Genomic DNA, 116,717 nt, shown 5'->3' on the forward strand with positions numbered 1-116,717 from the left:
TGTTGTGTGGCTATTAAAGATCATCTCGCGGCTGTCGGCCAACGTATGGCATCAGCAACACGTCTAGCAAACACCTATGAAGAGCAGATCTTGTGAATATTGAGAGGGGCCCACACAGAAGGGCAGACTTGGATGGGGGTATAGCGGGACCCCCTGGAGCTCAGTATACTGCCTAGGGCTGGTTTCAGACGACCGTGTTTTAGGTACGTGTGACATCCGTTTTTAACACTGATGTCACACGTACCTATGTTACCCTATTGTCTACTCACACTGCCGTGTTTTCACATGGACTGTGTGGCCCCGCTATTTCACACGGAAACGTGTCCGTTTTTTCTCCGGCAACGCGGGTGTCACACGGACCGCACACTGATGGGATCCTTGTGACATCAGTGTGACAAGGACCGGAGAAAATACAGGTTTTAAAATAAAAAGATTTCCTATATTTACCTGTATCCAGCGATGCTGCCTCCCGCTCATTATTTTCATTGATTATTCACTGCAGTGAGCAGCTGGGAGCGGGGGCATCGCGGTGACAGCACCGCCGAGGACAGCATCACTGGGGACATTGCTAGTGACAGGCGAGTATCCTGCCAGCAGTGTGTGTGCAGGGACGTCCAGGTCATCGGATTTCCCAATGAACTCTGATGACCTCCTGATGACACCCTTGCGACAACTGCGTTACAGCGAGTGTCACGATGGTGACTTCCAGGGGCTCATGAGAGTTCATTGGGAACTCCGACGACCCCCTGGAAGTCACTGCACAAACTGCTGTATACTCACCTGTTCCCGGCGATGCTGTCCCTGGCGGTGCTGTACCCAGCCTGTCCCCACGATGCTCCGGCTTCCAAATCCTCGGGCAGTAAATAATCAATGAAAATAATGAGTGGGGGTTAGGACCGGGAGACAGCAGAGCAAAAGACTGGATAAAGCTAAATATAGAACATCTTTTCAATGTAGAGACATGTGTTTTACCCGGTACGTGTCACAAGTATGCAAACACTGATGTCACACGTGTAACACATGTATGACACACATAGGACCATAACCATGCGTGTGACTGGTACCTGATTAAACACGGACGTCTGAAACCAGCCTAGTTGTGATTTCTGTGGCTGCTTTGGCTGTCGTTATACTGGTAATGGGGGCTCTGGGTAGAGGGGCCGGAGCTGGATGTGGCTCGCACTCTTCTCTCAGAGCTAAATGTGGCTCTCAAGGCCAGAAAGGCTGGGGACCAACAAAATAAAAACCTATTATTTTGGTAGTGAGGAGTGGTGGCGGGGGGGGGGGGTTGTGGAGTTGACAATTTAAGGCCATAATTTTTTTTGTGTAACTGTCATAGCTGGAGTATTTATTTGTACCATTTTGGGATGAATATAACCCCTTTGATCAGTGCAACGCTTGGCTATCCCAGCCAACCCGAGAGAACGCAAATAAGGTTGTGGTCACATAAAAGTGACCAAGGAAGTGGAGGCTGCTGACAGGATCTTATCATGTATCTCTGTATACAGGGAGCTCCCCTAGTGGTGGCTGCAGACAGGATCTTATCATGTATCTCTGTATACAGGGAGCTCCCCCTAGTGGAGGCTGCTGACAGGATCTTATCATGTATCTCTGTATACAGGGAGCTCCCCCTAGTGGTGGCTGCTGACAGGATCTTATCATGTATCTCTGTATACAGGGAGCTCCCCCTAGTGGTGGCTGCAGACAGGATATTATCATGTATCTCTGTATACAGGGAACTCCCCCTAGTGGTGGCTGCTGACAGGATCTTATCATGTATCTCTGTATACAGGGAGCTCCCTCTAGTGGTGACTGCAGACAGGATCTTATCATGTATCTCTGTATACAGGGAGCTCCCCCTAGTGGTGACTGCAGACAGGATCTTATCATGTATCTCTGTATACAGGGAGCTCCCCCTAGTGGTGGCTGCAGACAGAATCTTATCATGTATCTCTGTATGCAGGGAGCTCCCCCTTGTGGTGACTGCAGACAGGATCTTATCATGTATCTCTGTATACAGGGAGCTCCCTCTAGTGGTGGCTGCAGACAGGATCTTATCATGTATCTCTGTATACAGGGAGCTCCCCCTTGTGGTGGCTGCAGACAGGATCTTATCATGTATCTCTGTATACAGGGAGCTCCCCCTAGTGGTGGCTGCAGACAGGATCTTATCATGTATCTCTGTATACAGGGAGCTCCCCCTTGTGGTGACTGCAGACAGGATCTTATCATGTATCTCTGTATACAGGGAGCTCCCCCTAGTGGTGACTGCAGACAGGATCTTATCATGTATCTCTGTATACAGGGAGCTCCCTCTAGTGGTGGCTGCAGACAGGATCTTATCATGTATCTCTGTATACAGGGAGCTCCCCCTTGTGGTGACTGCAGACAGGATCTTATCATGTATCTCTGTATACAGGGAGCTCCCCCTAGTGGTGGCTGCAGACAGGATCTTATCATGTATCTCTGTATACAGGGAGCTCCCCCTAGTGGTGACTGCAGACAGGATCTTATCATGTATCTCTGTATACAGGGAGCTCCCTCTAGTGGTGGCTGCAGACAGGATCTTATCATGTATCTCTGTATACAGGGAGCTCCCCCTAGTGGTGGCTGCAGACAGGATCTTATCATGTATCTCTGTATACAGGGAGCTCCCCCTAGTGGTGGCTGCAGACAGGATCTTATCATGTATCTCTGTATACAGGGAGCTCCCCCTTGTGGTGACTGCAGACAGGATCTTATCATGTATCTCTGTATACAGGGAGCTCCCCCTAGTGGTGACTGCAGACAGGATCTTATCATGTATCTCTGTATACAGGGAGCTCCCTCTAGTGGTGGCTGCAGACAGGATCTTATCATGTATCTCTGTATACAGGGAGCTCCCCCTTGTGGTGACTGCAGACAGGATCTTATCATGTATCTCTGTATACAGGGAGCTCCCCCTAGTGGTGACTGCAGACAGGATCTTATCATGTATCTCTGTATACAGGGAGCTCCCCCTAGTGGTGGCTGCAGACAGGATCTTATCATGTATCTCTGTATACAGGGAGCTCCCCCTAGTGGTGGCTGCAGACAGGATCTTATCATGTATCTCTGTATACAGGGAGCTCCACCTAGTGGTGACTGCAGACAGGATCTTATCATGTATCTCTGTATACAGGGAACTCCCCCTAGTGGTGACTGCAGACAGCATCTTATCATGTATCTCTGTATACAGGGAGCTCCACCTAGTGGTGGCTGCAGACAGCATCTTATCATGTATCTCTGTATACAGGGAGCTCCCCCTAGTGGTGGCTGCAGACAGCATCTTATCATGTATCTCTGTATACAGGGAACTCCCCCTAGTGGTGGCTGCAGACAGCATCTTATCATGTATCTCTGTATACAGGGAGCTCCCCCTAGTGGTGATTGGAGACAGAATCTTATGTATCTTTGTATACAAGGAGCTCCCCCTAGTGGTGGGTGCAGGCAGAATCTTATCATGTATCTCTGTATACAGGGAGTTCCCCCTAGTGGTGGTTGCAGACAGGATCTTATCATGTATCTCTGTATACAGGGTGCTCCCTCTAGTGGTGACTGCAGACAGGATCTTATCATGTATCTCTGTATACAGGGAGCTCCCCCTAGTGGTGGCTGCAGATAGCATCTTATCATGTATCTGTTTATATAGAGAGCTCCCCTTAGTGGTGGCTGCAGACAGAATCTTATCATCATGTACCTCTGTAATAGGGGGCTTCCCCTAGTGGTGACTGCAGACAGGATCTTATCATATATCTCTGTATATAAGGAGCTCCCCCTAGTGGTGGCTGCAGATAGCATCTTATCATGTATCTGTTTATATAGAGAGCTCCCCTTAGTGGTGGCTGCAGACAGAATCTTATCATCATGTACCTCTGTAATAGGGGGCTTCCCCTAGTGGTGACTGCAGACAGGATCTTATCATATATCTCTGTATATAAGGAGCTCCCCCTAGTGGTGGCTGCAGACAGGATCTTATCATGTACCTCTGTATACAGGGGGCTTCCTCTAGTGGTGACCTTAGACAGAAGCTTATCATGTATCTCTGTATACAGGGGGCTTCCTCTAGTGGTGACCTTAGACAGACCTCACAGTCATAGTATTACATGCACTTTTTTGCTCTTATAAATCTAAGACTTAGTAGTAGTAGTAATCAGGATACATTCTTATAACCCCACACATAGTGACACAAACAGACTTGGTCTACTGGTTGGCATTTTTTTCTTGACCTCTAATGACACGCCGCCTGTAGACAGTGCCCCTTCTCCAGAAACACAGCGACTTCTTTATTGAGATCTCCTGATTCTGTTTATTACAAAAACAAATAAAAATCCGAGAAACACAAGCTCCGAAAAAAATCAGAAACAAAAACAATGTAAAAGACCCAAAAAATGTGAGTCCTCAGCGCTTCCGCCTATTGGGCATGGGACAACATAGACAAGGTGAAGGGGCTCAGGGCACTGCAGGGGGGGGCGCCATCACTTTCCAGCCAGCAGAGGGTTCCTGAGCACCACTATGACGCTGTCTCCTCGCAGAAACATCTTGGAGATGTATCTGTCCTTGTTGACTGGTTTGGATTTCTTCTTTCCTTTGCCGCTCTTGGGGACCTCGGTCCACATTTCCTTAACATTTTCTAGGACCATGTTACAGTGCCTGCGGGGAAAATGAGGGACAGGGTAAGGAGGAGATCTATGGGGTGATCACTGCCCCGCTGGAGCCTGCAGACACTCACCTGTCAAAGGCCTTCACCCTCCCCAGCAGCTTCTTGTTGTTCCTGCAGTTGATGAGCACCTGGGTGTTGTTCTTCACAGACTGTGTGAGCACCGACAGGGGCCCCGTGTTAAACTCCTCTTCCTCCCGCTTCTGCAGCTCCTCGGGGGTCATCTCACTCTTCGGCTTGTTTAGGAGACTCCTGGAGGTCAATAGAGAATGAAGGCAGGTAAAATACATACAGAGATCACTGAACAACTCGAGGTGGGCATTATAGATTATATATGGAACTAGACGTCAAATATCACACCCTCTACATTCCCTGTATGTATGTATATATGTATGTATGTATGTATGTATACATACATACAGACACACACACACACCCCATACAGTAGACAGAAGTCCTATACACAATATATGTCAGCCCTACATTATACAGGGGTCTCATACATGATATATGACATCATCTACGCTATGCGGGAGTCTCAAACATGATATACAATAGAACACAAAAGTGAGTACACCCCTCACATATTTGGAACTATTTTTTTTATATCTTTTCCTGGGACAACACTGCAGATCTGACCCTGTGATACAATGTACAGTGTCAGTGTGCAGCTTGTATACAATGTGCAGTGTCAGTGTGCAGCTTGTATACAATGTGCAGTGTCAGTGTGCAGCTTGTATACAATGTGCAGTGTCAGTGTGCAGCTTGCATACAATGTGCAGTGTCAGTGTGCAGCTTGTATACAATGTGCAGTGTCAGTGTGCAGCTTGCATACAATGTGCAGTGTCAGTGTGCAGCTTGCATACAATGTGCAGTGTCAGTGTGCAGCTTGCATACAATGTGCAGTGTCAGTGTGCAGCTTGTATACAATGTGCAGTGTCAGTGTGCAGCTTGTATACAATGTGCAGTGTCAGTGTGCAGCTTGCATACAATGTGCAGTGTCAGTGTGCAGCTTGTATACAATGTGCAGTGTCAGTGTGCAGCTTGCATACAATGTGCAGTGTCAGTGTGCAGCTTGTGTAACAGGGTAAATTTGGTGCCCGCTAAATAACTCACACAGACATTAATGTCTAAAAACGGGCAACAAAAGTGAGTACACCCCCCTAATTGAAAATGGCACAAAGTGTCAATATTTTATGTACAAAAAGTAACTCCGGCACACAATTTCTCCCCAAAATGTGGGTGAATAATTGTGTGCCAGAGTTACTTTTTGTATACAGTTCTGTTTTTCTCCTGAGCACCTATTTGGTGATGCTGGGTCTCAACTAGTTTGGTCAATATTTTGTGTGGCCACCGTTATTTTCAAGCACGAACTTAATGGGAATCAGTCATGTCTTTTTTCGATATTAAAGTGCCCCGATGTCCTCCCAGTGATGCAATGTGAATCACTAACATATTTAGTTTTGTTTTTTAAAACAAAAATGTCCCGTATTTATCATAAAAAAACACTTTTGATGCTTCTGTAAGTGTATTACAGACCTTTTTTTTCAGTCATAGGGGTGATGCTTGCCTTCGGATCAATCAGGCTCCCTCTTATTTTATGCATGCCCCCGCATTATGAATGATTGCCACGACTGGCCGACATCACAGCAATCTCACATGCGCACATATGAAATTAATCTGAAGACGTACACCCAGATTCTGTGCGCATGCGCGGGCAGCTGAGGCGCAGTGCGCAATTATATGCGAGATTGCTCTGATGTCTGCTAGTCATTAATAAAGTTGATCGAACAGCCAATAATCCGGGGTCGGCGGATCACTGACAGATATAAATAAGAATCCGATCCGCTCCGGAATCCGGTGCCCATATAAGTCAATGGGGACCGGAATCCAGAGGGTAAAAACGTTTGTGGAGGGGCTAGGAGCGAGTGCGGCATACTCACCGAGGCACTGTCATGGCGGCACACTCCTTCCGGGTCACGCTGTTACCTTCCAGAGCCGACAATTCAATATTCATGGTTTTCCCCGCCCACCGGCGCGTGTTGGTTGCAGCTAGACACGCCCCCATCCTAAGTGGCAGCTGTCACCAATCACAGGCGCCAGGATGGCCGGTGGGTGGGGAAAGCAGTGCACTGTCGGTCACAGTGGTAAACACTCGGTAGCACAGCTATAGCGCGCGGCTGCAGACCCAGCCGTCGCGCAGTATCTGTGCCCAGAGTCACATGTGCGAGGCTTTGCCGGGTGCTGCCATGGCAGACTCGCGTGAGCCCCTCGCACGTGTGATTCCGGTGAAAGTAAAAAAAAAAAAAAAAAACCGACGTGCGGTCCACCCTAATCTTCACATCCAGCCAAGATGACGCCGGCCGGGGGCTGGTATATCCTCAGCCCCCAGCCGCCCGGTAGTGCCGCACCTATTAGATGTGACCATACCGGTGTGCGCTACTGGCTCTTCCCGCTGGCGTGATGCGGTGCCAGTTGGGGTAATAGAAGGGGTTAGCAGCGGTGCACGGCTGCTGCTAAACCCTAGGTTTGTGTGATGGTACAAATACTAGAAGGTTAACTCGGGCACACTTAAAGATGAGAGTCTGAAACAGGATGATGCTTGAAAATCAATTAGTATGTTTTTATTGGTACAAAGGTCAAAGGAATTCAATTCTAACGTTTCGGCCTCTACATATAGGCCTTCGTCAGAGAAAATCTATAGTGAAAATATACAGAAAGAAAAAAACATGTTAATAAAGACATAATCGTAATATCGCGCATGTGAGTTACATGGAGAGATGGTAGAAGATATTCAGACATTTACCAAAAAACAAGATCAATAAATTGATATATGAGAAAAAGCCATTGAATAAAGAGTTTCGTATTCCATATACAGCATAACAGTGAAAAATGACATTTCATATATAGAGGGGAAAATCGCCATCAAGTAAATAATTGAAACCATATACAAACGTACCTATATGATCATAGGAGATAAATACGTGTATTTCCCATATACAGGAGATCCAAATAGAAAATTTTAATTGCCTAAAAAATAGACATGTATTTAGAGATAGAACCCGACATGTATTTCAAAGAAAGGTATTGGAGAAAGGGAGTGTCTCCGTAGAGGGAAGCGGCGGGAGAGAAGGTAGAGGTATGGTAGCAAAGTTGCAGAGGCGGGGTCAAAATAGGTTGACGGTGACCGACTGAGGACCACTCCCTTTCTCCAATACCTTTCTTTGAAATACATGTCGGGTTCTATCTCTAAATTCATGTCTATTTTTTAGGCAATTAAAATTTTCTATTTGGATCTCCTGTATATGGGAAATACACGTATTTATCTCCTATGATCATATAGGTACGTTTGTATATGGTTTCAATTATTTACTTGATGGCGATTTTCCCCTCTATATATGAAATGTCATTTTTCACTGTTATGCTGTATATGGAATACGAAACTCTTTATTCAATGGTTTTTTCTCATATATCAATTTATTGATCTTGTTTTTTGGTAAATGTCTGAATATCTTCTACCATCTCTCCATGTAACTCACATGCGCGATATTACGATTATGTCTTTATTAACATGTTTTTTTCTTTCTGTATATTTTCACTATAGATTTTCTCTGACGAAGGCCTATATGTAGAGGCCGAAACGTTAGAATTGAATTCCTTTGACCTTTGTATCAATAAAAACATACTAATTGATTTTCAAGCATCATCCTGTTTCAGACTCTCATCTTTAAGTGTGCCCGAGTTACCCTTCTAGTATTTGTGACATTTTCCTCGGTGCACCTACCTCACTGACAGTGAGCCAGACTTTATTATTTTTGATGTGTGATGGTACAGGCGTCTATCAGATACCTGCATCACACAAACCTGTAAATGACAGTAAATAAACACAGACACACAGAAAAATCCTTTATTTGAAATAAAGTACAAAACACTCCTCCTTCACCACTTTATTAACCCCAAACACCCTGCAGCTCCGACGTAATCCACAGAAGTCCCGTGGCGACACATACAGCTCTGCTACATGCCAGAGTGAGCAGCTATAGAGCACGGCGGCCCGCTCTGAGTGCAGCCCATTACTGAGCCGCGATAAGCGATGACCGCGGCAGAGACTGCCACAGGCTGGGGGCGCATCAGCCAGGAACCAATCACAGCTGAGAGGACGGCCGGTGGGTGGGGAAAACACGGAAAGCTGTGTGATTGCATGCACAGCAAGGAAGTGAAAGCGTGACCCGGAAGCAGAGTGCTGCCATGACACCGAGTCTGATGAGTATGAAACGCTCATTTATTTATTTTTTGGTTTTTTTTTTCATTTTTATTAATTGACAATTCCGGATCGTGCAGCCGGAATCCCGCGTCCGTGTCCGGCCCGGGGATAGCCCTGAAACCGCGCGGATCCGGATGTTTACAGCCCGGGTCCGCTCAGCACTAGTCAATAACAGTGCGAGGGGCGTGCATAATTTGAAGAGGGAGCCTGGGTGACTGAACCAAAGGCAAGCACCACCCCTATGACTGAAAGAAAAGGACTGTAATACATTTACATGCGCATAAAAAGTGTTTGTTTTTTTTATGATAAATATAGGGAACTTTTGTTTGAAAAAAACATGTTAGTGCTGCACATTGCCTCACTAAAAAGACATTGGGGACAGTTTAATATTAAAAAAGGACGTGTCAGGTTCCCTGTGAAGGAACCTGTCACATTTGACCTAACCAACCCATTACTTTGGGCATACAGGTCACAGATTGCAGAAAATAGTCATACCTGTCTGCCTCATATTAGAGTCTTCTTGCTGAAAAAAAATCTTTTATTTTAAAGTTCACTTCCACGAAATGGGACGGACGCAGCTCGGAAGATAGTGCTGCCTCCGCACTGCACCAGCCGAGCTACCTCCTCCCATCAGGGTCACTTTTCTTCTGTGACATCTGATTCTTGGCCTGAAATCCCGCGCCTGGACCCTGCAACTTCCAATGTTACACTTGATTGTTCCTTTATCCTATGGGCATAGGCTTCACGTTCCTTCTGCTCAAATGCAGGAGATCACTGCTACCTACGCTCCCACTTGAGCAGAAGGAACGTGAAGTTTAATCCCATAATGAGGGAGGAAAAATAAAATTGTAACGTCAGAAATTGCAGGGCTCATGTGCGGGAATTTGAGACAAGTAGCAGACGTCACAGGGACACAGTGCCGCTGATGGGAGGCGACAGCGAGGCTCATGGAGTGCGGAGGCAGCGATATCCTCCGGGCAGCATCCGACCGATGGCCTGGAAGAGGTCATTAACATAAAGGAATACAAAAAATATTATTTTAACAAGAGGCCATCTGATATGAGGCTTACGGGTATGACTATTTTCTATATTCGATCAGGTGGGCTGCCCGGTGCGCACCATAAAGGGACGGAGTCGCCAATATGCAAGTCCAAACATTAAGGGGTCTGGCTGCCCCCCGTATAAAATGTCATGTGCAGAAAAATAAATACACAATATCTGAGGTATTAGTCGATATTATGGCCCAAATAACGGTAGCCTACAAACCACGTCACGGTTCCTCATACTTGTAGGTCCCTATACTAATCTATATCGATAGAAAAGGAGCACTAGTACCGGGCAGCCCGCCTGATCGAATAGTATGGGTGTGTAATAGGCTGATGACTGGGTTACTATGCGCCTGTGTAAACCGAGCCCTATGAAAGCCACTAGTGTGCAACTTTACCATCCAGCGATCACCCCCTCCATATTCTGGAGTTGTGAGTGATTTGCTCCTCTTGCACCTGTGATACTTCCATCTATTGGGGGTTTCGCTGGACCCTGTTAGTGCATTAGTTTGTCTTGGCCTGAGCAGCTCACCACTGCTTTATCCTGCTGTATTCTAAATTGTGGAGGATATTTAGTCCTCTTTTTGCTATTTTTCTATTTACAAAGCCAGTATATGTACACCCGGATCTGCTCTTCTGTTTGAGGATACTCACAAAACTCACTATCTGGAGACCGAGCTAACAAGACAGACACACATCAAGGCCCCACAAGCCACAGGTTGGGGAGCCCTACTCTACAGTATACAGGGGTCTCACACAAGATATACAACATCCAAGGTAGTATGTGGGAGTCTCACACATGATATAGGACATCCTCTACATTATACAGGGGTCTCACATGCTATATATGGCATCCAAGGGGCGGCCCGCGGCCCGCCTACTGTCTGTGACCGGCCCGCCCATTAGATCAGAGATGGAGACGTGGTGCTGCTTTTCCTGCCTGGCAGGAACTTTTCAAATGACACACGCGCGCTGTACTGACGACATCAGGGCGCGCATGTGTGTCACAGAAAATGCTGCCGGACAGGGAACAGAGGATAGATTCCTGCGTTCCGCTGCTACACTGTGCGGAGCTTCAGGATCGGTCCTCTGTTCCCTGCGGCAGCTTTCTCTGTGACACACGCGCGCCCTGATGTCGGCAGTACAGCGCGTGTGTGTCATTTGAAAAGTTCCCACCCGGCAGGAGAAGCGGTACCAGCCGGTGCCTGGACAGAGTGACGCGGGGGCAGGGGCCGTACAAGAACAACAGCGGCGCAGCCAGGGCCCATACCAGGGAAGAAGCAGCTCAGCAGGGGACCCATACGGAGGTGCCTGCGGAGATAGAGGTGAGTGGTCACTAGTAACCGGAGGGGAAGGGGGAGGGGGGGGGTAACTGGTGTAATATTTGGGTGTAGTGATGTAGTATATGGGAATGTAATGATGTAGTTTTACAGGTGCAGTATATAGTGCTGTAATGTATTACAGGTGCAGTATATAGTGCTGTAATGCATTACAGGGGCAGTATATAGTGCTGTAATGCATTACAGGGGCAGTATATAGTGCTGTAATGCATTACAGGGGCAGTATATAGTGATGTAATGCATTACAGGGGCAGTATATAGTGATGTAATGCATTACAGGGGCAGTATATAGTGCTGTAATGCATTACAGGGGCAGTATATAGTGCTGTAATGCATTACAGGTGCAGTATATAGTGCTGTAATGCATTACAGGGGCAGTATATAGTGCTGTAATGCATTACAGGGGCAGTATATAGTGATGTAATGCATTACAGGGGCAGTATATAGTGATGTAATGCATTACAGGGGCAGTATATAGTGCTGTAATGCATTACAGGGGCAGTATATAGTGCTGTAATGCATTACAGGGGCAGTATATAGTGCTGTAATGCATTACAGGGGCAGTATATAGTGCTGTAATGTATTACAGGGGCAGTATATAGTGCTGTAATGCATTACAGGGGCAGTATATAGTGCTGTAATGCATTACAGGTGCAGTATATAGTGATGTAATGCATTACAGGGGCAGTATATAGTGCTGTAATGCATTACAGGGGCAGTATATAGTGCTGTAATGCATTACAGGGGCAGTATATAGTGCTGTAATGCATTACAGGGGCAGTATATAGTGCTGTAATGCATTACAGGGGCAGTATATAGTGCTGTAATGTATTACAGGGGCAGTATATAGTGCTGTAATGCATTACAGGGGCAGTATATAGTGCTGTAATGCATTACAGGTGCAGTATATAGTGATGTAATGCATTACAGGGGCAGTATATAGTGATGTAATGCATTACAGGTGCAGTATATAGTGCTGTAATGCATTACAGGGGCAGTATATAGTGCTGTAATGCATTACAGGGGCAGTATGTAGTGCTGTAATGCATTACAGGGGCAGTATATAGTGCTGTAATGTATTACAGGGGCAGTATATAGTGCTGTAATGCATTATAGGGGCAGTATATAGTGCTGTAATGCATTACAGGGGCAGTATATAGTGCTGTAATGCATTACAGGGGCAGTATATAGTGCTGTAATGTATTACAGGTGCAGTATATAGTGCTGTAATGCATTACAGGGGAAGTATATAGTGCTGTAATGCATTACAGGGGAAGTATATAGTGCTGTAATGCATTACAGGGGCAGTATATAGTGCTGTAATGCATTACAGGTGCAGTATATGGTGCTGTAATGCATTACAGGTGCAGTATATAGTGCTGTAATGCATTACAGGTGCAATATATAGTGCTGTAATGCATTACAGGTGCAATATATAGTGCTGTAATGCATTACAGGGGCAGTATATAGTGCTGTAATGCATTACAGGTGCAGTATATAGTGCTGTAATGCATTACAGGGGCAGTATATAGTGCTGTAATGCATTACAGGGGCAGTATATAGTGCTGTAATGCATTACAGGGGCAGTAAATAGTGATGTAATGTATCACAGGGGCAGTATGTAGTGTGTGTGTGTGTGTATATATATATATATATATATACACACACACACATACAGTATTGGGTAGAATTGAGTTAAGTATATCAGTCCGCCCTCTAAAAGGATCCCAAGTTCTCATGCGGCCCCATGAGAAATTTAATTGCCCACCCCTGCTCTACAGTATATAGGGGTCTCAAACAATATACAATATCCTGTATATTATACGGGGGGGTCTAACACACGATATGCAACAGCTCTACATTATACAGGGATCTCACACACAATATATGGAATCCTCTTCAGTATACGGGGGTCTCACACACGATATATGGCATCCTGCACATTATATGGGGGTCTCACACACAATATATGGCATCCTGCACATTATACGGGGGTCTCACACACGATATATGGCATCCTGCACATTATATGGGGGTCTCGCACACGATATATGGCATCCTGCACATTATGCGGGTGTCTCACACACGCTATATGGCATCCTGCACATTATACGAGGGTCTCACACACGATATATGGCATCCTGCACATTATACGGGGGTCTCGCACACGATATATGGCATCCTGCACATTATACGGGGGTCTCGCACACGCTATATGGCATCCTGCACATTATACGAGGGTCTCACACACGATATATGGCACCCTGCACATTATACGGGGGTCTCACACACGATATATGGCATCCTGCACATTATGCGGGTGTCTCACACACGATATATGGCATCCTGTACATTATACGGGGGTCTCACACACAATATATGGCATCCTCTCCATTATACAGGGGTCTCACACACGATATATGCCATCCTGCACATTATACGAGGGTCTCACACACATTATATGGCATCCTCTGCATTATACGGGGGTCTCACACACGCTATAAGACATCCTCTCCATTATACAGAGGTCTCACACACAATATATGGCATAATCTCCATTATACAGGAGTCTCACACACGATATATGGTATGCTGCACATTATACGGGGGCTTCGCACACGCTATATGGCAGCCTGCACATTATACGGGGGTCTCACACACAATATATGGCATCCTGCACATTATACGGGGGTTTCGCACACAATATATTGCAGCCTGCACATTATACGGGGGTCTCACACACAATATATGGCATCCTGCACATTATACGGGGGTCTCACACACAATATATGGCATCCTGCACATTATACGGGGGTCTCACACACAATATATGGCATCCTGCAGATTATATACACTCCTCATCAGCCGCACGGGTCACTCACATCTTTATCTCTTCACGTTGTTCCGCCGATTCTCGGTATCCGGCAGGAGAACTTCCGCTTCCGGGACACGCAGGGGTCAGAGGAACAACTTCCGCTCACCGTTGCCATGGTGACGCTCACGATAACTATGAGAAACTAAACACATTTCCCGCCAACAGTGTGTCATATAGAGAGAAAAATGACGTCTCTGGTGCCCGGAGATAACGAAGAAAAACGGGAAATATAGGAGACCTACAGATATCGGAGCAGTATATATATCATATATTGGAGCAGCAGTATATATGTATATAGAGGAGGATGTACCGATATTTGGCAGTATGGATATATGTATATATATAGGACAGGATGTACATACTGTATATTGGAGCAGTTTATATGTATATAGGGGAGGATGTACAGATATCAGGGAAGTATAGATGTATATAGGCGAGAATGTATAGATATCGGCGCAATATAGCTGTGAATGGAGGAGATGTACAGATATCGTGGCAGTATAGATATATATAGGGGAGATGTACAGGTATCAGGACAGTATAGGTATATATAGAGATGTATAGATGTATATAGAGGACATGTACAGATAATATAATATTTATTCATTTATATATCAGGCAGTATAGTTGTTTATAGGGTAGGATGCACAGATATAGGGTCAGTATAGTTTATATAGGGGAGGATGTACAGATATGGGGCAATATAGATGTATATTGAGATGTACATATATCAGGGCAGTATATATATATATATATATATATATATATATGTACAGATAGTGGGGCAGTATATATGTGTATAGAGATGTACAGATATCAGGGCATTACAGATCTATATAGAGGAGATGTACAGATATCAGGGCAGTATAGATGTATATAGGGGATGATGTGCAGATATGGGAGCAGTATAGATGTATATAGAGATGTACATATATCAGGGCAGTATAGATGTGTATAGGGGAGGATGTACAGATATTGGGGTAGTATAGATATAGATAAAGGAGATGTACAGATATCAAGGCAGTATAGATGTACAGTTAGGTCCAGAAATATTTGGACAGTGACACAAGTTTTGTTATTTTAGCTGTTTAGAAAAACATGTTCAGAAATACAATTATATATATATAATATGGGCTGAAAGTGCACACTCCCAGCTGCAATATGAGAGTTTTCACATCCAAATCGGAGAAAGGGTTTAGGAATCATAGCTCTGTAATGCATAGCCTCCTCTTTTCAAGGGACCAAAAGTAATTGGACAAGGGACTCTAAGGGCTGCAATTAACTCTGAAGGCGTCTCCCTCGTTAACCTGTAATCAATGAAGTAGTTAAAAGGTGTGGGGTTGATTACAGGTGTGTGGTTTTGCATTTGGAAGCTGTTGCTGTGACCAGACAACATGCGGTCTAAGGAACTCTCAATTGAGGTGAAGCAGAACATCCTGAGGCTGAAAAAAAAGAAAAAATCCATCAGAGAGATAGCAGACATGCTTGGAGTAGCAAAATCAACAGTCGGGTACATTCTGAGAAAAAAGGAATTGACTGTTGAGCTTGGGAACTCAAAAAGGCCTGGGCGTCCACGAATGACAACAGTGGTGGATGATCGCCGCATACTTTCTTTGGTGAAGAAGAACCCGTTCACAACATCAACTGAAGTCCAGAACACTCTCAGTGAAGTAGGTGTATCTGTCTCTAAGTCACCAGTAAAGAGAAGACTCCATGAAAGTAAATACAAAGGGTTCACATCTAGATGCAAACCATTCATCAATTCCAAAAATAGACAGGCCAGAGTTAAATTTGCTGAAAAACACCTCATGAAGCCAGCTCAGTTCTGGAAAAGTATTCTATGGACAGATGAGACAAAGATCAACCTGTACCAGAATGATGGGAAGAAAAAAGTTTGGAGAAGAAAGGGAACGGCACATGATCCAAGGCACACCACATCCTCTGTAAAACATGGTGGAGGCAACGTGATGGCATGGGCATGCATGGCTTTCAATGGCACTGGGTCACTTGTGTTTATTGATGACATAACAGCAGACAAGAGTAGCCGGATGAATTCTGAAGTGTACCGGGATATACTTTCAGCCCAGATTCAGCCAAATGCCGCAAAGTTGATCGGACGGCGCTTCATAGTACAGATGGACAATGACCCCAAGCATACAGCCAAAGCTACCCAGGAGTTCATGAGTGCAAAAAAGTGGAACATTCTGCAATGGCCAAGTCAATCACCAGATCTTAACCCAATTGAGCATGCATTTCACTTGCTCAAATCCAGACTTAAGACGGAAAGACCCACAAACAAGCAAGACCTGAAGGCTGCGGCTGTAAAGGCCTGGCAAAGCATTAAGAAGGAGGAAACCCAGCGTTTGGTGATGTCCATGGGTTCCAGCCTTAAGGCAGTGATTGCCTCCAAAGGATTCGCAACAAAATATTGAAAATAAAAATATTTTGTTTGGGTTTGGTTTATTTGTCCAATTACTTTTGACCTCCTAAAATGTGGAGTGTTTGTAAAGAAATGTGACAATTCCTACAATTTCTATCAGATATTTCTGTTCAAACCTTCAAATTAAACGTTACAATCTGCACTTGAATTCTGTTGTAGAGGTTTCATTTCAAATCCAATGTGGTGGCATGCAGAGCCCAACTCGCCAAAATTGTGTCACTGTCCAAAGATTTCTGGACCTAACTGTATACAGAGGAACGTTCAGATATCGTGGTAGTATAGATGTATATAGCGGAGGATGTACAAATATAAGGGCAGTATAGATGTGTGTGTGTGTAATATATATATATATATATATATATATATATATATATATAATCGGAGATGTACAAATATTGGGGCAGTGTAGATAAATATAAAGATGTACAGATATCCGTGCAGTATAGATATATATAGAGGACATGTACAGATATTGGCATATGTTGGGGCAGTATAGATATACATAGGGGAGATGTACAGGTATCGGGGCAGTATAGGTATACTTGTATATAGAGTTGTACAGATATCGGGGCAGTATAGATATATTCTTATATAGAGTTGTACAGATATTGGGACAGTATAGATGTATATAGAGCAGGTGTACCAATATCTGGCACTTTGTTGGTTTTATCTCCTCCATTATCACTGAACAGACCTGTACAACCTGCACCAGAACTGCTCATCCAGAGCTTCAAGGATTTTTGGATCATGGCGGAGCAGATATGTATAATTCTAATATTCCCTAGTATTGAGCAAAAATGCCTGTACCCCCCCCTCCCTCCCTCCTCACCGGACCCTCATGGTCATGCTTCCTAGAGGAGTAACACAGCGGGCGACATTCACTGCACATTACAGCCGATGACCAGGAACAGTCGTTTCGACCGCTTGTTTCCCGATAACCAGTCTAGACAATGTGACCGTGACTCAATCAGTGTCTCGATGATCGGCTGAAATGATTTGTAATCTGGTTTAAAATTCATTGTTCTCGGCGGTACATTGTCCTGTGTAAATCGCACGTGCTGCCGAGAACAATGATGGTTTGTGCGCATACACCATTCTGCCACTGATCCTCCTGTGTGCAATGACGTGCGGTCAGCCCGTGTAGGGCGGCTACTACACCACCGACCATCGGCCTCCATATAGTCTATATGCTATGTAGTCTTCTGGAGGTGTTCATACTGTTCTTCCCTTTTGTGTGTGGGTCATCTAAGCACTGTATCTGAATGGAGGCTATTGTTCCCTGTTATCAGACACTGCCTGTAGCGTCCGTCAATGTTGATGGCTAAAGCCATACACTTTCACGGACAGCGCACACCACTATAAGCTGCTGTCGCCCCTTCATCTCATGCTCGTGCCTCTTCATCTCATGCTTGTACCCCTTCATCTCATGCTCATCTCATGCTCGTGCCCCTTCATCTCATGCTCATCTCGCTCTCGTACCCCTTCATCTCATGCTCATCTCATGCTCGTGCCCCTTCATCTCATGCTCATCTCGCGCTCGTACCCCTTCATCTCATGCTCATCTCATGCTCGTACCCCTTCATCTCATGCTCATCTCATGCTCGTGCCCCTTCATCTCATGCTCGTGCCCCTTCATCTCATGCTCGTACCCCTTCATCTCGCGCTCGTATCCCTTCATCTCACGCTCGTATCCCTTCATCTCACGCTCGTACCCCTTCATCTCACGCTCGTACCCCTTCATCTCACGCTCGTACCCCTTCATCTCACGCTCGTACCCCTTCATCTCACGCTCGTACCCCTTCATCTCACGCTCGTATCCCTTCATCTCACGCTCGTATCCCTTCATCTCACGCTCGTACCCCTTCATCTCACGCTCGTATCCCTTCATCTCGCGCTTGCGCCCCTTCATCTCACGCTCGCGCCCCTTCATCTCATGCTCGTACCCCTTCATCTTGCGCTTGCGCCCCTTCATCTTGCGCTTGCGCCCCTTCATCTTGCGCTTGCGCCCCTTCATCTCGCGCTTGCGCCCCTTCATCTCGCGCTTGCGCCCCTTCATCTCGCGCTTGCGCCCCTTCATCTCACGCTCGCGCCCCTTCATCTCACGCTCGCGCCCCTTCATCTCACGCTCGCGCCCCTTCATCTCACGCTCGCGCCCCTTCATCTCGTGCTCGCACCGCTTCATCTCGCGCTCGTACATTCACTCTCTCGGCGGCTCGGAGACGATGGTTTTATTACACAGGTGCTTTATTTGCTGCTGTAGAGTATCCATCTCCATCCATTGCAGACATTGCTCTACATCACAGTGGTTACTGGTCCATACATCGCAGATCTCCAGCACATATCTGTACATCCTCACACCGGGCCAGAATCCAGGAATTGTCTTTAGGCCTGGAAACGGGGCCAGGTCTTTACAGTGTTGTAGAAGGTGTTTCCGGGGCACTCGGTGGCGGTGACGTTGCGATGTCCCTTCAGGATGTAGGCGGACTTGATGTATCCCTTGGTGACGCCGCAGCTGATGAGGTTCTTGGCAGCGTTCTGTGCGGCGGTTGTGGGGTTGCCACCTGGAAAAACAAAGCATAGGTTATTATAACGTCGGCACCGTTATAACCATGAAGCCCCCCCGGGATCCCCCTCACTTACTGGTGAAGGTTCCAACTAAGCTGATGCCAATGGAGTTGGAGTTGTAGTTTGGAGCATGAGCACCGACAGACGTCCATCCACGGCCCTCGAAGATGGAGCCGTCTCCTCCAACCAGGAAGCTGCAAAGCCAAAGGCCCGGTAAGAACCAGCGAGATGCGGCTGAATTCCCTGCACCGTGTGACACTGACCTGTATCCGATATCGCACCAGCCGTTGGTGCTGATGTGCATGTTCTGGATGTTCTTGGCCTGAGTGATGCAGGCGGACTGGGTGGAGCAGGCAGCGCCGGCGGTGTGGTGGATCACTACATAGGTGACTGGTGTGGCCATTGCTGTCCTGCAGGTTGGAGCCTTTCCTCCCCACTGGGATTTAGTGAGGATGGTGGGACAGCCTGTGGGGTGAAGACAGAAGCCTCGAATGCGGCAGTATTCATCCCCCAGACCCCGACATGCAGGAGCCCATCATTGCGCTCACTAACATATATGAACACTGGCGAGTATTCACAGGACGCCTATACTTACATTGTGCAAGAGCGCACAAGGCCAGGAAAGCGAAGAAACGCAGCATGATTGACAGGTTCCTGGGGGGGAAGAGAAAAGAGGCGTGAAATACGATCAATGGGACGTTCTGATAGAGAGGAGCTTGCAGGACAGTGAGGCACAATGTATAGGGTGTGTATAGTGCAGAGTATATGGCAGGTGTGTATACATCAGGTGTAGTGCAGAGTATATGGCAGGTGTGTATACATCAGGTGTGGTGCAGGGTATATGATGGCTGTGTCTATACATCAGGTGTAGTGCAGGGTATATAATGGCTGTGTATAGATCAGGTGTAGTTCAGGGTATATAACAGCTGTGTATATAGATCGGGTGTAGTGCAGGGTATATAACGGCTGTGTATATAGATCGGGTGTAGTGCAGGGTATATAACGGCTGTGTATATAGATCGGGTGTAGTGCAGGGTATATAACGGCTGTGTATATAGATCGGGTGTAGTGCAGGGTATATAATGGCTGTGTATATAGATCGGGTGTAGTGCAGGGTATATAATGGCTGTGTATATAGATCGGGTGTAGTGCAGGGTATATAATGGCTGTGTATATAGATCGGGTGTTGTGCAGGGTATATAACGGCTGTGTATATAGATCGGGTGTAGTGCAGGGTATATAATGGCTGTGTATATAGATCGGGTGTAGTGCAGGGTATATAACGGCTGTGTATATAGATCGGGTGTAGTGCAGGGTATATAACGGCTGTGTATATAGATCGGGTGTAGTGCAGGGTATATAACGGCTGTGTATATAGATCGGGTGTAGTGCAGGGTATATAACGGCTGTGTATATAGATCGGGTGTAGTGCAGGGTATATAACGGCTGTGTATATAGATCGGGTGTTTTTGCAGGGTATATAATGGCTGTGTATATAGATCGGGTGTAGTGCAGGGTAATTGGCGGCTGTGTGTATAGATCAGGTGTAGTGCAGGGTAATTGGCGGCTGTGTATATAGATCGGGTGTAGTGCAGGGTATATAACGGCTGTGTATATAGATCGGGTGTAGTGCAGGGTATATAACGGCTGTGTATATAGATCGGGTGTAGTGCAGGGTATATAACGGCTGTGTATATAGATCGGGTGTTTTTGCAGGGTATATAATGGCTGTGTATATAGATCGGGTGTAGTGCAGGGTAATTGGCGGCTGTGTATATAGATCGGGTGTAGTGCAGGGTATATAACGGCTGTGTATATAGATCGGGTGTAGTGCAGGGTATATAACGGCTGTGTATATAGATCGGGTGTAGTGCAGGGTATATAACGGCTGTGTATATAGATCGGGTGTAGTGCAGGGTATATAACGGCTGTGTATATAGATCGGGTGTAGTGCAGGGTATATAACGGCTGTGTGTATAGATCGGGTGTAGTGCAGGGTAAATGGCGGCTGTGTATATAGATCGGGTGTAGTGCAGGGTATATGGCGCCTGTGTATATAGATCGGGTGTAGTGCAGGGTAATTGGCGGCTGTGTGTATAGATCGGGTGTAGTGCAGGGTATATGGCGTCTGTGTATATAGATCAGGTGTAGTGCAGGGTATATAACGGCTGTGTATAGATCAGGTGTAGTGGGGGGTATATGACGAGTGTGTGCAGAGGTGTATCTAAGTTTTCCAGCACCCAGGTCACGAATATAGTTTGGCGCCCCTCCCCACAAGCAGTTTGAGTAGTCATCATGTGACCAGTCATACATGTGGATTTGCGCACTTAATGAGTCACGTGGTGACGAGCTGCTCTTCATAATTCTTTCAATGTTCAGTGAAAAACTGAGAGAAACAGGAAGAAAAGTCAGATGTCGCATGACCGGAAGTATGAAAATCACATATGAGTGGAGCGGCCATGTGATGACTGCTGGAATTAGCAAGCAGAGCTGAATCCTGACAGTGAGTATATTACACGCTGTTAGGATTGGGCTACCAAGCTTAAGGGGGCTTTACACACTACGATATCGTTAATGTTTTATCGTCGGGGTCACGTTGTTAGTGACGCACATCCGGCGTCATTAATGATATCGCAGCGTGTGACACTGACCAGCAACCTTAAGCAACCTCAAAAATTGTGAAAATCGTTCACCATGGAGAGGTCGTTCCAAAACCAAAAATCGGTAATAATTGATTATCGATGTTGTTCGTCGTTCCTGCGGCAGCACACATCGCTGTGTGTGACACTGCAGGAGCGAGGAACGTCTCCTTACCTGCCGCCGGCCGCAATGCGGAAGGAAGGAGGTGGGCGGGATGTTATTTCCCACTCATCTCCGCCCCTCCGCTTTGATTGGCCGGCCGCTTAGTGACGTCGCTGTGATGCCGAAAGTCCCTCCCCTTTGAGGGAGGGATTGTTCAGCAGTCAAAGCGACGACGCCGACCAGGTAAGAGCGTGTGACGCTGCCGTAGCGATAATGTTCGCTGCGGCAGCGATCACACGATATCGCATGCACGGCGGGTGCGGGTGCTTTTGCGTACGATATCGCTAGCAGTTGCTAGAAATATCATAGCGTGTAAATCCCGCTTTAATCTCATAATTAAAGGGGTTGTCCAGGTTTGCGATGAAAGTCGGCAATGACTTTAGGTGACTGCAAGCTTCTGAATTCTCACAGCGCGCACATTTCAGACTATCAGGATTCTCCCATGTCTTTGGTAAAAGTGGACGGTAATGTGAGCACAACAATGCAAATTGTGTACTTCTGCCCTCATGCCGACTAGACATGTCTGTTCTCAGACAATTCATTTTAATTAACCGATCAGCACATCTAGTCGGCACATGACCACATGTAAATTGCATACTCACGGTTTGGTTATCTCCCATTCATACCGCCGTCACCAAAGAATCCTGACAGCAAGCAGTGTGCGCACTGTGAGAACTCAGAAATTAAAACATAGTAAGGGTATGTGTGCACGTTGCGTTCTGGCTTGACAAATAAACTGCAGCGTTTTGTCACTGCATGTGCGTTTCAAAAAGCATCCAAAACGATGCATTTTGAATGCTGATTGAATGCGTTCTGGATGCTTTCTCTCCCACAGGCCGAGTGGGAAAAGCATGCAAAACACACAAAAGAAAAGTGACATGTTGCTTTTTAGAACACATCAATTTTGTCAAATATTTGGCATGTGCGCATGGAATTTGCTGACTTCTCATAGACTTTGCTGGGGAAGCAGAACGCATGCATTTACGCTGCAGTTTAAAACGCTGCGTAAACGCATGAAAAAAAGCAACGTGCGCACACAGCCTAACCCTTAACATTTCAGACAGCACAACAATTAACATAGCCATGTATCATGTAATCTTATAAGTTATGAATTCTTACATATGTACAGGATCAGAACCAATAAAAGCACAAGAATACATCACCATAACCAAGAGCAATATCGAAATATATCACTAGAACCACCAACAGTACATAAATTTATTATTAGGAGCATGCAGCACAGAAATACATCCATATAACTCCCATCAGTACAAAAACACAGAATCAAAACCCCCATCAGTACATAAACACATCACCAGAACCACCAGCAGTACATAAATACATGAACAGAATCACCATCAGTACAGGGTACATCACATTTATATTGCATGAACCTACATCTTACACTATGTCCTTAACAATGGTAAGGAGATGCTGGGAGTTGTTATCCGTCATTATCAGACTGCGGACCATACAGTAACCACAATACTGATGAGAATTAGTCAGCATTGCAAATAAACATTTACATCCAGGTACCTTTATAGATGATGTTGTTTCTGATTGGAGTCGTTCTTTCTTTTCTTCATCTTGCCAAGATGCCATGATGATATTTCACATCCACAGCTCATTTCTGCTGACTTCCATCTTCCCCGGTCTTCTGCAGCACTTCCCGACACAATGCCCTTAAAAGGAATCAGCAGGTTTTTGCTATGTAATCTGAAGCCAGCATGCTGCAAGGGTTAAAACGCAGATTTCAGGGATGCCTGTCTTGTCAAGGTCCGATCTGTTGTCTATTTGCTATGTTTGTATAAGCACCAGGACCCTTATCGTTGCTCGGACTACACTGTCAGGTGCATGGCAATCCGGCAGACCCCCTCCTCTGAATCACAACTACTGTGAGAGTACAATCTCTATACAGAGCCTGGTGTGGGCAGAGACAACTCTCTCAGCTCTGCTGCATTGCTAAATCTAAAAATTCTGATTGGGGCAAAACAGCTTCTCCCAGTAATCTAAGTGATACATAGCTGGATTCAGGGTACCTTTGCCTACATTATGCTGTCCTCAGATGAGGTAGCAAAAACCTGCTGACAGATTCCCTTTAAAGATAGCAGTGTTATTATAATGCTCCGGAGTAAAAAATATCTGCCCTACTCTGTGCCCCTGAATAAATAATTGTCCCTCATTGTGTTCCCTGCTCACAATATGACGCACACACTGTGTATCCTATGTACATGCCCTCCACACTGCCCTCTCCCTTCCATACTGTGCTCTGTCCTCTATGCTGTGTCCCCCTATACTGCTGAGTCTATACTGTGCCTACTTATCACACTTTCCCCACTACAGCAAACTGTCCCCTCCATGCTATGGCCTCGCACTGTCTGCCTATTCCACCCTTCTCCCCTTACACTACTCGGGGTCCATTCTGTGCCCCCTCACAATTTTCTCATCCCATACTGTCTCCTTACTACCTCCGCACTCATCCCCCCCTTGTGCCGCATACTGTCCTCACATTTCCCTCCTTCCTCCCCATACTGCGTCCTTCAATTTCTCCCCCCCTCGCTCCCCATAATGTGTCTGTGTATATTCCCCCTGCCTCTCCCCATACTGTGTACCCAAATGTGTTCCTCCTTCCCCCTAATTACAATAAAACATGGTGTCTTCAGCTCCCCAGCAGCACTTACCACATCTAACCTCTTAAGTTTCTGCGGTGCTGAGGATTGACATCAGCAGCATGACGTGATCACGCTCCTGACGTCGTCCTGACCCGGAAGTGTCAGCGATCAGGACTTCAACTGTCCTTGTGTGTGAAAGACGCGAGTACAATTGATCAATGGGAGCTGGCGTCCTGCACCTCCTCTGATATCGCTGTCAGCTTCACATCCAGCTCAGAGAACGGCCGACTCATAACGGGGGACAGTATAATGCAGCCCCCGGGGAGACACCTCATACCAATGCATCAGGCGGCCTGACAGCAAAAGCCCCACCTGCCCCCCACCTAGAGAAGACGCAGGATGTGTGTATAGTATAAGTGTCGTTTAGGGTATATGGCAGGTTTGTGTACAGGTCAAGTGTAGAGCAGGGTATATGGTGGGTGTATTGTAGGGTATATGGTGGGTGTGTATAGTTCCGGTGTAGTGCAGGGTGGTATATAGCGGGTGTATAGTTCGGGTGTGGTGCAGGGTATATGTTGGGTGTATATAGGTTATATGCTGGGTGTGAATAGATCGGGTGTAGTGCAGGGTATATGTTGGGTGTATATAGGTTATATGCTGGGTGTGAATAGATCGGGTATAGTGTAGGGTATATAGTAAGTGTGTATAGATCGGGTGTAGTGTAGGGTAATAGGCGAGTGTGTATACTTCAGGTGTAGTGCAGGGTATATGTTGGGTGTATATAGGTTATATGCTGGGTGTGTATAGATCGGGTTTAGTGTAGGGTATATGTTGGGTGTATATAGGTTATATGTTGGGTGTGTATAGATCAAGTGTAGTATTGGGTATATGTTGGGTGTATAGATCAGGTGTAGTGTAGGGTAATAGGCGAGTGTGTATAGATCGGGTGTAGTGTAGGGTATATAGTAAGTGTGTATAGATCGGGTGTAGTGTAGGGTAATAGGCGAGTGTGTATAGATCGGGTGTAGTGTAGGGTAATAGGCGAGTGTGTATAGATCGGGTGTAGTGTAGGGTAATAGGCGAGTGTGTGTATAGATCGGGTGTAGTGTAGGGTAATAGGCGAGTGTGTATAGATCGGGTGTAGTGTAGGGTAATAGGCGAGTGTGTGTATAGATCGGGTGTAGGGTAATAGGCGAGTGTGTATAGATCGGGTGTAGTGTAGGGTAATAGGCGAGTGTGTATAGATCGGGTGTAGTGTAGGGTAATAGGCGAGTGTGTGTATAGATCGGGTGTAGTGTAGGGTAATAGGCGAGTGTGTATAGATCGGGTGTAGTGTAGGGTAATAGGCGAGTGTGTATAGATCGGGTGTAGTGTAGGGTAATAGGCGAGTGTGTATAGATCGGGTGTAGTGTAGGGTAATAGGCGAGTGTGTATAGATCAGGTGTAGTGTAGGGTAATAGGCGAGTGTGTATAGATCGGGTGTAGTGTAGGGTAAGAGGCGAGTGTGTATAGATCGGGTGTAGTGTAGGGTATATAGTAAGTGTGTATAGATCGTGTGTAGTGTAGGGTATATAGTAAGTGTGTATAGATCGGGTGTAGTGTAGGGTATATAGTAAGTGTGTATAGATCGGGTGTAGTGTAGGGTAAGAGGCCAGTGTGTATAGATCGGGTGTAGTGTAGGGTAATAGGCGAGTGTGTATAGATCGGGTGTAGTGTAGGGTAATAGGCGAGTGTGTATAGATCGGGTGTAGTGTAGGGTATATAGTAAGTGTGTATAGATCGGGTGTAGTGTAGGGTAAGAGGCGAGTGTGTATAGATCGGGTGTAGTGTAGGGTAATAGGCGAGTGTGTATAGATCGGGTGTAGTGTAGGGTAATAGGCGAGTGTGTATAGATCGGGTGTAGTGTAGGGTAATAGGCGAGTGTGTATAGATCGGGTGTAGTGTAGGGTAATAGGCGAGTGTGTATAGATCGGGTGTAGTGTAGGGTAATAGGCGAGTGTGTATAGATCAGGTGTAGTGTAGGGTAATAGGCGAGTGTGTATAGATCGGGTGTAGTGTAGGGTAAGAGGCGAGTGTGTATAGATCGGGTGTAGTGTAGGGTATATAGTAAGTGTGTATAGATCGTGTGTAGTGTAGGGTATATAGTAAGTGTGTATAGATCGGGTGTAGTGTAGGGTAATAGGCGAGTGTGTATAGATCGGGTGTAGTGTAGGGTAATAGGCGAGTGTGTATAGATCGGGTGTAGTGTAGGGTAATAGGCGAGTGTGTATAGATCGGGTGTAGTGTAGGGTATATAGTAAGTGTGTATAGATCGGGTGTAGTGTAGGGTAGTAGGCGAGTGTGTATAGATCGGGTGTAGTGTAGGGTAATAGGCGAGTGTGTATAGATCGGGTGTAGTGTAGGGTAAGAGGCGAGTGTGTATAGATCGGGTGTAGTGTAGGGTATATAGTAAGTGTGTATAGATCGGGTGTAGTGTAGGGTATATAGTAAGTGTGTATAGATCGGGTGTAGTGTAGGGTAATAGCCGAGTGTGTATAGATCGGGTGTAGTGTAGGGTATATAGTAAGTGTGTATAGATCGGGTGTAGTGTAGGGTAATAGGCGAGTGTGTATAGATCGGGTGTAGTGTAGGGTAATAGGCGAGTGTGTATAGATCGGGTGTAGTGTAGGGTATATAGTAAGTGTGTATAGATCGGGTGTAGTGTAGGGTATATAGTAAGTGTGTATAGTTCGGGTGTAGTGTAGGGTATATGTTGGGTGTATATAGGTTATATGCTGGGTGTGTATAGATCGGGTGTAGTGTAGGGTAATAGGCGAGTGTGTATAGATCGGGTGTAGTGTAGGGTATATAGTAAGTGTGTATAGTTCGGGTGTAGTGTAGGGTATATGTTGGGTGTATATAGGTTATATGCTGGGTGTGTATAGATCGGGTGTAGTGTAGGGTAATAGGCGAGTGTGTATAGATCGGGTGTAGTGTAGGGTAGTAGGCGAGTGTGTATAGATCGGGTGTAGTGTAGGGTAATAGCCGAGTGTGTATAGATCGGGTGTAGTGTAGGGTAGTAGGCGAGTGTTTATAGATCGGGTGCGCTCGGCTGTGGAGCTGGTACCGCGCTCCTGCTGTGGGTGCGATGTGTAGTCCTCACCTGTTTCGGGAGCACCTGGTGTCTTCTCGCTGCTCTCCGTATTTATACCCTCCCTGGTGCTGCTGTTTATCAGGCTGACCTTGTGCTGAAGGATGAGGGGTGTATATACTGTATATACAAGGCTGGAGTTTCTGTGTAATGATGGGGGTTGTTCTGCAGCTCTCGTATCGCCCATGCTGTGATAACGCAGCACCGCACTTATTTTCAGACTTTCAGTGTCCTGCGTCTCCCCAATTCCCCGTCCCTATAGTAGTATGTGATGCCCTAGATGAGGCCTTATATACTGCATTTCTGGGTTTGCTGGAGCCGCAGACATGTACAGTTCATCTGGTAACAGGATGCCGGAGTGGCTCCGCTGGGCATACTTCTGAAGCCCCGCATACGGTATGTGGGCGTCTGCGCTGACGGGGCCATTGACTATAATGAAGCAGTCTGAGTTGCATTTGCCCTACCTACGTCATAAATCCATAAATGTCCATTAGCCAAGCGCATAGAGAAAAAAGATTCCAGTCTTTGTGATCGCTGGTAATAGATCTTTGGTCTTTGATCTTTTAAGCAATTTGGCTTTATTATTAATAACATAAAGCTCTTGTATTAACACTATATTTTTATCTCTACAGTGATCCATTCTATATTTTTATCTCTACATTAGCCAAGCGCGTCACACCGCCCTCCCATCACATGACATTGTGTTTCCCGCGTCACACCGCCCTCCCATCACATGACATTGTGTTTCCCGCGTCACACCGCCCTCCCATCACATGACATTGTGTTTCCCGCGTCACACCGCCCTCCCATCACATGACGTGTTTCCCGCGTCACACCGCCCTCCCATCACATGACATTGTGTTTCCCGCGTCACACCGCCCTCCCATCACATGACATTGTGTTTCCCACGTCACACCGCCCTCCCATCACATGACATTGTGTGTCCCACGTCACACCGCCCTCCCATCACATGACATTGTGTTTCCCGCGTCACACCGCCCTCCCATCACATGACATTGTGTTTCCCGCGTCACACCGCCCTCCCATCACATGACATTGTGTTTCCCGCGTCACACCGCCCTCCCATCACATGACATTGTGTTTCCCGCGTCACACCGCCCTCCCATCACATGACATTGTGTTTCCCGCGTCACACCGCCCTCCCAGTACATGACATTGTGTTTCCCGCGTCACACCGCCCTCCCATCACATGACATTGTGTTTCCCGCGTCACACCGCCCTCCCATCACATGACATTGTGTTTCCCGCGTCACACCGCCCTCCCATCACATGACATTGTGTTTCCCACGTCACACTACACAGAGCACAATGAACTAATGTAATATATAAATGTTCTAATATGTAATAATAAAAATATTGTAATCAGAGCACAATGAATGCGTCATCTACAACATAGTGAAGAACGGGGAGTTCCCAACACAACCTGGAAAACAAACAAACAATTGGAAGCCAAACCTAAAGAAACCTGGTTCACTGCCAGATACAGGAAGATAGAAATGTGACATAAAATGTCAGCCAAACCCCCCAGCCAGGTACTAAAGTACATAAAGGAAACCTATACAGCACAGTACCGCACTGCTCCGGAGGATAGATCCTATCCCCGACCTCCTACACTTCAGATTGTCCCTCACACACTATCCAATAACACAGAAAAACTGGATCATAATCAAACTAATCAAAATCTGATGCACTTTAAAACTTATTTTTTTCATATTGACTTCAGTGATTTATAAACCAATCCAGCCACAATTTTATTAACTAGACAAAAAAACATGTGCAGTTGTCCTTCTCCAAGCCAGAGAGTCTTATATTTATTTCAGTTTAACTGGCACCGAGATCTTCCAGGTTATAGTTCTGAGTAGTATCTATTCTGTAACCAATGCCATCAGTCTGTTTTGTAACAATAAGGTTGCTATGGTCTGGAGACGGCTCACTGGTTTTACCCATCATGAGATGTTTCTTGTGTGGCACCTTGGTAATTATTTTTTGCATCTATTTTGGAGTGCCTTAATTTTGGGTACCTTGGTAATGAGACACCTTTTTATCGGCCATCAGTTGATTTTATTTTTCATTAAGTGGCAGGATTTGCTTTCTAATTACTGATAGATTTTACTGATAGATTTCAGCTGATGTCAGGACATTTTGTGGCCTTTTGCATCTATCTTTCTTCATGTGTTCGACACTTTTTCTCTCTGTCCTTTCTCACTATTACACATCTGTAAATTTATGGACATCTATGGTGTTTCTTTGCCTGTGCGGATTGGATGGGTTGTTACCGACATCTGGTGAGAAATTCATGTCAATAGCACTTCTAGAAATATATTTACTTAGAAAATTGGTGACGTGTTCAATACTTATTTCACCCGCTGTATATGAGGGTATAAAAAATAATGAATCTTGCAGGGTTTTCTGTGGCCACTGGGGCTTTTTTAGACTCTAATTTACTGTCCTCATGATCAGTTTTCAGTAAGCTCCTTATCATCAGAGACAGGATTTTACAATAACAGGTAAAGCCTCTAAACACAGCTGATAACAAAGGACCCACCAATTACAGCAGGGATGTCACAGCTGACCGCGCTCCTTCAGGTCAACCTTTGCACATGCTTATTAGATGCTTCACACAAAACCTAGGATCATTGTCAGGGTTATTGTGACTAATGTACATGTGTTTTGTTTCCTAAAACAACAGGAAGGTAACGTTTAAAAAAGCCCCATGGGGGAGTGTGGAAATTGCAATATTTCTATCTTTTATACAGATGATGATAAGGGCCTAAAAAAACACAACACAAAAAACTGATTTTACAACAGGTTATCTCACAGGCAAAGATATCACTCTGGAGATCTCCTCGCGGCCACCTCCAGCTGAGACAAGGCGCTCGAGTGTCCTCCTCAGACCCTGGTACAGGCGGTACTGTCCGGACTCCTGAGGCTCGAGGCGGAGGAATCTCGCCACCTTCCCTTGAACATCTCCCACCACTGACTTACTACTACAAAGATCCAGTAAGGGTACCAGGCTCTCAAGAAAGTCTTCAAAAACTGTCTTATCTCAGCTTCTTCCAAGAGAGACGAATTCATCCTCCAAAAGCCTCTTCCCATCTGGGGGGTCTCTGTAGCATCCAGAGAAAACAAAATTAAACAGTGGTCGGAGAACTCCACCTCAACAACAGGCACCGCTGAAGAGACGGCTTCCTCCTTTACATAAAACCTGTCTATTCTGGACCTACAGTTACCTCTATGATAGGTGAACCCCTCGTGGCCTGGGGTGTACCGGATGTGGACATCCACCAGGCGAGCCTCACTAGCTACACTATTAAGGGGGACTCAATTGGAAGTTGTTTTCCCTCTGGCACCTCCTCTATCTCGGGGCCTCGCGATAGTGTTGAAGTCCCCTCCAAAGACGACCTGCCGACTCATAAAAAGGTAGGGCTTGATCCTCATAAAGAGACACTTCCGGTCCCACTTAGATTAGAGACCATAAGTGCCAAAACTTTTGTCTTTTTATTAGGATTTCTAAGTTTCTAACTTAATAACCCGTCAGCTTTCTACCGTTGTGCTAAAAAGGACCGCCACTCCGCCATACAGTCCAAAAGAGCCCAATAGGAGGGTCCACTCCACTCACTTTCTGCCTTATACAATATAACTAGTGTATAACTATGCTTTTGACAACCTGGTCTCCCAAAAAAATAAACTGTCCTCAACTTTGCAAGAAAATCAAACTTACCTAACGTAATGCTGAAGACGTTGGTGGATGCCAGCCTCAACAGATTGCGTGCCGGCCTCTAGAGCGAAGAATTAGCTTTCTGTTTCCTACTCTCCTTCCGGTCACCATCAGACGAAGAACAACACTTGAGGAGGAGAAAAGCATCCATTCCCCATTCAAATCCCACCCTGGCGGGACAGCATCCTCCCCAGATTCTGAGCTAGCCAAACCCTTGAGGAAATTGACTCCCTTGACATTGTGGCCTGGTGCCATCCGTTCACTGCCACATCCAGAACCTCACCCCAGTTTCCTCATCACAGATAGAGACGTTATGGAGGGATTGTTACCTGTTAGAATGGTCAATCAAAGGTTGACCCGCATCTCCTATATCTACCAGGACTAAGGGTGGGAGAAGATCTATCTCTCCTTATTTTCACATCCTACTTACACTTTCCTTTGGCCACCTCCTAACATCTTCATCCACAGTTTCATATAGAAAACCCAGTAAAGCAGCCTTGTCCTCTATCTTCCTGACCTCTTTCGTGTCATGTTGCCATGTTTCACCTTCATCGTGAAAGGCCAGGCCCATGACCTAACAGCTCATCCTGTTTTTTTGAGGACCACTACTTTTCAAGGACTTTCCTACATTGTCAACATCAGAGAGGTTTTCCATGATCCCAGTGATCCAGCATACCCCAAAATCTACCTCCATGACCTTTCTTCTGCCTTTCAGCCTCAAGAGTGCGATCTTTCCAGCCTCTTTTTTGAAGGCCTTCATATGTCTACATAGGGGACACCTGGGTAGCTGAAGCCAAGTCTTCGTACTTCTGGGCCAGATGGTGCACTTATGGATGGTTGCTGGCTTCCCCCGCTCCTCGCCAGACCAGAGAGAAGGACCTCAGGACTCCACCAAAGTGTAAGCCCAAGACTCACCTCCCTCTTGGGAAGAATGTCCTGGGTTCACAAAATTCTCAATCTTCTCTTGTATGTAGGAGGAATTCCAGACACACCGGGTTCAGAGCATCACAGCTATGATACAAAGGTGTCCGAAACCTCAATGCATCACGACGTTACTGTGTAATCAGAGAATCCATGTTGCTCCCTGTCCACCTTTCAAAGTGTATATAAAGTTCACATGAGCATCAGAAATGGACCAACAAATGATAGAAGAAAGTGGCCTGGTCTGAAGAGTCATGTCTCCGTCATGTAGACGACCGGGTGCGTGAGCATCACCTACTTGGGGAAAAGCCGGCAAATGGATGCACTATGGGAAGACGAATGGGGGCGGCCGGTGTGATGGGACAATTATTGTTCTGGCATCATGTGGATGTGACACCATCTATCTAATCATTGTTTTAGCAGTTTTAACAAATCTTGGCTGGGAACCATCCACACCTGGATAATAAACCCCCGTTGAGGGGTGGTTGGTCATTGACTGATGATGACGTCAAATCTTCTGATCTCGCTCCTCGGTGTAAACAAGTAAACCAAAAATAAAGAGGAGACTATTTCTGCTGCTGCTTATCAGACATTCAGGGCCCCAGAGCCGGGTGCAGAGCGGTGCGGAGTGCAGAGGAATGCTCCGTGGTCAGGCCCTGCATCGTCCCTGCACACCCCAGTATGTTATGTGCCAGCAGCGCTCATCAGAAAACATGGGGTGCTCATATAGTGGGGTGACTGCGATGGTGGGACTTATTGAGACTAATAACTTAACGTTGTTACCCATTTAGATAACAGCGGCCGCATCAGAGATAATGGCCATAAGCTCCTCCCCTGTGGCACTCCCCTCCAGGATAAATAGTGGAGGGATGCGAAACGGGACTCACATACTACCAACCAAAGGTAAGTGACACCGTGGACAGCTGCAGCCTCAGCCTGGAGCCCCCTCACCCTGAACCGTCTACTTCTCTCCTCCAGGTGTAAGCGGCCATGTTGCGTCTTGTCGCTCTCCTCGCTGCCCTCTGCGCAGTCACTCAGGGTAAGTGGAGCTCACATGACCTCCTAATAGGCATAAGTGTAGAGGCTGTACTGTTTACAAGGAGCTCCCCCTAGTGGTGACTGCAGGCAGAATATCATCATGTATCTCAGTATACAGGGAGCTCCCCCTAGTGGTGACTGCAGGCAGAATCTTATCATGTATCTCAGTATACAGGGAGCTCCCCCTAGTGGTGACTGCAGGCAGAATCTAATCATGTATCTCAGTATACAGGGAGCTCCCCCTAGTGGTGACTACAGACAGGATCTTATCATGTATCTCTGTATACAGGGAGCTCCCCCTAGTGGTGACTACAGACAGGATCTTATCATGTATCTCTGTATACAGGGAGCTCCCCCTAGTGGTGACTGCAGACAGGATGTTATCATGTATCTCTGTATACAGGGAGCTCCCCCTAGTGGTGACTGCAGACAGGATCTTACCATGTATCTCTGTATACAGGGAGCTCCCCCTAGTGGTGACTGCAGACAGGATCTTATAATGTTTCTCTGTATACAGGGAGCTCCCCCTAGTGGTGACTACAGACAGGATCTTATCATGTATCTCTGTATACAGGGAGCTCCCCCTAGTGGTGGCTGCAGACAGGATCTTATCATGTATCTCTGTATACAGGGAGCTCCCCCTAGTGGTGGCTGCAGACAGAATCTTATCATGTATCTCTGTATACAGGGAGCTTCCCCTAGTGGTGGCTGCAGACAGGATCTTATCATGTGTCTCTGTATACAGGGAGCTCCCCCTAGTGGTGACTGCAGACAGTATCTTATCATGTATCTCTGTATACAGGGAGCTCCCCCTAGTGGTGACTGCAGACAGGATGTTATCATGTATCTCTGTATACAGGGAGCTCCCCCTAGTGGTGGCTGCAGACAGGATCTTATCATGTATCTCTGTATACAGGGAGCTCCCCCTAAAAAAAGGGCAGGTAATCCAGCAAACCGTCCAGTGATAAAAACCAATTCCATACGTTTAAAAAGGTTTAGTACATGATGATAAAATATGAGTCCATGCCCTAGGGTAGAGATCGCTTACGCGTTTCGGACTCTACAGTCCTTACTCATAGCTATTGTATTTTATCACGAACGTGTTGCTGGATTACCTGCCCTTTTTTTGTGAATGCACTGGATTCCTGGTATCCATTGATCCCTGCACCGCCCGGCTTAATTGCACCTTCTGTGAATCTCTTCAACACTTGCATGCTGGTTGAGCTGAAAACTACAGGGAGCTCCCCCTAGTGGTGGCTGCTCACAGGATGTTATCATGTATCTCTGTATACAGGGAGCTCCCCCTAGTGGTGGCTACAGACAGGATCTTATCATGTATCTCTGTATACAGGGAGCTCCCTCTAGTGGTGACTGCAGACAGGATCTTATCGTGTATATCTGTATACAAGGAGCTCCACCCGGTGGTGGCTGCAGGCAGAACCTTATTTTTCTTTATACAGGGAGCTCCCCCTAGTGGTGGCTGCAGACAGGATCGTATTTATCTCTATACAGGGAGCTCCTTTAATTCACAGAAAAAAAAGTTAGAGTCGGACATTCACTTTAAAGGCAATAGTGAAACATTGGAAAAATATTGCAGGGAATCGTAAAAGTGGGATTGTTTCCATTGGGACCTTTATTTAGAAGTTTCCTGCATGGACTTTGCAGTATATAAGAGCTTTTATGACGCAGCCTCTTGTTTTATGTGGAAATATCACTTTCTGGTTTGGATGCAGTTATTGTTTAATATAAAGCTGGTAGTAATGATACTGATCTCTTGTGCCAGGCTGCCCCACCATCCTCACCAAGTCTCAATGGGGAGGCAAAGCTCCCACCTGCAGGACAGCCATGGCCACTCCGGTCACATACGTGGTCGTGCACCATACTGAGGGCACCGCATGTACCACCCAGTCCACCTGCATCACCCAAGCCAAGAACATCCAGACCTTTCACATGAGCAGCAACGGCTGGTGTGATATCGGCTACAAGTAAGAGAGACGGGGAATGTAGATCACACGGTGTTATATGGGGATACATTTCATCAACTCTTTCATCGGATACAAAAACAATTCTACTAATCTCTGGTATCAGCCAGCATTCTGACTCATCTTGTTTTGCTCCTCAGTTTCCTTGTGGGTGAAGATGGTCAGGCTTACGAGGGCCGTGGATGGACATCTGTCGGAGCTCATGCCCCAAATTACAACTCCAACTCCATTGGAATCAGCGTCTTTGGCTCCTACACAAGTAAGTCTGGGACAGGTTCTTACCAGCCTCAATAAGATGATGAGGGTTTGCAGTCGTCCTGCAATCACGTCATAATCTGGACTATGGAGACTGAAGCCCCTGGGGAGATTTATCCAGCATATAACAGATAGATCTACTCCTGACCTCACAGGCCTTATATAGGTCATCAATAATGTTGGTGCATGTTGTCAATTTGACAAATTTGAGGCAAAGTGATGATAAAACACAATAGTTTGGTGGTCGTAAGTCTCCCCTGCCTGGGTTGGGTCTTGAGTCTCCCTGGCCTGGGTCTTGTGAGTCTCCCTGGCCTGGGTCTTGGGGGTCTCCCTGGCCTGGGTTAGGTCTTGTAAGTCTCCCCGGCCTTGCATGGGTCTTGGGGGGGTCTCCCTGGCCTGGGTCTTGGGGGGTCTCCCTGGCCTGGGTCTTGGGGGGTCTCCCTGGCCTGGGTATTGTGAGTCTCCCTGGCCTGGGTCTTGGGGGGGTCTCCCTGGCCTGGGTCTTGGGAGTCTCCCTGGCCTGGGTATTGTGAGTCTCCCTGGCCTGGGTCTTGGGGGGTCTCCCTGGCCTGGGTCTTGGGGGGTCTCCCTGGCCTGGGTCTTGGGGGGTCTCCCTGGCCTGGGTCTTGGGGGGGTCTCCCTGGCCTGGGTTGGGTCTTGTGAGTCTCCCTGGCCTTTCATGGGTGTTGTGAGTCTCCCTGGCCTGGGTTTTGTGAGTCTCCCCGGCCTTGGTGTGGTCTTGTTAGTCCACGTTGATGGCGCCGGTCTGGAATGTAATTACAATGTACGTTGCTCATCTTTTCATTTCAGGCCGTAACCCGAACTCCACAGCCCTGAATGCAGTCCAGAGTCTCATCAGCTGTGGCGTCTCCAGAGGATACATCAAGTCCGCCTACATCCTGAAGGGACATCGCAACGTCACTGCCACCGACTGCCCCGGAAACACCTTCTACAACACTGTCAGGGCCTGGCCCCGCTTCCAGACTTGAGGGTGAGGGGTTAATGGGTCAGGGTGTCTTCTGTATGTAACCAAAATAAATGCAGCATGTCCAACATATCCCTGTCTTCTGTGTAAATGTCAAACAGGCGGAGGAAACACAAAGCTCCTGGGACCCCCCATTATCATGTGTCATTTATAGCAGTGCAGCCCCAAAAAGCGTCACTAGCCGTGGAGTCCCAGAGGCAGCAGAGCCCCCGGGTATGACTATATTCAGGCCTCTCCGGAGATACACAAGGTATAGAGTGTGGAGTTATCACCGATCACATCTAGCATTTCTCTACGCTGGAGTCACAATTGTAGATGTTAGGGAGAAATGTTCTCCTTTTCGATGCTCTGGAATAGTTATGATATAATGGATGGGTGTAAAACAACCATAAATAGAATATGTCAGGATCATTCCTGCACAGTTCATGAACTGTTCGAGTGTTGGACGACATTAAAAAAAACTTTAACGAAGTTACAGTTGCTGCGGCTTGTAAGCCTCTTGAACGGTTGAATACTGCCGTCAGTTTCCACGCTGCGTGTAAAGTCATAAAATTTCAAAGTCTGCAGTTGTTTACTGCTTTTTCAGCAGGCATACTATTAGTTATACCATTTGCAAATCAGCATTTCCTTTTGCGTACTCCCTATATGTAAATAATATAATTATCAATGTTACGTTATTACTGTAAGACTTCCTTAGTAAACAGCGTTTTGCAGAAAAAAAAAGGTAGAGGTAATAGATGTGATTTTTGGATTCAGCATGTCAAAATTCATAAAGGTCACGTTATCTTGTGGTCAGCAAAATTGATATAGAGCAGTGTTACTGATCAAGAGTTACATCCAGAGCTGCACTCACTATTCTGCTGGTGGAGTCACTGTGTACATACATTACTGATCCTGAGTTACCTCCTGTATTATATTCCAGAGCTGCACTCACTATTCTGCTGGTGGAGTCACTGTGTACATACATTACTGATCCTGAGTTACCTCCTGTATTATATTCCAGAGCTGCACTCACTATTCTGCTGGGGCAGTCACTGTGTACATACATTACATTACTGATACTGAGTTACCTCCTGTATTATACTCCAGAGCTGCACTCACTATTCTGCTGGTGGAGTCACTGTGTACATACTGTATTTTTCGGACCATAAGACGCACTTTTTTTCCCCCAAATGTTGGCGGAAAGTTGGGGGTGCGTCTTATGGTCTGACTATAGGGCTGCGGCCGGGAACGAGGGTGCTGTGGTGGAGCGGGTCATCGGGGACTCGAGCAGGCAGCAGCAGCGCCTGCCGTGACCACGTGGGCCCGCTCATTACATATGCACGCCCATCCTCCCGGCCATCTCTCAGCGCAGAAGCCGGCGCTGACAGGTGGACGGGAGGACGAGCGGGGACGCGCGCAGAGTAAAGAGCCGGCCGCATGATCACCCCTGGCAATTACAGCCTGGAGTGATCATGTGCGGCTGTATTCACTGCCCCCCGCGCGTCATCATCAGCGCGGGGTGCAGTGAATGAGTACACTTACCCGTCCCCGTGTGTGGAGCCGCCCCCCTGCTGCACGCGATGTCTTCCGATCTGTGCCGGTCAGCTGATCTGTGCTGGTCAGCTGATCGGCACAGACAGGAAGACATCGCGTGCTGCAGAGGAACGGCTCCACACACACAGGTCAGCGGCGCAGAGAGGAAGATGATCAGTGCTGGAGGGAGTGAGGAAAAGGTGAGTATAAACGTTTATTTTTTTTCTCTGTGCTATAGGATACAGGCCATATACCAGGATGGTATATGAGCACGATGGGGGCATATAGCAGGATGGGAGTATGTGAACAGGCTGGATGGGGGGGGGGGATGTGAACAGGCTGGATGGGGGGGGGGGGGGGTATGTGAACAGGCTGGATGGGGGGGGGGGGTATGTGAACAGGCTGGATGGGGGGGGGGGTATGTGAACAGGCTGGATGGGGGGGGGGGGTATGTGAACAGGCTGGATGGGGGGGGGGGGGGTATGTGAACAGGCTGGATGGGGGGGGGGTATGTGAACAGGCTGGATGGGGGGGGGTATGTGAACAGGCTGGATGGGGGGGTATGTGAACAGGCTGGATGGGGGGGGGTATGTGAACAGGCTGGATGGGGGGGGGTATGTGAACAGGCTGGATGGGGGGGGGGTATGTGAACAGGCTGGATGGGGGGGGGGGTATGTGAACAGGCTGGATGGGGGGGGGGTATGTGAACAGGCTGGATGGGGGGGGGGGGGTATGTGAACAGGCTGGATGGGGGGGGGGTATGTGAACAGGCTGGATGGGGGGGGGGGGGTATGTGAACAGGCTGGATGGGGGTTTATAGCAGGATCATATACAAGGCAGGAGGATCATTACCAGGATGGGGTACCTTAGTAGAAAATTTGGGGACATTACCCCCATAACAGTTTCAGCAGCAGATCCTCGCCCCATAACAGTGTGTCATGACCACATTTTTTGCTTAAAGTTTTATTTTCCCATTTTCCTCCTCTAAAACCAGAGTGCGTCTTATAGTGCGGTGCGTCTTATAGTCCGAAAAATACGGTACATTACTGATCCTGAGTTACCTCCTGTATTATATTCCAGATCTGCACTCACTATTCTGCTGGTGCAGTCACTGTGCACATACATTACATTACTGATCCTGAGTTACCTCCTATATTATACTCCAGAGCTGCACTCACTATTCTGCTGGTGCAGTCACTGTGCACATACATTACATTACTGATCCTGAGTTACCTCCTATATTATACTCCAGAGCTGCACTCACTATTCTGCTGGTGCAGTCACTGTATACATACATTACATTTCTGATCCTGAGTTACCTCCTGTATTATACTCCAGAGCTGCACTCACTATTCTGCTGGCGCAGTCACTGTACATACATTACATTACTGATCCTGAGTTACCTCCTATATTATACTCTAGAGCAGCACTCACTATTCTATAGCGATATCTTCTGATAATATTACACCCAGTTTCGGTCGTGTTATCGGCCGCTGTTACCCTTCGCTTCGTACAGACCGGTGTTGGTGGTTTGACCAGTGTCAGAGAGGATGGAGCAGAGGGGTCAGTGATTTCTCAGTAAATACACAAGGGGGCGCTGTATATTTTGCAGATTTTTCACTTTTCCATCCATTACACTTATTCCTTCTCCATCTTACCGTCTTGTGATCTCCGTGTAATATAAAGCATTTAATACACAGCTCCAGTGTCAGTGGGCGGAGGGCAGAGCGTCACTTTGTGAGCGCAGTCATTTCCCCCTCAGATGACGTCTGCCGCACCGTGGACAGAGAATAGTCATAGGACTGCGCCAAGAATGAAGAGACTACAAGTCCCAGAATGCAAAGTGTGTGTAGATATGAACCAGCAGAGCATGCTGGGAGATTCCAGCTCTGAAGCTCATAATAAACGGGTCTATTCCTTGATTTAGTTTCGGCAGTCACAGCGCGAGGGTCTCCGCCAAGAAGGTGACAAATATCCGACACAAGTTGGTGATGGTCGGTGGGTGAAGATTCTCCTCGGTGTCGTCATGAGTGTGCCAGACGGCCGGGAATGGAGTGGAGATGACGTGGAGCACGGGGACACCTGAGCGATGGAGAAGAGAAGACATGAGAGGGGGAAGGGGGTGACCTGGAGAGAAGAAAGCAGAGGAGACGCTCAGACCTCGCTGCAGGAAGGGAACGTGATCGTCCTCCACCGCCCCAAAATACAGGTCCGGTCTGAAGTACGCACTGTCCACTCGGTGATCAGCCAGGAGGCCCAGACCATGGAGCCGCTTCTCTAGGGTCAGGAAAGAGGAGAAACTGTCAAAACAAAGGCGAACCACAAATCCCAGCAATCGCAGGACTCACCAATAGCAACGAGTCTCATGAAGTGGCTGCGAGTCTCCGAGAAGTGGTTGAGGACCAGCGGGCCCGGGGCCCCGAGCAGATCCAGCAGGACAAAGAGATCCTGGAGAAGAGGCACAAAATAGAAGGGATCACACGGCTTCATCAAACGGGAAATGAAAGCTTTATAGGTCTTTGAAAATGGCGGCACAAACCCCCCCCCACCCCCCCATTTTTTTTTGCAAACTTCTCTGTCTTTCCCCAATAAAATACAAAAAAACAAAAACAAAAAAAAACCTGTTCGTCTGGAATCGCACTAAGGAGAATCGCACTGCAGAGTCATGATTACCACAACGTGATAAAATGAATGTGATCATTCAAAAGGGCAACTCGTCACACTCGGGGTCCCTTATTGTACCACATACAGCGGCCGCACAGGTCGGGACCCTCGCTGCGAGTCTCCCCCATGTGACACTGGGGCTCGTGTGTTCAGAGCCGCTCAGCAGAGGGTTGCATGGAGGCGGACAGTCTGCAGTCGCTGCTTTCTACATCGCCGGCCACATTTAGCGCAGTCTTACAATTGCATCCAGTTTGCTGCCGCCTCCTCCTGGTCCGGGCTCATTGTGCAGACGCTGCGCCAAGTGCCGGGCCCCATAGAGGGAATCTGTGTCCGTCCAGTCTCCAAACGCCTCCTCTCCGTCCAGGAAGAAAAGCTGCAGCGTAAGAGGCGATCCCTGCAGAGGAAAAACCAAACCATGTGTACGGGAGCCGTGTACAGGAGCAGTGTGCAGGAGCCGCGCACACAAGGTACAGGAGCAGTGTGCAGGAGCCGCGCACACAAGGTACAGGAGCCGCGTACGGGAGCCGCACACACAAGGTACAGGAGCCGCGCACATAAGGTACAGGAGCCGCGCACACAAGGTACAGGAGCAGTGTGCAGGAGCCGCGCACACAAGGTACAGGAGCAGTGTGCAGGAGCCGCGCACACAAGGTACAGGAGCCGTGTGCAGGAGCCGCGCACACAAGGTACAGGAGCAGTGTGCAGGAGCCGCGCACACAAGGTACAGGAGCCGTGTGCAGGAGCTGCGCACACAAGGTACAGGAGCAGTGTACAGGAGCCGCGCACACAAGGTACAGGAGCCGTGTGCAGGAGCCGCGCACACAAGGTACAGGAGCCGTGTGCAGGAGCCGCGCACACAAGGTACAGGAGCCGTGTGCAGGAGCCGCGCACACAAGGTACAGGAGCCGTGTGCAGGAGCCGCGCACACAAGGTACAGGAGCCGTGCACACAAGGTACAGGAGCCGCGCACACAAGGTACAGGAGCCGCGCACACAAGGTACAGGAGCCGTGCACACAAGGTACAGGAGCCGCGCACACAAGGTACAGGAGCCGCGCACACAAGGTACAGGAGCCGCGCACACAAGGTACAGGAGCCGCGCACACAAGGTACAGGAGCCGCAGCATACATGAGCCGCATAGGCAGCATATGGCAGCCACGTACGGGAGCCAGTATACAGTGAACAGGAGCCACGTACGGGAGCCAGTATACAGCAGCACTATGATTGGAGGGGACAATGGCGCTGTCACTCGCTCACCTTCTCCTTCAGGTCTCTCAGCCGAGCATCCAGTGCAGTCACTGCCTCCAGCATCAGAGAACAGGGCACGGCGGAGTCAGTGGCGCCGACAAATGGCCGCCCCCTCCTGTCCGCTGGGAACCATTTGGAGTCCAGGTGACAGGCAAACACCAGGCGGCGCTGAGCTTCAGGGTCCAGGGTAGCAACGACGCTTCCAAAAGGCAGAGAGCCCCGGGGGGTCAGCGCATCAAAGAGGTCGACCTCTACTGTCCACTGAGCAGTCAGCGAGCGCAGGTGACTGGAGATGAGCTGTGACCAAAAAGAAAAGAGTCAGTGAGCGCAGCAGCCGCAGACGGTGACATCACATGACGGCCGAATCTTACCTCTCTCACCAGCTGGTTCCCGGGGCTCCCAGGAGTTCGCTCGATCAGCATTGGCCTCAAGAACGACGACCACATGCGCTGCAAACTGACGGCGGCCACCAGCTCCCGCAGCCGCGCAGAAGACGGGGACTTAGGGCGGATCTGAGGAACAGACAATACACAACCATCAACCCTGAGGCTTCCCCTGATGTTTCCCCATGCTGACTCGTCACCTCTTTCCCCAGGCCGTCCCGTGAAGACCCCTCGCACCCTCCGGATGGACATCCTGTGTGGGCCTCTTGCACCCTCCGGACGGACGCCTCCGCTGGGAGCCCTCGCACCCTCAGGTTCCAGGACTTACCATTCGCATCCCTCCCTGTGGCTCCTTTCTTCCCTCCCTCTGCATGGCCCTTCCTGTCACCCTTCCCCCCTCCTGCCCTATGGCCCCTTCTCTCCCTTTCGTGGCCCTTCCTCCCATGGCTTCTTTCCTCTCCTCCCCGTGAATCTTCCTCCCGTGGCTCCTTCCCTCCCCTCCCTGTGGCCCATTTCTTCCCTCCCTGTGGCTCCTTCCTTCCTGTGGCCCCTTTCCTTCCCTCCCCGTGGCCCCTTCCTATGGCCCCTTCCTTCCCTCCCTGCGGCCCCTTCCTATGGCCCCTTCCTTCCCTCCCTGCGGCCCCTTCCTTCCCTCCCTGCGGCCCCTTCCTTCCTGTGCCCCTTCCTCCCATGGCTTCTTCCCTCCCTCATGGCCCCTTTCCCTCCCTCTCTGTGGCCCCTTCCCTTCCTCTGGCCCTTTCCTCTCTGTGGCTCCTCCCCTCCCAGTGGCTTCTTCCTCCCTGTGGCCCCTTCCCTCCCTGTGGCTTCTTCCTCCCTGTGGCCCCTTCCATCCCCTCCCTGTGGCTCTTTCCTCCCTGTGGCCCCTTCCCTCTCTGTGGCTCCTCCCCTCCCTGTGGCTCCTTCCCTCTCTGTGGCTCCTCCCCTCCCTGTGGCTTCTTCCTCCTGTGGCCCCTTCCCTCTCTGTGGCTCCTCCCCTCCCTGTGGCTTCTTCCTCCCTTTGGCCCCTTCCCTCTCTGTGGCTCCTCCCCTCCCTGTGGCTTCTTCCTCCTGTGGCCCCTTCCCTTCCCTCTCTGTGGCTCCTTCCCTCTCTGTGGCTTCTTCCTCCTGTGGCCCCTTCCCTCTCTGTGGCTCCTCCCCTCCCTGTGGCTCTTCCCTCCCTCATGGCCCCTTCCCCTCCCTGTGGCTTTTTCCTTCCTGTGGCTCTTTCCTCCCTGTGGCCCCTTCCCTTCCTCTGGCCCTTTCCTCTCTGTGGCTCCTCCCCTCCCTGTGGCTTCTTCCTCCCTGTGGCCCCTCCCCTCCCTGTGGCTCATCCCCTCCCTGTGGCCCCTTCCATCCCCTCCCTGTGGCTCCTTCCCTCCCTGTGGCTCTTTCCTCCCTGTGGCCCCTTTCCTCCCTGTGGCCCCTTCCCTCCCTGTGGCCCCTTCCCTCCCTGTGGCCCCTTCCCTTCTTCTGGCCCTTTCCTCTCTGTGGCTCCTCCCCTCCCTGTGGCCCCTTCCATCCACTCCCTGTGGCTCTTTCCTCCCTGTGGCTCCTTCCCTCCCTGTGGCTCTTTCCTCCCTGTGGCCCCTTTCCTCCCTGTGGCCCCTTCCCTCTCTGTGGCCCCTTCCCTTCCTCTGGCCCTTTCCTCTCTGTGGCTCCTCCCCTCCCTGTGGCCCCTTCCCTCCCTGTGGCTTCTTCCTCCCTGTGGCTCCTTCCCTCTCTGTGGCCCCTTCCATCCCCTCCCTGTGGCTCTTTCCTCCCTGTGGCTCCTTCCCTCTCTGTGGCTCCTCCCCTCCCTGTGGCTTCTTCCTCCTGTGGCCCCTTCCCTCTCTGTGGCTCCTCCCCTCCCTGTGGCTTCTTCCTCCCTGTGGCCCCTTCCATCCCCTCCCTGTGGCCCCTTCCCTCTTTGTGGCCCCTTCCCTCCCTGTGGCCCCTTCCATCCCCTCCCTGTGGCTCTTTCCTCCCTTTGGCCCCTTCCCTCTCTGTGGCTCCTCCCCTCCCTGCGGCCCCTTCCATCCCCTCCCTGTGGCTCTTTCCTCCCTGTGGCCCCTTCCATCCCCTCCCTGTGGCCCCTTCCCTCTTTGTGGCCCCTTCCCTCCCTGTGGCCCCTTCCATCCCCTCCCTGTGGCTCTTTCCTCCCTGTGGCCCCTTCCCTCTCTGTGGCCCCTCCCCTCCCTGCGGCCCCTTGCTCCCTGTGGCCCTTCCCGTCACCTGTTGCTTTCCTCGGGCTTCTCCCTCCTCATATCTCCCGCTCTCACTCCCGGTCTCCCACAGTAGTATGCCGGCACCGATGAGCACCCCCAGCCCGAGCACCAGCAGGGCGCGCAGCTTCGGGCTCCAGGCGCCGCTGGAGGGGCCCCCCGGGCTCTTGTAGATGCGAGCAGCCCGGCGTGAACACATCGAAGAAGAGCATGACTGGCGAGACAACAGCCAATGAGAGACCAGAGGCTTCAAGCACAGCCAATCAGAAGCAGGGGGGAGGAGTCAGCATACAGGAGCTACAGACACCTGGCCACATCCCGCCAAGCAGCGCACGGGGGTGGGTCCTGATCGGTCTAGAGGGGGGCGGAGATAATTGTTATTGCGGTGGGGACCAATCAGCTGTTAGGGGCGGAGTCTGTACTGACAGCTCATCGTAAACATCGTGCACGCTCATTGGCTGCGTGTGAGGCTGCTTGCTGTCGCTAGGTAACAGCAGCCGCCATATCGGTCGAGGATGTCTCATTCACCGGATTACGTGATTATACATATACAGCCTCATACAACCAGCGGGCGACACAGTGGTCAGCACTGTACGGCGGCTCGGTGGTCAGCACTGTACGGCGGCTCGGTGGTCAGCACTGTACGGCGGCTCGGTGGTTAGCATTGGACAGTATCTTGGTAGTTAGCACTATACAGCGGCTCAGTGGTTAGCACTGCGCAGTGCCTCGGTGATTAACATTGTACGGCATCTCGGTGGTTAGCATTGTATAGTGGCTCGTTGGATAGCCCTATACGGCGGTTCTGTGGTTAGCCCTGTACGGCGGCTCAGTGGTTAGCATTGTATGGCGGTTCAGTGGTCAGCACTGTATTGCAGCTCGATGGTTAGCACTGTAGGGCAGCTCAGTGGTTAGCATAGTTTAGTGGCTTGTTGGTTAGCGCTATATGGTGGCTTGTTGGTTAGCGCTATATGGTGGCTCGGTGGTCAGCACTGTACGACCGCTCGGTGGTCAGCACTGTACGACCGCTCGGTGGTCAGCACTGTACGACCGCTCGGTGGTCAGCACTGTATTGCTCCTAGGTTAGCACTGTACGGTGACTCTGTGGTCAGCATTGTATAGTGGCTTGGTAGTTAGTTCTGTACTGTGCCTCGATGGTTAGCATTGTATAGCGCTTCGGTGGTTAGCATTGTATAGCGCTTCGGTGGTTAGCACTGTACGGTGGCTTGGTGGTTAGCATTGTATAGCGCTTCGGTGGTTAGCATTGTATAGCGCTTCGGTGGTTCGCATTGCACGGTGGCTTGGTGGTTAGCATTGTATAGCGCTTCGGTGGTTAGCATTGTATAGCGCTTCGGTGGTTAGCATTGTACGGTGGCTTGGTGGTTAGCATTGTATAGCGCTTCGGTGGTTAGCATTGTATAGCGCTTCGGTGGTTAGCATTGTATAGCGCTTCGGTGGTTAGCATTGTATAGCGCTTCGGTGGTACGCATTGTATAGCGCTTCGGTGGTTAGCATTGTATAGCGCTTCGGTGGTTAGCATTGTATAGCGCTTCGGTGGTACGCATTGTATAGCGCTTCGGTGGTACGCATTGTACGGTGGCTTGGTGGTTCGCATTGTACGGTGGCTTGGTGGTTCGCATTGTATAGCGCTTCGGTGGTTAGCATTGTATAGCGCTTCGGTGGTTAGCATTGTATAGCGCCTCGGTGGTTAGCATTGTATAGTGGCTTGGTAGTTAGTTCTGTACTGTGCCTCGATGGTTAGCATTGTATAGCGCTTCGGTGGTTAGCATTGTATAGCGCTTCGGTGGTTAGCACTGTACGGTGGCTTGGTGGTTAGCATTGTATAGCGCTTCGGTGGTTAGCATTGTATAGCGCTTCGGTGGTTCGCATTGCACGGTGGCTTGGTGGTTAGCATTGTATAGCGCTTCGGTGGTTAGCATTGTATAGCGCTTCGGTGGTTAGCATTGTACGGTGGCTTGGTGGTTAGCATTGTATAGCGCTTCGGTGGTTAGCATTGTATAGCGCTTCGGTGGTTAGCATTGTATAGCGCTTCGGTGGTTAGCATTGTATAGCGCTTCGGTGGTTAGCATTGTATAGCGCTTCGGTGGTACGCATTGTATAGCGCTTCGGTGGTTAGCATTGTATAGCGCTTCGGTGGTTAGCATTGTATAGCGCTTCGGTGGTACGCATTGTATAGCGCTTCGGTGGTTAGCATTGTATAGCGCTTCGGTGGTACGCATTGTATAGCGCTTCGGTGGTACGCATTGTACGGTGGCTTGGTGGTTCGCATTGTACGGTGGCTTGGTGGTTCGCATTGTATAGCGCTTCGGTGGTTAGCATTGTATAGCGCCTCGGTGGTTAGCATTGTATAGTGGCTTGGTAGTTAGTTCTGTACTGTGCCTCGATGGTTAGCATTGTATAGCGCTTCGGTGGTTAGCATTGTATAGCGCTTCGGTGGTTAGCACTGTACGGTGGCTTGGTGGTTAGCATTGTATAGCGCTTCGGTGGTTAGCATTGTATAGCGCTTCGGTGGTTCGCATTGCACGGTGGCTTGGTGGTTAGCATTGTATAGCGCTTCGGTGGTTAGCATTGTATAGCGCTTCGGTGGTTAGCATTGTACGGTGGCTTGGTGGTTAGCATTGTATAGCGCTTCGGTGGTTAGCATTGTATAGCGCTTCGGTGGTTAGCATTGTATAGCGCTTCGGTGGTTAGCATTGTATAGCGCTTCGGTGGTACGCATTGTATAGCGCTTCGGTGGTACGCATTGTATAGCGCTTCGGTGGTACGCATTGTATAGCGCTTCGGTGGTACGCATTGTATAGCGCTTCGGTGGTACGCATTGTATAGCGCTTCGGTGGTTAGCATTGTATAGCGCTTCGGTGGTTAGCATTGTATAGCGCTTCGGTGGTTAGCATTGTATAGCGCTTCGGTGGTACGCATTGTATAGCGCTTCGGTGCTTAGCATTGTATAGCGCTTCGGTGGTTAGCATTGTATAGCGCTTCGGTGGTTAGCATTGTATAGCGCTTCGGTGGTTAGCATTGTACGGTGGCTTGGTGGTTAGCATTGTATAGCGCCTCGGTGGTTAGCATTGTATAGCGCCTCGGTGGTTAGCACTACTTTGAAGTGCTGGGGTTGGTTGTTCAAATGCCACCAAGGACAACTGCAGAGAATCTGTTTGTTCTCCCAGTATTTTGTGGGTTTTCTCCGGGTTCTACGGTTTCCTCCCACCCTACAAAGACTGATAGGAATTTACATTGTGAGCCCCGATGGGGACAGTGAAGATCAGGTCTGTAAAGTGCTGTGGCATATGATGGCGCTATATAAGTGAGTAAAATAAAGTATAACCAGGTGGATACAGCAGGGGAGGGGCTGAGGCTGACCACGCCCTGCACAGGAGGCGGGGCTAATAGCTCCTCTGAGGCTCCTCCATTACCACCCGGCCCGACACAATCCATGGTCTGTGATCACTGCAGAGGTTGTGACTGAGCCTCTAGGGAGAGATGGAGGAGGGTGCAGCATGGTGGACATCACTGCAGACCAGCTGCCTCCTGGGATTTCTAGCAAAATTCCTGATACTTTTCATATGCGCTGTTCTTACCATCAAAACCATTCGACTCCATTAACCTGAACGTGGTTGCAGCTTTCAGATCTGTAACGTCAAAGCCGCCATGATGAGACGTACAGTGTGACAAACCCTCTGCTGTGTGAGCAGGAAGAAGTCAATATTCACATTCACTGATGGCAAGCAGAGCTCTATAGTGATAGCGTCTGCGCACGTTATACCTGCAGCGACCTCTGCCCTGACGGCTCCGGCCATAGTGGCACCATAATGTGAATATATATATATATATATATATATATATATATATATATATATATATATATATATATATATATATATATATATATATATACATATACACATATACGTATACATATACGTATACATATACATATATATATACACCCCATAATGTATAAATCTCCAGTGTCGTCAAGGTTTCGGAGAGGTGGAACATTGAGAGTTCTGATCCTGTTTGATACATTGTAAAAAGCACCGCAAAATGCCAGGAACTTGCTACAATGTATCCGGGGACACAATCCTCTGCAGAACACAACTCGCTACAATGTATCCGGGGACACAATCCTCTGCAGAACACAACTCGCTACAATGTATCCGGGGACACAATCCTCTGCAGAACACAACTCGCTACAATGTATCCGGGGACACAATCCTCTGCAGAACACAACTCGCTACAATGTATCCGAGGACACAATCCTCTGCAGAACACAACTCGCTACAATGTATCCGAGGACACAATCCTCTGCAGAACACAACTCGCTACAATGTATCCAAGACACAATCCTCTGCAGAACACAACTCGCTACAATGTATCCAAGACACAATCCTCTGCAGAACACAACTCGCTACAATGTATCCAAGACACAATCCTCTGCAGAACACAACTCGCTACAATGTATCCAAGACACAATCCTCTGCAGAACACAACTCGCTACAATGTATCAGAGGACACAATCCTCTGCAGAACACAACTCACTACAATGTATCCAAGACACAATCCTCTGCAGAACACAACTCGCTACAATGTATCCAAGACACAATCCTCTGCAGAACACAACTCGCTACAATGTATCCAAGACACAATCCTCTGCAGAACACAACTCGCTACAATGTATCCAAGACACAATCCTCTGCAGAACACAACTCGCTACAATGTATCCAAGACACAATCCTCTGCAGAACACAACTCGCTACAATGTATCAGAGGACACAATCCTCTGCAGAACACAACTCACTACAATGTATCCAAGACACAATCCTCTGCAGAACACAACTCGCTACAATGTATCCAAGACACAATCCTCTGCAGAACACAACTCGCTACAATGTATCAGAGGACACAATCCTCTGCAGAACACAACTCACTACAATGTATCCAAGACACAATCCTCTGCAGAACACAACTCGCTACAATGTATCCGGGGACACAATCCTCTGCAGAACACAACTCGCTACAATGTATCCGGGGACACAATCCTCTGCAGAACACAACTCGCTACAATGTATCCGAGGACACAATCCTCTGCAGAACACAACTCGCTACAATGTATCCGGGGACACAATCCTCTGCAGAACACAACTCACTACAATGTATCCGAGGACACAATCCTCTGCAGAACACAACTCGCTACAATGTATCCGAGGACACAATCCTCTGCAGAACACAACTCGCTACAATGTATCCGAGGACACAATCCTCTGCAGAACACAACTCGCTACAATGTATCCGAGGACACAATCCTCTGCAGAACACAACTCGCTACAATGTATCCGGGGACACAATCCTCTGCAGAACACAACTCGCTACAATGTATCCGGGGACACAATCCTCTGCAGAACACAACTCGCTACAATGTATCCGAGGACACAATCCTCTGCAGAACACAACTCGCTACAATGTATCCGAGGACACAATCCTCTGCAGAACACAACTCGCTACAATGTATCCGAGGACACAATCCTCTGCAGAACACAACTCGCTACAATGTATCCGAGGACACAATCCTCTGCAGAACACAACTCGCTACAATGTATCCGAGGACACAATCCTCTGCAGAACACAACTCGCTACAATGTATCCGAGGACACAATCCTCTGCAGAACACAACTCGCTACAATGTATCCGAGGACACAATCCTCTGCAGAACACAACTCGCTACAATGTATCCGAGGACACAATCCTCTGCAGAACACAACTCGCTACAATGTATCCGAGGACACAATCCTCTGCAGAACACAACTCGCTACAATGTATCCGAGGACACAATCCTCTGCAGAACACAACTCACTACAATGTATCCGGAGACACAATCCTCTGCAGAACACAACTCGCTACAATGTATCCGAGGACACAATCCTCTGCAGAACACAACTCGCTACAATGTATCCGAGGACACAATCCTCTGCAGAACACAACTCTCTACAATGTATCCGGGGACACAATCCTCTGCAGAACACAACTCACTACAATGTATCCGAGGACACAATCCTCTGCAGAACACAACTCGCTACAATGTATCCGAGGACACAATCCTCTGCAGAACACAACTCGCTACAATGTATCCGAGGACACAATCCTCTGCAGAACACAACTCGCTACAATGTATCCGAGGACACAATCCTCTGCAGAACACAACTCTCTACAATGTATCCGAGGACACAATCCTCTGCAGAACACAACTCACTACAATGTATCCGAGGACACAATCCTCTGCAGAACACAACTCGCTACAATGTATCCGAGGACACAATCCTCTGCAGAACACAACTCACTACAATGTATCCGAGGACACAATCCTCTGCAGAACACAACTCGCTACAATGTATCCGGGGACACAATCCTCTGCAGAACACAACTCGCTACAATGTATCCGAGGACACAATCCTCTGCAGAACACAACTCGCTACAATGTATCCGGAGACACAATCCTCTGCAGAACACAACTCGCTACAATGTATCCGAGGACACAATCCTCTGCAGAACACAACTCGCTACAATGTATCCGGAGACACAATCCTCTGCAGAACACAACTCGCTACAATGTATCCGGAGACACAATCCTCTGCAGAACACAACTCGCTACAATGTATCCGGAGACACAATCCTCTGCAGAACACAACTCGCTACAATGTATCCGGAGACACAATCCTCTGCAGAACACAACTCGCTACAATGTATCCGAGGACACAATCCTCTGCAGAACACAACTCGCTACAATGTATCCGAGGACACAATCCTCTGCAGAACACAACTCGCTACAATGTATCCGAGGACACAATCCTCTGCAGAACACAACTCACTACAATGTATCCGGGGACACAATCCTCTGCAGATCACAACTCGCTACAATGTATCCGAGGACACAATCCTCTGCAGAACACAACTCGCTACAATGTATCCGGGGACACAATCCTCTGCAGAACACAACTCGCTACAATGTATCCGAGGACACAATCCTCTGCAGAACACAACTCGCTACAATGTATTCGAGGACACAATCCTCTGCAGAACACAACTCGCTACAATGTATCCGAGGACACAATCCTCTGCAGAACACAACTCGCTACAATGTATCCGAGGACACAATCCTCTGCAGAACACAACTCGCTACAATGTATCCGGAGACACAATCCTCTGCAGAACACAACTCGCTACAATGTATCCGAGGACACAATCCTCTGCAGAACACAACTCGCTACAATGTATCCGGGGACACAATCCTCTGCAGAACACAACTCGCTACAATGTATCCGAGGACACAATCCTCTGCAGAACACAACTCGCTACAATGTATCCGGGGACACAATCCTCTGCAGAACACAACTCGCTACAATGTATCCGGGGACACAATCCTCTGCAGAACACAACTCACTACAATGTATCCGGGGACACAATCCTCTGCAGAACACAACTCGCTACAATGTATCCGGGGACACAATCCTCTGCAGAACACAACTCACTACAATGTATCCGAGGACACAATCCTCTGCAGAACACAACTCGCTACAATGTATCCGGGGACACAATCCTTTGCAGAACGCAACTCGCTACAATGTATCCGGGGACACAATCCTCTGCAGAACACAACTCTCTACAATGCCAATTGGAGAAACAGACATGGATCACACATCCCAAAAATACACTGATCTAAAGCCGCTAGGCAAAAATTTAAATAGAACGTGAGGTTCTTAGTTACCATTCTGATCAGACTGTATTAAGCCCACTGCCACGTCACGGCGAACCTCTAGAGTGGGTCCCTATCCTAAGCCTTTGTGGTGCGGCACTGTGCACCAACCACTGCTGCAGCGACAAAGCACCAGCAGGGCAGGCGACCCGGCGCCTCACAGCACCCATGCTGCAAGACAAAGCCCCCAAGGCTCCAGGCCACACTGCCCCACTGTCACGACACCACCACAACAGCGGCCACTGCACAGCACCAACACACAGTGAGAGGACAATCACTACAATGTATCCGAGGACACAATCCTCTGCAGAACACAACTCACTACAATGTATCCGGGAACACAATCCTCTGCAGAACGCAACTCTCTACAATGTGTCCGGGGACACAATCCTCTGCAGAACGCAACTCGCTACAATGTATCCGAGGACACCATCCTCTGCAGAACGCAACTCGCTACAATGTGTCCGGGGACACAATCCTCTGCAGAACGCAACTCGCTACAATGTATCCGAGGACACAATCCTCTGCAGAACACAACTCACTATAATGTATCCAAGACACAATCCTCTGCAGAACACAACTCGCTACAATGTATCCGGGGACACAATCCTCTGCAGAACACAACTCGCTACAATGTATCCGGGAACACAATCCTCTGCAGAACGCAACTCTCTACAATGTGTCCGGGGACACAATCCTCTGCAGAACGCAACTCGCTACAATGTATCCGAGGACACCATCCTCTGCAGAACGCAACTCGCTACAATGTGTCCGGGGACACAATCCTCTGCAGAACGCAACTCGCTACAATGTATCCGAGGACACAATCCTCTGCAGAACACAACTCACTATAATGTATCCAAGACACAATCCTCTGCAGAACACAACTCGCTACAATGTATCCGGGGACACAATCCTCTGCAGAACACAACTCGCTACAATGTATCCGAGGACACAATCCTCTGCAGAACGCAACTCGCTACAATGTATCCGGGGACACAATCCTCTGCAGAACACAACTCGCTACAATGTATCCGGGGACACAATCCTCTGCAGAACACAACTCACTATAATGTATCCAAGACACAATCCTCTGCAGAACACAACTCGCTACAATGTATCCGGGGACACAATCCTCTGCAGAACACAACTCACTACAATGTATCCGAGGACACAATCCTCTGCAGAACACAACTCGCTACAATGTATCCGAGGACACAATCCTCTGCAGAACACAACTCACTATAATGTATCCAAGACACAATCCTCTGCAGAACACAACTCGCTACATATGTATCCGGGGACACAATCCTCTGCAGAACACAACTCGCTACAATGTATCCGGGGACACAATCCTCTGCAGAACACAACTCGCTACAATGTATCCGAGGACACAATCCTCTGTGAACGCAACTCGCTACAATGTATCCAAGGACACAATCCTCTGTGAACGCAACTCGCTACAATGTATCCGAGGACACAATCCTCTGCAGAACACAACTCGCTACAATGTGTCCGGGGACACAATCCTCTGCAGAACACAACTCGCTACAATGTATCCGAGGAGACAATCCTCTGCAGAACACAACTCGCTACAATGTATCCGGGGACACAATCCTCTGCAGAACACAACTCTCTACAATGTATCCGGGGACACAATCCTCTGCAGAACACAACTCGCTACAATGTATCCGGGGACACAATCCTCTGCAGAACACAACTCGCTACAATGTATCCGGGGACACAATCCTCTGCAGAACACAACTCGCTACAATGTATCCGGGGACACAATCCTCTGCAGAACACAACTCTCTACAATGTATCCGGGGACACAATCCTCTGCAGAACACAACTCGCTACAATGTGTCCGGGGACACAATCCTCTGCAGAACGCAACTCGCTACAATGTATCCGGGGACACAATCCTCTGCAGAACACAACTCGCTACAATGTATCCGGGGACACAATCCTCTGCAGAACACAACTCGCTACAATGTATCCGAGGACACAATCCTCTGCAGAACACAACTCGCTACAATGTATCCGGGGACACAATCCTCTGCAGAACACAACTCGCTACAATGTATCCGAGGACACAATCCTCTGCAGAACACAACTCGCTACAATGTATTCGAGGACACAATCCTCTGCAGAACACAACTCGCTACAATGTATCCGAGGACACAATCCTCTGCAGAACACAACTCGCTACAATGTATCCGAGGACACAATCCTCTGCAGAACACAACTCGCTACAATGTATCCGGAGACACAATCCTCTGCAGAACACAACTCGCTACAATGTATCCGGGGACACAATCCTCTGCAGAACACAACTCGCTACAATGTATCCGGGAACACAATCCTCTGCAGAACGCAACTCTCTACAATGTGTCCGGGGACACAATCCTCTGCAGAACGCAACTCGCTACAATGTATCCGAGGACACCATCCTCTGCAGAACGCAACTCGCTACAATGTGTCCGGGGACACAATCCTCTGCAGAACGCAACTCGCTACAATGTATCCGAGGACACAATCCTCTGCAGAACACAACTCACTATAATGTATCCAAGACACAATCCTCTGCAGAACACAACTCGCTACAATGTATCCGGGGACACAATCCTCTGCAGAACACAACTCGCTACAATGTATCCGAGGACACAATCCTCTGCAGAACGCAACTCGCTACAATGTATCCGGGGACACAATCCTCTGCAGAACACAACTCGCTACAATGTATCCGGGGACACAATCCTCTGCAGAACACAACTCGCTACAATGTATCCGGGGACACAATCCTCTGCAGAACGCAACTCGCTACAATGTATCCGGGGACACAATCCTCTGCAGAACACAACTCTCTACAATGTATCCGGGGACACAATCCTCTGCAGAACACAACTCGCTACAATGTATCCGGGGACACAATCCTCTGCAGAACACAACTCGCTACAATGTATCCGGGGACACAATCCTCTGCAGAACACAACTCGCTACAATGTATCCGGGGACACAATCCTCTGCAGAACACAACTCTCTACAATGTATCCGGGGACACAATCCTCTGCAGAACACAACTCTCTACAATGCCAATTGGAGAAACAGACATGGATCACACATCCCAAAAATACACTGATCTAAAGCCGCTAGGCAAAAATTTAAATAGAACGTGAGGTTCTTAGTTACCATTCTGATCAGACTGTATTAAGCCCACTGCCACGTCACGGCGAACCTCTAGAGTGGGTCCCTATCCTAAGCCTTTGTGGTGCGGCACTGTGCACCAACCACTGCTGCAGCGACAAAGCACCAGCAGGGCAGGCGACCCGGCGCCTCACAGCACCCATGCTGCAAGGCAAAGCCCCCAAGGCTCCAGGCCACACTGCCCCACTGTCACGACACCACCACAACAGCGGCCACTGCACAGCACCAACACACAGTGAGAGGACAATCACTACAATGTATCCGAGGACACAATCCTCTGCAGAACGCAACTCACTACAATGTATCCGGGGACACAATCCTCTGCAGAACGCAACTCACTACAATGTATCAGAGGACACAATCCTCTGCAGAACGCAACTCACTACAATGTATCCGGGGACACAATCCTCTGCAGAACGCAACTCGCTACAATGTATCCGGAGACACAATCCTCTGCAGAACGCAACTCGCTACAATGTATCCGGGGACACAATCCTCTGCAGAACGCAACTCGCTACAATGTATCCGGAGACACAATCCTCTGCAGAACGCAACTCGCTACAATGTATCCGGGGACACAATCCTCTGCAGAACGCAACTCGCTACAATGTATCCGAGGACACAATCCTCTGCAGAACACAACTCGCTACAATGTATCCGAGGACACAATCCTCTGCAGAACACAACTCGCTACAATGTATCCGGGGACACAATCCTCTGCAGTACACAACTCGCTACAATGTATCCGGGGACGCAATCCTCTGCAGAACACAACTCGCTACAATGTATCTGAGGACACAATCCTCTGCAGAACACAACTCACTACAATGTATCCGGGGACACAATCCTCTGCAGAACACAACTCGCTACAATGTATCCGAGGACACAATCCTCTGCAGAACACAACTCGCTACAATGTATCCGGGGACACAATCCTCTGCAGTACACAACTCGCTACAATGTATCCGGGGACACAATCCTCTGCAGAACACAACTCGCTACAATGTATCTGAGGACACAATCCTCTGCAGAACACAACTCACTACAATGTATCCAAGACACAATCCTCTGCAGATCACAACTCGCTACAATGTATCCGAGGACACAATCCTCTGCAGAACACAACTCGCTACAATGTATCCGGGGACACAATCCTCTGCAGAACACAACTCGCTACAATGTATCCGGGGACACAATCCTCTGCAGAACGCAACTCGCTACAATGTATCCGGGGACACAATCCTCTGCACAACACAACTCGCTACAATGTATCCGGGGACACAATCCTCTGCAGAACGCAACTCACTACAATGTATCCGGGGACACAATCCTCTGTGGATCGCAACTCTCTAGGATATAAAGGTCCGGTGCGCACTCCGCTCCCTGAGCAGAACTAGGACGTATTATAAGGCTATGTGTCCACGGTAGAATGTACCTGCGGATTTTTCTGCATGAAAATCCGCGAATTTCGCGGCAAATCCGCACCTTATTTTTGCTGCGGATTTACCGCGGATTTTTTTTTTTTTTCCCCATTCTATACCCAAAATCCGCAACAATAATTGACATGCTGCAGATTTTTCCGGATCAAAATCCGTGGCAAATCCGCCGCAGAAAAATCCGCAGCATGGACACAGCATTTCCAAAATGCCATTGAAATGGCTTGGAAGTGCCGCTGCTGCAGATTTTCGGAAAATCCGCGGTAAATCCGCGGCAAAATCCGCAGCGTGGGCACATAGCCTAAACATTCCCATTTACTGGCAAGAAGCAAAGGTTTTGGAAACGGGAGAAAGTTGCAGAATGTCTAATACAATTGGACCTAAATTATACTTGTGGGGGGGGGGGGGGGTGTTCTGGGTCAGATCGGGCTCTGAAGAGGAGGTCACTAACACTTCACCCCAATACGCTGGAGGCCATATCCCAGGATTATGGCGGGTTCTGAGCCGCTGTCTGTGACGGAGCTGTCCCTCTGGATATGGCCCAGGTTCCACCTCACCAATCCGCAGACCCCCAGCAAATATCATCAGGGGTCTTCACATTTTGACATCTGTTCAGCCAGTTTGGGCTCCGATGGGTGTTTTAGTCACAGGTCCACAGTGACCCGATTCATGGTGGAGGCGCGGCCCATCACTTTTCCAGCGAGTGCAGTACAGGGGGTCTCATTGATGGGGGTCCCCACAGTACGACGCAGCCACACCAGAGCACTTCATAAATAATCCCTTTTATTCAAACACTCATTCACATCCACCTCCCCGGATTTCACCTCCCCTCATCCCCGCGTCCCCTTCCTTTCACCCGAGTCCCTTCTCCCGGCAGCACCCAGTTATTGTCGTGAAGGCCCAGCTGGCAGCCCGGAGCTGCACGGTCGGCCCGGCGGCAGCACATCCAGTAGGAGCGTCCGTAGGGCAGGTCATGGTGGTAAGGCTTTGGGTGCCAGCGGCACATGGACACGTCTCCACGTCTGTAAATCCGTTTACATTGTTTGCAGGGGTCTTCCCGATACAGGGGGTGCTGGCTCCAGCGCGCGTCACACGGCCGCACCCCATAGTCTTCAATCAATGCCCGGAAGCGTCGACATGTGCACTTTATGGCGGCCAACGACTGTGTGGACAAGTAACTGAAGATTGCCAGGAGGACATGGTCCGGCAACGACGGGAGGTAAAGCCGCGGCTGCAGAAGGCGCTGGACCTGGAAACGGATCTCCAGGAAGTCATGGGACACATGGCGGTAGAGGCGGCACAGGGGAGGGACAGGCGGTGGAGGAGGGGGTGGGGGCGGAGGAGCAGTGTAGAGACGCGGGAAGAAGAGCTGTCCAGGGAGGGGTTCTGTTTCATCGGCCTCCCCCCCATAAAAGACACAACGGTCAACGGCTCCGGTCAGCACCAGGTCAACATGGAAGCCGGACTCCGAGGCCGCCGCCTGCGCCTCCTCCGCGTTCTCCGCTTGCTGCGACTCCATCTTTTCCAGCAGGACACAGACGCGGTGCGGCTCCGGACTCAGCAGCTGGTACAGGTCACAGGTGATGGGGTCTCCAGGCCTCTCGGCCACGCGGAAGGCGATGCGGACTTCTCGCTCTGCCTGTTCAGCCTCGTACTGGGCCACAGCCTCGGCCACACTGCGGCAGTGGCCCTCAGCGCCATCTTCTGAGGACGTCACCAGGACCAGCGGAGGTCTGGCTGGGGCAGGTTCTGTCCCCCGGCCTTCCGCTCGAGCCACCATCTCGGCTACGGAGGGAGGAGCTTCTACGTCAAGGGCATGCCGACGCCTCTTTGCTCTGGAGCTGCCCCCTGCACTCCATCGACCTTTGACCTTAGCCCCTCCAGGGCGGGGCGATGAGCCGCTCCCTGCACACTGATAAGCCACGAAGAAGGCCACTTTCTCCTTGGTGTTTCCAGGCTTGATAACGTACCACGTGTCCAACAGGACGCGATCATCGCCACTCCGTGGGCATTCAGCGCTCTCCGGGGGAGGGTCCTTCTCCTCTGCTGCCCCCGCAATGTCACCGCTCTCTGCTGAAGCGCAGCTCATAGCATAAGCACCAAAGGGACTCGGACTCCACAAGTGAAGAGGAGACGGCAACCGGGGATCCATGACGTCAGATCTGCAACAGAACATGAATGAGGTTAGGACAATGATGGTGGATCACAGGTCCCAGCATGCTCTGGGGTCAGGACAATAATGGTGGATCACAGGTCCCAGCATGCACTGGGGTCAGGACAATAATGGTGGATCACAGGTCCCAGCATGCTCTGGGGTCAGGACAATAATGGTGGATCACAGGTCCCAGCATGCACTGGGGTCAGGGCAATGATGGTGGATCACAGGTCCCAGCATGCTCTGGGGTCAGGGCAATGATGGTGGATCACAGGTCCCAGCATGCTCTGGGGTCAGGGCAATGATGGTGGATCACAGGTCCCAGCATGCACTGGGGTCAGGACAATAATGGTGGATCACAGGTCCCAGCATGCACTGGGGTCAGGACAATAATGGTGGATCACAGGTCCCAGCATGCACTGGGGTCAGGGCAATGATGGTGGATCACAGGTCCCAGCATGCTCTGGGGTCAGGGCAATGATGGTGGATCACAGGTCCCAGCATGCTCTGGGGTCAGGGCAATGATGGGGGATCACAGGTCCCAGCATGCTCTGGGGTCAGGGCAATGATGGGAGTGATGGGGGAAATCACAGGTCCCAGCATGCTCTGGGGTCAGGACAATGATGGGAGTGATGGTGGATCACAGGTCCCAGCATGCTCTGGGGTCAGGACAATGATGGGAGTGATGGTGGATCACAGGTACCAGCATGCTCTGGGGTCAGGGCAATGATGGGAGTGATGGTGGATCACAGGTACCAGCATGCTCTGGGGTCAGGGCAATGATGGGGGATCACAGGTCCCAGCATGCTCAGGGGTCAGGACAATGATGGGGGATCAAAGGTCCCAGCATGCTCTGGGGTCAGGGCAATGATGGGGGATCACAGGTCCCAGCATGCTCTGGGGTCAGGGCAATAATGGGGGATCACAGGTCCCAGCATGCTCTGGGGTCAGGGCAATGATGGGGGATCACAGGTCCCAGCATGCTCTGGGGTCAGGGCAATGATGGGAGTGATGGGGGAATCACAGGTCCCAGCATGCTCTGGGGTCAGGGCAATGATGGGGGATCACAGGTCCCAGCATGCTCTGGGGTCAGGACAATGATGGGGGAATCACAGGTCCCAGCATGCTCTGGGGTCAGGACAATGATGGGGGATCACAGGTCCCAGCATACTCTGGGGTCAGGGCAATGATGGGAGTGATGGGGGAATCACAGGTCCCAGCATGCTCTGGGGTCAGGACAATGATGGGGGATCACAGGTCCCAGCATACTCTGGGGTCAGGGCAATGATGGGGGAATCACAGGTCCCAGCATGCTCTGGGGTCAGGACAATGATGGGGGATCACAGGTCCCAGCATACTCTGGGGTCAGGGCAATGATGGGAGTGATGGGGGAATCACAGGTCCCAGCATGCTCTGGGGTCAGGACAATGATGGGGGATCACAGGTCCCAGCATGCTCTGGGGTCAGGGCAATGATGGGAGTGATGGGGGAATCACAGGTCCCAGCATGCTCTGGGGTCAGGGCAATGATGGGGGATCACAGGTCCCAGCATGCTCTGGGGTCAGGACAATGATGGGGGATCACAGGTCCCAGCATGCTCTGGGGTCAGGACAATGATGGGGGATCACAGGTCCCAGCATGCTCTGGGGTCAGGGCAATGATGGGGGATCACAGGTCCCAGCATGCTCTGGGGTCAGGGCAATGATGGGGGATCACAGGTCCCAGCATGCTCTGGGGTCAGGGCAATGATGGGAGTGATGGGGGAATCACAGGTCCCAGCATGCTCTGGGGTCAGGGCAATGATGGGGAAATCACAGGTCCCAGCATGCTCTGGGGTCAGGGCAATGATGGGGGATCACAGGTCCCAGCATACTCTGGGGTCAGGGCAATGATGGGAGTGATGGGGGAATCACAGGTCCCAGCATGCTCTGGGGTCAGGACAATGATGGGGGATCACAGGTCCCAGCATACTCTGGGGTCAGGGCAATGATGGGGAATCACAGGTCCCAGCATGCTCTGGGGTCAGGACAATGATGGGGGATCACAGGTCCCAGCATACTCTGGGGTCAGGGCAATGATGGGAGTGATGGGGGAATCACAGGTCCCAGCATGCTCTGGGGTCAGGACAATGATGGGGGATCACAGGTCCCAGCATGCTCTGGGGTCAGGGCAATGATGGGAGTGATGGGGGAATCACAGGTCCCAGCATGCTCTGGGGTCAGGGCAATGATGGGGGATCACAGGTCCCAGCATGCTCTGGGGTCAGGACAATGATGGGGGATCACAGGTCCCAGCATGCTCTGGGGTCAGGACAATGATGGGGGATCACAGGTCCCAGCATGCTCTGGGGTCAGGGCAATGATGGGGGATCACAGGTCCCAGCATGCTCTGGGGTCAGGGCAATGATGGGGGATCACAGGTCCCAGCATGCTCTGGGGTCAGGGCAATGATGGGAGTGATGGGGGAATCACAGGTCCCAGCATGCTCTGGGGTCAGGGCAATGATGGGGAAATCACAGGTCCCAGCATGCTCTGGGGTCAGGGCAATGATGGGGGATCACAGGTCCCAGCATGCTCTGGGGTCAGGGCAATGATGGGAGTGATGGGGGAATCACAGGTCCCAGCATGCTCTGGGGTCAGGGCAATGATGGGGAATCACAGGTCCCAGCATGCTCTGGGGTCAGGGCAATGATGGGGGATCACAGGTCCCAGCATGCTCTGGGGTCAGGACAATGATGGGGGAATCACAGGTCCCAGCATGCTCTGGGGTCAGGACAATGATGGGGGATCACAGGTCCCAGCATGCTCTGGAGTCAGGGCAATGATGGGGGAATCACAGGTCCCAGCATGCTCTGGGGTCAGGGCAATGATGGGGGATCACAGGTCCCAGCATGCTCTGGGGTCAGGGCAATGATGGGGGATCACAGGTCCCAGCATGCTCTGGGGTCAGGGCAATGATGGGGGATCACAGGTCCCAGCATGCTCTGGGGTCAGGGCAATGATGGGGGATCACAGGTCCCAGCATGCTCTGGGGTCAGGGCAATGATGGGGGATCACAGGTCCCAGCATGCTCTGGGGTCAGGGCAATGATGGGGGATCACAGGTCCCAGCATGCTCTGGGGTCAGGGCAATGATGGGGGATCACAGGTCCCAGCATGCTCTGGGGTCAGGGCAATGATGGGGGGGGGATCACAGGTCCCAGCATGCTCTGGGGTCAGGGCAATGATGGGGGATCACAGGTCCCAGCATGCTCTGGGGTCAGGGCAATGATGGGGGATCACAGGTCCCAGCATGCTCTGGGGTCAGGGCAATGATGGGGGATCACAGGTCCCAGCATGCTCTGGGGTCAGGGCAATGATGGGGGATCACAGGTCCCAGCATGCTCTGGGGTCAGGGCAATGATGGGGGATCACAGGTCCCAGCATGCTCTGGAGTCAGGGCAATGATGGGGGAATCACAGGTCCCAGCATGCTCTGGGGTCAGGACAATGATGGGGAATCACAGGTCCCAGCATGCTCTGGGGTCAGGACAATGATGGGGGATCACAGGTCCCAGCATGCTCTGGAGTCAGGGCAATGATGGGGGATCACAGGTCCCAGCATGCTCTGGAGTCAGGGCAATGATGGGGGATCACAGGTCCCAGCATGCTCTGGGGTCAGGGCAATGATGGGGGATCACAGGTCCCAGCATGCTCTGGGGTCAGGGCAATGATGGGGATCACAGGTCCCAGCATGCTCTGGGGTCAGGGCAATGATGGGGGATCACAGGTCCCAGCATGCTCTGGGGTCAGGGCAATGATGGGGGGATCACAGGTCCCAGCATGCTCTGGGGTCAGGACAATGATGGGGGGATCACAGGTCCCAGCATGCTCTGGGGTCAGGACAATGATGGGGGATCACAGGTCCCAGCATGCTCTGGGGTCAGGGCAATGATGGGGGATCACAGGTCCCAGCATGCTCTGGGGTCAGGGCAATGATGGGGGATCACAGGTCCCAGCATGCTCTGGGGTCAGGGCAATGATGGGGGATCACAGGTCCCAGCATGCTCTGGGGTCAGGGCAATGATGGGGGATCACAGGTCCCAGCATGCTCTGGGGTCAGGGCAATGATGGGGGATCACAGGTCCCAGCATGCTCTGGGGTCAGGGCAATGATGGGGATCACAGGTCCCAGCATGCTCTGGGGTCAGGGCAATGATGGGGGATCACAGGTCCCAGCATGCTCTGGGGTCAGGACAATGATGGGGGAATCACAGGTCCCAGCATGCTCTGGGGTCAGGACAATGATGGGGGATCACAGGTCCCAGCATGCTCTGGGGTCAGGACAATGATGGGGGATCACAGGTCCCAGCATGCTCTGGGGTCAGGGCAATGATGGGGATCACAGGTCCCAGCATGCTCTGGGGTCAGGGCAATGATGGGGGATCACAGGTCCCAGCATGCTCTGGGGTCAGGACAATGATGGGGGATCACAGGTCCCAGCATGCTCTGGGGTCAGGACAATGATGGGGGATCACAGGTCCCAGCATGCTCTGGGGTCAGGGCAAGGATGGGGGATCACAGGTCCCAGCATGCTCTGGGGTCAGGGCAATGATGGGGGATCACAGGTCCCAGCATGCTCTGGGGTCAGGACAATGATGGGGGATCACAGGTCCCAGCATGCTCTGGGGTCAGGACAATGATGGGGGATCACAGGTCCCAGCATGCTCTGGGGTCAGGGCAAGGATGGGGGATCACAGGTCCCAGCATGCTCTGGGGTCAGGACAATGATGGGGGATCACAGGTCCCAGCATGCTCTGGGGTCAGGACAATGATGGGGGATCACAGGTCCCAGCATGCTCTGGGGTCAGGACAATGATGGGGGATCACAGGTCCCAGCATGCTCTGGGGTCAGGACAATGATGGGGGATCACAGGTCCCAGCATGCTCTGGGGTCAGGACAATGATGGGGGATCACAGGTCCCAGCATGCTCTGGGGTCAGGGCAATGATGGGGATCACAGGTCCCAGCATGCTCTCCCTCGGGTACCAGGCCTCAGTGACTTAGGCCTGCCCATCATTCCCCTGCCACAAGGGCCCCACTATGACCATAAAGGCCACAACCCCGAGGAGTCCGGAGCGCAGCGGCCGCGCCCGCACCCTGCCCGGGGAATCGGTGCCACCTGTCTCACCTGCCGCCCGCTGCTGACCATGACCCTGCGCTCAAGAGGTTAATGATCCGGGAGACATCCGGTGCGGGCTCTCCCTCCGGTGACCCGGACTCGCCCGTGACTCCCCGCACACCCGAGGAGCTGTCACTCAGGGAGGGGAGTCACCTGACCTCTTAAAGGGACAGTCTCTTTCTGGCTCCCACGCTGAGTGCGCTCCCGTGACGGACAGCGACAGGAGGAGCGAGCAGCCAATCAACGGCCGTGAATCCGGGCATCTCCTTATATGGAAACTCCCCGGCTCGGTTAGGGATCGTGGTGAAAGCGCAGCTGCCTGGGAGATCCGTAGAGCGCAGCACTGAGCCGCCCTCCGCTCTGCGGCTGCGGGAACATCGCGCAGGTCCCTGAAACCAGAGGCTACCGTGTAACCGAGCCTCCTCCCCAGCAATAACAGGGGGCGGGGCTTCTGAACTCAGCTTGTTACATTGTATCCGATACTCCCCGCCCCGAGTAATGAGATACGAGCAGAACTGTGACGTCACGTTACACGGGGTCAATTTCACCAGCACCTGTCCTCTAGAAAACTGCTCTGCGCATAACAGCAGCACTCAGTGGTATTCTTATTAAAGCGCCATTTATTCCATGGCACGTTACAAGTGAAAAGGATATACATAAAAACAAGTACAACAATCATAAACATTACAAAAACAGACCCATACACCCTGCCCGCGAGGAGGAGAGAGGACCCTCCCGCGAGGAGAGAGGACCCTGCACGCAAGGAGGAGAGAGAGACCCTGCCCACGACGAGGAGAGGACCCTACCCGCGAGGAGGAGAGCGGACCCTGCCCGCGAAGAAGGGAAGACCCTGCCCACGAGGAGGAGAGAAGACCCTGCCCGCAAGGTGGAGAGGACCCTTCCCGCGAGGAGAAGAGGACCCTGCCCACGAGGAGGAGAGGACCCTGCCCACGAGGAGGAGAGGACCCTGCCCACGAGGAGGAGAGAGAACCCTGTCCACGAGGAGAGAGGACCCTGTCCACGAGGAGAGAGGACCCTGCCCACGAGGAGGAGAGAGAACCCTGTCCATGAGGAGAGAGGACCCTGCCCACGAGGAGGAGAGAGGGCCCTGCACGCGAGGATGAGAGAAGACCCTGCCCGCGAGGGCTCACAGTCTACAGGGGATGGGTGAGAGTACAGGAGGACAGAGCACCCTGTCCACGAGGAGGACAGAGGACCCTGCCCGCGAGGGCTCACAGTCTACAGGGTGTGAGTGAGAGTACAGGAGGACAGAGGACCCTGTCCGCAAGGAAGAGAGAGGACCCTGGTTGCGAGGAGGAGAGGACCCTGCCTGCAAGGAGGAGAAAGGACCCTTGCCTGCGAGGAGGAGAGCACACTACCCGCGAGGAAGAGAGAGGACCCTGGCTGCAAGGGCTCACAGTCTACAGGGGAGGGCCGCAGAGTTTACGACATATTGGAGGGGTGCAAGAGTGTTGGAAAGGAGGCCACAGAGCAGGAGGTTGCAGTAATCGAGGCGGGAGATGATGAGGGCATGCACCAGTGTTTTTGCAGATTGTTGGGAAAGGAATGCACAAATTTGGTAGATGTTTTTGAGTTGAAGTCGGCAGGAGGTGAAGAGGGCTTGGATGTGTGGCTTGAAGGATAGAGCAGAGTGGAGGGTTACTCGAGACAACGAGCTTGTGAGACTGGGGAGAGTAAGCAGCCATCAACTTTCATAGGCTTGGAGGGGATGAGAGAGGAGGAGGAAACATGAATTCAGTTTTGTCCATGTGAAGCTTTAGGAATCGAGCAGAGAAAAAGGATGAACTATCAGACAGACATTGCGGGGTTCTGGTTAGTAGAGAGGTGATGTCAGGTCCAGAGAGGTAGATCTGCGTATCATCAGTGCAGAGGTGAGACTGAAAGCCGCAGGACTCTATGAGCTGCCCCAGGCCGAAGATGTAGATGGAAAAGAGGAAGGGTCCAAGACCTGAACCTTGGGGGACCCCGACAGACAGGGGGCGAGATGAGGACGTGGTGTGAGAATGGAAGACGCTGAAAGTCCGGTCTATCAGGTATGAAGAGATCCAAGATAGGGCCAAGTCTGTGGTGCCCAGAGATGAGAGAATCTGTACAGTGTGGACAAAAGTATGTACACCCCCCCCACACACACACACCTTCATTCTCTTTCTATTTTAATTGATAAAAATAATGTATACCTTCTATGTATGAAGCTTCTTACTCTGCAGCGTTCTATCACACCTGCCTAAAATGTCTGCACAGCCCTGTATATAGCTTACATATCACACATATAACCTCCATCATACATTTGCCCCCATCACAATGCGCTTGATGTGTCAGTGACTTTCTCAGGTTTTTGTGGTCGTATATATCAGCATTTTACAGATCACGGTGACGGCCGCTGGTGTCTTCGGATCAGTATCTGGGCCTCATGCTCTGATCGCTTCATTCTGGTATTTTACTGTCCATAAAGTGTTAGGTTTTTGTGAGATCTGGATCAGGAAAAAATGAATCATGCTGACAGCTCCCCCGCATTCTCTATCATCCCTATCCTTTACAGTTACATGACCCACTTATTGTGATGTACAGTTAGGTCCAGAAATATTTGGTCAGTGACACAAGTTTTGACATTTTAGCTCTTTACCAAAACATAGTTCAGATCCAGTTAGTGGTTATTGATGATGTGACTGATGACAGAAGCAGCCGGATGAATTCTGAAGTGCACAGGAGAGACTTTCCACTCAGATTCAACCAAATGCAGCAATGATTGGACGACGCTTCACAGAAAGATGGACAGTGACCCAAAACATCCTGCGAAAGAGAAGAGGAGGAATATTCTGCAATGGCCGAGTCCTCACCAGATCTCAGCCCATCGAGCTGCATTTCACATAAAGGAGACAAAACTTAAAGGGTTGTCCACAACTAGGGCAATCCCTTCTGATTCCATCTTTTCAGCGGTACTGGGGCTCACGTGGATTGTGACATCTCGCGAGCCCCACATCCAATCTGCACCTTTTTCTCCGGCTTTTGGACCAACCAAGTTAATCAGCAGGAAGTGAGTGCAGCTCTGGAGTATAATACAGGAGATAACTCAGGACCTGCGCAGGATAAGTAATGTAATATATGTACACAGTGACTGCAGCAGCAGAATAGTGAGTGCAGCTCTGGAGTATAATACAGGAGGTAACTCAGTATCAGTAATGTAATGTATGTACACAGTGACTACACCAGCAAAATAGTGAGTGCAGCTCTGTAGTATAATACAGGAGGTAACTCAGTATCAGTAATGTAATGTATGTACACAGTGACTGCACCAGCAGAATAGTGAGTGCAGCTCTGGAGTATAATACAGGAGGTAACTCAGTATCAGTAATGTATGTACACAGTGACTGCACCAGCAGAATAGTGAGTGCAGCTCTGCAGTATAATACAGGAGGTAACTCAGTATCAGTAATGTAATGTATGTACACAGTGACTGCACCAGCAGAATAGTGAGTGCAGCTCTGGAGTATAATACAGGATGTAACTCAGGATCAGTAATGTACACAGTGACTGCACCAGCAGAATAGTGAGTGCAGCTCTGGAGTATAATACAGGAGGTGACTCAGTATCAGTAATGTACACAGTGACTGCACCAGCAGAATAGTGACCGCAGCTCTGGAGTATAATATATGAGGTAACTCAGTATCAGTAATGTAATGTATGCACACAGTGACTGCACCAGCAGAATAGTGAGTGCAGCTCTGCAGTATAATACAGGAGGTAACTCAGTATCAGTAATGTAATGTATGTACACAGTGACTGCACCAGCAGAATAGTGAGTGCAGCTCTGGAGTATAATACAGGATGTAACTCAGGATCAGTAATGTATGTACACAGTGACTGCACCAGCAGAATAGTGAGTGCAGCTCTGGAGTATAATACAGGATGTAACTCAGGATCAGTACAGGAGTGTCTGTGATGTCACCATCTGCAGACATTCAGGTCACACCCATAATCATTAGTCTTGTCACAATACATAGAGAGTATTCACATCTAAGACCCAAATGCCCTCTAAAAAGATATCTATTTATCTATCTATATATATATTTGTAATAAGGTCACTTGATCTCCCCCTTATCTTCCCCAGCATAGGAGGAAATCCTACAATCTCCACATAAAGCTGAGTAAACAGTGAAGTTATAAGCCTGATGTGGCATCGCTCCCCTGCAGAAGAGGTCGCTGATAGGATTAGTGGAATGGAGTGTGAGCCCCGAGGGGCCAGAAGCTTAATCCCAGCAAAGGTCATGGGACAAGCGCAGGATTAACCAAGCAAATCTGGGAGCGATAGCGGCTCATCATCCCCGGCCACATACAGGAGCCCGGACCCTACAGACTGGAGATCATAACCGCAGCTGAGCCCGGTCCAGCGTCTGGATGTAGAGGTCTGCGGAGGTCCTCACCACTGGAGATGTGCGATCACAGAGGTTCTTTCATTTCCTTTCAGTCATCATATTGAGGAACACTAGTATTCAGCATCTGGTCTGGCCTGAAATAGCTGATAACAGAGAGCAATAGACTGGAATCTGCTTATCCCACTCGCCAGGGACTTTGTAAACTGGTGGAAAAAGATAAAATATAAGAAGTTGACAGCGGGCGATGCTGAGCCCCCTGTATAGGAACACACTGCACGGTCCGGATAGTCACCGGTGGAGAATGGAAACAGCAGATTTCACCTCACAGCGAAAGCTAGACCAATTTTGGTCCATGGCTCTGTTTTTAGTATCAGCGTTTTTGTGAATGTCCCCTCCAAAAATTGCAAAGCTTCTCCTGCCCATTGCAATGCTAAAAGCAGACGGTATCCATGATCATCATGGACCCATAGACATCTGATTAGTGACTTAGACCTGATACAGATAGATCCGGGATTTCTTTACGTACACGCGGTCTGCGGGGTGCGATGTATGGCGGCCTCGTGCTCCTTCCAGGACATACACGTGGAAAACGCACGTCTGAATGAGCATAATACCGGAAATATTCAGACTTCCACAATGAGCCTCGGACTCTTGTATCTGCAAACCCTGAACCCCATCATTAGTATTGGTACCCAGACTATGGTTGCCGGTATCTGACACCCTGACTGTGGTCGCCGGTATCTGACACCCTGACTGTGGTCGCCGGTATCTGACACCCTGACTGTGGTCGCCGGTATCTGACACACTGACTGTGGTCGCCGGTATCTGACACCCTGACTGTGGTCGCCAGTATCTGACACACTGACTGTGGTCGCCGGTATCTGACACCCTGACTGTGGTCGCCGGTATCTGACACCCTGACTGTGCTTACCAGTATCTGACACCCTGACTGTGCTTACCAGTATCTGACACCCTGACTGTGCTTACCAGTATCTGACACCCTGACTGTGGTCGTCGGTATCTGACACCCTGACTGTGGTCGCCGGTATCTGACACCCTGACTGTGCTTACCAGTATCTGACACCCTGACTGTGCTTACCAGTATCTGACACCCTGACTGTGCTTACCAGTATCTGACACCCTGACTGTGCTTACCAGTATCTGACACCCTGACTGTGGTCGCCGGTATCTGACACCGTGACTGTGGTCGCCAGTATCTGACACACTGACTGTGGTCGCCGGTATCTGACACCCTGACTGTGCTTACCAGTATCTGACACCCTGACTGTGCTTACCGGTATCTGACACCCTGACTGTGCTTACCAGTATCTGACACCCTGACTGTGCTTACCAGTATCTGACACCCTGACTGTGCTTACCAGTATCTGACACCATGACTGTGCTTACCAGTATCTGACACCCTGACTGTGCTTACCAGTATCTGACACCCTGACTGTGGTCGCCAGTATCTGACACCCTGACTGTGCTTACCAGTATCTGACACCCTGACTGTGCTTACCAGTATCTGACACCCTGACTGTGGTCGCCGGTATCTGACACCCTGACTGTGCTTACCAGTATCTGACACCATGACTGTGGTCGCCAGTATCAGACACCCTAACTGTGCTTACCAGTATCTGACACCCTGACTGTGCTTACCGGTATCTGACACCCTGACTGTGCTTACCGGTATCTGACACCCTGACTGTGCTTACCAGTATCTGACACCCTGACTGTGCTTACCGGTATCTGACACCCTGACTGTGCTTACCAGTATCTGACACCATGACTGTGGTCGCCAGTATCAGACACCCTGACTGTGCTTACCAGTATCTGACACCCTGACTGTGCTTACCAGTATCTGACACCATGATTGTGGTCGCCAGTATTTGACACCATGACTGTGCTTACTAGTATCTGACACCCTGACTGTGGTCGCCGGTATCAGACACCATAAATGTGGTTGCTGGTATCTGATACCAGTGATTTGTGTGGACGTGAAGTGAATATCAATCACTCGTCACTCGCTGAAATGTACCAGACTTTACTGCAGACCGGTCATACAAGCAATAAATAAATGGGAGGAGGATGGTCTGGGCCCCTGGATATTCCGGGCCCCTGGATATTCAGACTTCGGGTTCCCTGCAGCGTGGGCTCTTCTGGGAGGGAGGCCGCATGGATCTGGGGGCACATGATGAATGTTCTCCTCTAAATGTGTCTTGTAGTTTCCTGCGCAGCTCGGCCTGAACCTGCCAGAGACACAACATGAGAAGCTGGAGGGGCAGAGCGGAAACGAGGGTCAGGAGCAGATGGGGGTCTCACCTCCTTATTACAGATACAGTACAGGACAGCGACCAGCAGCCCCTGCAGGATAAAGATAGACACGTCATTATGGTGTAGGGTCTACAGAGTTGTGAAAAAGTATTCACCCCCTCCCCCGTCATTACAACTCTATCATACTAGGAGCTTCCAGACAGGAGATCCCGGGTGGTGCAGCCCTGCCCCCTCACAGAGAAGCCCCTCGGAGGCGAGGTCAGATAAGTCAGCCAATAGCAGTGCACCTCCATATATAAAGGGAATCGCAGTCAGCTGCACCCAGAGTCGGCTGCAGCATTATGCGGGTCCTTGGTGCAGTCCCCATGAGTCCCTCTTCACCTTACAAATGCTGTAACTTTTTACCTGTCTCCTATGAAGGACACTTACCTGTCTCCTATGGCCGACACTGGGGTCTGCATAGGCCATAATCATAGGTGCTAGATCAAGGTCAAAATGTGCCGAAATCTGATGTAAAAAATTCTGCAACAATGGGAATAATACAGATCTAAAAGGGTAACGGCAGCAATATCGTACATGGACGGAGCTGAGCAGGAGTTCCATGCCCAGTTTACTGTATCGCACTCGGCCCGTCGCACTTTCCTCAGGAATCAGGTTGAAGATGGCTTCATGGATCCCAAGGAGCGGAATCAGCGTCAGGGTGGACTTGGCCAATCTAAGAAGCAGAGTGAGAAGGTCTAAGCCAGAGTTCCCCAACTCCAGTCCTTAAGGACCTCCGACAGTCCATGTTTGCTGCATTTCCTTTGTATTGTACAGGGGATGATTCCAACACCTCAACAGTAGAGATGAGCAAACCTGCAGATGTTCGCCTCCGGTGGGCCAACCACATGCGCTGTTAGACAGGGTGGGGGTGTGGCCTACCGGCAGCCAATCAGGGCCACCGGTGGTCGAGGAAAGCAGTGAATATGTATGAGCACTGATGAGCGGACCTGGAAGTAGCGTTACCGCCACGGTGAGGCTCGGTAAGTATATTGTTCCTGCTTTAAAGGGAACCTGTCACCACTTTTTTGCCCTATAAGCTGCGGCCACCACCAGTGGGCTCTTATATACATGCTCTAACATGCTGTATATAAGAGCCCAGGGCGCTGTGAGAACATAAAAAACACTTTATAATAATTACCTAACGGTCATGCGGTTGGCCATATGGGCGTCTCTGTTGTCCGGTGCCGGCACCGCCTCTTTCGGCCATTTTCGTCCTCTTTCTAAAGCCTGTGTGCATGACGCTGCTACGTCATACACACTCGCCGGTCCTGCGCAGGCGCACTACAATACTTTGATTTGCCCTGCTCAGGACCTGAATGCCGGCGAGTGTGGATGACGTCGGACGCGTCATGCACCGCGTAATGCATGTTAGACTGCTGTATATAAGAGCCCGGTGGTGGTGGCCGCAGCTTATACGCCAAAAAAGTGGTGACAGGTTCCCTTTAACCCTTTTGTCTGTTAGTTGTACTATCCGGGTGGCCGAACCTGAACTGTAACACGGACTCCCCCAGATACTTTTATGTCCGGGTCCGGGACCTGAACACCTGCTGTTTGGTACAGATGCTGAACTTTACAGTTCGGGTTCACGCATCACTACTCAACACTAACTAAATCCTGAAAACATGGACTGTTGGGGGCCTTGAGGACTGGAGTTGGGGACTCTGGTCTAAGAGACTCGGACTTTATCAAGAGATCTCTGCAGGGTTTATGGATAAATGTACGGGGGATGATGCTCTGCAGGGAGGTGTTCTGTATTGTGCAGGGGATGATGCTCTGCAGGGAGGTGTTCTGTATTGTGCAGGGGATGATGCTCTGCAGGGAGGTGTTCTGTATTGTGCAGGGGATGATGCTCTGCAGGGAGGTGTTCTGTATTGTGCAGGGGATGATGCTCTGCAGGGAGTTGTTCTGTATTGTGCAGGCGATGATGCTCTGCAGGGAGGTGTTCTGTATTGTGCAGGGGATGATGCTCTGCAGGGAGGTGTTCTGTATTGTGCAGGGGATGATGCTCTGCAGGGAGTTGTTCTGTATTGTGCAGGCGATGATGCTCTGCAGGGAGGTGTTCTGTATTGTGCAGGGGATGATGCTCTGCAGGGAGTTGTTCTGTATTGTGCAGGGGATGATGCTCTGCAGGGAGGTGTTCTGTATTGTGCAGGGGATGATGCTCTGCAGGGAGGTGTTCTGTATTGTGCAGGGGATGATGCTCTGCAGGGAGGTGTTCTGTATTGTGCAGGGGATGATGCTCTGCAGGGAGGTGTTCTGTATTGTGCAGGGGATGATGCTCTGCAGGGAGGTGTTCTGTATTGTGCAGGGGATGATGCTCTGCAGGGAGGTGTTCTGTATTGTGCAGGCGATGATGCTCTGCAGGGAGGTGTTCTGTATTGTGCAGGGGATGATGCTCTGCAGGGAGGTGTTCTGTATTGTGCAGGCGATGATGCTCTGCAGGGAGGTGTTCTGTATTGTGCAGGCGATGATGCTCTGCAGGGAGGTCTTCTGTATTGTGCAGGGGATGATGCTCTGCAGGGAGGTGTTCTGTATTGTGCAGGGGATGATGCTCTGCAGGGAGGTGTTCTGTATTGTGCAGGCGATGATGCTCTGCAGGGAGGTGTTCTGTATTGTGCAGGCGATGATGCTCTGCAGGGAGGTGTTCTGTATTGTGCAGGGGATGATGCTCTGCAGGGAGGTGTTCTGTATTGTGCAGGGGATGATGCTCTGCAGGGAGGTCTTCTGTATTGTGCAGGGGATGATGCTCTGCAGGGACGTGTTCTGTATTGTGCAGGGGATGATGCTCTGCAGTCAGGTTTGTGTACTGTATTGTGCAGGGGATGATGCTCTGCAGGGAGGTGTTCTGTATTGTGCAGGGGATGATGCTCTGCAGGGAGGTGTTCTGTATTGTGCAGGGGATGATGCTCTGCAGGGAGGTGTTCTGTATTGTGCAGGGGATGATGCTCTGCAGGGAGGTGTTCTGTATTGTGCAGGGGATGATGCTCTGCAGGGAGGTGTTCTGTATTGTGCAGGGGATGATGCTCTGCAGGGAGGTGTTCTGTATTGTGCAGGGGATGATGCTCTGCAGGGAGGTGTTCTGTATTGTGCAGGGGATGATGCTCTGCAGGGAGGTGTTCTGTATTGTGCAGGGGATGATGCTCTGCAGGGAGGTGTTCTGTATTGTGCAGGCGATGATGCTCTGCAGGGAGGTCTTCTGTATTGTGCAGGGGATGATGCTCTGCAGGGAGGTGTTCTGTATTGTGCAGGGGATGATGCTCTGCAGGGAGGTGTTCTGTATTGTGCAGGCGATGATGCTCTGCAGGGAGGTGTTCTGTATTGTGCAGGCGATGATGCTCTGCAGGGAGGTGTTCTGTATTGTGCAGGGGATGATGCTCTGCAGGGAGGTGTTCTGTATTGTGCAGGGGATGATGCTCTGCAGGGAGGTGTTCTGTATTGTGCAGGGGATGATGCTCTGCAGGGACGTGTTCTGTATTGTGCAGGGGATGATGCTCTGCAGTCAGGTTTGTGTACTGTATTGTGCAGGGGATGATGCTCTGCAGGGAGGTGTTCTGTATTGTGCAGGGGATGATGCTCTGCAGGGAGGTGTTCTGTATTGTGCAGGGGATGATGCTCTGCAGGGAGGTGTTCTGTATTGTGCAGGGGATGATGCTCTGCAGGGACGTGTTCTGTATTGTGCAGGGGATGATGCTCTGCAGTCAGGTTTGTGTACTGTATTGTGCAGGGGATGATGCTCTGCAGGGAGGTGTTCTGTATTGTGCAGGGGATGATGCTCTGCAGGGAGGTGTTCTGTATTGTGCAGGGGATGATGCTCTGCAGGGAGGTGTTCTGTATTGTGCAGGGGATGATGCTCTGCAGGGAGGTGTTCTGTATTGTGCAGGCGATGATGCTCTGCAGGGAGGTGTTCTGTATTGTGCAGGGGATGATGCTCTGCAGGGAGGTGTTCTGTATTGTGCAGGCGATGATGCTCTGCAGGGAGGTGTTCTGTATTGTGCAGGCGATGATGCTCTGCAGGGAGGTCTTCTGTATTGTGCAGGGGATGATGCTCTGCAGGGAGGTGTTCTGTATTGTGCAGGGGATGATGCTCTGCAGGGAGGTGTTCTGTATTGTGCAGGCGATGATGCTCTGCAGGGAGGTGTTCTGTATTGTGCAGGCGATGATGCTCTGCAGGGAGGTGTTCTGTATTGTGCAGGGGATGATGCTCTGCAGGGAGGTGTTCTGTATTGTGCAGGGGATGATGCTCTGCAGGGAGGTGTTCTGTATTGTGCAGGGGATGATGCTCTGCAGGGACGTGTTCTGTATTGTGCAGGGGATGATGCTCTGCAGTCAGGTTTGTGTACTGTATTGTGCAGGGGATGATGCTCTGCAGGGAGGTGTTCTGTATTGTGCAGGGGATGATGCTCTGCAGGGAGGTGTTCTGTATTGTGCAGGGGATGATGCTCTGCAGGGAGTTGTTCTGTATTGTGCAGGGGATGATGCTCTGCAGGGAGGTGTTCTGTATTGTGCAGGGGATGATGCTCTGCAGGGAGGTGTTCTGTATTGTGCAGGGGATGATGCTCTGCAGGGAGGTGTTCTGTATTGTGCAGGGGATGATGCTCTGCAGGGAGGTGTTCTGTATTGTGCAGGGGATGATGCTCTGCAGGGAGGTGTTCTGTATTGTGCAGGGGATGATGCTCTGCAGGGAGGTGTTCTGTATTGTGCAGGCGATGATGCTCTGCAGGGAGGTGTTCTGTATTGTGCAGGGGATGATGCTCTGCAGGGAGGTGTTCTGTATTGTGCAGGCGATGATGCTCTGCAGGGAGGTGTTCTGTATTGTGCAGGCGATGATGCTCTGCAGGGAGGTCTTCTGTATTGTGCAGGGGATGATGCTCTGCAGGGAGGTGTTCTGTATTGTGCAGGGGATGATGCTCTGCAGGGAGGTGTTCTGTATTGTGCAGGCGATGATGCTCTGCAGGGAGGTGTTCTGTATTGTGCAGGCGATGATGCTCTGCAGGGAGGTGTTCTGTATTGTGCAGGGGATGATGCTCTGCAGGGAGGTGTTCTGTATTGTGCAGGGGATGATGCTCTGCAGTCAGGTTTGTGTACTGTATTGTGCAGGGGATGATGCTCTGCAGGGAGGTGTTCTGTATTGTGCAGGGGATGATGCTCTGCAGGGAGGTGTTCTGTATTGTGCAGGGGATGATGCTCTGCAGGGAGGTGTTCTGTATTGTGCAGGGGATGATGCTCTGCAGGGACGTGTTCTGTATTGTGCAGGGGATGATGCTCTGCAGGGACGTGTTCTGTATTGTGCAGGGGATGATGCTCTGCAGTCAGGGTTGTGTACTGTGTACAGGATCATGCTCTGAGATATGCAATGCTCTGCAGAATCACCTGTACTTGCGATCGCTCCTCCTCATCTGATTGGCTCGAAGTTTCAGGACCAGGATGCGCACGATACGCAGGAAGATGATGAAGTTCACCTGATGACATCACACAAGAGGATCCAATCAGATCTGTGCACTGTGGACTAAAAATATGATTATCTGGAAACGGTCAGATCCCATCAACACCGGATCACAGGAAGATTCCTGCTTCACCATCGCAAGCATGAGCAAAAGCCATACAAAATATACGCCGTCACCTGAGAGACCCACACACTGTATACAAACCCCATATACATACACTCCATACATTATATATACCCCCCACCCTCACACAATATATATAGACCCCAATGGGGACAGTGATGAGGATGTATGTAAAGCGCTGTGGAATTAATGGCGCTATATGAGGGAATGTTATTATTAGGATCTATCTTGGGTTTGTTCTTCTCTGATCTTTATCTTTCGCACTTGGCATCTTCAGTTTCTCAGAATTTCATTTCATAGCTAAGCACAAAGACAAGATGGTGTCACAAGGACACGGTATATGGGGGCGACGCTCGGGATGGACAATGTCTGGAGATCTGTCCAGTAATAGCTGTGCATTGTGAGATGGGATTGCGGCGTCAGGACTCACCAGCACGGCCAGCAGGATGGGGGAGCGGATGATCCACCAGTGCCAGCGGTTGTCGTTTCTTTCCCAACAGCTAGAAAACAAGTGACAGGAGTCAGAGCTCCGTATACTGTGCCTCATATACCGCGCCTCACGCCTCATATACCGCACCTCACGCCTCATATACCGCACCTCATTCCTCATATATCGCGCCTCACGTCTGATATACCGCACCTCACTCCTGATATACCGCACCTAACGTCCCATATACTGCGCCTCACGCCTCATATACCGCATCTTACGTCTCATATACCGCACCTCACGTCTCATATACCACGCCTCATGTCTCATATACTGCGCCTCACGTCTCATATACCGCACCTCACGTCTCATATACCGCGCCTCATATACCGCACCTCACGTCTCATATACCGCGCCTCACGTCTCATATACCGCACCTCACGTCGCATATACTGCACCTCACGTCGCATATACCGCACCTCACGTCTCATATACCGCGCCTCACTCCTCATATACCGCGCCTCACGTCTCATATACTGCGCCTCACGTCTCATATACTGCACCTCACTCCTCATATACCGCACCTCACGTCTCATATACCGCGCCTCACGCCTCATATACCGCACCTCACGCCTCATATACCGCGCCTCACGTCTCATATACCGTGCCTCACGTCTCATATACCGCGCCTCACGTCTCATATACCGCGCCTCACGTCTCATATACCGCGCCTCACGTCTCATATACCGCACCTCACGTCTCATATACCGCGCCTCACGTCTCATATACCACGCCTCACGTCTCTTATACCGCACATCACGTCTCATACCGCGCCTCACGTCTTATATACCGCGCCTCACGTCTCATATACCACACCTCACACCTCGCCTCACGTCTCATATACCGCGCCTCACGTCTCATGTACCGCGCCTCATATACCGTGCCTCACGTCTCATATACCGCGCCTCACTCCTCATATACCGCACCTCATTCCTCATATACCGCACCTCACTCCTCATATACCGCACCTCACGTCTGATATACCGCACCTCACTCCTCATATACCGCACCTAATGTCTCATATACTGCGCCTCACGCCTCACATACCGCACCTTACGTCTCATATACCGCACCTCACGTCTCATATACCGCGCCTCATGTCTCATATACCGTGCCTCACGCCTCATATACCGCACCTCACTCCTCATATACCGCGCCTCACGTCTCATATACCGCGCCTCACGTCTCATATACCGCGCCTCACGTCTCATATACCGCGCCTCACGTCTCATATACCGCGCCTCATATACCGCGCCTCACGTCTCACATACCGCGCCTCACGTCTCATATACCGCACCTCACGTCTCATATACCGCGCCTCACGTCTCATATACCGCGCCTCACGTCTCATATACCGAGCCTCACGTCTCATATACCGCGCCTCACGTCTCATATACCGCGCCTCACGTCTCATATACCGCGCCTCACGTCTCATATACCGCGCCTCACGTCTCATATACCGCGCCTCACGTCTCATATACCGCACCTCACGTCTCATATACCGCACCTCACGTCTCATATACCGCGCCTCACGTCTCATATACCGCGCCTCACATCTCATATACCGCGCCTCACGTCTCATATACCGCGCCTCACGTCTCATACCACGCCTCACGTCTCTTATACCGCACATCACGTCTCATACCGCGCCTCACGTCTCATATACCGCGCCTCACGTCTCATATACCACACCTCACACCTCACATACTGCACCTCATGTCTCATATACCGCTCCTCACGTCTCATATACCGCGCCTCACGTCTCATATACCGCACCTCACTCCTCATATACCGCACCCCATTCCTCATATACCGCACCTCACGTCTGATATACCGCACCTCACTCCTCATATACCGCACCTAATGTCTCATATACTGCGCCTCACGCCTCATATACCGCACCTTACGTCTCATATACCGCACCTCACGTCTCATATACCACGCCTCATGTCTCATATACCGCGCCTCACGTCTCATATACCGCGCCTCACGTCTCATATACCGCGCCTCACGTCTCATATACCGCGCCTCACGTCTCATATACCACACCTCACTCCTCATATACCGCACCTCATTCCTCATATACCCCACCTCACGTCTCATATACCGCACCTCACTCCTCATATACCGCACCTAACGTCTCATATACCGCACCTCACTCCTCATATACCGCGCCTCACATCTCATATACCGCACCTCACTTCTCATATACCAAGCCTCACATACCGCACCTCACGCCTCATATACCGCGCCTCACGTCTCATATACCGCACCTCACTCCTCATATACCGCACCTCACGCCTCATATACCGCGCCTCACGTCTCATATACCGCGCTTCATTCCTCATATACCGCACCTCACGTCTCATATACCGCACCTCACGTCTCATATACCGCGCTTCATTCCTCATATACCGCGCCTCACGCCTCATATACCGCGCCTCACTCCTCATATACCGCGCCTCACATCTCATATACCGCACCTCACTTCTCATATACCAAGCCTCACATACCGCACCTCACGCCTCATATACCGCGCCTCACGTCTCATATACCGCACCTCACTCCTCATATACCGCACCTCACGTCTCATATACCGTGCCTCACTCCTCATATACCGCGCCTCACTCCTCATATACCGCACCTCACGTCTCATATACCGCGCCTCACGTCTCATATACCGCTCCTCACGTCTCATATACCGCGCCTCACGTCTCATATACCTCGCCTCACGTCTCATATACCGCGCCTCATGTCTCTTATACCGCACCTCACGTCTCATACCGCACCTCAAGTCTCATATACCGCATCTCACGTCTCATATATCCAACTTCACGTTATGTAGACCATACTTCCCACTTCATATATCACACCTCACATACCGTGTCTCATATATCGCACCTCACGCTACATATAACACACTTCCCACTTCATATACTCTGCCTCATGCCGTGTACCGCATATAACATATCTCACACCATGTATAAAGTGCTTCATGCCTCGTACCCCACATATAGTGTCCCACACCTCACGGTCTGTATACTGCACCTTGTGCCCTGTATACCATAACTCGTGCCTTGTGCCCTATATATTGCTTCTCACACCACATGCCTTGAATACCGCACCTCATGCCACATATACGGCACCTCCCTCCTTGTTCCCCGAATATTGCAGCTCCAGGAAGCTTCCCCCACCCTCATACATAAGGAATATAGTAGTAATTATGGGGGTCTCAGTCTAGACACTGGAGCCACCTCCATTACCATGAGGGGAGAGGTCACTACACCTGGAGCACAGAGACCCCCGAGATCTGGAATAGGTGGTACTCACTGTGTGTTCTCGTACAACTGCCGCATGACCACCCACGGGATGACGAACAGGATCGGGGCCCCTGCAGCCAAGAGAAATGAGGAGTGGAGCGAAGATGGGGAGGGACGATGGCGCTGCACCTGTCACCTGCCAGCCCACCAAGGCCAATACGGACATTTCCCAGGTTCATGTTTATATTTAGAGTCGAAAACCTCCTGCCCTAAAATGTCTCACAGCTGAGGGGTCGTTACAATGTACCAGTCTAGTCTACCAGTATGCAGTTTAGGACTGAAGATAAATTTGTGAGTTTAGCCAATATAGACATGTCTGCACTGACACATTGTAACAAACCTTCCTCTGTGTGAGCAGTGCAGGGTCAGCACATTTACAGCAGAGGTCTTAAAATGGTTTGAAATTGAAACATAAAGACATGAGGCCCTCACCCCAGCCGAGCACCATATAGCGCGGCAGCGCGGCCTCCTCCGAGAAGGACAGCACCAGCAGCAGGTTGTGCAGGTACAGCCCCTCCACCAGCAGCCAGTAGTAATTGGCGGCTACACAATACTGTGTGATGGTCTGTGCCACACGGCAACCGACCAGGGTCTGAGCAGGAAAGAGGGAGACAAATGGTTAAATCCATAAAAAAGCAACAATAAATATAAAAAAGCAACGTAATAGACAAAGTCCAGGAGCAGCGAAAAATCTTCATAGCTCCGCCTCATACAGGTATAACACTATTAGCTCCGCCTCATCCACCTGTCACACTATTAGCTCCGCCTCATACAGGTGTCACATTATTAGCTCCGCCTCATACAGGTGTCACACTATTAGCTCCGCCTCGTACAGGTGTCCCACTATTAGCTCTGCCTCATACAGGAGTCACACTATTAGCTCCGCCTCATACACCTGTCACGCTATTAGCTCCGCCTCATACAGGTGTCACATTATTAGCTCCGCCTCATACAGGTGTCCCACTATTAGCTCCGCCTCATACAGGTGTCACATTATTAGCTCCGCCTCATACAGGTGTCCCACTATTAGCTCCGCCTCATATAGGTATAACACTATTAGCTCCGCCTCATCCACCTGTCACACTATTAGCTCCGCCTCATACAGGTGTCACATTATTAGCTCCGCCTCATACAGGTGTCACACTATTAGCTCCGCCTCATACAGGTGTCACACTATTAGCTCCGCCTAATACAGGTGTCCCACTATTAGCTCCGCCTCATACACCTGTCACGCTATTAGCTCCGCCTCATACAGGAGTCACACTATTAGCTCCGCCTCATACACCTGTCACGCTATTAGCTCCGCCTCATACAGGTGTCCCACTATTAGCTCCGCCTCATACAGGTGTCCCACTATTAGCTCCGCCTCATACAGGTGTCCCACTATTAGCTCCGCCTCATACAGTTATTCCACTATTAGCTCCGCCTCATACAGGTGTCCGTCTATTAGCTCCGCCTCATACATGTGTCACACTATTAGCTCCGCCTCATACAGTTATTCCACTATTAGCTCCGCTTCATACAGGTGTCACACTATTAGCTCCGCCTCATACAGTTATTCCACTATTAGCTCCGCTTCATCCACCTGTCGCACTATTAGCTCCGCCTCATACAGGTGTCCCACTATTAGCTCCGCCTCATCCACCTGGCATGCTATTAGCTCTGCCTCATACAGGTGTCCCACTATTAGCTCCGCCTCATACAGGTGTCCCACTATTAGCTCCGCCTCATACAGGTGTCCCACTATTAGCTCCGCCTCCTACAGGTGTCTCACTATTAGCTCCGCCTCATACAGGTGTCTCACTATTAGCTCCGCCTCATACAGGTGTCTCACTATTAGCTCCACCTGCTATACCTGTTACACTTCTACTTCTGCCTACAACAACTATTATACTTGTAGCTCAGCCTACTACACATTTTACACTTGCAACTTTGCCTACTACACATTTTACACTTTTAGCTGCACCCACTACACCTGTTACACTTATAGTTCCACCTACTACACCTGTTACATTTCTATTCAGCCTACACCTTTAACACTTGTAGCTCCGCCTTCTACACCTTTAACACTTGCAGCTCCGCCTTCTACACCTTTAATACTTGTAGCTCCGCCTTCTACACCTTTAACACTTGTAGCTCCGCCTTCTACACCTTTAACACTTGTAGCTCCGCCTTCTACACCTTTAACACTTGTAGCTCCGCCTTCTACACCTTTAACACTTGTAGCTCCGCCTTCTACACCTTTAACACTTGTAGCTCCGCCTGCTGCCCCTGTTACACTTGTAGCTTCGCCTCACACAGATGTGTTTAGCATGTTAGCCTCCTTTCTTACTCTCTCCCGCAGTAGTGCAGTCAGATCTTCCTCGCCCTGGATGGCACCATGTGGATGCTCCAGCAGAGCGTCCCGGGTCAGCAGTGACACCGCACGGAGGATGAACGACACAAACAGGTTACAGTGGATGAGATTCCGGGTGCAGCAGAGACGCCTGGAACACGAGGAAGAATCAGAATAACCCAATATCTCGATATATCCTGAGACAATCCTAGCTAGTCTAGTAACCCCATTCAGGATACTGCTGTAAAAACTAAACCCAGTCCCACACAATCCGTTATACAATGGCGACTGCGCTATAGACAGAAAAAGCTTCACGCCAGCTCTGACCTACTGCACGTATAAATAGATAGGTGTTGAAGTATAAAATCCTGCTTTTAAGCGCAGATGGCCAGATTTTGCTCATATTTTACTCCTACGTTTTCTTGAGTATTCAGCTTTTTACTTTTATAAAATCCACCATTTGGTTCCAGAGATATGGGCCTTTTTATTTCATTTCTATGGTCTTTAAAAAGGGGCGGTGCTCACAGGATCCTCTGGGGCGTGTCTTTAGGCTGCTCTGCATTATCACCCTGTGAGCCACGCCTCCTTGGAAAAGACCATAAAATTAGCACTTAATAAAAAGGCCCATATCTCTGGAAATGTATGGAGGATTGTAAAAAAGAAAAACGCGGACTACCCAGGGAAGCAGCGGGAATAAAATAAAAGCAAATCCTGGACACTTCTGATTTGATGACACGTCCCCTTTAAGGGATACGCCTTTATACCAGAAATAGCGGGCTGTCGCCTATAAAGGAGTGCACTGACCTGAGCAGAGTCAGGATGAGGAGTGCCACCACCAGCGCAGCCAGAGAAATGCCGTATCCCACACTGTACATGACCCGCAGCTGCGACAGAATCCAGGTCTGATGCTGCAGAGACAAACGGTGCGACAATCAGCAGGGTGCGACGAAGGAGCTGAAGGCTGTCACCATATATATATATATATATATATATATATACAGTATATCTGGACTACGAGAGACCCCCGAGATAAATCACACAGACAGCTATCAGACATCACTATACAAGACTCAGGGACCATTTATCATGAAGTCTGCAGACCACCTCGGGATCTACAATCACAGGTGTCCTCTCTATGGTCACAGGTATTTATGGTCGCAGTGGTCTGTATCAACAGAATATAAATGGAGACCGCTTACATGTGACTGCTCCTCTTCGGGGTCGATGTTCTCACATTGAGAGTGGTCTCTCCAGGGCATATCTGTATCATCACGGATCCACTTACCATCTGACCCACAACGCCGGAATACAAGACCATCTCTTACTAAGGAGTGGAGGAGAAAGGAGGATGGGTGAGTGCCAATTATCTGTTATTTACTATCCACCCCATCCTCTCACCTTCAGGGTACCAGGGCAGGTAGGGCGGACATGGCTCTGCGTGGGTCGTGTTGGCTGCAGCGTCTCCCCAGCACACGTACATATCAAACGTGCGATTACAGAACACTCCTGCAATGATCAGGACAGAAGATGTGAGTGCGGATCCCAGGGTCACAACATGTTCTGCCGGACAGTAGAGACATAATTTCTGCAAAAAAAGCTGTCTTTGCTGGTGTGTATAGTCTAAGCTGTCTGAACCGGTGTGTACAGTCCAGGCCGTCTGAGCCGGTGTGTACAGTCCACGCTGTCTGAACCGGTGTGTACAGTCCAGGCCGTCTGAGCCGGTGTGTACAGTCCACCCTGTCTGAGCCGGTGTGTACAGTCCAGGCCGTCTGAGCCGGTGTATACAGTCCAGGCTGTCTGAGCCGGTGTGTATAGTCCAGGCCGTCTGAGCTGGTGTGTACAGTCCAGGCCGTCTGAGCCGGTGTGTACAGTCCAGGCCGTCTGAGCCGGTGTGTACAGTCTAAGCTGTCTGAGCTGGTGTGTACAGTCCAGGCTGTCTGAGCCGGTGTGTACAGTCCACGCTGTCTGAGCCGGTGTGTACAGTCCACGCTGTCTGAGCCGGTGTGTATAGTCCAGGCTGTCTGAGCCGATGTGTACAGTGCAGGCTGTCTGAGCCGATGTGTACGTTACCAGCTGTCTGAGCCAGTGGGTGTGTACGTTACAGGCTGTCTGAGCCGGTGTGTATAGTCCAGGCCGTCTGAGCCGGTGTGTATAGTCCAGGCTGTCTGAGCCGATGTGTACAGTGCAGGCTGTCTGAGCCGATGTGTACGTTACCAGCTGTCTGAGCCAGTGGGTGTGTACATTACAGGCTGTCTGAGCCGGTGTGTACAGTGCAGGCTGTATGAGCCGGTGTGTATAGTCCAGGCTGGCTGGGCCGGTGTGTATAGTCCAGGCTGGCTGGGCCGGTGTGTACAGTCCAGGCCGTCTGAGCCAGTGTGTATAGTCTAAGCTGTCTGAGCCGGTGTGTATAGTCTAAGCCGGCTGAGCCGATGTGTACGGTACAGGCCGTCTGAGAGTGACTTGTGGATTATCTGCAGACCTGTAGCGATTCCATGTTGTATGTGTGTATCTGTGTTGTATGTTGGTGGTATGTAGCCAAATACCAAACACATTCATCCATTTCCTTCTTTGATTGGAGTTTTACTTGATATCATTACTATTCTTCTCACCGGTCAGGGGAGGCTCCAGCCTCATTTTTTTCTCGCAGTCTTCTTGATATTCCTTCCAGGCCTGCACCGTCTCCTGCACAGTTATCGCTCTGCATGACTGCGCCACAACATAACGCAATGTCATAATAAAGCACAAAGTCACCCTCATTACATCACCGATGTAACACAACATCCCCCACACATCACACAGTCACCAACATAACACAACATCCACATAATAAGTCCCCCACGGATTACATTGTCATCCACAAAGAACATCACCTAAATCCCAAAGCTACCAATCTATGACAACCTCACCCACATGTCGCAACGTCACCCACATAACATGTCACCCACATATCACAACCTCACCCACATAACATGTCACCCACATGTCACAACCTCACCCACATAACATGTCACCCACATATCACAACCTCACCCACATAACATGTCACCCACATATCACAACCTCACCCACATAACATGTCACCCACATATCACAACCTTACCCACATAACATGTCACCCACATATTTTTGTACCTGCAGCCACAAGAGAATCAGCGTGGTCAGCTGCCTCCACATCCCCCCGTTCTCGGGCAGAATCACAACCTTGCTGTGGATAAAAAATAATTCACAGGTGATGGTGATTCACTTCTTGGAGGTTCCTTCCTTTTATCAGGACAACTCCTTATGGAAGATTAGTGACAGAGGTGGTGGCCATCATGGGCGCCCTTTGAAGAAACCATAGCAAATCACAATAGCTGAACAATGGAGCGTGAATGTCCCCGTACAACTCTAGTTCTAATTCTTCATTCCTAAGTGTCTTGTTAAATTTGATGGCTTCAGTTCGGCACAATTTTCTTGTCAGTTTCAGTTCACAGAAAATTGTGCAATCTGCTTGGTGGTTGCAGCAGACTCCAGGGGGCGCTATGCGCTTGTTGGTTGCAGGCGACACCTGAACATTCTAGAGCTCAACTTTCATTCTGAAATTGTGAATGTTGAAGTATAATATCCAGCCACTTAAAGGGGTATTCTCATCTCCAAAACCTTATCCCAATATGTAGAAGGTGTAATAATAAATAATATGAGCAAATACCTTCAATTAGAAATGTAGTATAGTTCTCCTGATATAGTCATGTCACTTACCTCATGTGCAGGGCATTGCAGCTTAGGCATCCATGGTGACATCCACTCATATAGTGAAAGAGAAAAAGGAGCCAGCACGATCTGAAAATGGCATGCATCATATAAAAAGTGCAAATCCACAGATTTATTCCAACTGTAGTACAATAAAAAAAATGAGATTTTTAGCAAATAATTGATCAATTCTTTGAGCCACCCCTGCCAACGTCACGGCAAATCTCAATAGGGGGGTCCTTTTCCACAGGCAATCCTAATTAAGCACCATACTTGCATCTGGTCCACCTGTATCAATGGTTGCTGTCTGGCACTGGGAAGGTCAGCTCTGATATAGTCCTAGTAGGTGTAGAGCTTGCTCCACATGCTGGGACCTGGGCTGCTTCTTATCCAGAATTGCCTCGTTTGCAACATAGAAGCAGTTATATACAGGTTACAGGTATGTGTGCTCCATTATGGTTCTGCTTTTAACTTTCACTAGGAACCCGCATGGCACATAAAATACATAATATAGAGTAGGACCCCCCTATTGAGATTTGTCGCGACATTGGCAGGGGTGGCTCAAAGAATTGATCAATTATTTGCTAAAAATTTCATTTTGTATTATAGTACAGTTGGAATAAATCTGTGAATTTGCACTTTTTATATGATGCATGCCATTTTCAGATCATGCTGGCTCCCCTCTCTCATATAGTGAAAGTCAGTTAGTTCCTTGTGGTCGTAACCAATAACCATGGATACATACCTGCAATGCCCTGCCCATGAGGTAAGTGCCATAGCTAAGCAGGAGAACTATACTACATTTCTATGTGGAAATACTTACTATTATTATTATTATTATTATTACAACACCTACTACATATTGGGATAGGATCTTGCTGATGGGAATACCCCTTTAAATAAAGAAGCTCAGACAAGTGTAAAGTAATAAAACAAGAAATACTCACCTTCTTGATCCCTTGCTGTTTCCGTCCTGCTTCTTCCCCGGTCGCCCACCTGTCTTTTTACTGTCTGCTTTGTTTGGTTGTAGTGGAGACGTGATGGTGTTAATCTTGTTAAGTGTAGGAAAGACTTTTACATTTTTTTTTTACATTGTTTTTTTGAGGGGGGGGGTTGTTCTGGAAAGCGACTTATCTCACAGCCCACATTAGACCCTTCCAGACCTGTCTCCTACTGCGGAGCACAGTCAGCCCCCCGCCTTAGCAACAGTCCGCACGGATCTCTGCACACTGTCCCTTACAGCGGCCAAGACTATCTCATCCAACTGCTCTGCTCGTCAGCGTCTGGTGACGTTCCCCAGGCCTTGTTAGCACCTCTTGCCTATGGGCCTCACAAAGCCTGATAGGTGACCCATACGCTGCGGCTCTGTAGGGTTTTCATATTTCCTACCCCTCATGATGAACAAGCCAGATCCAGAGCCCACCCACACCACGGCCCGGCTACTCAGGGCTCAAAAATGGACAAGTCGCCCCGACCCCACCTCACTGACTCCCCTGCAATGGATAAGCCCCGGCACAATTTCTCACTCCTCAGTAATACGAGTTCTTGGCAGAGTTGTCAACTTGACTTTTTAGTTTTTCTGGATAAGTTATTAAAAAATCCCAGACAGAAAATATTTTTATGGACACAATGAAAATTCATAATAAATCATACAATTATAAGTGATGAATGTCTACAGCCCATAACTCTGATAATAATTACAGTCAATATAATCTGATTGTTTCTTCAGCTTCAAAAAAAAATAACGTGATTTAAATAAATTTACAGAAAAGGCAAAAAAGTGCCCTATTTTTACAGACAGTCCTGGAGTTTCTGCACGGTTGGCAACCCAGGTTCTCAGCCGCCATCAGCCACACCGACTCACTGCTACCGGCTGTCATATACTGTATATTGTAAAAGCTCTTCAAAAGACCACCACTATCAGAAGACCACCCCAGGGCAGATTCCATTGTTAGATTTCAGCTCCACCATATATTATGTAGACTAGCCATCCTTTTTGGAAAGACCGCCACCCTAGAGGACCACTTTTCAGTGCAATTTTAGAAACATTGTCTCAAAGATGTGCCACTATTAATGATGAGCGGGCACTACCGTGCTCAGTACTCGTAACCAGTGGTGAGTGGGCACTACCATGCTCAGTACTCGTAACCAGTGGTGAGTGGGCACTACCATGCTCAGGTGCTCTGTACTCGTAAGTAGTGATGAGTGGGCACTACCATGCTCAGGTGCTCTGTACTCGTAAGTAGTGATGAGTGGGCACTACCATGCTCAGGTGCTCTGTACTCGTAACTACTGATGAGCGGGCACTACCATGCTCAGGTGCTCTGTACTCGTAAGTAGTGATGAGCGGGCACTACCATGCTCGAGCAGTTGGACTCTCAGACAGGCTTGACTGCTTACAAGTACAGAGCACCCAAGCATGGTAGTGCCCACTCACCACTAGTTACCAGTACTGAGCACCCGAGCATTGTAGTGCCCACTCATCGCTAGTTACGAGTACCAAGCACCTGAGCATGGTAGTGCCCACTCATCACTAGTTACTGTATGTCCTGGCTATTGCTACAAAGTAGACATCTAGTGGTGAAGGTTGATATTACAGTATTAATCGCAAGAAAGACACATAAGTAAGTGGTTTTATGGCTTACACCAGGAAAGAAAAACAGAATAGTAGACTGAGAAATTGATGTAATATGAAGTGGATTTCAGACAATCTCAAACAATGCAGGTAATATATAGTCACCGATCATAGCAGCTTACAGATGTAGTTGTGTAGAGGTAGCTGTGTGAAGTTGTGATTATAGTGTGTACAGATGCAATTGATGTAGCAGAGTTCAGGTTTAGTAGTTGTGAATGGGTGTAGTACATGTGTGCGGGTCTAGTTATTGCTGTGGTCACAGGTAGTAGCTGTAGTTGGGAGCTTGTGAAATAGTTGTCATTGTATCAGAGTGATAGTAGCTGAGTATGAGTGGGGCAGTCGTACTGTTACATGTGTGTGCTGGTGTGTGTGTGTGTGCTGGTTTGTGTGTGTTGGTTTGTGTGTGCTGGTGTGTGTGTGCTGGTTTGTGTGTGTGCTGGTGTTTTTGTGTGCTGATGTGTGTGTGTGCTGGTGTGTGTGTGTACTGGTGTGTGTGTGCTGGTGTGTGTGTGTGTGCTGGTGTGTGTCTGTGTGTGTGTGTGTGCTGGTGTGTGTGTGTGCTGGTGTGTGTGTGTGCTGGTATGTGTGTGCTGGTGTGTATGTGTGCTGGTGTGTGTGCTGGTGTGTGTGTGTGTGTGTGTGTGTGCTGGTGTGTGTGCGCCGGTGTGTGTGTGCTGGTGTGTGTGTGCTGGAGAGTGTGTGCTGGTGTGTGTGTGCTGGTGTGTGTGTGCTGGTGTGTGTATGCTGGTGTGTGTGTGCTGGTGTGTGTGCGCTGGTGTGTGTGCTGGTGTGTGTGTGCTGGAGTGTGTGCTGGTGTGTGTGTGTGTGCTGGTGTGTGTATGCTGGTGTGTGTGTGCTGGTGTGTGTGCGCTGGTGTGTGTGCTGGTGTGTGTGTGCTGGAGTGTGTGCTGGTGTGTGTGTGTGTGCTGGTGTGTGTATGCTGGTGTGTGTGTGCTTGTGTGTGTGTGTTGGTGTGTGTGTGTGCTGGTGTGTGTGTATGCTGGTGTGTGTGTGCTGGTGTGTGTGTGCTGGTGTGTGTGTGTGTGTGTATGCTGGTGTGTATGCTGGTGTGTATGCTGGTGTGTGTGTACAGGTACAGTGACAGATGTTGCTGTGTCCAGTAAATGTTGTGTAGGTGTTATGTTATGTATGTTTTCAGATTGACAACAAATGTGTTTTTCAGACTTTGCTGCTTCACTGTTGTTAGAGCTTTTAGTCGGATGTTTCTACGGATACTGACGTATCAGTGATCAGTTTTAAACATTTATTGATAAATCCATAATGGTTTCTGTAAAGACTGAATATTTCCAGCGCTGCCCCTTGTTTCTCCAGACTCAGAGAGATCTGAGACTTGTTCTCACCATGGACCCAAAATGTCAATGATTTGTTCCCTGACACTTAGTTCTCACTTTTGTCTGTGACCTGGTCTCCATTAGGCTAAAAACAAGCATCATCACCACATTGTCCTGGATGAGGGGAGAAGATGTTCTTGGAGGAGGTTTAGATCCTGGTCTTTATTTATGGCTGTGATCTTAGCTATAATTGTAAAGAGCCCCCTCCATGGATGAGAAGCCCCCACATATTGTGAGTGACCCCCTCCATGGATGAGAAGCCCCCACATATTCTGAGTGACTCCTCCTCCATAGATGAGAAGCCCCCACATATTGTGAGTGACCCTCTCCATGGATAAGAAGCCACCACATATTGTGAGTGACCCCCTCCATGGATGAGAAGCCCCCACATATTGTGAGTGACCCCTCCTCCATAGATGAGAAGCCACCACATATTGTGAGTGACCCTCTCCATGGATGAGAAGCCACCACATATTGTGAGTGACCCTCTCCATGGATGAGAAGCAACCACATATTGTGAGTGACCCTCTCCATGGATGAGAAGCCACCACACATTGTGAGTGACCCTCTCCATGGATGAGAAGCCACCACATATTGTGAGTGACCCTCTCCATGGATGAGAAGCAACCACATATTGTGAGTGACCCCCCTCCATGGATGAGAAGCCCCCACATATTGTGAGTGACCCTCTCCATGGATGAGAAGCCACCACACATTGTGAGTGACCCTCTCCATGGATGAGAAGCCACCACATATTGTGAGTGACCCTCTCCATGGATAAGAAGCAACCACATATTGTGAGTGACCCCCCTCCATGGATGAGAAGCCCCCACATATTGTGAGTGACCCTCTCCATGGATGAGAAGCAACCACATATTGTGAGTGACCCTCTCCATGGATGAGAAGCCACCACACATTGTGAGTGACCCTCTCCATGGATGAGAAGCCACCACATATTGTGAGTGACCCTCTCCATGGATGAGAAGCAACCACATATTGTGAGTGACCCCCCTCCATGGATGAGAAGCCCCCACATATTGTGAGTGACCCTCTCCATGGATGAGAAGCCACCACACATTGTGAGTGACCCTCTCCATGGATGAGAAGCCACCACATATTGTGAGTGACCCTCTCCATGGATGAGAAGCAACCACATATTGTGAGTGACCCCCCTCCATGGATGAGAAGCCCCCACATATTGTGAGTGACCCTCTCCATGGATGAGAAGCCACCACACATTGTGAGTGACCCTCTCCATGGATGAGAAGCCACCACACATTGTGAGTGACCCTCTCCATGGATGAGAAGCAACCACATATTGTGAGTGACCCTCTCCATGGATGAGAAGCCACCACACATTGTGAGTGACCCTCTCCATGGATGAGAAGCCACCACATATTGTGAGTGACCCTCTCCATGGATAAGAAGCCACCACATATTGTGAGTGACCCCCTCCATGGATGAGAAGCCCCCACATATTGTGAGTGACCCCTCCTCCATAGATGAGAAGCCCCCACATATTGTGAGTGACCCTCTCCATGGATGAGAAGCCCCCACACATTGTGAGTGACCCCCACTATGGATGAGAAGCCACCACATATTGTGAGTGACCCTCTCCATGGATGAGAAGCCCCCACATATTGTGAGTGACCCTCTCCATGGATGAGAAGCCACCACACATTGTGAGTGACCCTCTCCATGGATGAGAAGCCCCCACATATTGTGAGTGACCCCCCTCCATGGATGAGAAGCCCCCATATATTGTGAGTGACCCCCCCTCCATGGATGACAAGCCCCCACATATTGTGAGTGACCCCCTCCATGGATGAGAAGACCTCATGGAACTGATCTCATAACTAAATTCCCTTTAGGAAAAGGTCCTGACACTTCCTCTTGACTTTCTTGGGTGCCCTGAAACTTTATTCACAGCAATTGAACCTCGCTTTGAAGCTATAGATTCAATAAGTGATTGATTTAGGGGCAATCTTGCAAGCAGCAATGTCCTTAACTGTAAAGCCCTTTTGCTGTAAAACAATGTTCACTGCACATATTTCCTTGCACCAAACGTTTGCAGAAGACAATGATCTTGAGCACCACTCAGGCTGCTCTTCTAATTCAATCAGCACGACAGAGTGATATCAGCTGCTTTGTCCTTGTTAATACTTTCTCTTGAGCTAACAAAATAATGTGAGTTATTTTGTGGCAAAGATGAAATTCAGTTGAAATTGAGTTTGCGTAATTAAGTTAATTTTGATAACAAGGAATGACTTTGAAAATATTTTCAATTCCTCTGATCACTCTTCATAACAATCTAAAGTTCAGGCAAATTGCCTCTATAACAACTGAAGCAGCAAAATTTGTGTCAGTCTAAAAATGTTTGTCCACAGCTGTTGTACAGGTGCAGTACATGCTTGCATGTCATAAGTGTAATTGTGTAGTGATACTTCAAAATTTAAGCTCCTGTCACATTAAAGGGGGAGACTACTACCTTGAATAAGTGTATGACCTGAACACACGAAACGTGCGTCAGGGGTCCCTTAGGGGTCCTTTTCTTGTGCTGGCTCTTCACATTGCGCCTTTGTTTTGGTTAGAGTTATTACTTTATACTTCCCCACTATCTGTGCATTCTAAGTTTGACCATTGTGTCAGTTATGTGTATATTACCTGTAGCAGTTATATTTGCATTTGTGTTCCTTTATACCCACTGTGCTTGGTATAGGGCAGCATTGTACTGATCCATTCAGCCTCTCATTTTTTTGCTTGTATTGCTGGTGTTTTAAATTTTGTATACCAATAAAAATTGTCACTTTTTAGCCATAAAACTGCACAATTTCTCCTTTTTATCTATATTTGAAAATGCAGTTTTGTAGAGTTGCAGCAGATGTGGATGTGTACAGTACAGGAGTAGTGGAGCTGGATACTGAATAGTTTATTGCAGGCAACTAGGTGCTGATAAAATAGAAATCGGTGTGCTCAATGTAGCTGTGTCCGGGTTTTGCAGGTGTAGTCTGTGGAAAATGAGGTGTAGGAGTGTTCAGGTGTACTGCGTATTTGCCGATGTAGTGTATTCTTGTATATTGTGCATGTAAATGAGGTGCAGTATATATGTGTAATGGGAGCATATGTGCAGTGTTCACTTTGCATTTTTTCCCAATGGAAGGTTTTCGGGAATTTTTTGGTGTCTTTTTTTTTTTAGTGAAAGAGGAATAAATATAAGTAAACTCTTTTGGAAGAACAGACAACCAGATATTTAGTATTTGGATCAGGATTTCAAGACCATGAAGAGGAATTTTGCTACTGAGCAGTGAGGCTGAAGAATGGTCGCAACAGACAACATTATAATCTGGATTCTATAGAAGCGACTTTCGTCATTATTGCTGATATGTAATAATGTGTAATGAGATCTCATTGATAAGTGCGATTCTTTTCACGTTTTCTCCTGCACCGTTGGAGTAATTTCTGGCTTTATAGTAATTTTCGACTTTTCTGGGAGAATTTCCAATATTTATATGATACATGTTTTCTGTTCTGTGATATTTGGACTAATTGCTTTCTTCCCAGCTTTGCTTTGAGCAGCTTATGTATATGGAGAGATATATTGTGTGTATGAGGGCAATATATGTGTGAAGTGCAGTATATACGAGATGCAACACACACATATATATATTCAAGTGGGGCAGTATATCAATGTAGGAGGTTCGGTTCACCATACGATATGTATTCATGCAGTATATATATATATATATATATATATATATAAAATTATATATATATGTGTGTGTGTGTGTGTGTATATATATATATATATATAAAAAAAAAAGGTGCATTATTTGTATATGGTTCACTATACGTGTGCATGGGGTGCAGTGTATGTATGTGATGAGTGTATATGTATGAAGTTTAGGTTATATATGTAAAAGGAGCAGTATATGTCGGGCGTGTATATATAGAGAGTACATACCTGACACATGCAGACATTGTTGGGCTCGCTCGCATATAGGCTCCGCACAGTGATCTCTGCCGCTTTCCTGCTGCTGCTCCCTGTGACTGAGGGATCCCCGGAGCCAGCAGGGTGGAGAGATGTAACGGGGGGGGGGGAATATATATACGGGGTGGATATATCAGCAGTGGTATATATACCTGTGTACACACACTGCCAGGAGAAGAAGACAAACCGCCATTATTCTATTCTCATTCTTCAAAATGAAAACTTTTGGAATAATCTCCATTACAATCCAAAACCATCTGAGCCTATTATTTGTTATACTGTCCTGGAGTAGCTAAGCCTATCATGTGTGATACTGTCCTAGTGTATCTAAGCCTCTGATGTGTTATCCTGTCCTGGAGTATCTAAGCCTATCATGTGTGATACTGTCCTAGTGTATCTAAGCCTCTGATGTGTTATCCTGTCCTGGAGTATCTAAGCTTATTTTGTGTTATACTGCCCTAGCGTATCTAAGCCTATCAAGTGTGATACTGTCCTGGAGTATCTAAGCCTCTGATGTGTGATACTGTCCTGGAGTATCTAAGCCTCTGATGTGTGATACTATCCTGGAGTATCTAAGTCTCTGATGTGTGATACTGTACTGGAGTATCTAAGCCTCTGATGTGTGATACTGTACTGGTATATCAAAGTCTCTGATGTGTGATACTGTACTGGAGTATCTAAGCCTCTGATGTGTGATACTGTACTGGAGTATCAAAGTCTCTGATGTGTGATACTGTACTGGAGTATCTAAGCCTCTGATGTGTGATACTGTACTGGTGTATCTAAGCCTCTGATGTGTGATACTGTACTGGTATATCAAAGTCTCTGATGTGTGATACTGTCCTGGAGATTCTAAGCCTCTGATGTGTGATACTGTACAGGTGTATCTAAGCCTCTGATGTGTGATACTGTACAGGTGTATCTAAGCCTCTGATGTGTGATACTGTACAGGTGTATCTAAGCCTCTGATGTGTGATACTGTACAGGTGTATCTAAGCCTCTGATGTGTGATACTGTACAGGTGTATCTAAGTCTGTGATGTGTGATACTGTACAGGTGTATCTAAGTCTGTGATGTGTGATACTGTACAGGTGTATCTAAGCCTCTGATGTGTGATACTGTACAGGTGTATCTAAGCCTCTGATGTGTGATACTGTACAGGTGTATCTAAGCCTCTCATGTGATACTGTGCTGCTGCCTCCGGTATGATGGACAGTGGATAGAGGCAGTAGCAGGGCTTCTGTTCCTCCGCGTGTGGTCTGGGCGTCTCTGGCGGGTGATGTTGTGACCTTGTCTTATTATTGATCAAACAATCAATAGGCCGAGAGAAGACAATAGTCAGATATGGTTCCGCCAAGCACCGGCTGCCTCCGTGTCCAGCTCATCAGCCCCCCACTGCCCCGCCGCGCCTCCACCATCACCCGGAGAGACTCGTATACCAAACACTTGTCACAAATCCATCATCTCTCAGCCGATAATAAAGCTCTTCAGGCAAATTACCTCAACTCGTGTAACAGCGAGAGCCCCCCACTTCAGGATATATAACAGCGAGAGCCCCCCACTCCAACTCATGTAACAGCGAGAGCCCCCCACTCCAGGACATATAACAGCAAGAGCCCCCCACTCCAGAGCATGTAACAGCGAGAGCCCCCCACTCCAACTCATGTAACAGCGAGAGCCCCCCACTCCAACTCATGTAACAGCGAGAGCCCCCCACTTCAGGACATATAACAGCAAGAGCCCCCCACTCCAGAGCATGTAACAGCGAGAGCCCCCCACTCCAACTCATGTAACAGCGAGAGCCCCCCACTCCAACTCATGTAACAGCGAGAGCCCCCCACTCCAGGACATATAACAGCAAGAGCCCGCCACTCCAGAGCATGTAACAGCGAGAGCCCCCCAGTCCAGTGCATGTAACAGCGAGAGCCCCCCACTCCAACTCATATAACAGCGAGAGCCCCCCAGTCCAGTGCATGTAACAGCGAGAGCCTCCACTTCTGTAAAGTAGTTTGTGTTGGGGTGACTTGTTTTTTTGTGGGGCACACGGGGAGGTGCTGTAACTATGTAATATTCCAGAGGGCTCTATGGAGATTGTGGCGAAGTGCGACAAAGACATAAGAGGCCCCTGTACAAGAGCAATACACAAGACCCCGCTCGCCGTATGACGTTATGCTGGTAAATTAATGTTGTAGAGAAGGTCAGACGGGCACGGAATAAGGGAGGCTCAAACGTGATTGCAGCAACAAAAAAAAAATATCCAGCAGCAACGTCTTCATAGGGAAAATATTTTTCTTAAAATTCCATTTTAATGAAAACTAATTAATAACCATAGTGCAGCAAGTTATAAACACGACGCGTTTCAGAAGTTAGACTCCCTTAATCATAACCATCATCATTTTACTTGTGTGTTTCACTGAATGAGCCCTTTGCAGTCCAAGAGCTCCATCATGAGGCACAATTGCCCCTGCTTTGGAGCTGGTAGTGGCCCCTTAATTCCTGGGCCCATTTGCTGCTGCACAGTTTGCGCCAATCATATGTCCGCCGCCTGCAAGTGCAGATGATGCTGTGAAAGCGATGACACAAAGCTGTATGTGCAATACATTCTGAGACAAGTTGTGGCAGGAAGAAGATTTCGTAGCGGTCTGGGCCGTACAAAGAAGTGAAAATGAAGAACTGATCAGAGGGAACGTCCCCTGAGAGTCCCTGTATTCATCCGTCCTCTATGCACCTATGTCGCGGGCGGGGAGGAGGGTGTCAGCACACCGCGCTCACCCCTTCTGCTCGGGTCCGGCTGCTGCTGCTCAGTGGTGGCTCGAGCTGTGGGCCGGATCCCAGGGTTTCTCGAGCGACACTCCTCGCCCGTGAGTGAAAGGGGATTTGTGGTTGGGTGTGGGGGATTGTTATAGTTCGTGACGCCACCCACGGTTGTGGTGATTGCACCACTGCTGCTCTGGGTGGGGATCCCGGGGATGGTGATGGGGAGCAGCCAGGTGTTGTGTTGCCCCTCCGTGGGTAGGGGTTGGTGATCCCGGGGCCCGGTGATGGGTGGTGAGGTGCAGGGCCTGGTGGGCGCAGGGACGCGGGGGCAGCGCTGTGCCTTGCGGCACTGTGGTACTCACTCAGCCTGAGACATGGACACAGTTTGTACGGTAAACCAAACGGCTGGTAGGACGGTCCCACAGACGGCTGCACCTGCACTCCCGGTAGGTGACGGTGATGTCCCTCTTCCTTGCACCTATGTTTGACTGATGGTAGCGGTGGATTCCCTCCGGTTACCCGCTCCCCGGCTGCAATCTGGGCCGGAGGAGCTCTACACTTTGCCCGCAGGCGCTGGCCCTGAGAAACTGGTGCCTTGGCGGTGGCGGTGTCTCTCTGCTTCAGGTTGGGCTGTTGCCGTCAATCGGGACTTGGTTGTTGGGGGATCTACGTCCCCTTCACTGACGGATTCGGCAAATTTGGCGACTCCTAGCCTTGCCGGGGTCCGAGAGGCCCCTGCCCTGGTGCTGACTGTCCTTCGGAACACTGCTCCAGACCACCGGGCACACAGCCAACGGGGTCCTTCCAGGAACTTCCAAACGGTCCCCCTCCGGACAGTCACCGCCGTCGCTGACCTTGCTGTCCTGGCCCTACACAAAGCTGGGCTCTCAGGCTTTGCACACTCTCTGCTCTGTCACCGCTTCTTGCTTTCCTCCTTTACTACTCTTCTTTCCTCCACTTTCACTTCTTTGTTGTTTACTCTAGCCCCTGCCTGGGCTACTCTGCTGTTGGCACAGGCTCACCCTGGGCTCATCTCTGTTTACTCAAGCTCGTCCCTGAGCTAACTGCCTGGTTTTCCCGCCTCCAGAGTTGTGAGCTCCTCGGTGGGCGGAGCCAACCGCCTGGCCCACCCCCTGGTGTGCATCATCAGACTCCTGGAGGAAGGCAACAAGGATTTTTGGTTCAGCTTAGGTGTGCCTACCTGGGATGTGGGGTGTGGTGGTGTTGTGACCTGTGACCCCTGGCTTGCCCAGGGCGACACATTCCCCCTTAGCAAAATGCAGACCGTCCGCGGGCTGCTGTCCTACACCGGTTTTATTTTTCTGTAAAAAGGGGATAACAGGGTTAAACAACATGCATAACATTTTTAATAAATTCTTCCCAAGACGGGAGGCACATTTTACTTTTAACGTTTCAACGGTATACGGTCACGGTTTCCGCTCTCTCCCACCCAAGTAACCTGGCCCTGATGCTGCCCCTAAAACCCAGGCAGCACCCCTTGACCCACAGTCCAGCACACGGTACCCGAGCGGGATCTGTCCTTGCCCTCCAGAGGGTAGCCACCGGTTCCTTTGGTGGCTGGGCCCCAGCCTGCTCTGCTGAGGGCCCTCCCTCCAACCTGCCTCTCCGGAGGCGGCCTGCGGAAACGGTAACGGTACCCAACATATTTACAAGCCACTAACGTTTGTGGTTGCCCTGCAAAGTTCACGGGCTTGTCCATGGATAGTTCCCATGCAAACTGTAAACGGTCCCCACGGGGACAACGGTGCCGGCTCCAGCCGGTTGCTAATCACACAAGCAAATCAGGTAACTTTTCAGTAATCATCATTTTTCTTATCATTGCAGAACTTTCAACTTTTCAAACTTACAGTGGTGGTCCCAACGGGGACGGTGCAACGGGCATCCGCTGCCCTACTCGATGTCTTCGTCCTCCTCACCCGGTTCGGGGTGGAAGGACACGGGCACCAGCCCCTCCAGTGCGTAGCAAGCACGGCGTGGAAGGGCCGCTCGATACCCGTCGCCCCCGGTTCGGGGAACATAAGTGGCCTCCATGCCAGACAGGGCAACGACCCCCTCCTCTTCCTCTGACACAGGCTCGGTGTCAGGCCCGGAGTCGCTATCTTCTGCCCCCGCTGCAGTCACAGAGGGAGGCACACCCGCCGGGCCAGGTGCGGTGCAGCGCGCGAGCGAGCAGGACGGAGGTAACACAGGAGCCAGGGGTAGACCGGGTCCCTCAGCCGCAGCGACCGGTCCCTCGGGGACACAGGGGCGTGGGTCATTTTCCAGCTCCTCCATCACGGCCTCCACTCCATACACTCGCGCCACAGCAACTAGGGCCTCCACCTCCGCGGCCCACTGCTCCATCAGCCCGCCGATCTGACTCTGGTAGCGACGGCAGATCCCCGCCGCCCGGGCTCTCAACCATGCTGCTGTTCCAGACACCGGCTCGGTAGTCTCCGCAGAACTAGGTGGGGCGGACATCTCGGCAGTTATGCTTTCCAGGAACCCAGTCCGTCTGCAGAGTCCTGGCGTCTCTGCTTTTACAGCCGCTCTTACATGCGGCCAGCCGCCATCGCGTCCCCCTTAGCTCTTTCCGGCCCCTCCTCTCTCGGGGCGGGGTTTTGGCCTTCGCGCCTCTACTGCTCGAGAAGACGCTCGAGCGGGAACTTTTCGCGCCAAAGATGGCGGCTTCTGAAATTTTCCTGCCGGATACCTCCGGCGGTAACAAGGCGCACCTCTACCAGACGGCAGAGCGGTAAGATCCTGTTTGTGACGCCAAGTTGTCGCGGGCGGGGAGGAGGGTGTCAGCACACCGCGCTCACCCCTTCTGCTCGGGTCCGGCAGCTGCTCAGTGGTGGCTCGAGCTGTGGGCCGGATCCCAGGGTTTCTCGAGCGACACTCCTCGCCCGTGAGTGAAAGGGGATTTGTGGTTGGGTGTGGGGGATTGTTATAGTTCGTGACGCCACCCACGGTTGTGGTGATTGCACCACCGCTGCTCTGGGTGGGGATCCCGGGGATGGTGATGGGGAGCAGCCAGGTGTTGTGTTGCCCCTCCGTGGGTAGGGGTGGGTGATCCCGGGGCCCGGTGATGGGTGGTGAGGTGCGGGGCCTGGTGGGCGCAGGGACGCGGGGGCAGCGCTGTGCCTTGCGGCACTGTGGTACTCACTCAGCCTGAGACATGGACACAGTTTGTACGGTAAACCAAACGGCTGGTAGGACGGTCCCACAGACGGCTGCACCTGCACTCCCGGTAGGTGACGGTGATGTCCCTCTTCCTTGCACCTATGTTTGACTGATGGTAGCGGTGGATTCCCTCCGGTTACCCGCTCCCCGACTGCAATCTGGGCCGGAGGAGCTCTACACTTTGCCCGCAGGCGCTGGCCCTGAGAAACTGGTGCCTTGGCGGTGGCGGTGTCTCTCTGCTTCAGGTTGGGCTGTTGCCGTCAATCGGGACTTGGTTGTTGGGGGATCTACGTCCCCTTCACTGACGGATTCGGCAAATTTGGCGACTCCTAGCCTTGCCGGGGTCCGAGAGGCCCCTGCCCTGGTGCTGACTGTCCTTCGGAACACTGCTCCAGACCACCGGGCACACAGCCAACGGGGTCCTTCCAGGAACTTCCAAACGGTCCCCCTCCGGACAGTCACCGCCGTCGCTGACCTTGCTGTCCTGGCCCTACACAAAGCTGGGCTCTCAGGCTTTGCACACTCTCTGCTCTGTCACCGCTTCTTGCTTTCCTCCTTTACTACTCTTCTTTCCTCCACTTTCACTTCTTTGTTGTTTACTCTAGCCCCTGCCTGGGCTACTCTGCTGTTGGCACAGGCTCACCCTGGGCTCATCTCTGTTTACTCAAGCTGGTCCCTGAGCTAACTGCCTGGTTTTCCCGCCTCCAGAGTTGTGAGCTCCTCGGTGGGCGGAGCCAACCGCCTGGCCCACCCCCTGGTGTGCATCATCAGACTCCTGGAGGAAGGCAACAAGGATTTTTGGTTCAGCTTAGGTGTGCCTACCTGGGATGTGGGGTGTGGTGGTGTTGTGACCTGTGACCCCTGGCTTGCCCAGGGCGACACACCTACACTGTCTGCAGAAGTCTGTGCTCTTCATGGTCGCTGTATGGGGGCGATATTGACCTTCATTCAGTGGTTTGATCTAATGATCGGTATGGTGGTATTATTCCGCCACTGCTGTACGTGCCATTAATATGTGGTTGTGGTCTGGTGGTATTACTTGTGCTCATGTAGTGGCATTGCTGGTATATCCGTTCTTGCCTTACCTGTATGTACTTATCTCCCCAATAGGTGTTTCTGTCTAAACTCGCACATCTATCGCTCCAGCCCCCTATACATATTGCCCCCCCCTACACCCCACCTGTAGCTATCCCCCATACTTCTATCTGTCCTATCACCCACAAGAATCCATTCCTTCACCTCTTTCTGTCTCCCCTCCCTTAGACAGGCCCTCACCTTGTACCCCTCTGCTGCTATACCCCTTGTTATTCTGGCACATGTCCTGCGGCCCCCTCGCTGGCTGGCTCTGGCCTCGCTGGCTCTGGCCTCGCTGGCTCTGGCCTCGCTGGCTCTGGGCTGTGGTCAGACATAGCCGGACACATGTTCTGGGCCTGGAGGATGTGGATTTAGTAATGAGATTACGCGGAGGAAACTCTCAGGTGTCATCTGTAACTGTCTCATCTGCTGTGGTCAGCGCTCCCCTGAGAGAAGTCTCCGCCAGACGGGGGGCCATGTCACTAGAGGATGGGGGGACCCCAGCATAATGGCTCCTGATGTAGAGTGCCCCTTCACACAGCGGAGAGGCCTCGTCCCTATAAGTGGCTGCTTCACACGGAGAGCAGCGTAGGAAGCAAACAACCCCATTACATGATAAGTGACACGAAAGAGGCTCCATACACATTATCCAGAGAGAACGGGGAGGGGGACACAGAGAGGGATAGATGGATGGAGGGATAGATAGATAGAGGGATAGATAGATAGAGGGATAGATAGAGGGATAGATAGGTAGAGGGATAGATAGAGGGATAGATAGGTAGAGGGATAGATAGAGGGATAGATAGATAGATAGAGGGATAGATAGATAGATAGAGGGATAGATAGATAGATAGATAGAGGGATAGATAGATAGAGGGATAGATAGGTAGAGGGATAGATAGAGGGATAGATAGATAGATAATATAGATAGATAGATAGATAGATAGAGGGATAGATAGATAGAGGGATAGATAGATAGAGGGATAGATAGAGGGATAGATAGATAGATAGATAGATAGATAGAGGGATAGATAGATAGAGGGATAGATGGATGGAGGGATAGATAGATAGATAGATAGATAGATGTGCCCCATCCATCCTTCCTACAATCCCCACCCACCATCCCCACAGCCCCAGCCCCTAATGTACACCTGCTTTGGCAAAACTAATTTGTATTTGGTCCTGCCAATAAAGCTTATTTGATTTGATTTGATTTGATAGATAGATAGATAGATAGATAGATAGATAGAGGGATAGATAGATAGATAGATAGATAGATAGAGGGATGGATAGATAGAGGGATAGATGGATGGAGGGATAGATAGAGGGATAGATAGATAGAGGGATAGATAGATAGATAAATAGATAGATAGATAGATAGATAGATAGATAGAGGGATAGATAGATAGAGATAGAGGGATAGATAGATAGATAGATAGATAGATAGATAGATAGATAGATAGATAGATAGAGGGATAGATAGATAGATAGATAGATAGAGGGATAGATAGATAGATAGATAGAGGGATAGATAGATAGAGGGATAGATAGAGGGATAGATAGATAGATAGATAGATAGATAGATAGATAGATAGATAGAGGGATAGATAGATAGATAGATAGATAGAGGGATAGATAGAGGGATAGATAGATAGAGGGATAGATGGATGGAGGGATAGATAGAGGGATAGATAGATAGATAGATAGATAGATAGATAAATAGATAGATAGAGGGATAGATAGATAGAGGGATAGATAGATAGAGGGATAGATAGATAGAGGGATAGATAGATAGAGGGATAGATAGATAGAGGGATAGATAGATAGAGGGATAGATAGATAGAGGGATAGATAGATAGATAGATAGATAGATAGATAGATAGATAGAGGGATAGATAGAGGGATAGATAGATAGATAGATAGATAGATAGAGGGATAGATAGATAGATAGATAGATAGAGGGATAGATAGAGGGATAGATAGATAGATAGATAGATAGAGGGATAGATAGATAGATAGATAGAGGGATAGATAGATAGATAGATAGATAGATAGAGGGATAGATAGATAGATAAATAGATAGATAGATAGATAGATAGAGGGATAGATAGATAGAGAGATAGAGGGATAGATAGATAGATAGATAGAGAGATAGAGGGATAGATAGATAGAGGGATAGATAGATAGATAGAGGGATAGATAGATAGAGAGAGGGATAGATAGATAGATAGATAGATAGATAGATAGATAGATAGATAGATAGATAGATAGATAGAGGGATAGATAGATAGATAGATAGATAGAGGGATAGATAGATAGATAGATAGATAGATAGAGGGATAGATAGATAGAGGGATAGATAGAGGGATAGATAGATAGATAGATAGAGGGATAGATAGATAGATAGATAGATAGATAGAGGGATAGATAGAGGGATAGATAGATAGAGGGATAGATGGATGGAGGGATAGATAGAGGGATAGATAGATAGATAGATAGATAAATAGATAGATAGAGGGATAGATAGATAGAGGGATAGATAGATAGAGGGATAGATAGATAGAGGGATAGATAGATAGAGGGATAGATAGATAGAGGGATAGATAGATAGATAGATAGATAGAGGGATAGATAGAGGGATAGATAGATAGATAGATAGAGGGATAGATAGATAGATAGATAGAGGGATAGATAGAGGGATAGATAGATAGATAGATAGATAGATAGATAGATAGATAGAGGGATAGATAGAGGGATAGATAGAGGGATAGATAGATAGATAGATAGATAGATAGATAGAGGGATAGATAGATAGATAAATAGATAGATAGATAGATAGATAGATAGAGGGATAGATAGATAGAGAGATAGAGGGATAGATAGATAGATAGATAGATAGAGAGATAGAGGGATAGATAGATAGATAGATAGAGGGATAGATAGATAGATAGAGGGATAGATAGATAGAGAGAGGGATAGATAGATAGATAGATAGATAGAGGGATAGATAGATAGAGAGATAGAGGGATAGATAGATAGAGGGATAGATAGATAGATAGAGGGATAGATAGAGGGATAGATAGATAGAGGGATAGATAAAGGGATAGATAGAGGGATAGAAAGAGGGATAGATAGATAGATAGATAGATAGATAGGTAGATAGAGGGATAGATAGATAGATAGATAGATAGAGGGATAGATAGATAGATAGATAGATAGATAGATAGATAGAGGGATAGATAGATAGAGGGATAGATGGATGGAGGGATAGATAGAGGGATAGATAGATAGATAGATAAATAGATAGATAGAGGGATAGATAGATAGAGGGATAGATAGAGGGATAGATAGATAGATAGATAGAGGGATAGATAGAGGGATAGATAGATAGATAGATAGAGAGAGGGATAGATAGAGGGATAGATAGAGGGATAGATAGATAGATAGATAGATAGATAGATAGATAGATAGAGGGATAGATAGATAGAGGGATAGATAGATAGATAGATAGAGGGATAGATAGATAGATAGATAGATAGAGGGATAGATAGAGGGATAGATAGAGGGATAGAAAGAGGGATAGATAGATAGATAGATAGATAGATAGGTAGATAGAGGGATAGATAGATAGATAGATAGATAGAGGGATAGATAGATAGATAGATAGATAGATAGATAGAGGGATAGATAGATAGAGGGATAGATGGATGGAGGGATAGATAGAGGGATAGATAGATAGATAGATAAATAGATAGATAGAGGGATAGATAGATAGAGGGATAGATAGAGGGATAGATAGATAGATAGATAGAGGGATAGATAGAGGGATAGATAGATAGATAGATAGAGAGAGGGATAGATAGAGGGATAGATAGAGGGATAGATAGATAGATAGATAGATAGATAGATAGATAGATAGATAGATAGAGGGATAGATAGAGGGATAGATAGATAGATAGATAGATAGATAAATAGATAGATAGATAGATAGAGGGATAGATAGATAGATAGATAGAGGGATAGATGGATGGAGGGATAGATAGATAGAGGGATAGATAGATAGATAGATAGATAGATAGAGGGATAGATAGATAGATAGATAGAGGGATAGATAGATAGAGGGATAGATAGATAGATAGATAGATAGAGGGATAGATAGATAGATAGATAGATAGAGGGATAGATGGATGGAGGGATAGATAGATAGAGGGATAGATAGATAGATATGTGAGCGAATGTCATAGACTTCCAGAAAGAGAACTATGATAAGCCATGGACTTCCATAGCCCCCCATCCCAGATGTGGCCCCCCCAATCCCCACCCTGGATATGCCCCAACCACCGTTACCACAGTCCCCACCGTGGATATGCCCCATCATAAGCCATGGACTTCCATACCCCCCACCCTAGAAGTGCCCCCACAGTCCCCACCATGGATGTGCCCCAGCCATCCTTCCTACAGTCCCCACCCACCATCCCCACAGCCCCAGCCCCTAATGTACACCTGCTTTGGCAAAACTAATTTGTATTTGGTCCTGCCAATAAAGCTTATTTGATTTGATTTGATTTGATAGAGGGATAGATAGATAGATAGATAGAGGGATAGATGGATGGAGGGATAGATAGATAGAGGGATAGATAGATAGATAGATAGATAGATAGATAGATAGATAGATAGATAGATAGATAGATAGATAGATAGAGGGATAGATAGATAGATAGAGGGATAGATAGAGGGATAGATAGATAGATAGATAGATAGATAGATAGATAGATAGATAGATAGATAGATAGATAGATAGAGGGATAGATAGATAGAGGGATAGATAGATAGAGGGATAGATAGATAGATAGATAGATAGAGGGATAGATGGATGGAGGGATAGATAGATAGAGGGATAGATAGATAGATAGATAGATAGATAGATAGATAGAGGGATAGATAGATAGATAGATAGAGGGATAGATAGAGGGATAGATAGAGGGATAGATAGATAGATAGATAGATAGATAGATAGATAGATAGAGGGATAGATAGATAGATAAATAGATAGATAGATAGATAGATAGATAGATAGAGGGATAGATAGATAGAGATAGAGGGATAGATAGATAGAGAGATAGAGGGATAGATAGATAGAGGGATAGATAGATAGATAGATAGATAGATAGAGGGATAGATAGATAGAGGGATAGATGGATGGAGGGATAGATAGATAGAGGGATAGATGGATGGAGGGATAGATAGATAGATAGATAGATAGATAGATAGATAGATAGATAGATAGAGGGATAGATAGATAGAGGGATAGATAGATAGATAGATAGAGGGATAGATAGAGGGATAGATAGATAGATAGAGGGATAGATGGATGGAGGGATAGATAGATAGAGGGATAGATAGATAGATAGATAGATAGATAGAGGGATAGATAGATAGAGGGATAGATAGATAGAGGGATAGATAGATAGATAGATAGATAGAGGGATAGATAGATAGAGGGATAGATAGATAGAGGGATAGATAGATAGATAGATAGATAGATAGAGGGATAGATAGATAGAGGGATAGATGGATGGAGGGATAGATAGATAGAGGGATAGATAGATAGATAGATAGATAGATAGATAGATAGATAGATAGATAGATAGATAGATAGAGGGATAGATAGATAGAGGGATAGATAGATAGATAGATAGATAGATAGAGGGATAGATAGATAGAGAGATAGAGGGATAGATAGATAGAGGGATAGATAGATAGATAGATAGATAGATAGAGAGATAGAGGGATAGATAGATAGAGGGATAGATAGATAGATAGATAGAGGGATAGATAGATAGATAGATAGAGGGATAGATAGATAGAGGGATAGATAGATAGATAGATAGATAGATAGAGGGATAGATAGATAGAGAGATAGAGGGATAGATAGATAGAGGGATAGATAGATAGATAGATAGAGGGATAGATAGATAGATAGATAGATAGATAGAGGGATAGATAGAGGGATAGATATATAGATAGATAGATAGATAGAGGGATAGATAGATAGAGGGATAGATAGATAGATAGATAGATAGATAGAGGGATAGATAGATAGAGGGATAGATAGATAGAGAGATAGAGGGATAGATAGATAGAGGGATAGATAGATAGATAGAGGGATAGATAGAGGGATAGATAGATAGAGAGATAGAGGGATAGATAGAGGGATAGATAGATAGAGAGATAGAGGGATAGATAGATAGAGGGATAGATAGATAGAGGGATAGATAGATAGAGGGATAGATAGAGGGATAGATAGATAGAGGGATAGATAGATAGAGGGATAGATAGATAGATAGAGGGATAGATAGATAGAGAGATAGATAGATAAAGGGATAGATGTATAGAGGGATAGATAGATAGATAGATAGATAGATAGAGGGATAGATGGATGGAGGGATAGATAGATAGAGAGATAGAGGGATAGATGTATAGAGGGATAGATAGATAGATAGATAGATAGATAGATAGAGGGATAGATGGATGGAGGGATAGATAGAAGGATAGAAAGATAATAGATAGAGGGATAGATAGATAGATAGAGGGATAGATAGATAGATAGATAGATAGATAGATAGAGGGATAGATAGATAGATAGAGGGATAGATAGATAGATAGATAGATAGATAGATAGATAGATAGATAGATAGATAGAGGGATAGATAGATAGATAGAGGGATAGATAGATAGAGGGATAGATAGATAGATAGATAGATAGAGGGATAGATAGATAGAGAGATAGAGGGATAGATGGATAGAGGGATAGATAGATAGATAGATAGATAGATAGATAGATAGATAGATAGATAGATGGATGGAGGGATAGATAGATAGAGGGATAGATAGATAGATAGATAGATAGATAGATAGAGGGATAGATAGATAGATAGATAGAGGGATAGATGGATGGAGGGATAGATAGATAGAGGGATAGATAGATAGATAGAGGGATAGATAGATAGAGGGATAGATAGATAGATAGATAGAGGGATAGATAGATAGAGAGATAGAGGGATAGATAGATAGATAGAGGGATAGATAGATAGAGAGATAGAGGGATAGATGGATAGAGGGATAGATAGATAGATAGATAGATAGATAGATAGAGGGATAGATAGATAGATAGAGGGATAGATAAATAGAGGGATAGATAGATAGATAGAAGGATAGATTTATAGATAGAGGGACATACGGTAGATAATAGAGAGATAGATAGATAAATAAATAGATAGACAGACAGATAGATAGATAGATAGATAGAGAGAAGGATAGATAGATTTATAAATAGAGGGAGATACGGTAGATAAATAGATATATAATAGAGAGATAGATAGAGGTAGATAATATGATAATAGATAAATAGACAGATAGATATAGATAGATAGATAGAGGGATAGATAGAGGGATAGATAGATAGAGGGATAGATAGAGGGATAGATAGATAGAGGGATAGATAGATAGATAGAGGGATAGATAGAGGGATAGATGGATAGATAGATGGATAGATAGAGGGATAGATAGATAGAGGGATAGATAGATAGATAGAGGGATAGATAGAGGGATAGATGGATAGATAGATGGATAGATAGATGGATAGAGGGATAGATAATAGATAGATAGATAGATACATAGATAGATAGATAGATAACAGAGATAGATAGATAGATAGATAACAGAGAGATAGATAGAGGTAGATAATAGACAGATAATAGATAAATAAATAGATAGATGGATAGATAGACAGATAGGTGATAATGAGATAGCAGTGAATGCTATGCACAGTGGATACGTCACTTATATAATGTCTCAGACTCATGGGTAGGGGGATAAATACCATCTTATCTCTGGGGAGATGACTGCTTGTATTTTGGGGTTGTTTTTACAGAAGACGCATAGTTAGAGGGAGGAATGAGAATATGAGATGACGCAGCTCCACCATTTACCACCAGGTGCGAGATGAACTCACATCATATCTTTCCAGACAAAAAGATCTAAGGCTATGTGCCCACGCTAGAATGTCCCTGCGGATTTTTCTGCCTGAAAATCCGCGACTTTCGCGGCAAATCCGCACCCGCGGATTTGCCGCGAATTTACCGCGGATTTACCGCGGATTTGCCGCGGATTTTATTTTTTTTTTTTTCCCCATTCTAAACCAAAAATCCGGACCAAATCTGCACCAAACAATTGACATGCTGCAGATCTTTCCGGATCAAAATCCGCGGCAAATCCGCAGCGGAAAAATCCGCAGCATGGACACAGCATTTCCAAAATGCCATTGAAATGGCTTGGAAGTGCCGCTGCTGCAGATTTTCGGGAAATCCGCGGCAAATCCGCGGCAAAATCCGCGCAAAATCCGCGGTAAATCCGCAGCGTGGGCACATAGCCTAAAGCTCCCAAACCTAAGCCCAGCCATAACATTACATGGCAACACTCTGCAGCCACCACGAGGGGGAGCTCACTGCACACTGAGTGATTATTCAGTTCAGAGTATACACAGTATGCAGTAAGCTCCAGAGCTCCCCCTAGTGGTGGCTACGCCAACTTCTAAATCTCTACCATGAGGGGAAGTACTGAAAATTACAACTGAAGGGAGGGAGCTTAGTAAGGCCATAGTCACACATTCAGTATCTGGTCGATATTTTACATCAGTATTTGTAAGCCAAAATCAGAAGTGGCTACAAAAAGCAAAAGTAGTCCCCGTGTTCCTATTACACTTTTCCTCTGATTGTTCCACTCCTGGTTTTGGATTACAAAAATAGATGTAAAACACTGAGCAAATATTAAACGTGTGAATGTAGCCTAAAAGTGATCCTCGTGAGAATCTGCAGTTGAAGAAAGCTTGGCAACCAGGGAAGGAAAATACTTAAAATAATGTCATAAGCAAAAAAAAAAAATAATAGCAAAACACCCATATACTGTACAAATGTATACATTTTATTAAATAAACAAAAGCAAATAACACAATAAATGAAAAATATTAAAAACATTCAATAGAAACCCAAAAAGGCAGGTAAATCTCACTATGGCAGAATATAGTGCATATTAGGAGAATATCACATACACTACTCACAAAAAGTTAGGGGTATTTGGCTTTTAGGTTAAATTTCAGGATGATCCTATAATGCCCTCTGACCTTTTCGGGGGACCTTAATGTGATCTTCTCTAATCTTCTGAATGCTCATGTCCAAATGTTCAATGTCTCAGGACGTTTTGCACTATTTGCTGTTCTCTAAGAAGGAGCTTAATGACAAAATTCACAACAGCTGTTTGACCCATGAATCCCCAATAAATGTTGGGCTTCAATCAGAATTAGTATTAAACAGTCCTGCTCATCGCGCTGGTCACATTTTGACATCATGAGACCAAGACGACCCCTAACAACTGATCGGCAACACCGCAAAATTGTGAGGCTTTAAACAGGATGTTCTCTGAAGAAAGTGGCTTCTGAACTTAGAGTGTCACCAGCAGGTTGTACAGAGATACAGAGAGACTAGATTCAGAGAAGTGGCCACTGAGCTTAGAGTGTCCCAGAGTGTCTTCAGCAGGTTGTACAGAGATACAGAGAGACTGAAAGAGTCACAGAGATTCAGAGAAGTGGCCAACTGAGCTTAGAGTGTCACCAGCAGGTTGTACAGAGATACAGAGAGACTGGAAGAGTTAAATAAAAGTAGAGAAGTGGCCATTGCGCTTAAAGTGTACAGAGTGTCACCAGCAGGTTGTACAGAGCTACAGAGAGACTGGAAGCGTCAAAGAAAGGTAAAGAAGTGGCCATTGAGCTTAAAGTGTCCAGAGTGTCACCAGCAGGTTATACAGAGATACAGAGAGACTGGAAAGCAAAGAAGTGGACGTCTTCCGGCCACATCCCACACTGATGACCGCTTCATTGTGAACAATGCCTTGTTATTGAGACATTGACATTTTTTTGGGGGGTTGTTATACCCACCACTGCTGTTGGCTTTTGTTTCAATAAATTGTTTGATATGAGGAAATCACCATTGCCGCTTCTACTTAAATGCCCGACTGTCAATATAAAATGTCACTGTAGTGTGAACTTTTTATGTTACATCAATTTTACCCGAAAGCCAAATATCCCTGTCGTTTTGTGAGTAGAGCACATGATTGAGGCAGTAAGGGAACAATAAAGAGAGCGATTGAAACAGACATGATGCAAAAAAATGTAGCAATCAATGACTGTCATAGATCGCTGTAAACACGATGCAACTATCTTCCAGAGATTCCTAATTATAATATGGACAGATGAATCAGGACCCTGAACAATATAATAATACGGACTCAGTAATAAGGAACTGCCCCGAGGGGTCAAACACATTAGTAGCAAAATTGTCACCAACTCATTACATTGATCTAGCTAATATTCCCGTGATTTATACTGTGCTCTGCCATACTGGGACTCACGTGTTATCACACTGCCTGTTTGGGTTGTTATAGGGTGTTTTTCATATTTTTTGCTCTTATGTATCTAATAAAATTGATAAATTTTTTTATGGGAATTTCTCTATTGTTCTTTTTGTTTCAAGAGTAATTTATAGGTACTGTATATCCTATTCTGTGATACTCTTTAATGCTTTCTATATTTATTATGCGTCTTATAGTCCAGTTTCAGTTACTACAGGGGAATGACACCAGGTGGTAAAAAAATCAAAGTTAGGACCCTCGTATCTTCTCCACAGCTGAATACATGAATGAACATGAAGAGCAGGTGGAGGTAAAGCTGAGGCTCGTACAGCAGAGAAGGGACCGTACTGCAGCCATCCCAGTACAGAGGATGAGAGAGGTACGAGGACACACAGAGGATGAGAGAGGTACGAGGACACACAGAGGATGAGAGAGGTACGAGGACACACAGAGGATGAGAGAGGTACGAGGACACAGAGGATGAGAGAGGTACGAGGACACACAGAGGATGAGAGAGGTACGAGGACACACAGAGGATGAGAGAGGTACGAGGACACACAGAGGAGGGGTGAGGTATGAGGACCCACACAGGAGAAGTGATCTATGAGAACCCACACAGGAGAAGTGATCTATGAGAACCCACACAGGAGAAGTGATCTATGAGAACCCACATAGGAGAAGTGATCTATGAGGACCCACACAGGAGAAGTGATCTATGAGGATCCACACAGGAGAAGTGATCTATGAGAACCCACACAGGAGAAGTGATCTATGAGAACCCACACAGGAGAAGTGATCTATGAGGATCCACACAGGAGAAGTGATCTATGATGACCCACACATGAGAAGTGATCTATAACGACCCACACAGGAGAAGTGATCTATGAGGATCCACACAGGAGAAGTGATCTATGATGACCCACACATGAGAAGTGATCTATAACGACCCACACCGGAGAAGTGATCTATGAGAACCCACACAGAAGTGATCTATGAGGACCCACTCAGGAAAAGTGATCCAGGAGGACCCACACAGGAGAAGTGATCTATGAGAACCCACACAGGAGAAGTGATCTATGAGAACCCACACAGGAGAAGTGATCTATGAGGACACGCAGAGGATTTATGAGGACACACAGGGAAAGAGTGAGGTATGAGGACACGATAAATGAACTGAAAGCTATGAGGATACACAAGAGGTAAAAGGTCACATAGTGGAGCTGAGGTATGAAGACAGGCAGCAGAGGTATAAGGACACACAGAGGAGGAGTGAGGTACAGGACAGAGGATTTATGAGGACACATGGAGGCAGCAGGAGGTGCAGTGTAGTGCCGCCCAGACCAGCTAATGAATAACCCTCTCCCTGCTATACAGAAACCCCTTACGTCACTGATCCATATTGACCTACAGTGGATTAAAAGATGCAAGAATTACTAGGTCACACACTGGGGGGTGAAATAATGCAGTGGAAAAGACAGAACAAGATATCAACAACCTATCAAAAGATGCACAAAAGATCAATCAATGTGCATCATACTCAGCCTCCCGTATTTCATCTGGGGGAGCCCCTGTATTACACCCAGAAATACAGAGAGACCCAAATCTCACTATTTGATACAAAAAGAGACCCCTTACATTTAACTGTTCTGTACAGAGACCCCACAAACCTGACTGTTCTGTGCAGAGACCCCACAGACCTGACTGTTCTGTGCAGAGACCCCCAGACCTGACTGTTGTGTGCAGACCCCACAGACTTGACTGTTCTGTGCAGAGACCCCACAGACCTGACTGTTCTGTGCAGAGACCCCCAGACCTGACTGTTGTGTGCAGACCCCACAGACTTGACTGTTCTGTGCAGAGACCCCACAGACCTGACTGTTCTGTGCAGACCCCACAGACCTGACTGTTCTGTGCAGAGACCCCCAGACCTGACTGTTTTGTACTGAGACTGCAAATCTGACTGTTCTGTACTGACCCCCAGACCTGACTGTTCTGTACAGAGACCTCAAATCTGACTCTTCTGTACTGACCCCCAGACCTTATTTTCTGTACAGAGACCCCCAGACCCCCCCAGACCTGACTGTTCTGTACAGAGACCCCCAGACCTGACTGTGCAGAGACTGACGGACCTGACTGTTCTGTGCAGAGACTGACGGACCTGACTGTTCTGTGCAGAGACCCCACAGACCTGACTGTGCAGAGACTGACGGACCTGACTGTTCTGTGCAGAGACTGACGGACCTGACTGTTCTGTACAGAGACCCCCAGACCTGACTGTGCAGAGACTGACGGACCTGACTGTTCTGTGCAGAGACTGACGGACCTGACTGTTCTGTGCAGAGACCCCACAGACCTGACTGTGCAGAGACTGACGGACCTGACTGTTCTGTGCAGAGACTGACGGACCTGACTGTTCTGTACAGAGACCCCCAGACCTGACTGTGCAGAGACTGACGGACCTGACTGTTCTGTGCAGAGACTGACGGACCTGACTGTTCTGTGCAGAGACCCCCAGACCTGACTGTTCTGTGCAGAGACCCCACAGACCTGACTGTTTTGTACTGAGACTGCAAATCTGACCCTTCTGTACTGACCCAGTAGTGGGTGAGCATACCCCCTACAAAAGGGAGCTGCGATAACCCGGAATTGTAGTTAATAAAAATGTTTGACTTTTATTATTGTGCATTGTGGTAGGGCACCCCTAGTGGCCGGGTGGGACGGCTGTCGCCACCGTGAAGGAGGAGCCGGCTGAATCACAGGGGAGTGTGTGTGTGTGTGCAAGTTGTTGGATCCGGGACAGGAGAGGGAGAACATCGAGGGGCAGAGTGTGTGAGCGGGACCAGCAGGGGGCGCCGGAGAGAAAGGAGTGGAACGTAACCTCAGGGTGTGAAGCCACTGGTGTGGGTCCGGTGTGCGTGTAACCGAAGAGTGGGAGCCCGGCGAAGTGGAGTACCCCGGGCATATCCCCACCAGAGGGTGCGTTAGGGCAGGCTGCCCCCAGCTACACCGAAAGTGCTTGATTCTACTGCCGGATTGTTATATACAATAAAGGATGTCTTTTATTACCACCACCATTTGCCTGAAGATCGTTTGTACACCGTCCGGCGAATGCACCATCACACTCTGCCCCACCAAGTCAGCTCCCGACCTTGAGGTAGTGGTGAAGCCAGGGACAAGCCTGAAAACTACAGCCACGACTACAAGGCCGGAGGCTCCCCTGGCTCATCATTACAACCCCCAGACCTAACTGTTCTGTGCAGAGCCCCCCCATACCTGACTGTTCTGTGCAGAGCCGCCCCAGACCTGACTGTTCTGTACAGAGACCTCAAATCTGACTCTTCTGTACTGACCCCCAGACCTAACTGTTCTGTGCAGAGCCCCCCATACCTGACTGTTCTGTGCAGAGCCCCCCCAGACCTGACTGTTCTGTACAGAGACCTCAAATCTGACTCTTCTGTACTGACCCCCGGACCTTATTTTCTGTACAGAGACCCCCAGACCTGACTGTTCTGTGCAGAGACTGACGGACCTGACTGTTCTGTGCAGAGACTGACGGACCTGACTGTTCTGTGCAGAGACCCCCAGACCTGACTGTTCTGTGCAGAGACCCCACAGACCTGACTGTTTTGTACTGAGACTGCAAATCTGACCCTTCTGTACTGACCCCCAGACTTAACTGTTCTGTGCAGAGCCCCCCATACCTGACTGTTCTGTGCAGAGCCCCCCCCAGACCTGACTGTTCTGTACAGAGACCTCAAATCTGACTCTTCTGTACTGACCCCCGGACCTTCTGTACAGAGCCCCCCGGACCTGACTGTTCTGTACAGAGCCCCCCGGACCTGACTGTTCTGTACAGAGACCCCCGGACCTGACCTGTTTTTTCCAGACCGCCCTCCCTCCCATCCTCGTGCCCCTGTATCTTTCAGTATCTGACTTTACATTGGGGGGTGTTTGCTGGAATGTTACTTTGTGGCATCTCAGCTCCATCTGTGTCAGCTGCTCCAGGAGGCGGAGCCCGTGTGATGGAACGGCGGGGGGACCACAGAAGAAGATGCTGCAGGAAGCAGTTACCATGGCGACTGTAGAGAGAGCGAGAGGGATGTGAGAAAAGCGAGAGAAAGGAAGACAGAAAACAGAAGACAACGAAAGCGAGAAGAAAATACAGCGAGACACGAGACAGACGACGACATGTCAGAATCCGGGGCCGGGGGCAGCTCTGTCTACGACACCAGCTCCCTCCTGCAGTACTGTAACGGTGAGTGCCTCTAATTCACCCTTCACCCACATCACACCCCAAGACCAACGGAGGCCCTAAAATCCACGATGGCCCAGAGATGGTGCAGCACAGAAAATAGGTCGACATGTCACCAGGAGACGTCGCCTCGTGCCGCCACACACAGCAGTTCTGGCATCTCTCTGACTATAACGAGGACAAGGAGGTGGTGGCGAAGATGGCAGCGCCTGGTACCATCAGTGTTGGGGGAGGGGGCAGCGTACAGATGGAGGGTACCAGGGTCCTTCGAGGACTGGTGAGGGGGGTGTGGAAGACATATGTATTATTCATATCTGCTAATGAAATACATTGTGTCTGGTGGCTAGACGATCATTAACCCCGTATGTCAGGAGGGTCTCTAACAAGTAATCCCCCTCCACAGATGACGGCCTCTCCGGTCCAAGCGCAATGGACACAGATGACCGGATATCGAATCTGGAG

General features: G+C 48.9%; 6 protein-coding genes across 7 annotated transcripts; 1 reads left to right on the forward strand and 5 right to left on the reverse strand.

Moving 5' to 3' along the window:
- Positions 1–4,289: 4,289 nt before the first annotated feature.
- SNRPD2 (small nuclear ribonucleoprotein D2 polypeptide) lies at positions 4,290–14,278 on the reverse strand. The gene is made up of 3 exons (XM_075322398.1): positions 14,211–14,278; positions 4,751–4,930; positions 4,290–4,671 (listed from the first exon to the last, which is right to left on the reverse strand). Coding segments are annotated over exons 1-3 (357 nt in total). The 5' UTR covers positions 14,213–14,278; the 3' UTR covers positions 4,290–4,496.
- Positions 14,279–18,883: 4,605 nt separating this feature from the next.
- On the reverse strand, positions 18,884–23,582 carry LOC142250265 (peptidoglycan-recognition protein SC2-like). The gene is made up of 5 exons (XM_075322399.1): positions 23,547–23,582; positions 19,804–19,862; positions 19,472–19,673; positions 19,284–19,402; positions 18,884–19,204 (listed from the first exon to the last, which is right to left on the reverse strand). Exons 2-5 carry the CDS (start codon positions 19,847–19,849, stop codon positions 19,026–19,028), a joined length of 546 nt encoding a protein of 181 aa, XP_075178514.1. The 5' UTR covers positions 19,850–19,862; positions 23,547–23,582; the 3' UTR covers positions 18,884–19,025.
- An 11,578-nt stretch (positions 23,583–35,160) lies between these two features.
- LOC142250266 (peptidoglycan-recognition protein SC2-like) lies at positions 35,161–36,726 on the forward strand. The gene is made up of 3 exons (XM_075322400.1): positions 35,161–35,435; positions 35,573–35,691; positions 36,498–36,726. Exons 1-3 carry the CDS (start codon positions 35,296–35,298, stop codon positions 36,674–36,676), a joined length of 438 nt encoding a protein of 145 aa, XP_075178515.1. The 5' UTR covers positions 35,161–35,295; the 3' UTR covers positions 36,677–36,726.
- Positions 36,727–38,992: 2,266 nt separating this feature from the next.
- Positions 38,993–44,913, reverse strand: QPCTL (glutaminyl-peptide cyclotransferase like). Its single transcript, XM_075322401.1, has 7 exons — positions 44,693–44,913; positions 42,470–42,610; positions 42,108–42,395; positions 41,090–41,245; positions 40,536–40,635; positions 40,348–40,464; positions 38,993–40,269 (listed from the first exon to the last, which is right to left on the reverse strand). Exons 1-7 carry the CDS (start codon positions 44,879–44,881, stop codon positions 40,124–40,126), a joined length of 1,137 nt encoding a protein of 378 aa, XP_075178516.1. The 5' UTR covers positions 44,882–44,913; the 3' UTR covers positions 38,993–40,123.
- Positions 44,914–57,856: 12,943 nt separating this feature from the next.
- Positions 57,857–64,724, reverse strand: FBXO46 (F-box protein 46). Its single transcript, XM_075322402.1, has 2 exons — positions 64,412–64,724; positions 57,857–59,252 (listed from the first exon to the last, which is right to left on the reverse strand). Exon 2 carries the CDS (start codon positions 59,240–59,242, stop codon positions 57,911–57,913), a length of 1,332 nt encoding a protein of 443 aa, XP_075178517.1. The 5' UTR covers positions 59,243–59,252; positions 64,412–64,724; the 3' UTR covers positions 57,857–57,910.
- Positions 64,725–70,902: 6,178 nt separating this feature from the next.
- Positions 70,903–86,002, reverse strand: GIPR (gastric inhibitory polypeptide receptor). 2 transcript variants are annotated; one of them, XM_075322404.1, is made up of 13 exons: positions 85,954–86,002; positions 85,431–85,527; positions 84,220–84,327; positions 84,021–84,145; positions 83,626–83,729; positions 82,819–82,972; positions 80,919–81,078; positions 80,497–80,557; positions 77,110–77,179; positions 76,483–76,571; positions 71,647–71,785; positions 71,119–71,160; positions 70,903–71,045 (listed from the first exon to the last, which is right to left on the reverse strand). In XM_075322404.1, the coding sequence occupies exons 1-13, from the start codon at positions 85,993–85,995 to the stop codon at positions 70,923–70,925; spliced, it is 1,314 nt and encodes a 437-aa protein (XP_075178519.1). In that variant the 5' UTR covers positions 85,996–86,002; the 3' UTR covers positions 70,903–70,922. The 2 variants fall into 2 exon arrangements, with proteins under 2 accessions (XP_075178519.1, XP_075178518.1); XM_075322403.1 differs by lacking the exon at positions 85,954–86,002 and having other exon boundaries at positions 85,431–85,578.
- Positions 86,003–116,717: the final 30,715 nt, after the last annotated feature.

This window comes from Anomaloglossus baeobatrachus, chromosome 9 (assembly GCF_048569485.1).
Source record: "Anomaloglossus baeobatrachus isolate aAnoBae1 chromosome 9, aAnoBae1.hap1, whole genome shotgun sequence".
Taxonomy (NCBI): Eukaryota; Metazoa; Chordata; class Amphibia; order Anura; family Aromobatidae; genus Anomaloglossus; species Anomaloglossus baeobatrachus.

Bases quoted from the DNA above. Each gene is read 5' to 3' on its own strand.
- SNRPD2 (XM_075322398.1), bottom strand. The intron at 4,672-4,750 runs GTGAGTGTCTGC...TTTTCCCCGCAG, and splicing joins AGGGTGAAGGCCTTTGACAG to GCACTGTAACATGGTCCTAG.
- QPCTL (XM_075322401.1), bottom strand. From the start codon at position 44,881: ATGTGTTCACGCCGGGCTGCTCGCATCTACAAGAGCCCGGGGGGCCCC. The intron at 41,246-42,107 runs GTGAGCGAGTGA...TTTCCTCTGCAG, and splicing joins TGAGAGACCTGAAGGAGAAG to GGATCGCCTCTTACGCTGCA. The intron at 40,636-41,089 runs GTAAGACTGCGC...CCTCTTCTCCAG, and splicing joins GCAGCAAACTGGATGCAATT to GATCTCTTTGTCCTGCTGGA.
- GIPR (XM_075322403.1), bottom strand. From the start codon at position 85,578: ATGAGGGTGACTTTGTGCTTTATTATGACATTGCGTTATGTTGTGGCG. The intron at 84,328-85,430 runs GTGAGAAGAATA...TGATCATTGCAG, and splicing joins GCTGGAGCCTCCCCTGACCG to GAGTGTTCTGTAATCGCACG. The intron at 76,572-77,109 runs GTGAGTCCTGAC...TGATGTCATCAG, and splicing joins CCATCCTGCTGGCCGTGCTG to GTGAACTTCATCATCTTCCT.
- FBXO46 (XM_075322402.1), bottom strand. From the start codon at position 59,242: ATGGATCCCCGGTTGCCGTCTCCTCTTCACTTGTGGAGTCCGAGTCCC.
- LOC142250265 (XM_075322399.1), bottom strand. From the start codon at position 19,849: ATGCTGCGTTTCTTCGCTTTCCTGGCCTTGTGCGCTCTTGCACAAT. The intron at 19,674-19,803 runs GTAAGTATAGGC...TTCACCCCACAG, and splicing joins CTTGTGCGCTCTTGCACAAT to GCTGTCCCACCATCCTCACT. The intron at 19,403-19,471 runs GTCAGTGTCACA...TTGGCTTTGCAG, and splicing joins TGGTGCGATATCGGATACAG to CTTCCTGGTTGGAGGAGACG.
- LOC142250266 (XM_075322400.1), top strand. From the start codon at position 35,296: ATGGCCACTCCGGTCACATACGTGGTCGTGCACCATACTGAGGGCACC. The intron at 35,436-35,572 runs GTAAGAGAGACG...TTTGCTCCTCAG, and splicing joins TGGTGTGATATCGGCTACAA to TTTCCTTGTGGGTGAAGATG. The intron at 35,692-36,497 runs GTAAGTCTGGGA...TTTTCATTTCAG, and splicing joins CGTCTTTGGCTCCTACACAA to GCCGTAACCCGAACTCCACA.